A 141,704-nucleotide genomic window follows, 5' to 3' on the forward strand; every position below is an offset into this window, starting at 1 on the left:
TCTTTCTAAACAATAAAAAAAGAGAAGGGAATGAAATATATTTGTGTGGGTAAGAGGAAGGGAAAGGAATTATCAAAATTTAAGAAAAATTAGAAGAATCAGGAGACTTTAGGGGTAGCTATGGAAGCTGTCTTAATTTCTCTTACTGTTGCGATGATAAAAATACCCTTACAAGGGAGAACGTTTTTGTTTGTGTTTTGCTTGTTTTTAACTCACAGTTCCATGTTACAGTCCAGCACAGCAGGGAATTGAAGGCATCAGGAACTTAAAGTAGCTGATCATACTATGGTCTCAGTCAAGCAAGGAGCATGTGCTAGCACGCTCTCTTCACAGTCTTACACTGTCCAGGATCCCCTGCCAGGGGAATGGTGTCGCCTGTAGTTTGCAGGTCTCGCCACCCCAGTTAACATAATCAGGATAGCCTCCCACAGCCACACCCAAAGGCCCATCTCCCAGGTCATTCTAACATTTTCCAAGTTGACAGCACTATCACAGGAGTCAAAAAGGAAGAGTGGTTTAGAGCAAAAGTGTTTTGGCAATGTTAAAGGCTTCAGAGAAATTACAAGAAATAAGCCCAAGACATTTGAACTTGCAAATGAACACTGCAATCTTGAGAAATTGAACATCATACTAAAGGACTCTTGAAAGAGAGATAAACCTGTTTTTTAGGATCCCAAGTGCGGGATCGGAATGGTCTTGTGAGAGAACAGGTGAGGTTAATTCACTAGAAGGGCAACCACCTCGTGCAGGAGCTTAATTGTTGCCAGCTGAAAAGATCCCGTGAGCAGACTCTGGGAGGAGATATATAAATGAGCCCGGAACTGGAGGCGGGGCTTTTGGAGACTTGGGATAGTTTTGGCTGTTCATCGCTGCACTTCAAGACGCTCCTAGAGAGAACGGCTTGAGGGAAGGCTTTGGGGCTCCAGCTCCTGCTGAGGTTCTGGGTTCTAGTTACCCCAGGTTCCAGCAGAAGAAATCCTGTGGCTCACGCCCGGAGAATCGTTCCTCGGAACTGATATCCTTAAGGTTTTGTTATTGTGTCCATTAATCTTCATTTCCTATTGTTTTGGTTAGTCGGATTATAAGTGATGTATGCTTGGTCACTAAGTTGTTAATAAAATATATTGGTTAAGAAAATTGAGCCTACAGACTCTCACGTTTTGGCAAGGTTGTAGGAAGGAACACTTTGGGTAAGAGACAAAGTGAAATGTAGAAAAGAAAAATCAGCTCTTTAAGTCAGGCTTGAACAGGACAGGGAAAAAATGACATGGATGAAACTAATATAGAATGTTTTAATAAAACAGAAGGCAAAATGATGAGCATAAGGTAAGTAGAAAGCAGGAAAAGAACACATGGGAACATGATATTTTGAAGACTGAATTTAAAGGTGTTATTCCTCCAACTCAGCTTGCAGGGCTTTGTAGAGTTGCCTTTTTAAAGATTCTTATCAAGTTAAACCAGTCTCTTACTTTTGTGAAGTGGCTGTCCTTCCTTTACCCCTGATACCCTTATTTCCATCGGAGTAATTTCTGCTTATCATTGAAGGCCTGCCCTAAATCTCACATTCCTGGTGAACTTCCCTGATGAGCTCAACTTATGAGGCCATTAGTGTTTCTTACAGAAAATTAATTCTGACGCCACGAAGAAATTTTCTTCTATGCTGATAAAACCCAAGAACCTTGCCCATGCCAGATAAGCACTCTAGCACTGAGCAATAGCTCCAGCCCTTGATTGCAGAGATAGGATCTTATTATGTAGCCCAGGCTGATCTTGAACCTGCAGTCCTTCTGCCCCAGTCTCCCAAGTGCTACAATTACAAGCTTGTACCACAATGTCCGATAAGAACTAATTTTTACTATTTTCAGAGTTACATTTATTTATATAGGGGGCATTCATGGCATGGTATGCATGAGGTAGGCAGGAGACAACTTGTAAGAGCCGGTTCATTCTGGGAATGAAGCTCAGACCATTAGGTTTGGCAGCAGGCACGTTTACCCACTGAGCCTTCTCACTGGTCCTGAGCTGCTTTTCAGTAGCAATCTTTGGACACACAGAACTGAAACTTTAGGACTAACAAATTATTAAATGGGCCATGTCAGGGCTGGATTTTATTCACAGATTAATGTGGTATCAAACAGCTAGAACCTTCATTGCAGTTTTCTGAGTAGTTCCCGGCTTCTGGAGAACATTGGGTGCCTGTTGCTGGTAGTTGTTAACATTTGTTGAGCTCTGAGCTCAGCACGCAATAGGAACTCTGTAAATAAAGCTCGGTCTGTATCTGTTGTACCTTCTTACGATGCGTTGAGACAAGTGAAAAGACCCTCAGACCCCTCGGTGCCTCTAGGACTGGTGTCCTGGAAAGGGAGTCATGTTGGTTGGAGTGAGTCCAACCTCCATCTCAGGGTTTCTAGGCTGGTGTGGGTTTTGTGTTTCATAACTCTTATGATTATGAAAAGAGAAGGGAAATGCTGGCGTCAAACTTTAATCACCCTTCTAACTTAGGGGAAATGGTTGGCAAAGAAGAAAATAAATAATTGCATCACGTAGTCAAGAGTGAAGGCTGGCGAAGAAGATTAGGTAAACACTGCTGCTCCGCTTGGTTAATCATTCACTGGGGCAGAGGAGAGTGTCCCCCTGTCTATCTTCATTCAGATCCCCGTCCAGATGCCTTGCGTGGGTAGAACGCAAGGACCACCTGCGTGGGTAGAACCCAGGGACTTTCTGATGGAGCAATTACTGGCCAGCGTTACGATATTATGATCGGCGGTCAACTTGGGAGAAACTAGTAGAGATCAAGGCACCACCACGCTCTCTTTTCCTCTCCCATTGCAGGTCAGTTGGCTCCTGAGCACTTGGGTGGTGGTGGCGGGGGGTGTAGGCACAGCTGCTGATCGGGGTCTTTAGGGTGTGCAGCTTCCTGTTCTTATTTATTTATTATTATTATTTTTGAGATTATAATTTAATCACATTCTCTTTCCCTTCAAATGCTCCCAAATGCTCCCTTTCAAGTTTATGGCTTTCCTCCCCCCACCTTGGGGACAGGGTTTCTCTGTGTAACAGCTCTGGCTCTCCTGGAACTCACTTCGTAGACCAGGCTGGTCTTGAACTCATGGAGATCCGCTTGCCTCTGCCTCCCGAATGCTGGGATTAAAGGTGTGTGCCACCGCCGCCTGGCTTCTTTTTTCCTTAGTTGTTATTGCAGGCATGTATTCCTAAATATAACCTGTTCAGTCTATGTAATGTTACTTGTATGTACGCTTCACGGCTGATTGTTTAGCATTGGGAAACCAGTTGCTGTGGGGAGGACCACATCTCTCGTTCCCAGCTTCCCTCTGTCCTTCGTGTAGAATTAAAGCCTCATGGGATTTTCCACATCTAGTTTTGTATGTTCGTTGGTGTTCTCCATGCTCAGCTCATGTTTGGGAGGCCATGTTGATGAGAGTTTACTGATATAGTTTCTGATGTCACTAGGAGACACAGTCTCCCAGTAAACTCCTTGATCCCCTGGCTCGTACACTCTTTCTGCTCCCTCTTCTGCAATGTCCCCTGTAGGTCCAGGAGCATTTTTCTTTTCTCGGATACATCCATTGGAACTGGGCCCCACAACTCTGCATTTTGATTGGTGGTGGTTTTCTTTGGTGGTCTGTGTTGCAAAGAGAAGATGTTTTTGATGGGGAAGGGGGGCGTGAAGCCTATACTTACCTGTGGGTATAAAGAGAAAAGTTTATAGATTGTTCTTAGAGGTTATGCTGGTTTAGTGAGTTAGTGGTTGTAGATTCTCTGCTAATAACTGTGACTTCACTAGCACTGAGTAATTAGTTAGCTAGGGTTTACAGTACTAGGCATGGTTTCCCTCTTGTCTAGTTGGGTCTTAAGTCCAATCAGAGTTTTTGGTTACTTCCAAGGTCCGTGTGCCACTACTACATCCTTAGGGTTAGAGTGTCACGTTGGTCATTGATGTGTTCAAGGCATCACAGATGGGTAGGACTGTTGGTTGCCTCTCTCTCTCTTTTGGAAGCATGCATGATGCCTCCTAGTGACATGAAAGTCCTTGGGGAGGAGGCCTTCAGATCAGTTCTAGTTCAGTAGTTTCCGCGCCCTGTTTCTGAAGTGCACGGTGTCTTCAGCCGTAGGGACTTACCTTCCACCCCTGAGGCGTGTAACCAAGGGCAACAACAATAGGCTTTATGGTTTGGGAGTCTCTTGGACAGGCCTAAATGAAAACTCAAAAGAGGGCTTCTCATTTCTGGTATTCAGCTTTTTGTTAGGTGCTCTTTGTGTTTTGGGGGAACTACCATCAGCCCAGATGAGAAAAGATCATTAAAACTATATTCATATGTCTACATATGAAATGATGTGCATTATAGAATTTTTAAGGTAAGAAGTTAAGAGTTGTGTATGGAAGACACTATTGCCTTAGAGTCACCCACCACATTTGCCTCTTACAGTCTTTCCACGTCTTCATCCTCAGAAATCCTTGAGCCTTGAGGGGAGGGGTTTGATGAACACATTCCATTTAGGACTGAGTGCTTTGAAACCTCACGTTCTGCACCTTGTCCAGTTGTGGGTGTCTGTGTTAATTCCAATATGCTGAAAGAAGAAGCTTCTCTAATAAGGGTTGTGTGAGGTACTAATCTATGGGTATAGCGATGTGTCATTAGGACTCATTTTATTGCTATGTTCACTTAGCAGAATATATTAATAGATTTTCTTCTAGAGGGGTTGGAGAGATGGCTCAGAGGTTAAGAGCACTGCATGCTCTTCCAAAGGTCCTGAGTTCAATTCCCAGCAACCACATGGTGGCTCACAACCATCTATAATGAGATCTGGTGCCCTCTTCAGGTGTTCAGGTGTACATGCAGGCAGAACACTGTATACATAATTATTAAATAAATAAATAAATATTAAAAAATATTTTCTTTTAGGTCATGATCTATCTAATCTCAGATTCTTGGATAATTTAGCAGTGCCAGGTATGGATTCCATCTCATGGGGTGGGCTTTAAATCCAAAAGAAAAAAAAAAGAGTGGTTGTTTTCTCTCAAAACATTTGTGCCACTAGTCACCAGTATGTCTCGCAGGCAGATCTCTGTTGTAGGTCTCTTTTTTTGTATCATGGTGATATTGATGATTACCTTTCTCCTCTGTAGTGTACAGAGTACCTTCCAGTATCAAGAATGCTAGTTAGTAGTGGGGCAGGGGCGTGAGGAAGCTTCTAGTTAGGTACCAGCTCAGCTTCTCTATGTTGACAACATATGCTGTCTTCAGCAATGCGGCCTTACCATCAGGTGGAAAGCAACCAGTAGCCTTAGAAGTAGCCTGTGATTTTTGGTGGCATAAAATATCTAGTTGGGGCACTGCCTCCCCTATTATATGGTAACACCATATAAATTAATTTCACATACATGTATATATTTTAGGAAGCTTCTACAGAGGCAGGTTTCCATACAATTCTTCAAATGGTCTTCAAAATTAGTTGCCACTCCCCATGTCCCCTCTCTTACCCTGCTCTCCCCTCCCCCTCCCCCTTTGATCCTCCTATTCTCATTTTCTCTTTGTCTGTCCAGAAGACGTTGTATAGGCTTGAACTCATTGGCACAGGAAAGGACTTTCTGAACAGGCCACGGATAGTACAGGCACTAAGCGCATCAGTTAATAAATGGGACCTCGTGAGGCTAGAGTGCTTCCGTACAGCAAAGGGGGCACCAGTAAAGCAGCAGCTACAGAATGAAGAAAAAAATCCACTCTTTCCCAGTCACACATCTGGTGGAGGACTGGTATCTAGACTATATAAAGAATTTTTTTTAAAAGTCCTGAAAGCAAAAAAGCAACCCAATTAAAAATGGGATACAGAATAAACAGAGAGTTCTCAAAAGAGCAAACACAAATAGTTGAGAAATGCTTAAAGAAAAGTTCAAGAGCTTTACCCATCAGCAAGATGGAAATTAAAACAACTTTGAAACTTCATTTTGCTCCGGTCAGAATGGCTGAGATCAATAAAACAAATGACAGCACCTGCGAATGAGGATGCCAGAAAAGAAAAAAAAAACATATTAATTGATGGTGGCAGTGCAAACTAGACAGCCGCTATGGAAATCAGTGTGGAGGGGCCTCAAAAAAAAACTGAAATTCAAGCTCAACCACTTTTGGACATACACCCAAAGGATTTTATATCCTACTGCGAATATACTTATTTATCCATGCTCATTGCTGTCTTATTCATAATAGCCAGAAATTGGAAATGGCCTAGGTGTCTATCAATTGATGAATGGATAATGAAAATGTGATTCATTTATACAATGGAATATTAGTCAGCTGTTAAGAAAGATGACATCATGAAATTCACAGTAAGTAGATGAAGCTAGAAAAAAAAATCTTCCTGAGATAACTCAGACCCCAAAAGACAAATACTGTTTTCTCCTATATGGGGACATTAACTTTTATGTGTCTATAATCTGAATAATCACAGCCGTTAGGTATCTAGTACAGGGCCAGGAAAATGGAGAAGGTCTCCTAATTTGCCAAATTGAAACACTATCTCCTGCTTCCAGCTAACTTGAACATTCTCGGGCTCCACAGAACTCCGGGCTCTAGTGTAACCCACTTGGCAAATTCACTTCCTTTTTTCCAGTTGGAGTGAGCTTCTCTTTCCAGAAGTGCCTTTCGCAGAGGCGAGTCCCCGTCGTTTCATTTTGTAACGCCTGCGCTCAGGTCGCTTCTTCCCACCTAGGCTGTAGCCCCCTTGAAGAGGTGGCTATCATGGCGCTTAGCTCAGTGCTTTGTGACAAGTAGATGAAATCGTTGCTTGTTCAATCCCAGGTTTCCTGGCGGATCAGCTGTGGCCGAAGCAGCAGCGAGGCCATGCACGCCTCAAAGGCTCCATGTGGGACACTTCATAGAAACAGAGAGGCCGCGGCCTGGCCCTTCTCTAGGCTCTGCGGAGTCTATGGACCAACGTTATTCCAAATGACCGTCATTGCTGCTCTTTGGGTTGCTGTTTTTGGTGAGTATTGGGCAGCAAGTCCGGATGGGCAGCCAACAGTTACTTACAAGACTTTAAAAAGCTACATAGCTAAGTTAGCAGAGATTCAGTTTCAGCAACAAAGGATTTATTTGGCCAGCTGGGGTTAAGCATCTGTCGCACATCTGTCGCACTCAACATGGGCAGTTTCTAGGTGTTTCGCCAGAATTTCTCATCTCAGTCTCCAAAGCAATCTGTTTCCCAACCAGGAATTGATGCAAATCTATATTGTCTAACAGCGACTAAATATAGTCCATGGCCTGGGGGTGACCCAGAAAGGGGAGACGAGGAGTGTACTTCCACAGGCCCTCCAATGGCTACTTAGATGTGTATCTCCATTCGTTTGAATATGGAAAGTAGGATTAAGATGTTTATGTTTCAAGAATTCTATGTCTTCTCTACTATGTAGCCTTTCCTGGACTTGAGTGCACAATCTTTCCTATATACCACCACATGTGGCTTATCGTGTTCGCTCACATTAAACAATATGTATCTGTTAAGGCAAATTTGTAAGTTTTTTATTTTTTGGTTTTGTATATGTGCACTCTGAGCAGAGATGGATAATAAAATGGCTGATGAAATTTGTATTTGTCTTCTTTTTAGGAAAATATTTTATATAGCAGAGAAGGGATAAAAATGTATGCCTTTAATCATCATTATCATTTATCAACAGACAAAGTTGCGCATCTCTCACGGATTCATGACACAGAGAAATAGTACATTCGTGATTTTTTTCTTGATTAGAGGAGAAAATAATTGTTCTCCCTTTAAAATTATACTACTGAAACACTCTTAATGCTGTGTCTCAGGGAATAACATTTAGTGTTACTGTCCTTTTGCTGTCTAGGCAAATGTGGTCCACCACCGGATTTACCCTATGCCTTTCCAGAAAGTGAGATGGACCAGACAGACTTCGAAAGTAATACTGTCCTGAGATACAGTTGCCGCCCTGGCTATAGTAGGGCAACATCAAGCCAGACTATTTCCTGCAGACCTGACGGAGATTGGCACATTAGTATAAACTGTGTCAGTAAGTACCAACATCTATTTTTTTTCACTTGTGTATTTATCTGGTTTGAAAAGTTGTCTCAGATTATATAATTATTGACTTTTAAAATTCATTTTAAAAATTAATTTATTCAGATTACATCTCAATTGTTGTCTCCTCACTTGTCTCCTCCCATTCCTCCCTCCCTCCCTCTTTCACCCTATTCCCCTCCCCTAGGTCTGTGACAGAAGGTTATCTCCTCCCCCATGCTATGGTCACAGCTTATCAGGTCTCATCCTGGTAGCCTGCTTATCCTTTCTCTGAGTGCCGTCAGGCCTCCCCACCAAAGGGAAGTGGTTAAGTATGGGGCACCAGAGTTCATGTCTGAGTCAGTCCCCGCTCTCCCCTCAGCTGTGGAGAATGTCCTGACTATTGGTTAGATCTGACTATGGGTTGGAACTAGTGAATTTATCAACTACAAATTTTGTTATTTGTTTATTTGTTTTCTTCTCAAGACAGGCTCTCTCTGTGTAGCCTTGGATGCCCATAACTTACTCCATAGACCAAGCTGGACTCCAACTCACAGAGAGCCACCTGCCTCTGCCTCCCAGGTATTGGGATTAGAGGCATGTGCCACCACTGCCTTGCAACTAGCAATTTTAATGTACACATGAATCTTCTGAAAAGCAGGATAAAACAAAGCAGAAAATAAGAAATGACCTAATTGCAATGAAATAAGATATACTGTACTGGTAGTTTATGTCAACTTGACACAGGCTAGAGTCATCAGTGAGAAGGGAGCCTCAATTAAGAAACTGCCTCCATCAATCTGGCTGTCAGCAAACCTGTAGGGTATTTTCTTACTTAGTGACTTACTGGGGAGGGCACAACCCATTGTAGGTGATGTCATCCCTGGGCTGGCGGTTCTGGGTTCTATAAGAAAGCAGGCTGAGCAAGCCATGGGGAGCAAGCCAGTGAGCAGCACTCCTCCATGGCCTCTGTCCTGCCCTGCTTGAGTTCCTGTCCTGACTTCTTTTGATAATGTGATATGCAAGCATAAGATGAATAAACCCTTTCCTCCCCAAGTCGCTTTGGTCATGGTGTTTCATCACATCAATAGTAACCCTAAATAAGATATATACTTTATCAGTAATTCACCGGGTACTTGTTTAAATAAATACTGGGACTATGGCCCATGTCATAGTGGACACCTTTAATCTCAACATTCTGGAAGCAGAGGCAGGCAAAGACCTTTGTGAGTTGGAAACCAGCCTGGTCTACATAGCAATTTCCAGGCCAGCCAGGACTACGTAATGACGGGCCATGTCTCAGGAAAAAGAAAGAAAAGTTGGGGCTTAGCAGGATGGTTTAGCAGGTGAAGGTGGCCTGAGGTTGGTTCCTGAAAGCCACGTAAAAGTGGAAGGAAAGAACTGACTCTCTACAGCTGTCCTCTGACTTTCACATCCACATAAAAGTAGCATATGCATGCCTGCACCTCAACCACCAAACAATAATAATAACAATAATAAAAATGGTAATAATAAATGGTAAAATGATAAATGATAAAATGATAAAAAAATATCTTAGAATTGACCAGAAAGTTGCAATTTTACCTCAGACACATGGTATTTCTTTTTATATGCAGAATCTAGATTTTTAAACAATACATACATATACATACATATATATGTACGTACGTACATGCTTACATACATACATTGGGTGAAGGACAGTGACCACAAGGGCTGGTAAATGTGATGAAAATATGATGCTATACAAATATTAAAGTGTCAAAATAAACCCACTATTTTGTATACTAATTTAAAAAATTAAGTAAAACAGCTCACAAAACCCAATACCTCATGGATTTGGAAGAACAGCTTATTCACTATAAGCAGGGAGTGTGTCCTGTACTGCCCCCAACAGTAGCAGCATATAATCTCTGCTTTCTCTCTTTTTGTTTCTTTTTATAATCAAGGAAATGGTTATTGCTAAAATATAGCAGATTGAAAAGAAAAAGAGATCAAAATTTGTGTGCGTTTTCCCTCCAGAACAAAAATTCAGCATGTCCTATTCAGAGAGAAGCATGGCCCTAACCATGTAGGTCTTTGTGGATGAGGAGAGTGGATGTAGCTCTGCCAGTATCTAACTGCAGCCCTGGGAAAGGTGGGCATCACTGACCATCATTTTAATTTTTCCTCTAGAAAAGTCATGCAGGAACCCGGGAGACTTACAGAACGGACAGGTGGACGTTAAGACAGATTTCTCTTTTGGAGCACAGATAGAATTCAGTTGCTCCAAAGGGTGAGTTAGAAATAATTCTTCCAAATTAACTTTAAAAATAGGTGCTCTCAAAAACATAAAGTGATATCAGGAGTATGTCTTAGGAATTCCCACTTCTATCCCTCCTCCCTGTACCCTATTCTTTGCTGTGCTAAAAACAGAATTTACTTTTTTTTCAGTTTCCTTTTGCATTATTCTAGTGTTTCCTTATTCAAATACAAGCCAAGAGGTTAGCACATCTTCTTATATTTTAAAAACATAGATTTTTGTTTTGTTTTGTTTTAAAGACAGGCTCTCACCATGTCACCATCGCTGGCCTGGAATTCCCTCTCTAGACCAGGCTGGCCCTAAGTTTACAAAGAGCCACACCCACCTCTGCCTTCTATGTGTCAGAGTTAAGAATTGAATCATTGAATTTGCTGGATTCAGATTTTTAAAATTATTTATTCCTGAAAATTTCATACATGTATTGTGTACATGTATGTGTAATGAAATGGCATCATATACATTTTTATTTTGTCTTCCAACTTCCCTATGTTCCCCACAATGTGTCTTCCTCTCCCACCTTCTTGCTTTTGTTTGTTTGTTTCTTTTTTACAATCCACTAAGTCTAATTAGTGTGGCCCTTATGTACGTGGGTGCGGTGAAATTAACTGGAGCATGGGAGTGGCCACGCCTTCAGAAAAGAATGAGACAAATGCAGTATTGAATCATCGTACCTGGCTTTTATACTCTTCAGTTTATCTTGGTGATATTTTATGCTTGTATGTGGAGAGGTTTTTCATAGATTTCCTTTTACAACTGCAGAGTATTTTCCTGTATGGTTGTGTCATGGCTTACCTCTTTGGATGGACTCATGGATATTTCGAATCTCTTGCTGTTTGGGGCAATGCTCCGATGCCTTTGTAAAAATGCAGTTCTGAACTACTATTGTGCATAAGTGACCCAGTTGTTCCTTGATAATCAGAATTAGCCAGCCATGCTAGTCTTCAGGATAACCTCCTTTTTCGCCTTCATGAGCAGGCTTTCAAATTTACCTGACACATTGATAGGTAAGAGGCAATGTGCCGCAGTTAAACTTAGTAGGTCAAAACCAAAAAGATACAAAAGGGACTTTCAGGTGGAAGTGCGCGTAATGGTGTGGGGAGGAGCTAACGGGGGTGGACATGATGCGGATTAGAATGTGAAAGAAAATCTGGATATCTTGTGAGTGCTGCAGCAGCATTTTTTGGCTGGTGGATGATGTTACAGAGAATATTGAAGTTATCCTCAATTTTCTCCTCTCTCTATATAACTTAGGTCTTGTTTGGCTGTCTGAAGAGAGTATCCTTCATGGGTGAAATTTAAGGCTGACTATCAGTTGTATTTCTTGTTTTATTTTGGCACATGATCTCATTCTGTAGGCCAGGCTGCTCTCAGCCTCACAAGCCTCCAGTCTAACTATCTGAAGTTGTTGGGATTATATGTGAAGACCACTGGACCTTACTCTTTAGTGTGTATATGTATGCATATACACAGGTACATACGTGCTATGGTACACACATGGAAGTGAGGACATGTTGCAGGAGTCAGTTTACTACCACAGTGTGGGTCCCTGGGATCAGACTCAGGTTGTCAGGATTGGTGGCTAGTACCTTTTTGCTAGCCATGTTGCTAGCCCTTAATTATTTCTTTTGTTAAGATGTTTATCTTTTTAAAATCTATACATCTCTTCTGTGTCTGTGTGTGAGTATGCAAATGTGTGTGTGTGTATGTGTGTGTGTGTATGTGTGTGTGTGTGTGTATGTGTGTGTGTGTGTGTGTGTGTGTGTGTGTGTGTGTGTGTGTGTGTGTGTAGTTGAAAAGAACAGAAGAATATGTTGGATTCCTTGGAGCTAGAGTTAGTTACAAGTGACTGTGACCTTTCCGTGGGTGTTTGGAACTATACTCCGGTCCTGGAAGTGTTCTTAATCTCTGAGCCATCATTTCAGCTCCATTCCTTATTTTTACAGTAGTATTTGGCCCATTTATTTTTGCTATAAGGTGCAATTTTAATAGGTATGTTAATTTAAATATGTAGATCACTTGTAACCTTTACCTGAAATGCATTATGAAATATTTCTCCCATTACAATGTATGATGATATTTTTAAAAATTGAATCAATTTTTATAGTTATCATGCAGACTAATGGGTTTTATTATGACATTTTTGTACATAGGTGTCACTATAATTTTTGACTTTTAAATTAATCTTTAACAAAAAATGGGTTCACTGTAGCATCTTCAAACATATATGCCATTATACTTTGTTCTACTTTGTCTCCTTCTCCCAAAAACCCTCCCCATGACTCCTTAGCTGAGAAAACATCACTTCTTTCCATTTTAATGTCTGTCTGTTTAGTCACCTTTATATGATTTAAAGTGGGAATTCCATTAAAATCTTTGACATTCTCTTATCTAGATATATCTTAGTTGGCTCATCCACTAGTTATTGTGAGATCCAAGGTAAAGGAGTTTCCTGGAGCGATCCCCTCCCAGAATGTGTAAGTAAGTAAAGATTTTTCTGACTTGGCTATAAACATAACTGTCTTAGGGAACAATTCTTTGTATCCTTACTGAAACCTGGACTCTGCACATACATTTGCAAGATTTTTGTCATTGTTACGATGCCTGTTCCTGAACACTTCTTTCTATTTTATTAATTCTCAGTTGCCAAGTGTGGGTCCCCTCCGGACATCAGCAATGGGAAACACAATGGTGGAAATGAAGACTTCTACACATACGGCTCCTCCGTCACCTACAGCTGTGATCCCAGCTTCACACTCTCTGGCAATCCCTCCCTTACTTGCACCGTGGTGAACCAAACAGTAGGTGTTTGGAGCCCAAGTCCCCCTACCTGTGAAAGTAAGTAATAGCGATGTATTCTGCTTTCAAAAGCAAAAGGAAGGTGAATTTATTGTGGGAAGTAGAAGAATTTAAATATAAACAAATGACTGTGTAGATGCATCTACTGTTTGGCTAAGAGATACTCGGTGCATTCGGGTGGCAAGTAACACCATATCACATTGATTTGTTAAAGTAAGAGTTTCTCCTCATTCTTCTATAACCTGTTCTGGTGTTGGCCACACACACACAACTTTCCCTGGGGCGCATCCTGGACGTGCCAACAATGTTCAAGATAGCCATTATAAAATAAAATGTACAACTAAAGGAAATACTGTACAAGCAATTAAAGGAAGGTATTGAGACAATGTCTCATCAAACAGAAATATTAATAAAGATGATTTATCTTAAGAATGAAAGGGAAGTTTAAGAATTGAAAGACCACAGGAAGTAAATGGAGAATTTATAAGAGGAGCTCAATAATAAGCTCAAGTAAGACAACTATGGAACCGATGACTTTAAAGATAGAAATGATAAAGACTGTGTGACTTGTAGCATCAAAAGAACAAAGCGAAGAGCATATTAACAAGAGTTTCAAAAGGAGACGAAGAGAAAATTGCTCAGAGAAAAATTGATCAAGCATTTTCCAAAATTGACATACATATTAGTCTATACATTCAAGAAGCTCACTTGGACTTAAGAAGGGTCCATTTAAAAAAACCTGGAGGTACCATAGTGAAAATATTGGAAGATTAAGAAAAATAGAAAGTGGTTCCAAGAGGACACAGCAAGAGAAAAACAGCAACCAACAAAACTAACATCTAGATTTTTACTAGAAATGATGGCGATGAGAAGATATAGTCAAAGTAAGAAAAAAAAAAGTAAACCAAGACTTCCCCAAAGCATTCTACATCCATTTTATTAGAAGCACCACAACAAATAAAATTACTTCTTTATAAAATTTTATGTTTCATATGTTTATAATAATTGAGAGAAAAACATAGAACAAGTATATATTTATAGCTTTCTTTCTCTCTCCAGCTACTTCTTGTTCTTGTGCTGGGGACCAAACCTAGATCTTTAACATGGAAAGCAATCACATTTACTTCTGAGGTACACACTCTAGCCCCAACTCATTTCTTCCTATAGGCTGCAGTAAATATCTGCTGTTTTATTGTCAACTATATCTTTGTCTACAAGTATCACCTTGTGGTATTATTGCTAAGCACAATATATTTCTATCTGTGCCTAATAGTTCAATATTTTTATTTTTTATAGAATACCCCTTAAATATACAGTAAAGAAAATGGGCTATAGTTGGCTCTTTGTATACAGTTTCCACATCTGGGAATTCAATCAACTGTGGATTTAAAAATGTTTGAAAAATGTATCTGTACTAAACATGTATAGACTCTTTCCCCATTGGTAGCTCCTAGCCACTACAGTAAATCAGCTATTTATCAAATATTATCTTAGGCACATAATTAATAAAATAAGTAACTAAAGTGCATATGGGAGGGGGTGTGTAGGTTATGTAGGAACACTATGTCATTCTCTACTACAGACTTGAATATATGGACTGGGGATGGTTGGAAGTCTTGCAAACAAATCCCCACTGATGACAAGGGATGGATGGTTGTATAATCTTCTTATTTTTAAATTATCTACACAATGACCTCTCATGTGCTCATTGTTTTCCTGTACACTTCTACCCAGAACAAGTTCCTATATTATTTATTGTAAAGATTTTTTTTTAGCAATAATGCATACATATCAGAATGGTAATTGTAAAAATTCTGACATTTTTACCAAGGTTCATGGAAAAATTAGAGCTCTACATACTGCTGGTGGGAATCTAAATTACTACAGTCATTCAGAAATGGTTTCAACAGTTCCTCTGAAGTTTGAGCATGTGGTTAATGTTTTTCTGCCAGAAAGATATGAAACGAGACATCCACACAGAAGATTTCTTGCACAAAAGTTCAGAGCAGCATTGTTCACAACAACCCAAAATACCCACCCAGGGGACAAGAGTGATAGACTTGTGTAGTTACATAACAGAATATCATACCCAGTAAAAATGAAGTGCTGACAAATGCTGAGCATAAATTAATCATAGAGTGTGTTGTCTTGTAAAGGATGCCAGCCACAAAACAGAAAGAAAACATACTATGTGGTTCCATTTATTAAAAAGGCTCAATGTAGGAGTAATTTTTTTGTAAAACATGGAGTTTCTTTATGAGATGATAATGACATCTTGAAATTGGATAGTGTGGAAAGCTGCACAACTCTATGAATATTTAAAGACTGCCAACCTGTACTTTCTGAAAGATTTTAGGTTATGTCTCATGTACCTCATGTTTGGAGGTACAATGTAATGAACATCAACTCTGTAGATGAGTGTAGTACATAAGACTCCCAGCACCAGGCAAAGAAAGAGGCCAGAATTCGAAGCCCAGGCTTAAGAATGCTAGTGCTTTGATTGCTCTTGTTCTGAGCTTTCCCTAATGCAGGAAATGACTCTTGGTCAGTTTTCTTAGGCAAGAAAACACACACACACACACACACACAGAGAGAGAGAGAGAGAGAGAGAGAGAGAGAGAGAGAGAGAGAGAGAGAGAGAGAGAGAGAGAGAGAAAGAGAGAGAGAGAGTTTTTTGGAGAGAAAAATTGCTGCTTAGGGCAGTTGGCATAGCATACAGAAAGCTTTTGGTAGTGCCTTTGGTCCTAATCTGTTAAGTGCTGGGCTAAACTTGGCAAACAACCTTACACGTTTTCTGGTGTGGTTAAATGTGAGCTATAGGAGGCTAGTTCCTGTCGGCACCCTTTGATACGACATGTTTCCTGAGAGCTAGGGCAGCTCTGCTAACAATGTTCTTTTTTCTTGCTCTTGTTTCATGAGAAGATAGTTGCACTAATATCCCAGACATCCCACATGCTCACTGGCTACAAACTCCCAAGCCAAAAAAAGAAGATGTGTATGAGATTGGGACTGTGTTACACTACCGCTGTGATTCTGGCTACAAGCATGCTACAGGAGGGCCCATGACTGTGACTTGTCGGAAGGATCTCAGCTGGAGCCTGTTCAAAGGATGTAAGGGTGAGTTTTGGTTTTCAAAATGTGTGTGTATATTAAATGTCTGTGTGACTGGACCTTGCACCTTATGTGAATGTGGTTTTGTTACTTAAAATAAAAATTGAATATACTACTTCAATAAAAGGAAACATATTGAGTACCAAAAGTGACCATAAGGTTTCAGGGGCTAAGATTGTAAATCTTTCTGTAAGTCACTTTAGAATCAAATATAGAAATAAATACAGAAGCCACACAGCACGCAGGCTTAAGTTTCAACTTCAGTGCTGGTGGATCTGGAGTGGAGCACATAGCTCAACTCTTGTCAGAGTGAGACTCTACAGGTCCCTCCTTCTTCTTGTGACATCTGGGGGTTCTGGCGGAGAAGTTCATGAGACCATTGCTAATTCAACCCTCTACAAATTGGCACGTGTCTTCTACTTCTTGAGCGACAGATATGCCAGCCTAACAGAGTTTCTTGCTTCTAGAAGACAGACACCAACTCCTGACCCAGAATTCTTACCTCAGCAGTGTAGAAAGGGGCTTTCTTCTTTCACCTCTTTTGTCTATTTGTGGCAAACAAAAAGAATCAGGTAATAACTATTTTATAGACCTCAGTGAAATTTCTATGAAAGAAAAAAAATCCCTTATTTTTTCCAATCTAGCGGATGCTTGTCATATTAGCAGTAAAAACACAGACTCTGATTACAGAGAAGTTTATGCTGTGGATCAGATTTGGAAATGTATGAGTGGATACAAACAACAACATGAAGTGGCTTCAATTGACCTGTCAGTGGAGTGTTCCATTTCAGGGCTCGTAGACGTGGTAGAGGTATTGATTCATTAAGTCAAAGAAAATGTAAAAAATTTTTAAAAGGGGCTGAAGAGATGGCTCAGTGGTTAAGAGCACTGTCTGCTCTTCTAGAGGTCCTGAGTTCAATTCCAAGCAACAACACAGTGGCTTACAACCATCTATAATGAGATCAGGTGCTCTCTTCTGGTATGTAGGCATACATGCAGGCAGAACACTGTATATGTAATAAATAAATCTTAGACAAAAACAAAACAAAAAACAATGAAACATGCAGAAACTCTGAAATTACTATAAAAAGGCAAACATACAAACATAAAGAATAGAAAAAGAAAAGAAACAAATCAAAGCACAGAAAATAGTTTCAGCAAAATCATAGAAAAAAAACCCTCCAAATCTAAGAAGAGCCTATAGAAGAGGCATATAGAACACCAAATAGACTGGATGAGAAAATAAACTGCCTTGACATTTTATAGTTAAAGAAAACTAAGTGTATGAAACAAAGAAAGGTTATTATAAACTGCAAGAAAGAAAGGTTAAGTCACTTATAAAGAGACAAACCCATCAGAATAACAGCTGATTTTTCAGTGGAGACTTTAAAATGCCAATGAGATTGAATTTACATTCTATAAAATGGCACATATGCTAACACAGGCTTCTATACCTAGAAAAAGTATCCATCATAATCAATTAAGAAGCAAAAATGGCCCATGATAAAAATACATTACAGTGATTTATGACATTATCTCTACTATTGAAAGATTCTTTAGTCTCAAGAGAAAGATAAGCACACCAAGAGGTCACAGGAGTACTGTAAATAAATAATTCCAGAATCATTCATCTATAGATGTCTAAGAAAATACCACCATCACAACAAATGACAAGAATTAAAACATTGTTCAACAATAACTCTTAATTATCGATTCTCCAATAAAGAGACAGATAGATGAACAGACTGAGTTTGAAAACAGGATCCATCTTTTTTCGGTCTCAAAAACAAAAACAAAAAGACACCCCACTTGCAAAGATAGATACTAACTTAAGGTGAAAGGATGAGAAAGGGTGCTCAGGGAAAGGGTGCTCAAGAAAATGGAACTAGAAAACAAGTAGGTTTTTGAAATTCTGAGATCTGAAAAAAAAAAAAAAACTTCCAAGCAAGACTAGATCTTCTATTTCTGAAATAGAGGATCATTTTATACTCATGAAAAGAATGTCTACTAAGAGATTATTGTATTTAGATACACCCAACTTTATAAAAAATACTATCAGATCTAAGACTACAGATTAAACAACATAGTCATCACTCTCACCAATAGACAGGTCAACCAGACAAAAACTAAGCAAAGAGACATTAGAGTTAAATGACATAAATAAAACAGACCTTACAGGTATCTACAGAATACACTAAAGACTTCATCTTCTTCTTAGTAGGCCATAGAATGTTCTTCACTATTCGGAGACAAAGGAAGTCTCAGCAGATATAAGACAACAGCATTCTGCATTCCCTTTGGGCAATAGTAGAATAAATACAGATGCCAATGGGAGTAGAAACTACACAAACTCACAGAAATTAAACCACAAATTATTGAATGCCAGTTAGGTCAGTGAAGAAATCAAGAAGAAACTTAAAAGATTCCTAGAACTGAATGAAAATAAAAACACAATATGTCAAAATCTATGGAACACAATGAAGGAACTTTTAGGAGGGTAATTTATAGCACTTAGTGCCTGCATAACCTTTTTCAGAACTCTCAAGTTAATAACCTAATGATGCCACTAAAAGCCTTGGGAAAATAAGAACAACTCACACACAAAGTAGTAGAATGGAAAAGATTAATAACAAATGACAACACAAAGAATTGATGAGCTGAAGAGTTGGTTCTCAAATGAGATTTATAAGGGTGACAAGCCTACAACCAAATCAATAAAAAGTAAGAGAGGATCCAAATTAACAAAAGCAGAGATGAAAAAGGAAGCATTCCAACAGTTGCTTAGGAAATATGAAGGATTATAAAAACATTTTTTAAAATGTATATTCCACTCAATAGGAAAGCTTAAGGGAAATGGGCAAAATTTCTAGATGTATGTGACCAACCAGAATTCAATCAAGATGAATTAAGTAATTTTTAAGCCCTATCCAAAAAAACCAAAAAACAAAAACCCAACAACATAGGAACAACAGTTAAAAATCTTCCAACTAGAAAAAGCCCAGGGTCAGTTAGATTTAATACAGAATTCTTTCTACCAGACCTCCAATACTTTTTAAAGGTTTTATATAAAATATAAAAGGAAAAACTCCTTTTTTTCTTTTCTTTCTTTTTTTTTTTCTGATACCAGGACCAGGGGGAAAAAAAACCAACTAAAAAGTAAAATTACAGGTCAATGATGAACATAAATGCACATTTTTTTTAGTAAAATAAGTGTGACCTGAATTAAATATCACATCAGATAGATAATACATCATTATCAAGTCAGCTTCATCATAGAGATACATAGATTGTCCAACATATGTACCGATAAATGTAATAATCCACCAGAAAGTAGACTCAAGGACAGAAACCTTGAGAACATCTCAGTAGGTATAGAAAAAGGCTTTGAAAGACTTACTATCTCTTTATAATAAGAGCTGCAGAGAAACTGGAGGCACACAGATATGCCTCAATATAATAAAGGGAATAAGCCAGATACCAACAGACCACACCATGCTAAATGGAGGAAAGCCCAAATCATTTCCACTAAAACATAGATGAGGACCAGGCTTCTCTCTTCCTCTTCATGTATATTCAATATAGCTCTTGAACTCTTAGGTAAAGCAGTAATGCAGGTGTAGGGGATAAGGGGAGGATGGATAGGAAAGGAAGAAGTGTTCTTATTTGCAGATGATATAATTCCTGTACATAAAAGAGTCCAGTGATAACCATATAGCGATAATGAACTCAACAAAGTTATAGGATACAAAATTAACACACAAAACCAGTAACCTTCTTACATTCCAGTGACAAGCACTGGGAAAGAAGTCAGAGAAACAATCCCATCCATAGTAGCCACAAAAGGGATCCTGTACTAAATCTAAGGAAGAAATGTAAAGACTCATACAAAGGAAACTTTAAAACAGGGAAGAAATTGAAGAAGACATCAAAAGATGGAAATGCAGCCTATGCTAATAGATTAGTAGGATTAATATTATTAAAATGGCCATCCTGTCAAAAAAAAAAATCTATGATTCAGTACAGTCACCGTCAAAACTCCAATGGAATTCTCCATAGACACTGAAAATATAATCTCAAATTTTTGCTGGGAAATGGAGAGTCAGTTTTTTGTTGCTATTTTGTTGAGTGATTCGGGCCCCTGTGCTTCAATATAAGGCCCTATACCTGTGCACACACTAAAAGCAACAGTTGCACTTAGTGCGTTTTAAAAAGGAAACAGGAAATTGAGAGGGAACAGGGAGGGGATGGGGATGGGAGGAGCTGTTATGGAAAGAATTGGAGTTGACTCATTATATGCATGTTTGAAATTCTCAAACAACAACAACAACAAAAAAATGCTTATGTGGAGGAAGTGGCTGAATTTGAATGTTTCAGAAATTTTATATGAGGTTGCAGACTGAGTGTTTGGGTTTCCTTTTCTGTTGCCCCAAACAGAAGAGAAACATCTCTTCAGTGTTGCAGAAGCTGGGTCATTAGTTATAAGAAATTCGTGATGCTTTTGTTGATCCTTAATCTCCGTTTTTTGTTTTCTAGAGATATGTTGCCCAGCACCAACCCTAAGGAGTGTTAAAGTCATTCAACACACAAAAAAGTATCCCAGGAATAGCTGTGTTTATTTCTATGATGACACAGTGTTATACAAATGCCGTGAAGACGTCCTTTCAGCTACTTGCAAATCAGATGGCACATGGCATCCCCGAACACCAACATGTTATCAGAGTAAGAACTTATAGAATTATGTTTTGTGTGTGTGTATGTGGGGGTTTCTTTTTAAATATTTATTTATTTATTTATTTATTTATTTATTTATTTATTTGCATTGGTGTTTTACCATCATGTGTGTCTTTGTGAGAGTATCAGATCCCCTGGAATTGGAGTTACAGACAGTTGTGAGTTGCCCTTTGGTTGCTGGGAATTGAACCCAGGTACTCTGGAAGAGCAGCCAATGCCCTTAACCACCGAGCCATCTCTCCTGCCCCAGAATTTCTTTATACTAACAGTGTGTGGAGATTAGTAAGAGAAATTTTATCAAGAGACCAATGCAAGGAAAATTTAAGTGCAAGGTCATGCTGGGAAACATAGGATGTCTTGTTGTATCTTTTTGTTGAACTGTCGAATTGTTCCTTTCACCAAACTGTAGTGATTTTGTTGAGCTGAGTGTGCACATGTGCATTCCTTCCCCTATGTTTCCTGACTATAGTTAATAGTGTTCCTAGTGGCTTCTAGTTCCCACTGTTTCACTTCTCCCCAGTGATGGGCCTGGAACGGTAAGCAAATGTAATCTTACCCTAAGTTGCTTTTGTCAGGGTGTTTTATCACAGCAGCAAGACACACAGCTCTAACAATGACCTTGCTGGTTATCAGAGTTGTGGTTGTTAAGTACTTACTTCAGGGCTTGAAATACAACATTTCATAGTTTCCTGGCTTTTAGTCTTGATGAGTGATAAAAGACCTGATATTTCCCCTATGTTTCTTTTGTTGTTTAGGTATGCTAGTATTGTTTCCTTCCAGCTTTTAATAGTGTTTATTTCTTTCTAAATGGCTCTTGTATTTTAACATTTCTTTCTTTCTCTAGATCTGGGAATGTTTCTGAATAGACTCTTCGTTGAATAGACTATGCTTTTAGTATCTGTCTCAGTTCTTTCTCCCTAGGCCACGGATTCTTGGGTTTGTTCCCTTGCTCAGATCTCAGAGTTCTTGGAGGCTGCAGTGGTGGTCACTTACTTTTCTCCTCATTGATGCTTGGATGTGATAGTCCATCAACCTTGCCCTCCGTCCCTGACGTCCTTTCTTCTACTTGTCAAGTAGGAGTTTGTGACGCTTTCACTGTGTTTTCTTCCTTTGATTCATTATGTTTTTTTCATTTACATTTTTATGTTTTTCAAAATCTCAGTTTATTCACTGAAATATTTCCATGCTTGTGACTTTTTATGCTGCTTGGTTTTTCTCATCCATTTTGGTGACTTTTACCTCTATTTCACTGGCTTTCATCTCAAGTTCTTGGATTGAATTCATATGTTTATATTATCTTTTAGTTCATTGATTGATCATTTTTCAATAAACTTCCAAAATCTTCATCTTCCATTTACCTATGTTTGTATTTTTGAGCTCAGTAGTTGAGAAGTCACACTTTTTTTTTTTTTTACCTTGGAGGGAGTCATCTTGTCTTGGATTGTCATGTTTCCTGTGTTTCTGAATTGTTATTTGTGACTCTGTTGTTATGGCTCTCTCTTTGGGGGTTGGAGATGGACGATCTTTTTATTGATCAGCCCACTCTTGATTGTTCAATCTTCAATGTCATTTACAATAAAAAATAATCTGGTTTGGGGCAACTTCTGTTTTCCTTTCCTCCAGGAAGTGGCATCATTGACTGGGTATAGGAACACAGACTGATTGGCAGGTGGTTACACACTTTTCAGTAAGTGTTTAAATGTATATGGAAACCAGCACAAGAGAGCAAAAATATGCAGAAATAGCCAAAGCAGGAAACTTTGTACATTTAGGAAAAGAGCAAAACATTTGTGAAGAAACAAGAGCATAACATTATCTGGGCTAGGGATAGTAAATATGAAAGAAGTGTTACATTACCTGAGCTCTAAGAGAGTGGTCTTCCTCTGGAGGTCCCAAAAAATTGGACCCAGCTGGCCACCCAAGAAGTTAAGTGGGAAAGTAGTAAATAATTTATATGACCATGTTGGAAAGTTGGGAGATCAAGCGTCTCTGCATTTCTTTGGTTTTTAAGGTTTAAGTAGAAGAACAGAGGCATTGTGGGTAGGTTTGATTACTATCACTACCTTACTCGTGGTTTTGAAAATTCACTCCCAAGAAATTGTATGTTAAGGGATCAGTCTGATTCCTAGATGGTTGCTCCTGCCGAGGGAGGGAGCCAGAGTCGCCGTCCTGGAGTAGTTGCCCTCATGTATGAAGGTGATCTCATCATGGGGTGGTCTGTCTGAGAGGTTCCACTTTTCCGGAAAAGTGGCTTTACATTTAGAACAGTGACTAGAGACTTCCAGGCACTGCTCTAAGTTCTAGAACAAGATTTAAGGGCAAAATACCCAAGTTTCTCTTAGTAGTTTCAGTTTTTAAGAGGAATGAGATAGGTTAGGTAGCTTTAGGGCTACTAACCGCCCCTCCCCCATGCTTATGTGTCTGCTTGTATGTACGCAAAGACATACCCATACCTCAGGAGTCGGTCCTCACAGCCTACTTTGTTTGAGACAGTTTCTTGTTTCAGGCGGCATACATTAGTCTAGCTAGCTCAGAAGATTCCAGGGACTCTCTTGCCTCTGCCTCCATCTTCCCATAGGACTACTAGGATTGCAGAGATATGTACTATACTGTGCCTAGTTTTATATACATTCTGGGGGTTAAAACTCAGATCCTCTGCCTTATGTGACAAGTGCTTTACTCGTGAGCTACCTCCTCAGCCCTGTATCACTAAATCTTAGATAGACATTTCTTAAATGATTATCATTTTAACCATTGTTATGACCTGAGAGAAACACCTTGAAGAGGGAAAGGTGTTTTTTTGGCCATGGCAATAGAGGTTGTACCATGTTTGACTGGCTCAGTTATTCTGAGTCTATGCTGAAGTTGTAATGGACTGTCATAGAGGAGCAGTGCTGGACGCTTCAAAGTGGCCAGACAGCAGAGAGACACTGAAAGAAGGAGAAGGGAACAAGATAAACCCTTCAAAGACATGTCCACAGTGTCCCACAGCAAACAACTAGGCCCTAGTTTCTAACCTTTCCATTACTTCCCCCAAATGCCATCAATTATGAATATATATAAAAAATCAATGTCTTGATGAAGTCAGAATCTTCATGGTCCAATTGCTCCCTTAAAGCCTCATCTGAACACTATTGTGTTGGGTACCAAATCTTTTAAACAGGCTCCTTTTTGAAGGACTCAGTAGATATTTAAACTACAGGACGTCACTCACATGCAGAGTCGACCAGGAACCCAACCTTAACTGTTCAAACAAAGGAGCTGCCTTTTTTTTAAAAAATGAAGGCACAGATGCCATGCTTTATTTTGCCTTAAAATAAAAGGAGGCGTCTGCCAGGCAGCGTTAGGGCCAAGTGAAGAGTCTTTTTATCATAACTTGGAGTTCTGTAGGATGTATAAAGCTAGTTATTTAGGGAACTTAGTGGACAGGTACATTGCAACAGCAACAGCCTCCGTTCTCTGCTGATATTCTCTTGTGCTGGTACAAAGAAGGCCTCTTGAGGGAAGGCTTATGGCTTGCTATAGACAGGAAAGTGGCAGTTTCAACAGTCCTCTCTGCAGCTAGCTTCTCAAGTTGCCTTCGTCTCCAAATGATCAGTATAACAATTGTATTTTTGCCGTTGCGTGTCCTTAGCCTTCTCATCTTCTAACTGTTTGACCTTCTCTCCATTGTTTCGTCAAGGTTGTGATTTCCCTCCTGACATTGCCCACGGACATTATACAAAATCTAGTTCGTATTCCTTATGGCCTCAGGCTACATATAAATGTGATGAAGGATACGGGCTGGTTGGAGAGGCAACCATCTCCTGCAAGTTCTCACAATGGACGTCAGCAGCTCCACAGTGTAAAGGTAACGACGCCTCCTTCCCACCCCGTGACCACATGGATAGAATTACGGTCAGGAATAGAGAGCAAAGTTATTCCCTGCCAGGTGAAGGACAAAAACGTTTGATTATTTTTTTTTCCTCGTAATGATAGGATTTTCTTCTCTCTCTTTTTTTCTTTTTGTGTCTAACACATCCTCACTGCAGTTCCTCCTCCTGCCATTCTTCCCGTCTGTCCCACACCCCCCCCCAACCACAATCCCACCTTCCCTCTCTCCCAAATCCAGTCCTCCTCCATTTCCCTTCAGTAATCAGCAAGCCTCCCAGGAATACCACCGAACACAGCATAACAAGATCGGATAAGACTAGACACAAACCCTCATATCCAGGCTGGGTGAGGCAACCCCAGTGGGAGGAAAAGGGACTCAAGAACAGACAAAAGAGACAGACACATTCCTACTCTGAGGGTTAGGAGTCCCACATAAGTCCCGAGCCAACAGCCATAACATATATGTGGAGGACCTAGCAGAGACCCATGCAGGCTCCACAACTGCTATTTCAGTGCCCTTATAAGACTTATTTAGTTGATGTCTGTGGACCACGTTCTCCTGGTATCCCCGGCCCCTCTAGCTCTTACGGTTTTTTCTTCCTCTTTTCTATAGGGTTCCCCAAGCTCTGAGGAGAAGGACCCAGTGAAAATCTCCAATTTTGGCTCCCTCTCTGCCTAATGTTTGGCTATGGGTGTGTGCATCTGCTCCCATCTGCCAACAGTGGAAGCCTCTTTGATGACAATTGGGCTAGGCACCATCTCTGAGTACATACATAATGATATTGTTAGGAATCATTTCGTAGCTTTTTTTTTTTTCTCTCTCTCTCTCTCTCATAGGTCTCTGGGCTATCCAGCCTCTGATTCCTGGTCATTCAGGCAGTGTCAGGCAGAGACTCCCTCCTGCAGTGTGAGTCTCAAATTAGACCAGTCGTTGGTTGGCCACTCCTACAAGTTCTGTGCTTCCATTGCCCTACTGCAACTCACAGGCAGGGTAGATTATAGGTTGAAGGTTTTGGGACTGGGTTGAAAATCCAGTCCCACCTCTGGAAGCTATGCAAAGGACAGCCAGTTCAGGCTCTGAATCCTCCATTACTAGGAGTCCTCGTTAGGGTCACCTTCATAAAATACTGAGAGTTTCTGTTGGACTAGGTTTCCACATCACCCCCTCACACACACACACACACACAAATGCCCTCCAATTCCACTCTTCTTTCTCAGTGCCCTCTCCTCCACTGCTCCCTCTCCTCCTCCCACCTGATCTTTCCTGTTCCCATGGCCACCCACCTCTAGCCCACCAACAAAATCTATTCTATTTCTCCTTCTCAGGGAGTTCCATGCATCCTCCTTAGAGCCCTCCTTGATACTTAGTCTTTCTTGGCTTGTGGATTGTATGTAGCATGATTATCATTGACTTAACAGCTAACATCCTGTTATAAGTGAGTACATACCATGTTTGTCTTTCTAGGTCTGGGTTATCTCATGCAGGATGATTATTGTCCTAGTTCCATCCATTTTCCTACAATTTTTATGATATCATTTTTCATTTTAAACAGCTGAGTGTTAGTCACTCCACTGTGTAAATGTACAGCATTTTCTTTATCCATTCTTCGGGTGAGGGGCTTCTAGGTTGTTCGTCATTTCTGGCTATTACGATTAAAGCTTCTATGAACGTAGTTGAACAAGTGTCCTCGTGGTCAGATGGAGCATCTTTTGGGGACATACACAAGAGTGGCATAACTGAGTATTGAGGTAGATTGATCCAAAGTTTTCTGAGGAACCATCATATTGACTTCCCTACTAGTTGTATGAGTTTGCACCCCTACTAACAGTGGAAGAATGTTCTCCTTGCTCCACATCCTCACTAGCATGAGCTGTCACTTGTGTTATTAATCTTAGCCATTCTGACAGTTGTAAGATGGAATCTCAAAGTGTTTTTTCAAATTTATTTATTCACTTTACATCCTGATGATAGCTCCATCCCTTCTCACTTCCCAGTCCTACCCTCCCATCTGCTCTCCCATCCCGCTTCCCCATTCCTCAGAAAAGGGAGCCCCACTACCCACCCAGCCCAGCCCGTTGACTCTCATCAGTGCTGAGCACATCTTCTTCCCCCATGGCCTGGCAAGGCAGTCCTGCTGGGGGGAAATAACTGAAAACCTGACAAGAGAGTCCATGCCATAGAGAGAGCCCATTCCCCTCAATAGAGAACCTCCACGAAGCCTGAGCTACCCATTGGCTACCAGGAGACACCAGGAACATCAAAGTCGTTTTGATTTGCATTTCCCTGTTGGCTAAGGATGTTGAACTTTTCTTTAAGTGCTTCTCAGCCATTTTGGTCTCCTTTATTGAGAACTCTCTGTTTAGATCTGTACTCCATTTTTAAATTGGTTTATTTGTTTTCTTGATATCTAGTTTCTTGAATTCTTTATATATTTTTGGATATTAGCCCTCCATGTGATATGGAGTTGGTGAAAACATTATACCATTCTGTAGGCTGCCATTTTGTCCAATTGACGGTGTCCTTTTGTTTGATGAGTCTCATTTACTAATCGTTTATCTTAGTGCCTGAGCTGTTGGTGTCCTGTTTAGGAATTTATCTCCTGTGCCAATGCTACTTTCTCTTCAATCAGGTTCAGTGTATCTGGTTTTATGTTGATGTCTTTGATCCATTTGGACTTGAGTTTTGTGCAGAGTGATAGATACAGATCTATTTGCATTCTTCAACATCCAGTTAGACCAGCACCATTTGTTGAAGATGCCTTCTTTCTTTCCATTGTGTTTCTGCCTCCTTCATAAGAAATCAGGTGTCTATAGGTCTTGTCTGGATTTATGTCCCCAACACAATTCCATTGATCACTGTGTCTGCTCTTATGTAAATACCGTGCACTTTTTATTACTATAGTTCTGTAGCACAGCTTGAAATCAGGGATATTGATGCCTCCAGAGGTTCTTTTATTGTTCAGGATTGTTTCAGTTATGCTGTGCTTTTTGGTCTTCCATATGAAGTTGAATGTTGTCCTTTCAAGGTCTGTAAGAAAAGTGTGTCAGAATTTTGACGGGCATTTTGTTGAATCTGTGCATTGCTTTTGGCGGGATAGCAACTTTTACTAGGTGGATCTTGCTGATCCTTGAGCATGGGAGATCTTTCCATCCTATGATGTCTTCTTTGGATTCTTTTTTCAAAGACTTACTTTTTATCATACAAGTCTTTTCACTTGCTTGGTTATAGTTACCCCAAGATAGTTTACATTATTTGTAGCTATTTTGAACAGTGTTGCTTCCTTGATTTCTTTCTCAGTCAGTTTGTCATTTTTATATAGGAGGGATACTGATTTTTTAAAAAGTTTATCATGTATCCAGCCACTTCATTAAAGGTGCTTAGCAGCTGTAGGGTAGAGTTTTTGGGGTTTTGGAGTTTCATGTAATATATATATATATATATATATATATATACTGCCAATAGTGATACTTTGACTTCTTCTTTTCTAATGTGTATCTCCTTGATCTCTTTCAGTTGTCTTATTGCTAGCTAGAACTTCAAGTATTATATTGAATAGATATGGAGAGATTAGACAACCTTGTCTTGTTTCTGATTTTAGTGGCATTGCTTTGAGTTTCTCCCCATCTAATTTGATGTTGGCTATAGGCTTGCTGTACTTGTCTTATTTGTGTTAAGGTATGTTCCTTGTATTCCTGTTCTCTTTTTAAAATGTATTTTATTAATTTATTCATATTACATCTCAATTGTTAACCCATTCCTTGTATCCTCCCATTCCTCCTTCCCTCCCATTTTCCCCCTACTCCCCTCCCCTATGACTGTGACTGAGGGGGACCTCCTCCCCCTGTGTATGCTCATAGGGCATCAAGTCTCTTCTTGGTAGCCTGCTATCTTTCCTCTGAGTGCCACCAGGCCTCCCCATCCAGGGGACGTGTTGTAGTAAACTTTGAACTCCTAAACAGATCTAGCCAATATATTCCTACTCTTTGTAAGAATTTTATCATAAAGAATGTTGGACTTTTGTCAAAGGCTTTGTTGGCATCCAATGAGATGACCATGGGTTTATTCTTCAGCTTGTTTATATGGTGGATCACACTAACTGATTTTTGTATGTTGAACCATCCCTGCATCTCTGGCATGAAGCCTACTTGGTCATGGTGGATGAGCTCTTTGATGTGTTGTGTTCTTGGATTTGATTTGCCAGTATTTTACTGACTATTTTTGTATCAATGTTCATAGGGGAAATTTGTTTGCAATTCTTTTTCTTTGTTGAATTTTTATGTGTTTTTGGGTATCAAGGTGATGGTGGCCTTGCAGAATAAATTTGACAATGCTGCTTCTGTTTCTATTTAATGGAATAATTGGAGGAGCATTGATGGTAGCTTTTCTTTGAAAATCTGGTAGAATTCTTCACTAAAACTGTCTAGTCCTGGTACCCCCTTTTTTGGTTTGGGAGGCTTTTAATGACTGCTTCTATTTCTTTTGTGGTTATAGGTCTATTGAAATTGTTTATCTGATTTTGATTTAACTTTGGTAAATGGTATTTATTGAGAAAATTATCCTTTTTGTGGAGTATAGGTTTTTAAAGTATGACACAATGATTCTTTGGATTTCCTTGGTGTCTGTTATGTCCCCTTTTCATTTCTGGTTTTGTTAATTTGGATAGTATCTCTCTATCTTTTTGTTAGTTTGGCTAAGGGTTTGTCTATCTTATTGATTTCTCAAAGAACCATCTCTTTGTTTCATTGATTCTTTGTATTTTTCTCTTTGTTTTTATTTTATTGATTTCAATCCTCGGTTTTAATTATTTCATACCATTTAATCCTATTGGGTGTACTTGCTTCTTTTGTTCTAGAGCTTTCAGGTGTGCTGTTAAGTTGCCAGTATGAGATCTCTCTGATTTCTTTATGTTAGCACTTAGTGCTATGGACTTTCCTCTTTCATTGTGTCTCATAAGTTTGGGTATGTTGTGTAGTCATTTTCACTAAATTCTAGAAAGTCTTTAATTTCTTTCTTTATTTCTACCTTGACCCAGTAATCATTCAATAGAGTGATCTTATAGGATACAGTGAATTATTTCAATTTTTCTGTATCTGTTGATGCTTGATTTATAGCCTAGTATGTGATAAATTTTGGAGAAAGTTCCATGAAGTGCTGAGAAGAAGGTATACTCTTTTGTGTGGGGGTAAATATTCTAAAGAGATGTAAGGTCCATTTGGTTTATAACATCTGTTAGCTCCAGTATTTCTCTGTTTATATTTTGTCTGGATGACCTATCTGTTGACGAGAGTGGGATATTGAAGTCTACCATTATCAATATGTGGCGACTAATGTGTGATTTAAGCATTAGTAATGCTGCTTTTACAAATATGGATGTCATTACAGTTGGGGCATAAATATTAAAAATTAAAATATCATCTTGATGGATTTTTTCTTTGATAAGTATGAAGTGTTCTTCTCCATCTTTCTTGATTAATTTTTGTTGAAGTCTATATTGTTACATATTAGAATGGCTACACCATCTGGTTTCTTAGGTCCATTTGCTCGAAAAATATTTTCTAATCCTTTACTCTGAGGTAATGTCTATCTTTGACATTAAAGGATGTTTCTTATATGCAGAAGAAGGATGGATTCTGTTTTGCATCCATTCTGTTAGTCTGTGTCATTTTATTGGGGAATTGAGTCCATTGCTATTAAGAGATATCAATGACCAATGATTACTAATTCCTTGTTTTTCTGTTGTTGATAGTAGTGTGTGCATGTCTGTCTGTCTGTCTCTGTGTGTGTGTCCCCTTTTTTGTTTTGCTGGTGTGAAATTATTTCCTGTGCTTTTATGGGTGTAGTTAACCTCCTTGGGTTGGAGTTTTCCTTCTGGTATCTTCTATAGGGCTGGATTTATGGAGAGATATTGTTTATATTTGACTTTGCCATAGAATATCTGGTTTTCTACTTCTGTGGCAATTGTAATTTTGCTGGATATGGTAGTCTGGGCTAGAATCTGTGATCTCTTAAAGTCTGCAGGGCATCTGTTTAAGCCCTTCTGGCTTTAGAGTCTCCATTGAGCAGTTAGGTGTAATGCTAATAGTCTAGCTTTATATGTTACTTGCCCATTTTCCCTTGTAGCTTTTTGTTTTCTTTCTTTGTTCTGAATGTCTATTGTTTTGATTGTGGCAAAGTGAGTTTTTTTTCCTAGATCAAAGGTCCAGAAAATTTTCTTCTTCATAAAGTAGGAAAATAATAGACTCACTTAGCAGAAGTATCTTGAGACTTAAGTCAAAGTCATATTGTATGCATAGACTGTCACAAATGCTCAGCAAAAATGCTCATCAATATTGTGCTAACAAATTGAGTGGAAAGCAAAAGAAGAAGCATTCACGTTCAGTCCTTTGTTTATTGTAGACTGTTGTCATGTCTTTCTCCCTCGATTGCAATGATCTAAAACATGTTTTCATTATAGCCCTATGCCGGAAACCAGAGATAGAAAATGGAATGCTGTCTCCTGACAAAGACCAGTATATTGAATCTGAAAATGTCACCATCCAGTGTTATTTTGGTTTTGACATACTAGGTTCCCACAGCATCACTTGTTCAGAGAATGGAACCTGGTACCCAGAGGTGCCCCAGTGTGAGTGGGTAAGTGACACAAATCAAGAAATTCGGTGCCATCGAACACTAGAATGGTTTTTCCAGCCAATAGTGCTGACCTCTGACTTGTTGTGAATCATTTCTAAGCTATTCAGAGAACCTGCCTTTTTCCTCAAAGTCGTCTGGTGATTTGGCACAGCGCATTTTTCTGTTTTCATTTGAGGACATGAGATCCCGAATCCCATTACAAGTGAAGTTCCGTAGGCCTGGGAGGACTGCCTCTTATTTTTCTAGGCCGTATAACATACTGTTGCTCTATTTCTTGATCATCAGCGGAAGCTACTCACTGGTATCCCAAACCTCTCTTTCTTTCAGGTGGCCCCTAAAGATTGTGAGTACGTGTTCACAGGCAAGAAGATGACGCAATGTCTGCCAAGTGCAAATGATGTGAAAATGGCCCTGGAAGTGTATAAGCTGTTTCTGGAGATTAAACTTTTAGAGACCCAGATAGACAAAGCAAAACAGACTATCTTGGAGTTATGAATGTAAGTTTTCTCAAGAAGGAGGAATACCTCGTTGGTTTTCTGATTTTAGTGCCAAACAGCTCACTTGCACTTAGCAGCCTTTGTCACCTTGACACCAATATTCATGGCAATAAATCTCTGGCTAGAATAATTCATTAAAGCATAATGTTTTAAGTTTATGAAATAATTAACCATTTTGTGGCTCATAGTTTACCTTTCTGAATGCAACATGTACATCTTTTCAATTAAAAATCAATTTTGCTCTTGTTTTCATTTACTACTATATAAAATTAACAGTGCGTTTATTTAAAAATGTGAGGTACAAAATTCACCTTAGTTTGCTCACACTATTGTGTTCCTGGACTGCCTCAGTCTCACAGCCTCACATGTGCACATCATCCTGGTCCTTAGAGTTCAGAGTAATTGTCAACATCTCCTCTATTCCTACACACACAACCAGCCCAGTCTAGGCTACCCATTAAAGGGTACCCTGCCTCCTCCAAACCATGAACAGTGCCTCTTTCATTCAGGACACATATCAGCCGTCACTCTCCATGAAGGGAACTTGTGTGGACTCTCTGACCTTACTCCAGCCCAGAGAAGGAAGGCTCAAAGACTGTTGACTATGAAGATCACATCAGCCATCTGCATGTTCCCAAGTCTGCTTTGATTTGATCACCATTTTCCTTAATATTGAAGTAATATGACTGGATCCATTCTCCCAACACTCGAGGAGAAAGCCTGTATATTACTGTTGCGTGTATCCGAGTTCTCTGGGGCACCACATATCTCCAGGCACCAACTCTCGCTTCCTCTGAGTCTTCGTCCTTCCTGTCTCAGTGCCTCCTGTTGCCTCTTCACATGGAGCTAAAGTTCACAGGGAACTTTAGTCTTTTCATTTACTTTCCACAAACATACTGCAAGGAGGCTGTGGCATAACACGTTTTCACAGGGCCTCGGGTGAGACCGATGGGCCTGAACTGTGAGAGCAGTACAGGGGGCGTGGAAAGCTCCTGTCTGCTATCGTAAAAGCTACGACCCAATACCAACAGTTGACTTGGGATTGCTTTTTTGGAAGTCTGTCCTTGTTTTTCCCCACATACAAGCATGTATGCAGCTGATTTACTTAGAAGGTGGTTGTGGTAAGCACACTGAGAGGGGGTGGTTATATGACAGGAAAGGAGAACCGAAGAGGCACCATTATAGACGGTGCTATTGCTGTTGCTCCCAGGAGCCCAGTCATGATGACAGCTCTCTGAGGACGTATGGAACGCGACTCTGAGCTAGCCTCTCCTCCTGATGAGGGCCTGAGGTGTGCATCCGCTTGTTGACTCCAGCAGCAGTGACACCTAGAGGCAGCAAAGCATACGGCAAGGAAGGGGCCTACTATCACGGAGCTGTTTGCAGTAGGCCAAGGACTAAGGAGCAGGGAGGGTGCAGAGGCTTTGTCTAGAGTCACCTGTTCTGTATGGTCACATCATCTGACATGTCGTAGCTTACCACACTCCATGTAGCTGTCATCAGTCCTGTCAGGACCCCGAGTTATTAATGCTTTCTATTGTCCCTGACACACTTCCCTTCCCAGGCTTCAGAGTCGTCTGTCCCTATAAACTGGCATATACTGATTACCACACACTGTTACATTCTCACAAATCAAATATCTGCTGTACCCACCTGAGAAAACTGCTCCATTAAAATGTATTAAGAACTTAACCACCCACCAGACACATTTAATTCGCACTTGGTTCTGGGTGTGGCGCCCCTGGCAGTCTCAGAACAGCCTTCTCTTTCCTGATTTCGCTGCTTAGATGCTTACATGTAGGACAATGTTCATCTTGCATTCGTTACTCACCAAAAATATAGTCTCAGAGAATGAAAATGAGTATTATTAATAAAGCGGCTTAGAAAAATCCCCGGCCAGGAGAATTTACAAGAGAAGGAAGACACATTCAACCAGTTGCCCACTCATCAGTGATGTGAAAGGGAGTCAGGGAAGGGTTTGTGTGATATTTTATAGCAAGATATTAAACAGAAGTTGAAAAATTATTACTACCGACTTATCAGGAGGTGGGTGTACAGATCCATCACATTAAAAAAATTAGTTTTTATCACAGGTTTCTGGTAGGGCTATGCAACTTTTAAAACTTATTTATTCACTTTACATCTGAATCATAGTCCCCGTCCTCTCCTCCAGGCTCCACCCTCCCCTATCCACCCTCCCCAACCCCTCAGAAAAGAGGAGTACCCCCCCCCCCCAACCCACCCCAGCACATCAAGTCACATCAGGACTAAGTGCATCTCTTCCACAGTGGCCTGGCAAGGCAGCCCCACCAGGGGGAAGTGGTCAGTATAAAGCCAGCAACAGTGTCTTTATCAGAGTCAAGCCCTGCTCCCCTTCCTGGGGGATCCACAAGAAGATTAAGCTGTCCATTGGCTACATATGTGTGGGGCGCCTGGGTCAAGTTCACACATGGTTCTTGTTGATGTATCAGTCTCTGAGAGCCCCCTGGGCACAGGTGAGTTGGTTCTTGTTGGTCTTCTTGTGTTGCTGCTGTCCCCTCAGGGTCCTTTATTCCCTCTACCCCAACTCTTCCCCAAGGCTCCCTGTGATCCCAGCAATGTTTGGCTGTGAGTCTCAACCCACTGATGGGTAGAATCTCTCAAGGGATAGCCATGCTAGGCTTCGGTCAAAGCATAGCCCACTGTCATTAATAGTGTCAGGGGTTGGCTTTCTCCCATGGGGTGAGTCTCAGGTTGGGCCAGTCATTGGTTGGACATTCTCTCACTCTTTGCTTTATCTTTATTCCTGCACATTTTGTAGGCAGGGTAAGTTTGGAGTTGAAGTTTTTTTTGTGGGTGGGTTGCTGTTCTCCTCTCTCCCTAGGAGTCCTGTCAGGTTAGAGGGTGGCCTTTTCAGTCCCCATGACCCCCTTTACTAGAAGAAATACATGAGGCCTTTGGTTCCTCATTCTTTTTCTTCCCTTAGCACCTTCACGGTCACACCTATTCATTGTAGGCTTCTTTTTACACTAGTGTAATTACTCTTCCATTTTAAAATATATTCTTTTATTAAAATGGCTTTCAAAAGTTATCTAAAATAAGTTCAACATATATAAAACAATACATATTATTAATAGAAAAAAGGTGGATAGAAGTAGCTAATGTCTGAAATTTCCTTTTCTCTTTCCTTGAATTCTATCTATCTATCTATCTATCTATCTATCTATCTATCTATGACGTTTATTTCTTGAGACTGACTCTCAAGTATCCTAGACTGACATGAAACTCACTAGGTTACAGGGAATGACCTTGAACTTCTGACCCTCTTGCCTTCACCTCCCAAGTACTGGGATTACGAATGTGTGCTGAGGGAGGAACTGGGGGATTCACGCATAGTAAGCAAGCGCTCCACCAAGTCAGCTACTTTCCCAACCCTCCTTCCACTAGTTTGTTAGCATGCTCTTCGTTTAGGACATCTTGCCAATTTATCTTCATGGAGAGTGAAAATGAAAACACCTTCAGGTCAAGGGTTAAATTAGGATGTTCCATCTCTGTGGCAATTTTGCTTAGAAGAAAGGAAATTTAGTTTGGGGGGGGGTCTTTGTTCTACTTTTGCAATCTAATTAATAGTTTTAAAATAACATGATAGGGCTAGCAAAAGAAATCATGGTTTCCCTTTCCCCATACCACCATTCTAAGCATGAAAAATGTCCACATTTCCCACACATTTTAGAAAAGAGAGCATTTGGTGTTGTGAATTTTTCCAGTTCTGAAATATTTTCAGTAGACTTATGTGCATCGAGATACCATTGCAGACAAACTCGTTTCCTCGTCCTTTGTTAACTTTCCTCACACTCCTTAGAGACAGTGATAGCATATAAAAAAAATACTATTACATTTATTGTATCCATTACTCATGGGCATTCTAACAAACTAGAAGTAGTCTCAGTGGTTGTGTGCACTTTCTTCTTAACTCTTCTTTGGCTAAGTCAACTAGCCAATGAGTGATAGCATCGCATGCAAAACTGTCAAGGTTATTAAACATGTACACCCTGAAAGTTAAAAAAAAATTAAAATAAAAATGATTTTATTTACTGATGGGAAACATTAGCTCTTTGGTTGCTATGGGGTAAAACACTAGAAGAATAGCCAATTACGGGTTCAAAACAAATGTAACAGTAGTCAGTCAGAGAGCATGGACAGCCTTCCGCTTACTTCAGTAGACTTCAGGAATTACTGAAACAAAGTACTCCACTCGACATAAAAGATTCTGGAAGACAAGAAAAATTGAGTGGATAGAGTCTTTAACAGTTGCATAAGAGGACAATGTGGCCTGTTCAGTAACAATTCAGGCCTTGAAGACTTACATCTGGTTAGGGGGTGTATACCTGGAATCTATCTGTATTTCTAATAAGCACAAGGTATTTTTGTCTCATTTAAGCTGGCCTTCTCTTCCTCTGATTGGTTGATGGAGGAATGCAAGCATTCAGCTTAATGAAGTGGGGACACCTTATAGGGAAAGTTTAAACCGGTGATCCTCAACCAACTTTATGTTGTGGTAACCTCTAACCATAACATTGGTTTCATTGCTATTTCATAACTGCAATTTTCTACTGTTATGAATTGTAATGTAAATCTCTGTGGGTTTGGTGGTCTTTGGTGACTCCTGTGAAAGAGCTATTGATAACTCCCCAATAAGGATCATAACCCAAAGGTTGCGAATCCCTGGTGTAGAGTATCTTTAATGTTTGATGCTACTGATTTCCAGCTCAGCTTATTTCTACTCAGCTCTGTTCCTCCCTTATGGATACTGTTCTGATGGCGGCCTCGGATAAGTCATCTGATGGCACACCATCTTAGAGTTGTTTTCCAGGGACCACAATTCATGCAGTATTTCCTAGAAATGAGCATTTTCACTTTTTCTTTTCCTATCTACTTATTTGTTTGTTGTTTTACTTGCTATTTCTGTTTTTGAATGATTTATAAAGAAGTCTTGTTTATTTTGGGCATAAAATCTTAGGTATATGCAGTATAATTTTTCATTATATTTTTATTTTCCTATTCCTTTAAAATTATATTCAAGCTAAACATTTTTAAAATGTGTGTGTCGTGTGCGTACATGCCACAGTGTATGTGTGGAAGTCAGAGGACAACCTGTGGGAGGCAATTCTCTTCTTTTGGCACAGGGGACCCAGGGATCGAACTGAGATCCTGAGGCTTGGCTGCAAGCTTCTTTAGCAGCTGAGCCATCTCCACATTCTCTTTTCTTTTCCTTTAGTTGTTTCTTTGATATAATACTGAAATGCTCATCTGATTCTTTATAGAAATGTATATAGTGCTCCTAAGGACTTACTTAAAAATAGGAAATCAGCTGGTGATTGCTAATCCTGGGAGACTGAACAGGACAAGTCTGTGAGAGAGGAAGGACCAGGATAGGCAGACAAAGACAGTTGTTTGTATGACTGGGTCACATGGCATATCCTGCCTTATGTTGAATGTCTTTAGGTTGTGTCATTTTACTTGTCATATATAGCATTGTTTTCCTTGCTGTTTTTATTCTGTTATTTCATCATGTAGACATACTATTGTTTATCTTTTTCATCCAGGGAGGAATTTGGAGTTTGTTTCAGTTCTTTGGTTATTATGCAACTAAGAATACTGCCTTTTGTCTTGGTGAACATGTTGATTGCAACATGTACATGTTTAATTTTCATAGATACATTTTCAAACATGGATTTACATCTTGGCTGTGCTATATAAAAGCTGTATTTTAAAAGTCATTTGCTGCTCAATTTTCTGGGAAAATGGTGAGAATAAAAACAGCTTCTAGGAGAGCAAGCAAGTTTGTTTTTTGTTTTGGTTTTGTTTTGTTTCTTTGGTTTTGGAGACAGGGTTTCACTGTGTAGCCTTGGCTATCCTAGACTCACTTTGTAGACCAGGCTGGCCTCAAACATCGATTCACCTGCTCTGCCTCCCAAGCGCTGGATTAAAGGCATGTACCACCACGCCTGGCTGCAAGTTAATCTTGAACACATCAACTACATGTAGACAAAAACAGTGAACAGCATAACAACAAAATCCTGAATAAGAATGGCTAAAAACAGGTCCTCAGTATCTTTTTTTAAAGTTTATTTGGATTACATCTCAATTGTTGTCCCCTTACTTGTATCCTCCCATTCCTCCCTCACTCCCTCTTTCACCCTATTTCCCTCCCCTAGGACTGTGACAGAAGAGGACCCCCACCTGGTCACAGACTATCAAGTCTCATCTTGGTAGCCTGCTTATCCTTTCTCTGAGTGCCACCAGGACTCCCTACCAAGGGGAAGTGGTCAAATATGGGGCACCAGAGTTCATGTCAGAGTCAGTCCCCACTCTCCACACAACTTCAGAGATTCCTGTTCATTGGCTAGATCTGAATATGTTAAGTGGCATAGTAAAATTTTTATTATTCTCTAATATTGTAGGACCAGAATCCACAGCCTGAACCACTGCTTATGAGATCAGATTCAATTTAGGGATTGTTTTAGGTTGTTTAAATTGTAAGAATTAATCAGTTTTGCATGTTCTGGCAAGATCTGGCAGAATGGATATAATTTTAATTTTTCAACAAAAAGGTGAAGACCACAGGACAGGAAATGTTTCTCTACTCAGCTAATCTGGCTTCACTCCCCATTACATAAAGCTTTTCTGCAGTGCTTTGTAGGTTGGGACTTGGCTCAGATTCATTATGTACTAATGGACCATGTAGTCAAAGTTTCACCATTAAGGTCCGTGAAGGCTTGTGAACACTGCAAAGAATGTGGGGAGGTTGGGGTACTGGAGGCCCAGAGTCTGGCTGTAATGGATGAGTATCTCTAGCCCCCTTGACAGATGTTCCTTGCCCACTTTTGTATTTCATGTAGCATCCTTGGGATAATTGTACAAGGCCTTTTGGGGTACATTATCACTGAATTGCATCAACCCAGGAGCCAAGACTCCTTAGACAGCATCTGAGCCCAGAGCAGAAGCTCCTTGCCTTGCTGTTACACACTGTTTCAGGCAATATGTTTGAAAAGTGTTGACTTGTGATTTTCTTGGTTCTGTTACTATAAAATTTTCATGAGACTAAGGCCTCGTGGAAACACGAAATGTGAGAAACCTGGTTCTGTGTTCCTTGACCATGGTCACTAATATTTGGTTCCAGAATAAATCTCTTAATGGTTTTGAAGAAAGAACTGGGTTTTTCTTCTTCTTCTTCTTCATTCAATCTTATTTATGGATTACTCTCATAATCCTCTTGTGTATTCTATATCATTTCTACATTACTTTTATACAAGGGGTAAATACTTTTTGCATGGTATTATTTAGGGAATAATGTACGAGAACATAATGTCTATGTTCAGAACAGATACAACCACTGTGTCCCCACCTACACAATCTACCAGTCAACCACTGGCATCTGTAGAATCCACAAGGGAGAGAAGACTGTATTGTGGGCACATCAGTAGATATGTCCTCCCAGTTGCCTCTCATGGGCAGGCTAGACAGCAACAAACACTAGCGTATGTTATTATCACATTTGAAGATTAGCCGAGAGTTAGGATCTACCTCTCATATTTCCAAGAACAATGACTGACTCTGTATCTACTTGAGCTTATCCCGCTGGACCAGCCAACCACTAACATTGTCACTGGAACTTCAGAGCTTGGCAGAACATTTGCACGAAAGGAAAGAATGTTATAGCAATTCTATTCCAGGGAGGGGCAAAGAATGTCAGGGACCACAGACACTTCATTCTGAGGGAGGGGGGGAAACCAAGGCAACACGAGAGTCTTCCTATGTCTTTTTCAGACACCTGCAGGTCAGTCATTTACTAAACACTCTGACTACCTTAGGGGAACGGCTAGAATTATATCGCCTTGGGGAGAACAGAACGGGACAGTGAGGAGTGCCTAACCAGGAAATGGGGTGCACAGTAGATTAGAAACGTATGGCATCGGTCTTCTGATTGTGAGGTACAAATGTGTTGGTTTGTTACTCCCTGGATATGAGAATAAAAAATGGCAAATGATATTAGTTACTCAATGAGGTGAAAGGGCTGGCAAGGAAGCACACCCTCAGCACAGGAGAAGCTGGAGCTGGCAACACTGCCAGGCTCCTCTCTAGCTGTAAACCTTTGTGTGGGAAGATACGTAGATAAGAGGACATTTGTCACCCTCTATGTCATCTCTCAAGAGAATGTTTAGTCTTCCTTGTGCCTCCTGTCCTCGCTCTTCCAGACCTAGCACTGTACCCCTGCTTTTAAAAATAAAAGACCTTCAACCTAAACAGAAAATCCAGACCATAAAACTTCTATGAGAAGACAGAAGAGTGAATCTTTACTTCCTGGGTAGGCAGCAGTTTCTTATCTATGACATGAAATACATGAGCATCAATAAAAAGGGGAAAGTTGGACAAGTTAAAAAATACTCGTGTGCTTAAAGAGATGCTGTCAAGGATGACTAGGAATCGGCATGGTGACAGACACCTCTAATTACAGCACTTGGGAAGTAGAGGCTAGGAAATGGAGAATTTAAGGACACTTTGGGATATTGGGACTTCAGAGAGCCAGCTTTTCTCCACAAATAAAGGAAAGGTAAAGAAATAATTTCCACAGGTGAACAACAAAATGCGTTGAATTGAGTTAAAAATAAAGTTATTCGAGTGCACATTTCTCCAAAGGACTGACTTACACAAACTGTAAACAAGTTGCATGAAATGTCATCAGTATCACTTTTCATTAGGGAAATTTACATCAAACTCACAGCAAGAGACCAGGCTCACAGAAACAAGGCTATTGGGTCTCAAACAAACAACAAGAAAAACGCAACCAACACAAGCTCTGAGGGAAAATGTCAAGAGATTAGAATCTTCATGAGTTATTGGTGTGAATGTAAAACGATGTAGAAACCACTTTGCTATCATTAGGGGTGTTGACAGAGTTGCTGTCTGGTCCAAGAGTGCCTTATCAAGCTGCATAATCCCAAGGGGGGAAAAATGAAAAAAATGTCCACACGGAAAAGTGTCCACAAATGCTCATAGCAGCATTGTTTATAATATAGAGGATCTCTCTCATGGCAGATTGATGTGTGATGTTCAGATAATTTTATTGTCAGATATGCATTCTACGGATACTTTTTTGTTTTGAATTTTGGTCTTTTCCTGGGCTGGCAGTATACGCTGCAGCGACCTCTTATGATGCTAAGTGGTAGTGGGAACCATCGGCTCCCACTCAAACATGGAAGTGGGAGGCGTGGGGATGACTGATGATGTGTTTTATGGTTTTGATCCTGTAACATCTACAAAATGCCCCCTCTTTGTGTATACGAGATTTTCAGCACTTTATTACGAGGTAGGCTTTGTATTCGAGGCTCTTGTCTGAGTGTAGGCTTATATAAGTGTTCCGAGTGTGTTCCGTATAGATTGGGCTAAACTGTGCTGTTTGGTTAGGTCTGAGGGTTAATAGTGATGCATAACCATGACAGGGTCTGTCCCCTAGGAAATAAGCGTCTAAGCACAGCCACGAGGGACTGTCTAGATTACACTAGCCCCTTCTGCGCCTCTGGCATTCCATGCCTGAGAGACAGGTTGTAGATTAGGTTAAGTCATGTGAGAATATCCAATGTAAAGAAGGGTGGAGTTAAAAAAAAAAAACAAGAAGGGTGGAGTTATTCTTTGGGCTGAGGTGCTGTGCTGAATGAAAAAGAGAGCTAGCAGTGCACAGGTAGTCCTTGCTCTCTTTTTCCTAACTAAGGATACAACTTGGCTACTTTTCTCAAGCCCTCACTGCCAGTGTTTCCCCACAGTATAGACTCCCTGACTTAGCTGCTGTTAGGGTATGTTATCACAGCAACAGGGGAAGAAAACTGAGGCAGCAGGTTAGATATACAAATGCACTTTTTAAGTGTGATACAGTTTCAGTTGGACGATGAGACATCAAGGAGCATCTTTAATTTATCAACAACCCACATGCTCTTCAGTTGAGGATGAACAAAATATGGTAGAGTGACCTAAGGCAATGGTGTTACTCAGTCATGAACAGTAATTGAGCACTGATGCACATTTTAGTGTAGATTAATTAAAAAATGTGTATATACTACATGGGGGGAAAAGCCAGTCACAGTGGGACAGGCATTGTATCATTGCACGCAGTGTACTAATTCCATGAACTATCTAAAACAGGGAGATCTGCAGACACAGAGTTCATGCTAGGACTGGGGAAGAGAAAAGAGATATGCTTATTAATGAGAATGTGGCTTTGGGTGTGTATGTGTGTAATAAAAATGCCCTGAAATCCAGTGGACTATAAAACCTCACAGAGCTGTGCACTTTAAGTGGACAAGTTATCTTTAATGTTCACACGTGAGGAATGTTGACAGTCCTGTGTATCTTCTCTGCATATACACTGGCTCTCCAGAGGCCACTGGATACCAGACCAAGAGCCTCTGATACAACTCTATTGGGTGTTTCTTTCCACTGGAGCATACAAAATTACAGTGCCCCAGTGATGCAGCCACTCATTATCATAGCTTAAATAGATGTAATGATGTTTTGACTCCTAAGAGTCCATGTTTTGGCAGAGTTTTTCTAATCTCAGTTCTGTTACTATTTTCCAAAAACACTTTCTAACATATTAAAAAAATGACATTTTTATGCTCTAAGCATTATGCCAAGTCCTTTAAAAAGAATACGAACGTTAGATTTTATTGAAAACTCCAGCAGACATAGACAGCTAAAATTACACAACACACACACACACACACACACACACACACACACACACACACACACACTATAGATATAGCAGTCTCTGAGACCACAGTGCCCTTGTTATCCCTGCATTTTAACTGTGGCCTCCGAGTGATGCTCCAGTAAATGAGATATGTGAAATGGCTCCGTTACTGTTAGGCAAATGTGCCTGGCATCTGCCTACTGCCAGGACGGAAAGCAGCTGCAGCAAGGCCTATAGCACTAATCTTCACACTGCTCATCCCCTCAGTTCATTGCCTCCTCAGAGGTCAGTTTCCTACAGATGTACCTACCTTTTAGACAGGTGAGCCTCTCAGCAGGTAACCCAGGCAACCCCAGACTGCCAGTCTCCTATGTTCGTCTCCCTAGTGGGAGAGTTTTGAAGTAGTCTTCTTTTAAAACACGTACATAGTTAATGATTTTGTGTGTATGCATGAGGGGTGTGGCATGTGTGTGGTGTACATGTATGAAGGTCAGAGGAAAGCTTTTGGGAGTCAATTCTCTCTACTGTACGGGTTCAAAGAATCAAATTCAGGTCACCAAACTCGGCAGCAACTAATTAAAAATAAAATTTTCATACAATATATTCTGATGATAATTTCCCCCCCCCCTGCCTCTTCCCAGATAATCCAGCTGCTCACCCATCCAGCTGTGGATAGTCTCTTTCCCTCTCTTTAGAAAACAAACAGGCAAATTAAAAACAATTCAGAACTGAAAAAAGAAAGAAAAAGTACAAGAAACACACACACACACACACACACACACACACACACACACACACACACACACACACAACCCCATCAAAAGACCACAAAGTCAGAAAACAATACACAAGCAAGAGACCAGTAAGATTTTTTTTTTTATTTTAAAAGCTGTCCAAACAAAGTTAGAGGTAAGTGACCCCACCTCCAAAGTATAAAAATACCACTGAGTTGATTTGTGTTGGCCATTTACTGCTGGGGTCCTGCCCTTAAGGATGGTTTATATACCCATCTTTCCTTTGCAAGTGGTTGTCATTTGGAGATAGCTTCTTAGTTAGTGTGGCATGATGGAGCTGGAGAGATGGCTCGGAGGTTAAGAGCACTGGCTGTTCTTTCAGTGGTCCTGAGTTCAATTCCCAGCAACCACATGGTGGTTCATAAGCATCTATAATGAGATCTGGTGCCTCCTTCTGGCCTGCTGGCTCACACACAAGTAGAATACTGTATAAATAATAAATAATTAAATCTTCAAAAAGAAACGAGGGATCCTGTCTTCTTCCCTGTCTGGCCCCGGGCATGCTGCTACATGTCTCTGTGAGTTGGTTCATTGTGCATCAGCCCTGCTGTGCCTGGAAGACAGTTTTGGAGTTATCCATCTGCTCCGTAGCTCTTACAATCTGCCTGTCCCCTCTTTTGCAGGGTTTCCTGAGGGGAAGGTTTTGATGAAGACATCTCATTTGGGACTGTTTTAAGGTCTCTCACTCTGCACACTGGGCAGGTGTGCGTCTCTGTATTCTTTCCCATCTACTGCAAGAGGAAGCTTCTCCAATGACACCTGAGTAAGTCACTGATCTTTGATGTATGTTCATTACACACAACGAGGAGCTTTAAAAAGGCATCTTCTTTGAAGCGCTTCATATGCCTTGACATGTTCAACCCCCACACCCACTTCTTGCTCCCTCCTCTGACACCCCACTACTCGCCTCCCTCTTACTTTCATATTATCTATACAATTACATATAAAGTTTAGGAGCCACATGTGAGAGGGAATGGGTGGTATTTGCCTTAACCTGAGGGATCTCCAGTTCTGTTTTCTTGAAAATGACACAAATTTCATTCTTTATTGGGGCTTACCAAAGCTCAACTGTACACATAGAATACATCATCTCACCCATCCCATAAATCAGTCATTGCGAGTAGTGCCACGCAAAACACGTGCAAGCAGGTGTGTATCTGTGGTGCACCTGTGCCATACTCTCTCAGGCATTTTTCCTAGGAGTATCACAGCCAGGGCACACGGCAACACAGTTTTGTCTTTCTCTAGATGTCTCTATACTTACGTCCATGGCGGCTGAGTTGATTTTTATTCCCACCAGCAATACCCAAGGATTTCTTTGCCCCCATATTCTTATCACCATTTGTTGTTTTCTTAATGATTGCCTTCCCACCAAAATGAGCTGGCATCTTAGTGTAGTCTTAAATTGCACTTCCCTGATGGCTAATGATGTTGGACAAATTTTCGTATATCCATCTGTTATTTGTGTTTCATCTTTTGACAGTTGTCTGTTTATTACTTGGGGGGGGGTGTTGGTATTTAATTTTTTTTTTAGTTCTTTATAAAATCTGCTGTGTGGTTGGTAGGCTCTTCCTGGTCTGCTGCTGTCTCTTCACCTCTATTGGTTGTGGCCGTTACTGTAGAGAAATAGCTTTTGTTTTCAATTTCAAGTAACCTCAATGGTCAATTCTTGCAGTTCTTTCCTATGCCATTGGACTCCTTTTCAGGCCACACTTACCTACATCCATTCCTTAAGGCATTTTACCTCCCGTTCCTCTAGCATTTTTAGTTTTCTGTCTTAAAAATAAAATATTTAATCCATTTTGAATTGACCTTTGTGTAATGTTGAGAGTGTCTGGTTTTCCTAGCACTGTTGGTTGAAGAGGTTGTCTTTACTTTGGTGCATGTTTTTTACTTTGTTGTTGTTGTTGAAAATCAGGTGAGTATATGTACAGAGTATTGTTTCTGGATCTTTGATTCTATTCTCTTGGTCTGCATGTCTGCTTTCGTGTCAGCAACATGTTGTTTTGGTTACTGCGGCTCTCTAGTATAATTTGAAATCAGATATTATGACGCATCTCATATTCTTTTTTTGCTCTATTGATTATTGATTATCTGGGGGCTTTTGCACTTCCATATAAATTTTAGGTTTATTTTTCTAGTTCTGGGGAAAATGGCTTTGGAATTTCTATGGGATTGCTATTCTGATGATATGGGTCTATGTGAAGTCTTTCCCGCTCCTAATCTTTTATCTGATTTTTCTCTACTGTTTTAAAGTTTTCATTGTAGAGCTTTTTGTCTCCTCTGTTAGGTTTATTCCTAAGAGTTTTGGAAGGCACTGTGAATAGGATTATTTTCTTTATTTTCTTGGCATGTTTGTTCATGTCATACAGGAAAGTGCTTAGGGCTTGTATATTGATTCTGTATCCTATTACATTTCTGGAAGTGTTTGTCACGTCTAAGAGTTTTAGGGTGGAGTATTAGAGTGTCTTATTTATAGGCTCATACCATCTACAAATCGGGATAAGATGACATCACTTTAGAATGTCTTTTTCTTGTCTTATTGCTCTGGCATGTATTTTTGCTTACTTCTTCAAGTGTTCTATTGAATATGAGTGGCAAACGTTCTTGTCCAGGGTTACAGGAAATGGTCTCAGTTTTTTCTTACTAGGTGTGTGTGGCTGTGTGCTTGTTGGACATAACCTTTGCTATGTGTCTTCTGGTTTCAGTTTCTTTGGGGCTTTTATCATGGATGTGTTGAACTTGTCAGAGGCTTTTAGTTCTTGCATCTTTGAGACATTATATGATCTCTCTACTTCAGTGAGTTTGGATTCTGCTTTGCAATTATTGATTTGTGTATCTTGAACCATCCTTGCATCTTGGAATAAAGGCAATTTGATTATTAGAAGTGAAGCTATTGTTATATGTTGCTGAATTGAGTTTCCAAGTATTTTTATTAAGAATTTATTCATCTATATTCTTCAGGGAGATCGAACTATGATTCTACCTCACCCTACCCTACATTTTTGATCTAATAATAATAAGTAATAAATAATAAATAATAGTAATAATAAATTTGGTAGTTTTACTTCCATTTTTCTTTTATGGTATAATTTGAGGGGCACTGGTGCTAATATTTCTTTAAGGATAGGGGTAGAAATCATTCAGGATTGGGCTTTTTTTCCAGTTTGGAGACTTTTTATTACAATTTTACTTGTATTGATTGTTAAAGGTCTGCTTAGACTATATTTTCTTGATTTAGTAGGTCTTAAGTGTCTAGAGATGTGTCCTTATTTTGTAGATTTTTTTCAATTTTTTGCTAATCTACACATTTTCACAGTATTGATTTGGCTGACCCATGAGAGGTGAGGTCTTTCCATCTTATAGCCTCTTCTTCAGTTTCTTTCTTCAGTGTTTTAAAGGTTTCAGAGTGTGTCCAAAGAACCTGTGATGCCACCAGTCTCTGCAATAATGTTTTTTGTCTTTAACATTATTAACCTGGCTTCATTCTCTCTGTTTTTTTTTTTTTGTGTGTGTGTCTATGTATCACTCAGTCTTTCTCTCCTTCCTTCCTCTCTCTAGCTAGCTGGCCATCTCTGGGTCACTGGTTCTTCGTATTGTTATTTTCACTTCTGTTTTCTTAATTTTTGCCCTTATGTTTACCATTTTTATTCACATATTAATTTGAGATTTGTTGTGTTCTGTTTTTCTACGTGTGGACATATCATCAAGTTATTTACAACCTCTAGTTTTCATGTAGGCAATGTTAGAAATACATTTCCCTCTTGTTGCTATTTTACTTGTATCCCAAAGATTCTAGTATGTTGTGTTCCATTTTCATTTGATTCTAAGAATTTTTAATTTTCTACCTTGATTTCCCTAACGACCTATTGACAAATTGGTACTATAGGTCGAGTTCCATGAGTTCATTTATTTTCTGTATTTCTTGTGCTGTTGAGATTTTGTCTTGGGTTTTTTTTTTCTGCTGTGATAAGATGGTATATAAGAAATCATTTCTGTTTTCTTGTATGTCTTAGGCCTTGTATTCTGACCTAAGGCATGTTCTATGTTAAAGAATATTTTATAGGCTTCTGAGAATAATGTACGTCCTGTGGCTGGTAGTGGAATATTTTGTAGATGCCTATTAAATCCCTGTTGTCTACAATGCCATTTAACTCAGGTGTTTCTTAGGGTTCATGGTACTGGTATTTATTAATGAAAATAGTATTAAAGCACCACTAACATTATGTGATGCTGGCCTGTGCTTATGTACCAGACAGTTCTTTTTTTATTAAACTGGGTGTGTTGATACCCATTGAACAGTTGTTTTAAATAAACCTCTCTGCCACCTCTCATAAACCTCCCTGTCCTCTGTGTCTCTGTCTCTGTGTCTGTCTCTGTCTGTCTGTCTGTCTGTCTCACTCTCTCTGATACTACCTTGTAAATACATGTTGCCATGATCTTAGGAAAGCACAGTAATCATTTCATTGAAGATTAACATAAAGGTGGCTCTCCATTCACTGAGGACAAACTTCTAATCTTGGTACTGAAAACCCAGTCAAGTCTACTGTTATCTGTCATTCCCTCTGTCTCTAACCAACACCTTCCTGCTGAGAGTTATCTGAATTACTCAAAATTCCTTAGAGATGCCTCTTATTTCTAACTGCTATTGCCATGTCTAACCTGGATTTTCACTTTTAATATAAATTATTCCTTACCTACCACTTCAGAGTTGACAGCAACACTTACCATATAGGAAGCCACTTCTGGAAGGCTCACTCCTATCTATCCACGTGGAAACACCCGGCCTTCTGAGTGAGTTCCCGGAGCATATTATGCCAACAGAAGCTACTATGTGCTGTAAATATTTCCATTTACTATAGTGCTGTATACACTCAATTATAATCCCTTTGAAGAGAGTTCCAATGTCACTTTCAGTGCTTGGTGACAAGCATAAGACCAATGGCTACTGAGTTTTCCCGGTAGGAAAGGCATCAGATCATGTATCTCCAAGAGACCCACATGCACTCACCATAAGCTCCGCCCTCTGCAGGAAAGGGATAATGGCAGCCTGGTCTTTCCTTGAGCAGCGGAAAACCTCTCGTTCAACTCTGTTCCAAATGACCTTGGCTACTGTTCTGATGGTTCCTGTTCTTGGTAAGTAATGGGAGAGGGGGGGGGGCAGTTCATATGTCTTCTCACCATCACATGCCTGCTTTAAAGATGGTCTAGTGAGCATCCAGTTTTACATTGGAGGGTAGAGTAGATTTAGGAAAAGTTGGTATACTTCTGACTAAAGACAGTTTCGTAGATGCCTTTGATTATCTTTTAGACTCTCCTCTGCAGGGATCTACAAATAATCTAAATTCAAAGCAACTATGACTAAGAATAAATATGTGTTATTTGTCAGTCTGATCATGAAGTCTTCACTGTAGGGGATTATTATGTAGAATAGACACAGACAGTTCCACTGGGTCATGTGAAAGATGTTTAGTACTTTACTTCATTCTTACTAGGGAAGCGGAATTAACGTAGGACCCACACTGTGATGGTTTTGAGAGCTTGTTTAAAGCAGAATTTAACAAATTTCAAAAGCTCCAAGGGAACATAAATGAAATGCTTCTGTTCCATCCCTGCTTCTGAGACAGCTGATCTTGCAGAAGAACTGTGTTTTTACAGAGGAAAGGGAAATATTATTTGGTATGACATAAGACTATATTTGATAGGTGGATATGAGCAATGAGAAAATAATGAGATTGACATATATTATTGACTAGGGGAGGGTAGGCGAAATTCCCATCCTGCTGCTGTTGCTGCTGCTGCTGCTGTTGTTGTTATTATTATTATTATCATTATTATTATTACCTCCAGAATGCACACATCAATGATCATCTATTGTGGTCACTGAGATTTGGGGCAGTAAGTAAGAGTCATGGTCTTGGCTCAGTAAACCTTACTACTCAAATGTTGAGATCCTGTCTCTCAAGATACAGCGTGCGGTGTTCCTTGTAATTTGGCATCCAGGTGACTGTGGACCTCCACCCAGTTTACCATTTGCTTCTCCAATCAACCAGTTGTATAAAACAATCTTCCCAACTGGAACTGTTCTGAAGTACACCTGCTTCCATGGCTTCAAGAAAGTCAATACAAGCCGCCTGACTTGTGACGTGAACGGCTTGTGGATGTACAGTAACTTCTGTGTCAGTGAGTATCAGCATGTGCTATCACCTGTCCTTTAAGTACAATAAATTATACAAGTCTAAAGAAAACGTTAGAATAAAGTTGTGTTGTAAACTAATATTACCTGGAGCTGCAGAGATGGCACAAGAGTTTTCTGGTCAGTGCTTCAGTGCTGTAACTCTGGCTCCTAGGACTTTTTTTTTCCAGTTTTTAGTTTTTAGGGATTTTTTTTGTGTGTTTGCTTGTTTTTGTTTCATTTTGCTTTGAGACAGAGTTACTCTGTATCCTGGACTTGCTTTGTAGATCAGACTGGCCTGGAACTCACAGAGATCCACCTGCCTCTACCTCCCAGAGTGCAGGGATTACAGCTGTGCGCCATCACGCCCAACTGCTCCTGGGACTCTTCATGCTTTCTCTTAGCTTCCACACGCATTGTTGTAGGCACCATTCACACCCATGTATACACATACCTATACACGTACACTGACAGAAATCAATAAAGTAAATATTTTAAAATATTAATATTAACTATGTTATTTGGAAAAAAGACAGTCAGCAATGTACCATATCCCACTTTTGCAGCACTGAGGATTTAAAATTTATTTTCTATTTTTTTCTGTTGTGACCAAGGGATAAACATTTTTAAGAGTGTATATTCGTGTACAAAACTCACCAATTCGTGGTATTCCATATTGTATTGATGGTGTAATCAACCAAATGAAACTGAGTGCATTTTTTCTCCTTAAAGTGTTTCATAAAAACTGGTAATGCATTTATTTTTATTTTTCCTCAAAATAACAACTCAACGAGTCAGGAGAACAAACGGGCATTTGAATATACCACCAGAGCTATCTGAAAGAGGGAGTTGAACTTAATTAAGAGGCTTTTTTTAAAAGGGAAAGAATAGAGCTTTTATTTTGATAATCAAAACATAACAACAAAAGAAGCTTGATCAAATAGCTTTTGCCTGGCAGATACATAAATTATACCATGGTCCTCCACTGGGCATGTGACCACCTATGTCCTAGTTTGTTCTCTGTTGATGTGATAAATGCCATGACCAAAAGCAACTTGGTCAGGAAAGGGTTTGCTAGACGTACGTGTTCTGATCAGTGTCCATCACTGAAGGAAGCAAGAGCAGGAAGCAAGTGGCAGTGGGGGAGGGAAATGCCTTACTGGCTTCTCCCTGGGGCTTGCTCTGCCTGCTTTCTTTGTTGTTGTTGTTGTTGTTGGGTTTTTGTTTGTTTGTTTTGTTTTTCTGCTTTCAATTAAGAGGCTTTTAAAATCTATTTTATTCTTTACATTTTGTACCTAGACACACAGTACCTTGGTCTGCCTATCCCTTTTCTTCCCTTTCCCCTCCCACAGCTCTCTGTCAACATCTTTTTCTTTTCTAGAACCCTTGGAGTCCAATTAGTGCTATTGTATTGCATGTGTGCGGTCATAGGCTCAGGCAGGAGAATTCACTAGTGGGTACCACCCAAAGAAAAATGATTTTCCCTTTATCAGTAGCTGTCAACCACCCCAGCTAGAAGGGAGCAGAGAGAGAGAGAGAGAGAGAGAGAGAGAGAGAGAGAGAGAGAGAGAGAGAGAGAGAGACAGACAGAGAGAGAGAGAGAGAGACAGAGAGAGAGAGAGAGAGAGAGAGAGAGAGACAGAGAGAGAGAGAGAGAGAGAGAGAGAGAGAGAGAGAGAGACAGAGACAGAGAGAGAGACAGAGAGAGAGACAGAGAGAGAGAAGGGAGAGAGAGGAGAGAGAAAGAGCGCTCCTCTCCAGCTCTATACTGGAATTTTTAATTGGCTTGGTTTCACGAGGGTAGCCATGGGTGCTATGAGTTCATGTGTGCAACAGCTGTCATGTCCAGAGTACAGACGTTCACAGCCCTCTTCCCTGCCCTGAAGTTCTTACATTCCTCTGAGCCTTTAGTGGTGGGATTTAGGTTTAAACCACTTTAAAACAGTTATGACTCTTTGACTACTGTCCTCTGCAGTAAGGAGCTTCTATGACCAGCTTTGAGAGTAGCTCAGGTTAATGGGGATAAATATGTAAAAAGCAGTTTGATAACATGACCATTAGACAAAGAACAATAGTTGGTTCTACCCTAGGGCCTACGGCCTCCCGAGTCACAGACTTTTGACCCGGTTTAGAGCACCAAGAATGAATTCTCTTCTGGGAAACAGACCTCAGACCCACTATATCCAGGCTGCCCCTTCGCAGTCTGGCCTGCTTCTAGTTTCCTGGATTCCCTATGTACTTCAGACTAAACACACTGGGCAGAAGATGTGCAGCTAGCACCGACACCTGAGAGAAGGCACGCCTTGTTTGCCTTCGGGAGGCCTCGGCGACTCCAGCTGGATATAAATGGTCCCAGTTCCACCCATTTAACATCAGATTTCATGACTTAATTTCTCTCTCCAGCTAAGTAGTATTTCTTGGTGTGTATGCATCGCACTTTCGTTATCCTCTCATCAGTTGATGGGCCTCTACGTTGATTCCATTTCCTTGCTACTGTGGATAGAGTATGTAGTTGTGTATTTCTGTAGTAAGATAGGCTTTGTAGTAATGTCGTAAGGAAATGCTTTGGAAATATGGCCAGGAGTGGTATAGCGGAGTCATTTGATCATCCAATATCTAGTTCTTTGAGAAAAACCCAACACTGACTTCCAAAATTAAGTATTCTCCCTCCCTTAATTTTTATATCTTCTGAGTATTTCAGACCACTAACCGTCAGCTTAATTTTCCTCCAGAGAAACGATGCAGAAACCCCGGCGAGTTGGTCAATGGGAGAGTAGAAATTATGACTGATATTTTCTTAGGTTCAACCATAGAGTTCAGCTGCTCAAATGGGTAAGTGAGACTAAGGCAAGTTGGACGGAATAATTTTCTTTTAATTAACTTTATAAGGAGTTAATGCGTTCATGCTTCGAGAATAAAAACTGAAGCCAGATGTGGTGGCGCCACGCCTTTAATCCTAGCACTCAAGGAGGCAGGGGCAGGTGGATCTCTTTGAGTTTAAGGCCAGCCTGGGCTACAAAGCAAGTCCAGGACAGCCAAGGCTACACAGAGAAACCCTGTCTTAAAAGCAAAAAAACAAAAAAACAAAAACAAAAACAAAAACAAAAACCTATCAGTGCATACAACTAAGAAGTTCTTGCTTCTACTTGGTCCCATTTATCCATTCTTCTTCTTTGTCTTCTGATAAGAAATGACTTTGGTAGGTTATGGTTGTCCCTTCAGCATCTATTATGTAAGCATGACTAAGGACACATACTTCTATGAATATCCTACCCCTTGCATACACAGTAACTAGACTTTACACATTGTTTTGAACTTTGACCCTCCCCCACCGCCAACCGCATCGCTTTGTGCTGAGGGGGGTTTTGTGTTGCTCAAATCCATATCATCATTTGTGATGTGTTTGGAGGTGAGGCCTTTTGGGTGTAGGTTCCTGAACTCCACAAAAAGACGTATGTGAGAGCTTGTTTCCTCTGCGGCATTCTACAGCCGAGGAAAGCACCAGAGCTTAGCCACCGAGACACCCCAGCCTCCAGAGCCCTGAGAATGAAGTCTTTCTTAGAGTGCCATGAAGATAAACACACACACACACACACACACACACACACACACACACACACACACACACAGCGCAGTCCTTCATCCTTCTGCTTCTAGTGCTCGCTCATCCCAAGTCTCTGTCATGTTCATGGGTATTACACTAGCTTTCCGTTGTTGCGAAGAAATGCTTGTCATTAACAATTTTAGAGGAGGAAAGATTTTGTCCCATGACTTTAGAGGCTTCAGGATATAGTCTCTGCACACCAAAACGTCACCCAGCGGTATCTTGGAAGCAAAAAAAGAGTGAAAGGGAGCTAGATTTTAACACATTCCTTCAAGGGCCTGGGGCCACGGAGGTACACACTTCCACTAGGCCCAGATCTAAATTTTCCATCGGTTCTAGCAGCTCTACCAGCCTGGGACCACACCTTCAACACCCAAGCCTTTGAAGACTATTCCAGAACCCCAGAATTTATCATGGTGTATTCAATGATTGCTGAAAACAGACTTCTGTGTGCTTCCAATCTCATGTTATAACATACAAGTCTCTGATACGTTTCTTTCTAGATATGGTATAGCATATGCATATAGATATTTATAAAGGCTACATTTCTCAAATAGGATGGCTGCTCTATGCCAGTGGTTCTTAACTTGTGGGTCACAGCTCCTTTGGAGGTTTGCCGCTCCCAGAGGCCAGCTCCAGGAACAGCAAACAGGAGAGAGGAGAGGAGGATCCGCAGGAGGGAGAATTGAGCAGGCAGTGAACAGCTGGTTAAGAGAGACCAACTGTTGGTTGAACAACTAACTAGAGGATTTAGTTGTTGAGTAGAGGCGGAGGAACGGAAGAAAAAAGAAATACTTGGAGACTCCGCATATGCGGTACAAGCTGAAGATCTTAAAACCCAGGAGAACTTTTCTATCTGGCTCCATCTCTGTCTCGCTTGCTGTCTGTCCAACTAATTCCTTGCTCACTTACTAGCTTCCTGTTTTTCTATCTATCTATCTATCTATCTATCTATCTATCTATCTATCTATCTAATATCTATCTAATTATCTATCTATTGCTTTCTGTTACCCATCTTTCTAGCTCCCTGTTTGCTTCTTTCCATCCCTCTGTTTCTCCTCTTGCTCTTCCCCATCTCATTCTAGCTCTCTCTCTCATGTCTGTCACTTGCTTGCCTTTTTTGCCAGTCCCCATCTATCCATCTCTCTTGCTGTTTCTCACCTCACTCTAACTTACTTTCTCATGTCTGTTACTTGCTTGCTTCTGCCTTCCATCTAACTAACTGCTTGCTTGCTGTCTATTTGTCTAACTAACTGACTCCATGGGCCAACGCCAGCATTTTATTGAAATGAAATTCAATTATTTTTTGTTACATATTACATCATGATTTTTTCATTGTTATAATCACTAGGGCAATAAAAATTCAACAGAGTAGCAAGGAAATACAAAAAGTTCTGTAACCTACAACAAAACATACAACAATTAATTCCCAAACAACAGTCAGCGTAACCTGCTTGTTATCTTTTAAACAATACACAGCAAAGTTTAATCATAAATTTCCCCAGGCTAAAACCAATGTGTTTACAAGATGGTCATAGTAACATAGCTTGAGCTAAATGTTTTCTAAAGAAAAAACTTGATCTACTTCCAGTCCCAGACCAACAGGTGTGCTAACAGGCTAACTGCCAAGGGCTCCTCTATTGTAAAATATCTGTAAAGCATGATGTTCCAAGCCCACCTTCTATTGCTCTCAAAGCAGATTCTAAGGAAACATTTTTACAGGTATATAGCCAGGTACTGTTATGTCTAAGTCTTAACTTTCTTACATGCATTTTCTGCTTGGGTGCTCACAGTCAGAGCAAATGTCTCAAGCCTTTGGCCAGATGCCATTTTTAACATTCCCTGTGGGAAAAAGTTTTCCCTGTATGAATGTCCTAAGTGCTGAGAAATAAAGAGAAAAAAACAGTTTTAGGAGAAATAGCAGATTTCTAAACACTACACCTGTACCATACATAATATTTTGGGGTAGTGGTAGTTAGTAAAGATCTTTGGAACTTTGTAAAGCAAAATCTCAACAGCTGTTCTGGATGTTTAGAGATCATGCTGGACAGTCGGAGGTTTCTGGAACTTTGTCAAGCAAGGCCTCTAGGACTTATCCTCATGTCTGTTATAGAAGTTGACCCATCCTTTCACTGGGGTCACCTAAGACCTTCAATAAACAAGATAGTTACATTATGATTCATAACAATAGCAAAATTACATCTATGAAATAGCAGCAAAACTAATTTTATGGTTGGGGAGGTCACCATTATAATTGTTAACTCTTTGTCTTCCACACTTCCCTTCCCTTCCCCCTGACTTTTGCCATCTTCTGATGCCCTGTGTCTGCAATTTTGTCATTTCAAGAATGTTGCAGCCAGGTGTGGTGGCACACGCCTTTAATCCCCAGTACTCGGGAGGCAGAGGCAGGTGGATTGCTGTGAGTTCAACGTTCGACTGGTCTACAAAGTGAGTCCAGGACAGCCAAGGCTACACAGAGAAACTCTGTCTCAAAAAACAAAACAACAACAAAAAGAATGTTGCATACATAGAATCACAGAGTGTGTAATTTTTTTTAGATTTTTAAAAAATAGATTTTTGAGACAAGGTTTCTCAGTGCAGACCTGGCTGACCTAGAACTCTCTCTGTGTAGATCAGGCTGGCTTTGGACTCAGAGATCCACCTGACTCTGCCTCCTGAGTGCTGGGGTTAAAGGTGTGTGCCACCAATGCCTGGCAGAGATTCCTTTTCATGTGCAGGATAATTCTCTGGACATCCCCCAAAGTTACGCACACCCGTAATTTCCCTGTCTTATTGCTGAGACAGTATTCCACAGTCTAGAATGTACTTCATTGCTTGACCATTGATGGACACATCAGTTGTTTCCCCTTTGTCTTCAATGAGAAAGCTTTGTAACTACGCATACATATATTTTGGGGGCATTTGAACTTGGGTATTCTATCTCTTGAATGCAATGACTAGGTTAGCAACTTAGCGCTTAACTTTTTAAAAGAACTTGTCCACTTTCTAAAGCGAATGCGCCATTTTACATTCCCACTTGAATGTGAATGAGTCATGTTTATTATACACACCAGCATTTAGTGGTGCCATGGTATATTTTATTGTTACAAGGTTGGTGACATGCCATCAGACTTAAAACATCCATTTCTGTAGGAGGTAGTGGTCTCGAACCTGTTTCCTCTGCTTTCCTCAGTGCATGCTTCAGTAAAGGATCTCTTCATTTCTTTTTCCCATTTGACCCTTCCTTTTAAGACTTAGAATTCTTTGCATATTATAGATTCTAATGCATCACCGAATATGTGAATTGCAAAGTTTCCTTCCAAACTGCAATTTGTTTTAATCCTCTTCACAAGATCTTTTACAAAGAAAAGGACTTTAATTCTGGTCCGATCCAGTTCAGCAATGTTTCTTTTATGGAACATGGTTTTGGTGTCAATTATAAACTCTTTCCTTGGAGCTGGCTTCCAAGTTGCTCCTAAGGCACAAGCTGCCTGTCTCTTGAGCAGTACTGAGGACCCTGCACAGGAAATCAGGAGTACTTCTGGCACCATGTGGCCACAAAACGACCACACCCACCCGGGGTTGCAGAACAGAGCTCTGGCCCACGGCCTTTCCAGTCCAAAGTTGCCCATGTGGCTCTCCCTATGTGTTTCTGTTTTTTCCTAAACATTTTATAGGTTTATATTACATACTTAGGTTTATGGTGATAATTTTTTGAGAAGTTGATGCTATGGACTCCCCCTCCTCAAGAGTCATGCATTTCATGATGATATTTTCATGGATATTTGTATCTGTCGTTTTTTCTAATATGTCTGAAGAATCAACATGGTAAAAGGAGAGAATTTATTAATGCAAGTTGTCCTTTTATCTCTGCATATGCATGCATAACCCCCAATAAATAAATAATTAAATAAAAAGTAACAAATGTATTAAAAAGTCAACATTTATTATATTGATAAGGCCTTTTAAAATAATATCTTAACTCTCAAATACATCTGAGTCTTCTTTGAGATTTTCTATTCAACAATTTTAGTCTGTTTATATATGCACACAATAACTTAATTCCTTTCCATGTACTATTTTATATTTTTATAATTCTTGTTTTCATGCTCATTTCCTTCTCTTCTTCATACCCATCCTTCTATGACTATATATATAGTGTGTGTGTGTGCGCGCGTGCTTAAATCTCGGTACAGAACATAAGAGAAAACATGGGATGCTAGTGTACTTGAGGCTAGCTTATATTGCTTAACAGGGTGCTCTTCACTTCAATCTAATTTTCTGCACATGGGATCATTTCAATCCTTAGGACTGAATAAAACTCAAGTGTTTGCACACACATGCCATGCTTTCTTTATCCATTCATGTATTGTGGCAGCATCTAAACTGATTCCATATCCTGGAATCTTTGGTAATAGAGGAGAAAATGGCTGTGCATGTGTTACTGTGGTGCTGACTTGGAGTTCCCCAGGCATGCGCACAGAAGGGACAGCTAGCTGTAGGAAGCCTCTACTTTTAATTTTCGGGGACAGGGCAGAGGAGGGAGCAAGGGGGAGGATAAGAAACACTGAAGATCTTTGAAAGTGATTAAACCCATTGTAGAAGCTTCCTGAAATAGACACATGTGTAAAAAGGATTTAGATGGAGTTGTCCTATAACAGGGTAGCAATGTTTCTACTAAACACTACAGGCTAACAAATAAAAAGCCAGAATTGTTTAACTCTTTCAGGACACTGGTTAGTGGGGTGGCATAAACCCCCAAGCAATTTAGGCAGTTGACAGAAGATATGTGGTATTTATCTCAGTCTGAGCTAATTCACTCAATCTGATGATCTCTGGTTGCATTTCATTTCCCTGAAAATGCACTAATTTTAGACCTTATTGCTGCAAAAAACCTTCTATGAGGTATATTTGGCTCTCTTTGTTTATCTGTTCTGCGTTTTTTATGTGCCTATGTTGACTCTGTATCTTAGTTGTTGACTAGTGATGCACTAAACATTGATGTGAAAGGGTGGCTGTGATATGTTGACACGGAGACCTTCAGGTAATACCCGGCAAGGATATGGCTGGGTCATAGGCTAGTTCTCGTTTTAATTATTTGAGGAACTTGCATCCTAATCACCATGGTGACTGGCGTAGCTTGCATGCCCTTTACCCTTTGCATCGTCACTCATCAGCATTGTTGATGATATCCATTCTGACTGGGATGCTGTGAAATCTCAACGTAGTTTTAATTTGCATTTCTCTGATTGCTAGGTATGTTGGACTTCTCCCCCCCCCCCACACACACATGTTTATTGGCCTGGCTTCTTTTCTTTAAAGGATTTTAATCTTCTTAGTTTAAGGCTCCATTCTCATAAGTCATATTACTTCCTTATCCAGATACTCAACACCATTGTCTGTGCCATGTGGATGTGAGGGACAAGGACATACATTTAAGTTTATAATAATGTAATATAGAATCTCTATCCTACATTTAAATGGTCCTTTTGCTATCAAAATAAATTCATTTGGTTATGGTATACTTTTCTTTTAAAGCATTTCTCCATTCTGATGGATAACATTTTATTCATAAACTTTTCATTGATATTCAGGGTGGATGGACATCTCAGTGTTGTGGAAGGAACAGGGCTTGTCAAGAGCAAACATGATAACAACTATAAAGTAAACAGTTTATAATGGTATGCCAAGCTTTAAAACCAGAAAATTCAAGTCAATTGTCAAAAGTCAAGTGTCTTGATCATGTATGACAAGGAAAGTACATAAGCTCAGGTGAATCAGGTGTCTATTATACACTGATTTGTAGCTTGTTATTAAACAAATCTATACAATGAGAGAAGTATTGAGATTGTAAGTACAGGCCGCATAGACAGCCATCAGCTCAGACAGAAGCCTTGTCACTGATGTACCCATGGACAACCGTATGAGGATCTGGGAACATGTGATTGTGCATGAAGGCAGAAGGCTCATCAGGCAAACTTATGAACATGGATGCCTGTCAGATGAGCAATAGCATGAGCATGCACTTGAGGGCCTGCAACTATCTCTGCTTAGACTCACACAAGAAAAGCAGGAACACTATACTTTTATCAAGGTGGCAGAGTGAAGAGGACAAAGGCCTCTGGCCACAGTCCGGACGGTATGGGGACCACACCACTAACTGCCAAAGAGCTTCTCCTTCCTACGTCCCTGGGGCACTTGCCTCATTCTGCCCTGCACGGAGCCCAGTGTACAGGACTCCTGGTGGAAACCAGGGACCTCTGAAAGAAAGGATCAAGTTCTTTGAGAATTCCCCCCTGCCTCACATGTACGTGCTCTCCTGTAGAGCCTGTCTCCCCCCCCCCCCCCAGGGACAGCATGAGAAGTTGCAGTGCTTTCTGAAGTCAGACAGCATGGTGTTGGCTGGGGAGGGAAGCAGGACGGAAATCGAGAAACAAGGGCTAATCTTCTAGGATTTCCTCCTTGCAGTGACAGAATCAGGATTTTAAACAGCAACAGCAACAATAATGATTATAATGGAGCTACCTTGGCAGAGGGACTTTTCTTGTTTTATGTTTCAGGCTTGACTCAATCGCTAGATTTGTGTGGAGTCCCATCTTCCGGATGATAAAGGAGAAAGTAGGATTCCCTCTTGGGTTTTGGTTTGGTTTGGTTTGGTTTTTGTTCGTTTTTTGTTTTATTTTGGTTTGGTTTTTCCAAGACAGGGTTTCTCTGTGACTGTCTGGGACTCCCTTTGCAGACCAGGCTGGCTTCGAACTCACAGAGGTCTGCCTGCCTCTGCCTCCCTGCGCCACCACATCTAGCTCCTGCTCGCCTCTTTAGCACAGCTTAAGATGAGCTCTCCTTCCTAGCGGTGGTCCAACTTGTGCCGCCTGGAACTGGGTGGTCTCTACCCAGGGTAGAGATTCCATCTTCTTGACTAGAAGTTTTTCTTCATGGATCATTGTTAGCATTCTGCGAAGTAACACTTTGTTATCCAAGGGCATAGATGCCATAGTTGAGATTTTGAAACTCACGACACGTTGAGAATTAGTCCATGGAACATGGAACTGGTAGAGTGCTTCTGTGTTTGTGAAAGTGGGTGGGTGGGCTGCCTGAACTTTGGGTTCTTGCAGTCATAGTAGGAAAGAAAGATATTTTTTAAATGAACTACAATTATCTTTTTGCTTTCTTCAGAAAAGGATGATTACGGTGGGATCGTCAAGCGGCTCCCCCATAGAGCACTGCTTTTGCATGTTTTAGACCCTGATTTCCACTTTCAGCACAGCAATAAATAGTAAAGGAAGGAAGGAAGACAGAGAGAAGAGAGAGGGAGGAAGGAAGGAAGGAAGGGAAGGAGGGAAGAAGGGAGGGAAGGAAAGAGGGAGGGAGAGAAGAAGGAAGGGAGGAAGGAAGGAAAAAGGAAAGACAAAAGAAAAGACACAAGATAGATGTGAGGGGTTTGAATTTCTGGTGCATGCGTGTGGAGTTTTGGTGATTCTGTTTCTGCCTTGCACTGCAGTGTAAGGAAACTGTGACAGAATCAGGAACATGCCCCCCCCCCACACACACAACAGCAAACTATGCCCTGAGGACAAAGCAAGTTCTAATGTGCGGGGAGAGTGTCACATGTTTGTCCTGAGAAAAGAATAACTTTGTTTTTAAGTTTCTAGTAAGTCATATTTAGATTTAAAATAATTATAGCTTCCAATCTTTTATGTGTTCTTTTCTGTTGGTTGCAATATTCAACGCTGAGAAAACTTAATAAATTATCATAAATGGAGGAAGTTTGGGGAGGAGAAAATGAGCCCCTGCTTGATGCAATATGACATTGGACTTCGGGTTGGCTCTATAGCTACAAATATAGTAGTCACTAGAACATCAATTGTCTTATTTTAAAATGATAAGTAACATTCTCTTTGTTCAAAACCTGTGTCCAATTGCTGTTAGAGTAAACCAAAGTAAGTTCCCAGATAAACCTTTGACCTATCTTTCAGCTTTCTTCTGATTGGCTCAACAACTAGCCGGTGTGTAGTCCACGGTAAAGGAGTTGACTGGAGTGATTCTCTCCCAGAATGTGTAAGTAAGTAAAGATTTCTTCCTGACATGAGAATATGACACTTACACCGTGTCATATTGTCACATACTATTACAGCTCCGTCTCTCCCTGGACACTCCGTTTGCAGTTGGCAGGATTTTAGATTTACAATGACCCCCTTCCTGACTACTCCTTTCTCTCCCCCTCATTCATCAAAGTTGTCACGTGCGAGCCCCCTCCAGAGATCAGCAACGGGAAACACAGTGGGAGAACTGAGGACATCTACACATACGGCTCCTCGGTCACCTACAACTGTGATCCCGGCTTCACGCTCCTCGGCAATGACTCCCTTACCTGCACCGTGGTGAATAAAACAATAGGTGTTTGGAGCCCAAGTCCCCCTACTTGTGGAAGTAAGTCATGGTGATGCAGTCTGCTTTCAGTTGTTCTCATTGGTGTGTGTAAGAATGGGCACTACTCATGGGAGTGGCAACGGCCATTTAAATACAAACCAAGGATTGCAACAGTGAAGCAGTTCGTGTGTCCAGCCTGCACACTACATTCATTACAATGGTATAAACTATGTGATAATAACCCAGTGCATCTTACAGGAAAAGCTTCAGGCCAGGTCTTTCTTACTGCGTCGTCCCCCTGGGAAACTTCTCGTGCCAGCTCACGTTTGCGTGATAGGCAGCCATGTTTAGATGATCCTTGAGCCTCCACGGCAAAGCCTCCACACTCTGACACAGCAGAAGACTGCAGAAGGAGGACAGACAAAAGCTGGGGCTAGGAGAGTGGGCAGTCCTGGCAAGAGTCAGATCAGGAAGGGATGGTGTTTGCCGAGTTGCACAAACAGAATGTCTGCTCTCCTCCAGATGACCACCAACTGACAGAGCAAAATGTGACTTTACCAGTGTCCAACTTGCTGAGGCCGATGAGCCTGTCAGACATGCTACAGAGTGATCACTTACCGAGCAGTGGTAAGAAGTTACTTAATAGAGCAACCAGTGGCTCCCTAATGGGCCACATCACTACGAAGTCCCGCCCCTATTCTGCCTGGCGACCTCATGGAAGCTGAGTCACGCAGTACTGCTTTCAATCAACCTTTCACTCCCAATGCCCTTTAATATGCCCCCTCCAAGATCATGTGCGGCTGGCAAAGAAACCCAGGAGCAACAGCTGGCATCTCCACTGAGAGTCTCGTGACCCTCCGCCTGAGCGTGTCAGCAGCTCTTTCACTACTTCTGCTGTTTTGCTTGCTCGAGTTGTTAAGGCTCCCGTGGGCTGCAAAGTTCAAAGTGGCATCGTGCTAGACCAGTAGTAAAAGAGAACTGGAGGTGGCACTAAAGGGACAGTTTGACGTGGGACAGAATACGTCTGATAGGCATCTGTCACCATCACCCAAAAAGAAAAGGGGCTTCAGTTGTATCTCTGCAGTGGAGTGAGTGTAGAGGAGTGAGGAAGAATAGATAGCCAACACGACAGGCTCTTGTTGTGTGGGGACTAGAAAATGGAGTGGCATTTGTTGTCTATTGTGAGGGGCAGGTCACTGCAGGACCATCGTGGCCATCACTATAGGCTTTTGATCTACACCCAAAACCATCCTGGACATTAGACCACCATATTGGAAGGATTTGGAGGCCTGGAGTTTAAGCTTCAAGATTTAGATATTGCTAGCCTTGTTTTTTTTTTGTTTTTTGTTTTTTTTTTTTTTTGAGAAAGTCAACTTTATCATCATGACTAGAATGATGGCCCCTCAGTTTCTCGAGGTGCCTAGAAAATATGTAATTTTTACATGTTTCCCTTGTACATACCTGACACAAACATATATCATGAACCGAGTTAAACTGTTATAGACCAGAGCCACATTATCTTGGGCTATCTTTATTTAGTTCTCTGAAAGCCCACCCCTGTGTCTGACCTAGCATCCTTGTGACTATCAGAAGCTTAATATTCTTAGCAAACTACTAGCTTGCATCTATTCAAAATGTAAGAGTCTCACCAGCTAGTACCCAAGCTATAGCACAGTTTTCCACTATGACCCACCTGTGTATGGCCCCCACTAACACATTTGGTAAACACACTGATTTGTGGTTTTCTTTGTTCTGTCACTAATAAAATCTCCTGTAGCCACTTCCACGTGGAGCATGGAATTGGGAGGGAGAGAGGCGGGCCTGAATCTGTGTTCCCAGGGCATGCTCACTCATATTGGGTTCCAGAAAGAAACCGTCTTTAATTCCCTTTAAAGGGGAGAACTGGGTCAACCACCTTTCCTAGAACTGTAACTCCCCCGTGCCACCTGTCAACTGCCATTTCTCTCTTTACTACCTAGATGCCTTTTTCGGTGCCTCTTTAGAAATCAACTGTCACCAGCCACAGATTCCAAAGGGGCACCTGGTCTCTGGATTTCAACAGTCCTATTATTACAGAGACTCTGTTGAGATCAGATGCAAGAAGGGTTATGTCCTCAGAGGCAGCAGCTTAATCTACTGTGAATCTAATGGCGAATGGTACCCTTCTGTCCCCACTTGTGAACCCAGTAAGTATGGACTGTGAAGGGACTGTAGTATTCAGCATCTAAGGTTACCCAGTACATGGGTGGGATATATTTATAGGCACAAGCCCACTTTAAACTTCATCTTTTTATTTTGTGTGTGCGTGTGTGCACACATACACACACGCACCCCCCCCCACACACACACACACCACTGTGTACAAGTGGAGGTCAGAGAAAAACTTCCTGGAGCTTGGTTTCTTTTGGTATGTGGATCCAGGAGATGAACTCAGTTTTTCAGGCTTAATATCAAGCACGTTTACCCCCTAAACGATCTCACTGACCCCCCCAAACCCACTTTAATGCAGTAGTCACATAAGTTACATTTCTATTATATTTGTTTCCAACTTTTTTTTTGCTAGAAGGAAGCTAATTTTATCAGCAATCTCTTACTATTACTTGAACTGTTTCTTGTGTATTGTCTGGTTTTCATGCCAGGATTCTATTGGTCACATGGTTTGTGTATTTAACATAAAGCCCTTCCAATAGGATGGGCCTGCAAGATGGCTCAGGGAGTAAGCGTGCTTACCACCAATCCTGATGGCCAGAATTGGATCCCCAGAACCCACATGGTGGAAGGTGTTAATGAAAGAAACAGCTCTCATCTCAAAGGGACACAGAAGGTGGTTTGTTCTGGGGCTGACTGAGTGATCATGGCACAAGAACACAGATCAAGGTGTCCTCAAGTCCCATGTTCCAGTGAAGCCACAGTTTCATGAAGGTTTTATGGAAACAGAAGGGCATGAGTCATGTTAGTGGCTGCATCTGATAGTCAGCGTTCAGCAAAGTGGGAAACCTCAGTTACCTGCCTTTGATGCCATAGGGTCGCTTTCTCAGCCCTGTAGTTCATGTGGGACTAGAGGTCTGTTGGGCTGTGGAGTAAGCACATGATTGTACTTTAGAAATCAGCCTTATTGAGAGAAAAGGCCTTTAGGAGATAGAGCATTATAATGGGACAGTTTAATCAATTAAAAACAGCATAACAGGACCTTAAGAACAGGAAATTTTCCCTATAAAGCTGGAATTAGGGGCTTCTTTATGAGGGTTATTGTAAAGTGGGAGAGACAGAGATAAAGATAGAGATAGATGGTGGACGGACAGATGATAGAGACAGATATAGATGATAGAGATACAAAGACACAGAGATAGATAAATGATAGATAGATAGATAGATAGATAGATAGATAGATAAACGGATAGATAGGCCTGCAGATAGGTAGATAGGTGACAGCATAGATGATAGAGGGAAGGCTGCAGGGAAGGCATCAGAGGATCAAGGTAGGCTTTACTACAACTGAGCTTGCTACTGATGTGTCTAAAGTTAATTTTATTAAACAGTTTTAGAGCCCCTGTCACAAGAATATTGTCGCACACAGAGGAAGATAATAGATTGGCTATTTTTTTTAAAGGCTAAAATGTCTCTACCAGGATAATTTTGGCTTTGTCTCTGGCCATTGTAACTCTTACAGATGTCTGTTGCAGACACTCTACCTGCACAGATATAGTTTGTTAGAGCTTCAGCACCATGTGGCCTCTTACTGGTGACATTACATAGTTTGGTGCATGGCACTATTATCTCACATCCCACATGGCTAAGAGTTTACCCCCAAGCATCATGACTGAGGCTGAGGAACCAGGAAGGTCTTCAAGAGGAGAAACAAATTATGAGAACCCTTGAAGATGAAATTCCTGGATTGTATGAACCTATAAATCATTAAGACCTGGTGTGATTTTTTTTTGTCCACTTCATTTCAAATAACATTTCATATGTGAAATTTTAAAATTAGAATAAGTGAGAATTCCATATGTCCTAAAGAAGTATCAGTGAAGGAAACAGGTATTTTGAGTTAAACTTAGAAGAGACCCGATCTAATTGGTTGGAACACGTAAAACAGAAGTCTGGGTAAGCAGTTGTATATATGAATGTCCTAGGGAGGAATAATTCTGTAAATAAAACTTGCTGCTGTCGGTAAGGCAGAGGCTATCCAGCAGGAGTTTTACCACGAGAAGACATTTTTTAAAAAACAACTCATAAATATTATGAAGCACAACTCAACTCTTTTAAAAATCAAAAACCGTTTGTGTGACATTTAGCTATAGCTCAGACACAAGCCCAGGCAGCTTTCAGTAGATCTCAATTGACAACTTGATTGAATTGGATGCTTTAAATTAGTGCTACAATGAGCAAACCAAAATGTCCTTAACTATCAAGCACACTTCCTCTCTGTCTCATTTTTGCACCTTGGAGTCTCTCCAGCTTGCTTAGGCTTTCTAAGTGTCAGCTTAGCACAACCGGGCTGCTGCTTCTTTGTCCATTTCACTATTCACACATACCACTAATGTGTGTTCCTACTTCCTGGTTTTGTTTAATTTTTTTAATAGCATGAGATACTAAAAACATAATTTACCAAGCTAATGAGAGAGAAGTATGCCCAAATTACATTTGTAGTCAGAGCTGTAAGAAAGCTGGTAAACAGTTCTGGGTCATAGACTACCTATCCTGTTGCCAAGAAAGGCAGAAAGCTGAGTCCATTAACCCTTTAATCACTGGTTACTTTTAATACACTGAAAGCTATTTTTGTGAATAAAGTTATTACGTTTAAAGGGAAAGGCAGGAAGGAGATTCTGAAACACAAATGTGCAGATCATCACCGTACGTTATGATGGTCACAGTAAAAGCCATTCTCGTGTTTCCCTGGGCCAATTCCGATAACATATTTCTTCTTCTTTTTTTTTTTTTCATGGCTAGGTGGTTGTATTGGCTCACCAGAAATTCCCCATGCTCTGTGGGAGGGAAATAAGCTTCCTTTAAGAGATTTCGAAATATTTGAAATTGGGACCCATTTGAAATACCAGTGCAAGCCTGGATATCGACCAGTTCTTAACGAGGCCCAGTTCGTGACTTGTCAGGAAAACCTGTCATGGTCACCTTCCAAAGGATGTGAAAGTGAGTGATTTTGAACTTGAAAAGGCTACTGATTACATGTGTCTTTTCAATTATCTACTGAATGTATTGAGCTCAATCTTGGGGCCTGTTTCATTACATGGGATATGGGTAGTTTTTGTAAAAAAAAAATCAGTGCACATTTGAAAATATGCATTATTTTGTGATTATTGGTTTAAAATTGTATATTAATTAGTTCTAATTCTGTGACTGTGACTTTAAAAAATTTATGTGTCAATTTTTACTGACGGGGACTTACTTGACGACAGGTTTATCTTTTATGTTGTAGGGCTTTTTTATTTTTGTTTTTTTATTCACTTTACATCCCAATTGTAGCCCCATCCCTCCTTTTCTCCCACTCCCACCCTTCTTTCCTATTCCCCCTACTCCTCAGATATTGGGACCCCCACCAACCCACCCAAGCACATCAAGTTGCATCAGGACTAAGCACATCATTTTCCCCTGAGGCCAGGCCAGGCAGCCCTGCCAGGGGGTTGTGATTGAAAAGCAGGCAACAGGATCCAGTCCCTGTCAGGGACAGCCCCTGCTTCCCTTACTAGGGGACCCACATGAAGGCTATGCTGCCCATTGGCTACATACTGTGTTATGAGTTTTAATTTAGTTTTGGTTTGGTTTGGTTTTTGGTTTTTCAAGACAGAGTTTCTCTGTGTAGCTCTGGCTATCCTGGAGCTCAATTTGTAGACCAGAAACTATGCTTGAACTCACAGAGATCCTCCTGCCTTTGCCTCCTAAGTGCTAGGATTAGAGGGATGCACCATCACACCAGGCTCTATCTTTTAATTTTTTTAACATTTTTTTTCTTTCTGATGTGTACACATTTGAAATAGTGTATTTTGCTGGTGCAGTTAGCCTTTTATTGTTATGAAATGACCCTTTGTTGCTGTAATAATTTTGTCTGTATATTTTTATGTCAATATAGTTCATAGTTTATTTAAGTTTACTTTGTGTTGCATGGCTGAATTTTAAGCCTTCTAATGTTCAAGATTTTAAGTGTTTTAAAAGCAGATTAATGTATGCTTGAAATTATGACATATAGTTATATAGCATATCATGTTTTTTGCCTTTTTGTATTGTCATCTCCTTGATTTCTTTATTTTTCTCTCTGTGTATCTCTCCCTCTGTTTCTTTTTACACTTACACACACACACACACACACACACACACACACACACACACACACACCTTTTATTTACTTTAATTAGTAAAAAATATATAATATGCATTTTTCATTGTTTTGCTGTAATGCAATTTAATGCCTTTGTCTCTTTTAAGGCAATGGAAAGACTAAGAACCCTAATTATTTCCCCTCTATTTAGGTGCATTTATGTTTTGCACATTGCAGTTCTATGTGACATGTAATATGTACATGGTGTTCTTAAATGCCATGTAACTACCATGGTGTTATTATTGCAGCTACTAGTCTCGCTATAAGAGATCAAGTTAGTTTAAATGGCAGCTGCTGTTGTATCTCTGATTCTTTAGACCCACACTAGCTACCATGTTCCTTTCCCCAATGGATACTCTAGTTTCCTGTAGTGAGGGCCTATTGATAATAGAATGTCCTTTGTCTCCTGCCACATATTGACCTTAATATTGGGGGATATGTCCCATGAATCTACACATTTAGATGATGGTTTCCTTTGGTCATATGATATATTTTATTCCATTTTGGTTTATTTTTGTCATGAATTTTACTCTTGTTTACACTGGTGCTTATTTCAAAGGGTTTTTTTTTTCTTGACTGCTTCCATTTCTGTTTTTCAGCACTTCAGTGTGTGTGCTCTTGCTGTACAAGCCTGGTGGTCTGCATTGAAATCCTGCAACCCATACAAAGGCTGAAGGGAAAAGTCCACTCCCATGGGTTCCAGGGATTCACTTTAGGTCCTAGATTTGTGCATCAAGAGCCTTTGACCACTGGAACCCAAATACATTAATTTTAACCCATAACCTCCTAGTCCTTGCCCCATAGATTCATGGTAACCTCAAATCCAACTTCAAATGACAGAAAAATACAACCAATCAAAATGCGTGGTTGTTGAGGCCAGTCCCAATGGGTACATCTACAGAGCACTCCCATACCAACGGCTCAAGAAACATTGCAGAAGACACGGTAGAAAGATTGTAAGAGGCAGAGAATCATGGACTCTACTGTGAGATGGCACTTAGGAATTTCAGAAGCTACACTCATAAAGCCTCACCAACATGACTGCCCAAGCAAGATCTGAACAAGAAGAATACCAATGAGCATGCCAAATGGGATAGAGAAAAGCCCATGAGGCCTCAGCCCTACACAAAGAACTACAGGCAACTAAGGATGCTGAGAGTGGGAGACATAGTCTTCCCAGGGAAGAACACACCAGTTGGTTATCCTACCGATGGTCAACCTCAAAAAGATGCACACACACACACACACACACACACACACACACACACACGAGAATACACATGAACACATAGACAAAAACACAATCACACATACATATATATGCTTGTAATAACAATTAATAGAAAAAAAGAAGCCCCAAATTTGAAAAAGAACAAAAAAGGGTAGATGAAAGGGTTTAGAGGGAGGAAAGGGAAGGGAGAAATGATATAATTATATCATAATCTCAAAAATAAAAGAAAAGAGTCTCATCATCCCTAACAGTTTCAACTTCAACACTGTTTAATAGTCTGAGTACAGAATCCAGGCAGTCAGTTGACTGTGAACCTATATACAACAAAATATAAGTTACACAGCTCTGATATCCAATGACACATAATAACCTTTTCCATTCTAAATGGGAAGAACAAAGATGTAGAAAGGAATTATTGGATAAATGTGAGACTGAAACCCAGTAGTGAAAAACATCAAATCTTCTAGCTTTATGTCTTGGCATCTGGGACACATGATGGAATCGTCTGGGCTCCAAAGGCCTTCATCTTCACAACTGCGAACCGTGGCCTCTCACGGACTCCTTGCAGAGACTCCAACCCTATTGCATACTGACTCTCTGAAACTTCTGAACAAAGCTTGCATCTTTCAGGCTTTTGAAACAAATGCCACTTGGATGGTGCTACTCAGTTCTGCTGTTGGTTGGGGGTGGAGCCTGGCCTTTTGGATCACATCTTTTGTAGTCTCTGTTGCTTTGCTGGTTGAATCTAAAGAGTCCCTTTTGCTAAGCAGTCCTTTTAGATCAGGGAATGCCTGCAGCTGCATTGTCATAGCCAGCCATCTCCTTTCACATAAATTTGCATTTTCATAAGTTAGCTCCTTTGATGGGTGGGCTCTGGGTCTGACAGTCCAAACTCTTCCATATTCCTCCCTGAACCACTTCTAAACTCCAAAGAATCATCAGCTCACACTCTAACAGGAAACAAACAAACAAACAAAAACTTCCTAGTACCAGTCTTCTATATCTACTTATCTGACTACTGAAACAAAACACCCGATGAAAGCACCGCAGGAAGTGAGGAAAGGTTTATTTGGCTTACAGGTCTGGGAGGAGTCCACCATAGTGCACCCACAGGCAGGAAGCAGAGAATCTGGAATGCTAATGTTCAACTTGTTTCCCTTTCATCCATCCCAGGGCCCAGGGCATGAATGGTGTTGTCCATAGTCACAGTATGTCTTTCCATCTCTATTAATCTAATCTGGATAATTCCTCACAGACAGGTCCAGAGGCTAACCTTAACTAGATAATCTCTCACAGGTGTAAGTAGAGATTTACCTCCTAGGAGATCCCAGAGCCCATCATGTTGACAATATTAACCATTACAATTTACCTAGTACTTTACTAATTGAGTCACTAGGATTTCTTTCTGTATCTATGCTAATGTCATCTGTGGCCAGTGATAGGATTTGACTTCCTTTTATATAATCCAAAAACTGATATTAGTAAAGTCTTCTGGATCTGTCCCTTCCTTTGATAGGGAGAGTTTTTATTAGTGGCTCCATTATTATTCATCAGTCTTTTCTCTCACCAAGACTCGGTCTTTGTAAGGCACATTTCTTTGTTCAGAAATGTATGTATACATTTCTTATGTGTCTATGCCAGTTTTCCTTGATTGGGCAGGGAGATCACAATCTGAAGGCCTGCCTGAACTATAGAGCAAGTTGAAGACATGTGTTGTGTTCTTGGAGTCAATGGTTATGGCTGAAATCTCAACACTAGTTATCATCCCAAGTGAAGTTTGCCATAAGCCAGGGCTTGAGTCATTATCAGTCCTTTAGCAATGGCGGGGAGGGTACTTCAAGGCCAAACTTGTCACAAATCTGCAGTTAATGGGATGCTCAGGGTGGTGGTGAGGGTGCTAAAGAGGGTAGTCTATTGATACTAGATCCCAAAGACTTTGGTTTTGGCTGGAGCAGACCTGGAATCCTCATTCATAGCCACTGGCTTTTAGTTGGGTGTCACATTATGTTGAGGTGGGCAGTCCCGTGGTTGCCTGGCCGAAGGATCACTGGATCATCCTGGAGTCGACTGCTTGCCATAACTAACACCACAGAGGATCAGGATCAAGGACCAAGACACTGTCTTCTTGGGATGTCTGCGGTTGCTCACTTTGGGCCAGCGAGCGCAGCAGCCTGCCAGGAATGATCTGTATTGAATATCCTACCCAAGCCGCCTTTGTGTCTCCGCCTTGTGCCTTGGCAATAGCAGGTTTAATCATGGACACTCACCTTGGGTCCAGGGCTACTGTGTTCTGCCCAGATTAGGTTTTTTTTACCAGAGCCGGAATTAAAGAGTAAAGTTTTCAGCAGATGGGGTCTTTCTTGACTAAGGGTTAAAGTTGTTCAAGGTTGAAGAGAGAGAATTAGAAATGATCCTTTGGTTACTTAATCTGATATAACTCTGGGTCCCACTGGCCGTTTACACCTGAACAGACTCTTGAGAGATTTCTCCTTAGGCCTATGCCACAGCAGGCTACAGAAAGAAAACTTCTATGTTTGTCCTTCAGAGGTTTCAGATTTTCTTTTGTCTGTGGAGATCCTGTCCATAGACAAAGATCTAGAAGTAGGGGCCATGGACCTGTGTCCAGTAGTGGTCACTGAGGAAAATCTGATACCAGTTCTAAGACAAGCAAAAGGCCTTTCTGTTTAGAGTTGGGGAGCACAGACATGAAGCGGGGGTGAGTGGCTATGGTACATGGAGCTCTTCTTACCTTCTTCAACTCATCTTTGCCTTTTCACTAGGTTTAACCTAATTACTGTGACCTCTCAGCAGATTCTCCTAACTTTCGTGAAGGTACTTTTTATTCACGGATAGTGGTCCCAAGTATGCATGCGATGGCTTGACTCACAATGGTCCCCAGAGGCACATATCTCTGAAAACTTGGTCCCCACGTGGTGGAACTGTTTAGTAACCCTCAGGAGGTGTGACTTTGTTGGAGGAGGTGCATCACTGGGGGAGGGCTTTGAGGCTTCAAAAGACTGACACCATTGCCAGTGTGCCCTCTGCCTCCTCATTATGACCCCAAGTATGAGCTCTCACCTGCTGCCCCCAGCACCTGTCACCATGCCTTCACCCTGCTGTCATAGACTCTAACCCTCTGGAATTATAAGTCCAGTTAAACACTTTTGTTGTTGTTATTTTGCTTTTGTTTTTTGAGACAGGGTTTTTCTGTATAACCCTGGCTGTCCTAGAGCTCACTCTGTAGACCAAACTGGCCTCAAACTCACAGAGATCTGTCTGCTTCTGCCTCCCAAGTGCTGGGGTTAAAAGTGTGCTCCACCACGCCCAGTAAACTCTTTCTTTTATAAGTTGACTAGGTCATGTTGTCTTATCACAGAAATAGGAAAGTAACAAACAATGTGTTTTAATGAGGAAATAATCAAATAAAGGCATATTTTGCCATCTTCATATGGCTTTCTCTCTCTCTTTTTCTTCCAGAGAAAGTTTGTAACCACTAAAAGTTTTATATATATATTCTATTGATCACTGTGAAGTGTTGCAGTTGTTGGTGGAATTTCTGTATTGTTTTGCACTGAACATTTTTAGAATTTATTCAACTGAAACTTCATGCCTACTGAGTAATTCCTCCTCTTCCCTGAAAGTAACATTCTATCTTGATTCCATGAGTTTGATTAGTAATGCCTTTCTTAAGGTAGAGCGAAGACTTCTGCCAAAGGTGTTTCTTCTGTAAGATGAAACATGTGCATCTCTTTTTTATCTCCCAGAGATATGCTGCCCGATACCATATATGGAGAATATTAGAATTGTAAGTGAAAGGCGAGACTTCAGTGGCGTATGCATCTATGCCTATAGAGACTACATCTTCTACATCTGTAATGAAGATACTTACCCTGTGCCTATCGACAGAAGGAGTTTGTGTGAAGCAGATGGAAAGTGGTACCCTGAAATACCTTCATGCCATGCGGGTAAGAGTACTGGGAGAACTTGTCCTCACCCTTCCCCGGATGTCTCAAGTGATCCTGCATAGTTCTATGAAGAGTAATCTTGTCAAGAACAAGCGAGTTTGGAGCTGTCCTTCCAATAAGCAGTGTGCAGAGAATCACAGATACTTACCCTGGCACCATCAAGGCCATTTATAGAGTTATAAGTAAGGTATACTGAGAAGAAGGCTGACAAAAGCTTTTACCAAAGGACATAGCACACTGAACAAAATTCTTCAGTACCTCATCTTGTTATCTGCTAACACTACGGACAATATTTTAGTAAAGTAAAAGACTATGCTGTAAGTCTCTGTATTTGTACATCAAGGGGGCAGCAGTGGCTTATATCATTATGAGACAATGGGAGACATCATGATGAAGGGGAAGAGAAAGACCCCGGTCTTAGTGACTGACGTCAACCCTTTCATTTCCTTGTCCTGACTCATGCCTGCGAAGCCATTATGCTGTTGCCTTACACAATGTATCAGACACAAGCATGGAGAGCAGTAAATATCCATCTGATGATGGTAAGGCATTGAGGATATCATTGCTGAGCACTGTGAATATCTCACTATGAGCAGCTCCTTGCCTCAGCACGACAGAAACCTGTTCTCATGCTACGTAACCTCGCATGTGATTTATACTTTAAGTTATCAAATATGCATTTGTCCACCAACAGAAAACAAAACCAGTAGCCTTTCTACATACCGGTAATGGACTTGCTGACAAATTATATAAAATATGCCATTCACAATAGCTTAAAATAATAAAATATCTAGGAATATGGGGCGGAAGAGATGTGCCAGTGGCCAAGAGCCCCGTTGTCCTCATAATGCCTGGATTCATCCCCACAGTTGGGGGGTGGGGATACGTAATAACCACTTCTGACTTCCAGATGTCAGGCAAATGTGGTTCACATACATACATGCAGGCAAAACACTCACACACCTGAAATAAATTAAATAATTTAAGATAAAAGATAAAGGGATAAGCTTAATCAAGGATATATATATATATATATATATATATATATATATATATATATATATATATATAAAACAGCCAAAAACTTTAAGACATTGGAAAAAGAAATTGAATAAGACGTCAGATGTTAGAAAAACCTAAGCTCCTGGATTAGCAGAATTTAGATTGTGAAAATAGCTGTTCTCCCCAAAGAACTGTATAAAGTCAATGCATTCTCCATTAAAATTCCAATAAGCTTCTTCATAGAACTTTGGGAAAAGTTCTAAAATTCATATGGAAACACACATAGAAACCCCACAGACAGCAAAAGGAAATCCTATGCAGTCAGAGCATAACCAAAAAATGTCGATTACCTGACCTGAAACCACCACAGTGCTAGTGACAAAGACAGCATGGCACTGGAAGAGAAACAGACGCAGACAGGTGGAGCATAGGGGACTCAGAAATAAACTGTTAGAGATATGTATGCTTAATTTTTGAGAGAAGTATAAAAAATGTATGAAGAAAACAACAAGCCTATTCAATAAGTGGTGCTAGCTGGCAAAACTGGTCAAGTGCCTGCAGAAGAGTGAAATTAAACCCATAGCTCTCATCCTGAACAAAAGCCAATCCAGTGTGGGTGAAATGTTCTAACTAATACCGGAGATGTTGATACAGTAGTAGGAAAACATGGGGAACACATTTCAGACTATAGATGTAGACAAGAGTGGGTTTTGTTTTGTTTTGTTTTGTTTTTTTCTAGACAGGGTTTGTAGACCAGCCTGGCCTTGAACTCACAGAGATCTGCCCCATGCCTCTGCTTCCCAGAGTGCTGGGATCACAGGCGTGTGCCACCACGCTCAGCTTAGACAAGAGTGTTTTAATACTGGGAAATTCTTTCTGAAATATCTGTCAGACTTCCTGATCAAAGGATGTAATATAAGGATAGTATAAAAGGGAAGAGCTGTCTGATACTGATCTGTTTGAGAAGTACTTCAGAGGCTTCTTGATTTACATATTTAAAGTGTCTAAGATAATGCTCCCCTTGCTGTATAGCAAACTGTTTTAATCCACAGTTGTGCTTTATTGTCCCATTAAAACTGTATTCCTCAATCCATCAATAAATTAATTGTCATTAAAACAAAAAACAAAACAAACAAACAAAAAAGAATTCCAATAACAGGAAATGGCTATAGTTATTGACAAATGTGGTTCCATAGAAATAAGAAGCTTTTTCTCAGCAAAAGAAACTATCAGCAGAGTAAACAGCCAGGCAGCAGAATAGGAAAAAAAAAGCCTAGCTATTTTATTTTTAACTGTAAAAATTAAACACATAAAACAAAACTTCCAATCAACACGTAGGCCAGTGAACTGAACAGATAGCTCTTAAAAGAAGGAATACAAAGGCCAGCATATATTTTAAGAACTGTTCAACATCCTTAACCATCAGGGAAATACAAATTAAAAGTATTTTGAGATTTCATCTCACCCGTCAGAATGGCTGTCATGAAGGAAGCATGGAAAAAAAGTGCTAGTGAGTCTGTGAAGAAAAAGGGAACCTTGTTTGCTATTATGTATTAGGGAGAGTGTAAAGTAGTGCAGCCGCCAGGTGTGGAAGTTCTTTAAAAAACTAAAAATATAACTAATATGTGATTCAGACATGCCACGTCTAGGCATACGTTCACAGGAATCCATATCCTACTGCAGAGATGCTTGCACATCTGCATTTATGGATTCACAAAGAAATAGAATCAGCCTAGAAGAGCATCACCAGATGGATGGGCAGTGAAAAAGGTGGTACATATACACAAAGAAACTTTATTTGGCCCTAAAGAAAGATGAAATTTGTAGAGAAAGGGCTAGAACTGGAAACAGATTGCTGTGAAGTAACGGGCTCAGCATGACGAACAGCATATGTGACCTTTCACATGTGGCTTTTCCTTGCGTGTGTGTGTGTGTGTGTGTGTGTGTGTGTGTGTGTGTGTGTGTGTTGAGTCTGAGTAGGAAACTGGTAAGGTGCCCAGTAGAAGAGAAAATGAGCTTTACGGGAGGGACATAGAACTCATATGACATGAAAATGGGAGGAAGACGGGGGAGGGCACAAATAGGATGGAGGAAAGTGGATAGACTAGGAGCAACAAAAGCTGTGAAAATGCCATAAGGAAAGTGCTTCCTTTGTAACTGGGGATGGAAAAAAAATAGATCCAGTGCATTTCCCCTACTGAAGTTCAGTCTTCCGAAGTTTAGATTTCCTATGGTCTTATGTCTCATTTTTCACACCTCTGTATCCTGTTTGAAGCAGAGCAACTGATTTCCCCTCAGGTTGTGTCACACCTTGAATCTCCCATGAGACTCTGGACCTTGTATTTTGAAGGTGGAACAAGTAAGATTTTGCAGCTCTTAGCAGGGAAAGCACTCATTTCTCGGTGTGAGAGACATGAACTTGTTAATGTCCGGAGGCAGAAGGGTACTATTTAAACACATCCCCCCTCCATGCCAGGACTGAAGTTCTTGTGTTTGAAACTTAAGTTCCAATGTGGCAGCATTATAACGTAAGAGGTGACTGAGCCCTTATGAACAGATTATGTCTTGGTCCTGGGGATGGACCAGCCATGCCACGGTGGCTTGGAATAGAAGTGAGCTATTTGTTCTGGTCTCTCTGGATACTTTGTTCTTTCATACTCACCACCAGAGCATGGAGGAACCAGTTTTAAAACCCCCATTCCTTTTAGATGTCCATGAATCAGAATCTACATAAGCCCATCTCCCTGCTGATTACCCAGAGTGAGTGTTACAGCAACGGAACACAGACAGATACATGCTCACCTTGAGGCTTCTACATATGAACGTGTTGGCGGGGGTGGGGTGGGGTGGGTGGGTATGTTTGGTTGAACCTGCTGTGTGTCTTGCATGTCTTTTCTCTGGGTACCTTTGCCTCCTCAATGTAATACCAGGTCCACTAGCAATGCACGGGAGGCAGGGTTACAAAATAATAACAGCAATATTTCCCATTGATCAAGGCCTATCCCAAGTTTACCATATATATATATATATATATATATATATATATATATATATATATATATATTACATTTTAGATATGAATGATAGACTTTTTTAAATGACAAAATGAATATTAAAATGAGCATTAGTTCCCTTGCTGATCCCTGCAAGCACAGTTAGCACCATTGCCAGAAGCAGCCACAACCGCGCAGCTGTTGGGTGTTGTTTTAGCATATTTAGAGACTAGACTTGATAATGTTGATCTAAGAATTTATTTGTGCCTTCAGTAAACTTGGCATGGCAACCTTCATTTCCTCCTAAGAAAGAGGGATCTCAAAGGTTAATACCCAGTTCATGAAGTGTTGCAAATCTGCATGAAAGTTTATGCTGGCTGCCGCCACCTTTCAAGGCCTTTCTGTTTCTATGAGCCGATGATGCTCCTGGTTGGTAAACTGATACAGACTGAAGATGAAGTAAGACTGTGACTGCCTCTTCAGTGTCCTTGGTTCACTCATCATTTTGCTAGCAATCAAAAGCCACTATTTCTATTGAACCCTGGAACATTAAAAGGTGAGGACGGGACAAGGAAAAGTGCATCTCTAGCATCATGCATTAGACCAAGGCCATGTGAAGGAAGGCAAAGCATAGGTTCTAACACTGAAAAAGGTGCAGGAGACTTACAAAATTATTAACTTTCTTCATTTCATTGTTGGTAAGATGTTAATGATGATAGAAACCAATTCATAAAGTTATAGTGACAATATTTATAAAGCAACAAACACTTTGCAGATAGATGTACTCACTACTTTTCTCAATGGATGTCAGGACTACTGTAATTTCTGAAATTAATGGGTTTCGCAGAACATGAGTGCAAGAATGGGCAAAGTGTCTCACAATTTTCATTGTCTCTTCAATTTGATGCTTCTTAGCAGAAAGCTCAAAGGACATTTTCGCTAGAGGTATGTGTTCCAAACCAGTGATCATGCATGGAATCCTGTCTGTGGAGAAGGATCACTACATTGAAACGGAAAATGTCACCATTCACTGTGACACTGGATATTACCTAGTTGGTTCCTCAACCATCTTTTGCTCGGAGAACAAGACATGGCTCCCTGAGATACCAAACTGTAAAGTGATGAGTGTCCTGACCCAGGGAACTTCTGTGATGTCACCCTTACACTTAGTAAGTAGTCTCTGCCCAAGGCTCTGCCCCGTTCTATGATGGTGTCACCTGACTTCTGGCAGGATGCCCAATTGACCAGACTCTCATTTGTTACATGGTGAGCTTGAAAGGATAGGTTTGTTTGTTTGTTTGTTTGGGTTTTTTTTTTTTTTGCTTTTTTTTTTTCTCTGTGGCTGGGTCCAGAACTTTAGAATTGAGGGTTTTCTAGACCTAGCACCTTGGCTGTAGATTTACATATTTGTGATCTGTATACTTTTGCTCTGCTTCTGGGTCATGTGCAGGACTCCCCCTCTACTCTTATGGGGTGCTCTAGAACTCTTTGTAGCTTTGTGTCTTTTCTTCTTCAGCTGTACTTTTCTGCTAATCAAGAGCCAGGTGTAGTGGCATTTGGAGGTGGGCATAGGAGAGTCTTAAGTTTAAGTCTGTCCTTGCCTTCAAAATCCTGTCTGAAAGCACAAACAGACACATAGACACAGACAGACAGACAGACAGACACACACACATAGACACAGACAGACAGACAGACAGACAGACAGACAGACAGACACACACACACGCACGCACACGCACACGCACATGCACGTACACACACGTATGCAGGCATTGATATACACCCATCTTCCTAATGGCGTGGCTTGCATGTGCACACACACACCTGCTAGGATGCAAAGTCTCTCCTGATTTCCTGTATGTTCATCTATTATATCAGCCTCACTTTTGCCAGGAATCCCTTTCAGACTCCACCCCTCCCCTGCTTATCTCCCTGCTATTTTTTTTTTTAATTACCTCTAGGAGGGCCTTGACCACTGCAGACTAGTGAATGAAGGCAGAAAGCTCCTGGAGTGCCTCTCAAGCCCAGAAGACGTGAGAAGGGCCCTGCAGGTGTACAAGCTGTCTCTGGAGATCAAAATATTAGAACAGGAAACTGAGAAATGGGCCAGGGCCTACAAGAAAACTTTTGAACATCTGAAAATGAAGAGGCTGTTCAGGCCTTTCGGTTAAGGCACGGAATCCCCATGCAGCAGCTGCGCCAGCCCTTAAAGCACCACCACTCCTGTTAAGTTTCTGGGGCCGGAAGAACTTAGGTTGTTTATTTTTGTTTGTTTGTTTTGGGAACTACATCAGTCATTGTTGACTAGCCATTGTGGTTCAACTGTCAGCATGACTCGACTCACTGAAATGGTTAAACATAAACTATCAAATATCAAATGCTTTGTCTTGTTGCTCTGTTCAGTATGTCTCACGAATATTTACCTGGAACACACATTCACTGTCTAACATGTCTGTAGGTAATCTAATTTTCCCCTTATTTTCTACCTTGCAAAGAACGCAACTTGGACTGTCCTGGTATTGTTTCCGCTGAACTGTCACTGAATGCTATTCCACTGTATCTCAGGAGCCCAGTGAGCCCCTTGCCAGTTCTGCTGGAGTAGAAGATCTGAATTTAGGAAACACTCTCCCAGCAGAGGCGGGTAGGCAGGCAGGGTGGACAATCTCACTGGACTGCAGCGACACAATGGTGCCACCTTCTGGTCACATGCCACAAAAGCAATTTGGTCTAATCTGTTCCTCGGCCTTATAAAAATTAAATCAGATATAAGTCCTGTTGTTTGTTTGTTTGTCTTTTGCCAACTTGACACAAGTTAGAGTTACACTAGGATAGAGAACCACAATTGAGAAAATGCCTCTGTAAGGTGACCTGTAGGCAAGCCTGTGGGCGTTTTCTTGGTTAATGATTGAGGTGGGAAGGCTCAGCATGTTGTAGGTGGTGTCAACCCTGGACCAATGGTTCTGGGATATATAAGAAAGAGAACAGAGAAAGCCAGAAGAGCAAGCAAATAAACAACATTCCTCCTCTGCATCAATCCCTGTTTCCAGGTTCCTGCATGACGGACTTTAAGCTAGAAGACGGAACAAAGCCTTTCCCTTCCCAAGAAGCAGTTGGCCATGTTTGTTCTTTTTTTAATCACAGCAATAGAAACCCTAACTAAGACAGACACAATAGATCATATCAATCTCATCTTTTTCATAAACATATCTGTATTTTGCATTTATTTTCTTTTTAAAAGATGTATTTATTTTATGTGCATTGGTGTTTTGCCTGTGTGTCTATGTGAGGTGCCACATCCTCTTGAACTGGAGTGACAAACAGTTATGAGCTGCCATGTGGGTGCTGGGTCCTCTGGAAGAACAGCCAATGGTCGTAGCGGTCCACTTATGGTCAATGCTACTTAGTTTTGTGTCACTCTGTGGCTATGCCACATTTTACTTGCCTAAGGCAGGCAGACATTTGGATTATTTTCCATTTAAGATATTATGAGTGTACTGTTAAGAATATATTTTGTGTGTGGCTTCTATATAGATTTTTATTCCATGCAGACCTAAGGATAAAATAGCTGGTTCACCCTGAGCTTGCATGTGTTTTCTCAGCAGTTTTCCAAAATGATCCCACCAAAGAGTGTTTCCATTCACAGAAGTCAAGTGCTCTAGGAAGCACTGCTCCTCTTATGTGTGTTCTTTCTGGGAAATTCTGCTGGGCATGGAGTGTTGGCCTGTTGAGCTTCTAATTTGTTTTTTTTTTCCTAGAGATTAATGAGTTCAGATGGGTGTGGTGATGCATGCCTGTAATCCCAGCACTCGGGGAGGCAGAGGCAGGATCGCTGTGAGTTCAAGGCCAGGTTGGTCTAAAAAGGGAGTCCAGGACAGCCAAGGTTATATAGAAGAAACCCTGTCTCAAAAAAACTAAATAAATAAATAAATAATGAGCTTAAACAACACATGTTCAGTGTACCTTCAGACTTTCTTTTTTCATAAACTATTAAGTAAGATGTTTATTCATTTTTCCATTGGCTTGTTCAAGTACTTATGATTTAGTGTCTAGATGTTTATGTAATTCTGGATAAAGATCTGTTCTGGAATGTGTGTTAAAGCCCCTGTTTCCACACTCTGATGTGTCTTTTTCTTTCCTAGGATTTTGTCACTCTAAACACTCATTCAGAATGTAAGTGTAATGCAATGCCGTGAAGCCTGCGTAGCTGCAGTCTCATGTGTAGACTCAACCAACTGTAGTTGAAAACTACTTCTCCCACCCAGAAAAAATTAAAAAAACAAAAAACAAAACCCTGTGTACTTGTAATGAACATGTACAGGTTCCCTGTCATTCTTCCCCCCAAACAACACAACAATTCTTATATTTTTGGTTGTGGCCTATCCTTTAATGGCTGAGCCGTCTCTTTCTCCAGCCCCAATATAACAAGACTTCAAAGAGCACTTACATTGTATTAGATATTGTTAAGAAATGTAGAAAACCTTAAGAGCATTTGTATAGGTTACACACAAACATTTTGCAACTGTGTGGTATGATCTGAGTTATTTGAGTTGATTTTTGGTGTCTGTGAGGAATCGCACAAGTATTGCAAAATGCCTGGATTTCACATGTGCCCCCTTTAACCAGGATTTTCTTGTATCTTGTTAGAGAAACCCACACTTACCCCAAGGTTACAAATATAACTGTGTCACCTTTCTTTTCGAGTACTGTGGTGGTTTGAATGCGAACGCCCCCGTAGGGTCATACGTTCGAATACTTGGATTTCGGTTGGTAGACGGATTAACTTCCGAATGCTACAACCCTGATCCCTAACCTTAAAATTATTTTCGTTACTACTTCATAACTGTAATTTTTCTACTGTTATGAATTATAATGTAAATATCTGTGTTTTCAGATGGCCTAGGGTGACCCCTGTGAAAAGATCATTCAGCCCCCAAAGTGATCTCAACCTAGAGATTGAGAACCACTGGAATAGGAGGTGTAGCCTTGTTGAAGTAGGTGTGGCCTTGTTGAAGTGGGTGTGGCCTTGCTGGAGGAGGTGTGGCTTTGTTGGAGGAGGTGTGACTTTATTGGAGGAGGTGTGTTCCTGGGTGTGGGCTTTGAGGTTTCAAAAGCCAATCCAAGACCATCTCTGGCTTCTGGTAACAGACATGGATGTGAGCTCTCAGCACTGCTCTCGTGCCATGCTGGCCAGCCTCCTGCCACATTCCCCACCATGATGAGCATGGGCTAAACCTCTGATACTCTTGGTCATGACATTTTGTCACAGCAAAAATAACTAAGAAATATATAATTTGACTATGGTCCTGATGTCATTTCAGTACAAATAAATTGAGCATGTGTATTTAGCTCTTTTGTTTGGCTTTTGGTTGGTGATTCTTGGTGTATTTGGCTGACCACAGCAATACCACAGTGGATTATTTACTCCAGCTTTATGATACCATGATGGAATACTAGTTAGGACAAGTGACGCTCCACAATTACAATCTATTAATGTTCTTTTTTTCCTGATGTTAAGTGAGTTTCCACAGTTGTTGTGTAGCAGTTTCCCAAGAGATTGAAACATCCCATCTCCCAGGGAACCTCCTTAAGGCAAACAACACAAAATACCTTCAGGAAGTCCCTGATGCTGACCAGATTCCCTAGGCCCCCTTCCCTCCCAGAGTAAGCAATAAAGACCACTGAGGGTCACTTTCAGACAGGCTGTGCTGCAAAGATGATTCAGAGACCAGGCACACTGCCCAGAAGAAGCAGAAACCAGCTGAGCTCCCTGGAAGTGTCTTGGACCAACAGGGTCACTTGGAAAGGGCACTCTCCAACCTTTGGAACTGCCTGTAGGCTGTGCCATAAGCGCCGTGTTCCCAGCCTGTGAGCTTCACCAGTAGGCGGGGTGGGCTCTGGTGACTCAGCTACCTTTGGTTCATTTCTGTTCCTTTATATAACCTCCTCATCCTTATTCCTATGAGGAACCCCAATAATACTCATTAGTTCACCAACTTGGATTTTAGTGGTATCCGTACTGAAGTCTGTTGTGGGTTTGGGGTGAGTAGTCACGTCTCCCTAGGAAACACAATAATAATATGTAACAAAGAAATTCCTATTACGGCCAAGGATAAGCTTCTCTGTAAATCCACTGAAGATATTTACGTAGGAAGCCTGGTCACAAGGATGTAATTCCAAATGCATCTGAGAATCCATTGCTGAAAAGGCCAGTTACTGTATCTTCCGTGATGGGAAGTCAACTGATTGAACAGCCTCCTTGGGACATGGTACCATGAAAGATACTGGTAGATGACAATGTCACTAGGTACAATAGAAGGTTTACATGCTAGGGTCCCTACTGGGTGTAGCTCAGTCTCCAGGTAGCTGGCCACCAATGCAAATTCTACTTACCTCTCACTCCTTTTGTCTGTGACTAATGTATTCTGCATTGCTTTTCATGATTTTTTTTTTCAATTTCAAGGACTTCTTGGTGAACCAAGGCAGACCAGCAAGATATTTTTCCCATTTACATACAGATTTTTTTAAGGGAAGCATTTCATTTTTGATGTTTTTAAACATTTCATGCACACACACACACACACACACACACACACACTTTTTATTTATTTACATGTGCATGTGTGTGGCTGTGTGAGCATGTGCTGTGGTTCACATCAGAGGACAACTTGTGGGAGCTGGTGCTCTCCTTGTACTGTGTGGGTCTTGCAGGTCAGACTCAGGTTGGTAGATGTAATAGCAGGTAGCTTTACCTGATAAACAATCTCACAGAACCTTCGCCTATATACCTTTTCATTCATCAGGCACGGATTTGATTGATCATTTGTGGTGAGTGGGGGCCAAGGGAGAGGATGCCATCCGCAAAGATCTCAGCCCTTCCCTGTGCATCCTGTGCCTTAAGGAAACATGCCTACTGTTATTTACAATTTTCCCCTTGGCTTGAAACTTGGAGTCTCTGAACTGAAAAACATCATGGAGTCTATTTTAGTTTCAAACTCCTTTTAGCAAACAAGCAGACGAAGGCTTGAGTGACTTGGACTTGTGGCTGAGCCGCATGATTCTCGGTAGGTTTTTATGGGGATTTGGTCTTCTGATGAAGCCACAGTTTGTGGTCATTTCTACCATAGTAGAAGTGTGAGGTTTCCAGGAACACTGACCTAAATGACTGTCTCAGGGATCCACCGGGAAATGTTTGTAAGTTAGTTCAGCGTAGCGTGAAGAGTTTGATGCAGACAGGATAAGGACTAGACTTGGCAAGGCATAAGAAAGATATACCAGGTAACTCTGTCTTTCTGAATCACTGCCCTGTCTGCAAAACATGCTCATAACACTCGTGCAGTAGCTTCCCAGGAAAACAAATGCAGCCATTTGTGGAAAGCTCTGGAACCTGACTAATAAGCAGAATCGGCAGCTTGTTAAAATCATCATAGTTCTTCTTTGGAAGATGAAGCAATCACACGGTGGCTTTATTTGTTTGCCTTTCTCTTGAGGGAAGGCTGACATTTAACCTTTGGTATTGCAGGGAGGAGGGCCCACTCACTGACTTCTGGGCAATGTTCCTCTTTCTTCCTGGAAGCTGTGCACGTGGCTGTTGTGATCCTATTGTACGTGTGGCAACTCAGCTGGATGGTAAAGGTGACTTTTGGCTTGTCCCCGGTGTCCGCTGTTGCCTCTGGGATGCCAGGTAGCATACTGCTGGAACAAATGGCAAATCATAAAGAATACAGGTTCATAAAGCCTTGCTCCCTTTTCAGCAGGCTCAAATATATGAGCTACCAGTGGACCAGCCTTAACTCAGACAGTGCCTACTGAATACAGTTTGTGGTTGAACAAGTAATCCCTCTAAAGCATTCCCCTTAGTGCATTTGTGAGAGGTTTAATGTTAGGATAAAAAAGGTCTTCCTTCTGACCGTGCCACCGTCAAACTTTGCTGTAAGTTGGCATGCTCCTTCCTGTCTGCAGTAACGATGTGTTTGTTACCATTTAGTGTTCACTTGTACTTTAAACAACTGCAATGTATTCCTTTAGTTTTCTACTCATGTATCCCCAATGTCAGTTTGATAGCATACGTGTATCGAGAATACACACCATTCCTGAAGAGCTGTTTGGTCTGGATGTTGGTACAGATCATGTGTGAGATGCATGGAGGGGTCATGGGGGGGGGGGGAGACATGGGGGGATGGGGGTGACACGGAGCCAGTAAGTGTCCCTGTTGTGGGGAGGGGGAAACAGTAGGAGAGTCTTGGAATTGTGTCCGTGAGATAGCTCAGTACATAAGGTCTCTGCGGCCAAGCCTGGGGACCCCGGGCTTTGATTCCCAAGACCCATGTGATGGAAGGAGAGAGATCCGTCCTGAAGGTTGTCCTCTGATCTCTACGCCCTGGCTCTCATGCAAGATCATGTCACTTTCTGCCATATTTGGGGTGTTGCTTTCTCTTCTGTCCTTGCCCTGTTTAACTCTGCCCTTCTGCTTCGGTGACTTAAAATGTTAGTCACTGTTATTATACAAGAGCCTGCCACACTGACCACTCGAGCACCAATCCCAATGAGATAGTGATGGTTTGTTAGAACGCCACACCCGAAGACTGCTCATGACTAGGGACACAGAAAGAAGTTTGGAGCCTAACTGTGACATTGGTCTGCTTCTAAGGCAGGCTTTTTTTTATAAGAAAAGTCGTAACCAGGTACCAACCAGGTAACCAGGTGGGAAGCTAAGGGGAGGGCAGCAGTACATCATTTTGACCAGGTTAAAAAAAAAAAAAGAAGAATGGATTTTGTTCTGAGCACAACGTCTGTAGCTAGACAAAGCATTTTCAGCTGATTGGCAGGGAGCTCTTGGGGTCTTTCCAGCTCTCTGGGAGTAAGGAACATAGCAGGATGTTGAAGCCTTAACTCCAATAGAACATCCTTTATCTTCAACCCAAGCAGAACATGCATTGATCATCTATTATTTAATTCTAAACAGCAAGTATCAAACGCTCCTGGTTTTAGGCATGTAGGGCCTGAGAACTTGAACTTAATTTTACATTATAATCAAAATGGCTTCCGATATGCTAAGAGCTGGTGTTAACAGGGGAGCTACAGTCCTGCTGAGAACTAAAGTAGGTCTCAATGGAGGGGTTATATGGTTTAAGCAGGTTACAACAGTCATAGTAAGTCTTAGCCACTTGGCTCAAGCATCAACTTACTGATTTAGAATTTGACCTATAACCTGACCCTGGGTGTCTGAGAATGCTGTGTCCCGTGTCTCATAGATTATAGGAGATTTCCTCAGCACCACAGTTCCTCAGAACCTTGTCTCTACTCTGGTGTTTTCCTGTCCTTGATGACTGAGTATAAAGTACAGGAAATAGTAACACGCTGGAGCACTTTGCACTGTGGAAGACTGGTGCTCAGCCCCAGTGAGCTATGAGGATGGGTCAAAACGTCATGTGTGATCATCCCACTCGAGCACAGGGAGCCTCAGTGTGGCCACAGCACCCCTCCCCCATCACTCATGGAAAATGAGCTCTGTTTCAGGAGGTGCCAAGTGTTTGATTTTCTGGCCTTTGAAAATTTTATAACATATCTGTTCTTTAACTTTCTCATGATATTTTCCTCACTTAAAAACAAGAGATTTATTTATTATTTATACAGTATTCTGCTTACATGTGAGCCAGCAGGCCAGAAGAAGGCACCAGATCTCATTATAGATGGTTGTGAGCCACCGTGTGGGTGCTGGGAATTGAACTCAGGACCTTTGAAAGAACAGCCAGTGCTCTTAACCTCTGAGCCATCTCTCCAGCCCTAATTTTCTCACACTTAAAACACTCTTTTTTTGCATTGTTTTAGAATTGAAATTTGCTGTGTTTATTTGAGGTCTCGACGCATAAGCAAAGGCTTCGGCGGCCACTGTGGTGAATTAAGCTAACCGACTTCCACCATACCTAGGTATCTCTGTGTGCTTAGAATGAACAGCTACAAATATTAGTTATTCCATTAAACACCACAATTTCCTTGACCCCGGGTGGTGCCGCATCTTCCTTCTACAGAACTGAGGAATCTAGGTGCCCTCTAGTCTGTGCCACTTGACTTATGCCTCCCTATTTCCTGTCCGCTCCCCATGCCTCGTGCTAACTGCAGTTCACACACTACTGCCAAGTGCATGCGCTGCCCACAAATACATGAGGTCATGCACCATTTTTATGTTGAAAAAGGAGGTCTAGTATGACAGCACGTAAGTCGAAATTCCCAAATTCCCTGGAATACGATTCCAAGATGAGCTTAAGGAAGCCCAGCAGCGGGAGAAAATCCGTGAGAGAATGGGAGAAATCATGGCTTGAAGGAGAAATTCAACAATCAAGCATAACAATGATCAAAACACAACAATGACCCCGGAACAGAAATTCTGGAGGTAAAACTTTCAGTGAATGAAAAAAAAAATAGGACCAAGACTTTCAGCAGCAGAAAAGGGGAACACCTGAATTCAAAGATAGTTTTTTGTTGAAAAATAAAATAATGCTTATTACATCTCATTTGCTATCCCATCCCATGCATTCTCCCATTCCTCCCTCCCTCCCTCTTTCACCCCATTCCCCTTCCCTATGACTGTGACTGAGGGGGACCTCCTCCCCCTGAATATGATGCTAGGGTACCAAGTTGAAACAGTGAAAAGGATTAAAGAAAGCCTGTTGGACTTACAGAACATTAAGTAAACTAAAATTCTTAGTTTGAGAGTGTTGGAGGAAGAATAGATCATAAGAGAAGTCATAGTAAACAAATATGATGAAATAATTATAGAAAATGTCTAAGGTCCTGGGAGAAAGCATAGGAAGATCACAGGTCTCCAGGAAGTTGCAATAGCACCCCCACAGTGTTATAAGGTACATAAGAAAGCTGTCAAAACAAGAAGAACTTTATGACAGGCAGATCTGGGTCCTGGGGTCCTCCTCAAACTAAGGCATCAGCCAAGGAGAAATAGGCAGTAAACTTCAAACCCCTACCAAGACCTAGCCGACGAACACGATATTCTCCACTGTTGAGTGGAGAGTGAGATCTGATTCTCACGTGAACTCTGGTGCCCCTTTTCTGACCATGTCCCCTGGATGGGGAGGCCTGGTGGCACTCAGAAGAAGGATAGCAAGTTACCAAGAAGAGACTCGATAATCTTAGAGCATACATAGGGGGAAGAAGTCTCCCTCAATCACAGACATAGGGGAGGGGAGAAGGGGGGAAGTGGGAGGGAGGGAGGAATGGGAGGAAACAGGGGAAGGGCTAACAATCAAGATGTAATATGAATAAATTAATTTAAAAAAAAAGAAAGCTGTCAAAAACAAAAGACAAAGAAAAATCCAACAGAAGGAAGGGGCAGTTATCTGTGGACTCCCAGTGTGCTGCCAGTGAATATCTCAGGAGAAACCCGGGGTTGGGGGTGGAGAGAGAGAGAGAGAGTGGCTTCATATGTTCAGAGTGAAACAAAAGAAAAAGTAAGAGGCAGCAGCTTGAATTTTATGCCCAAGTGTGATGACGTTCAGAAGTAGAGAGGAAATGAAGCCTTTCATAAATAAACAGAAAACTGAAGGAATTGACCACAACCTGCTCAGCCTCCCATGAAGTACCATAGCCTATCTTCAATCAAGAGTAAAACGGTGCCAATTGCTTCCTTATAAACATGAAAATATAGAATACTACCAGAGGCAAACTCATCACCATATTAAGAGAAGGTCACTACTATAATAGCGGCATGTAAATATCTCAGATTTCTGGTTTAAAGGTTAAAAATGGAGACCACTACGCCTAGCAGGTCTGGACAAAGGGGCCTGCACAAAGTGATGTCCCGGTCAAGGACAGTGCAGAGAACCCAGACCCCCGTTCAGATGTAGTTCATTCTCCATGGGGGGGGGAGGGGGAGGGGCACTGCCGTTGGACTTCTGACATGCACGCTGATGCCCAGGATTTGATAACTGCCTCTTGGCGGGATTGTCTTGCTGGTACACAGAGGAAGGGGATGCAGACTATCCTGATGAGACCTGATAAGCTGTAGCCAGACAGTGGGGGAGGAGCCTCCCCCCATCAGAGGTCTAGGAGAGGGTAATGGGGCAGAGGAGGGAGGGAGGGAGGGAGGGTGGGAACAGGAAGATGAAAGGGAGGGGATAACAATCAGGATGTAATGTGAATAAATTATAATAAACAAAATATTTTTTAAAATGTATAGTTAACCTATAATTGATGGCGACTCTTCTAAATAAGCATGGAAAGTGAAATATAAACTAAGAATTTAAAAAATCAAAATGGTCAACTATAATTATAACTACATAAGTTATAGAAAGTACAATAGTGGTCCAGTAACATGGCTCAGTGGGGAGAGGTGCTTGCTGCCAAGTCTGACATTCTGAGTTCGACCCCTGGGACTCATATGGTGAAAGGAGAGATGCTGTTCCTTCAAGTTATCATTTGATCTGTGTGTGTGTGTGTGTGTGTGTGTGTGTGTGTGTGTGTGTGTGTGTAGAGAGAGAGAGAGAGAGAGAGAGAGAGAGAGAGAGAGAGAGAGAGAGAGAGAATGTGTGTGAGTGAAAATTCCTGGACAGAAGACATACTTGCTTGAAAATTCTGCATAGGCTGACTAGCATTTCAATTAACGTGAAAAGATTAAAATGTGGCAAATCCTTGGCCCTGGCCCAGTTAAAAATTATCTTAGGTCATCCTGCCTCATAAATACCCATTGTCCTCTATCCTCTACCAGCAAACTAGAGCCCTTGTGACTGTCACCGGGGCATTTGGGGATGCAATAACATAACAGGGGCTCAGTGTCTCCCAGTCCAAAAACTAAGAATGCCCTCAGCATCTACGGCTTATAGCATCTTGTATTCTTGATGAGGCCACTTTTAGGCTAGACTAGAATTTGATCTCTTTGATGAAGAAACCCATGGATATTATCCAATTCTGTTCAAAGAAACTGAGGTCAAGATGTCCCAGCTAATTTATCTTAGCTTCTGCTATACTGCTTGCTTGCAACAAGACCCTCTCCCCAACCCCACTCTCACCTCCACACAGCCATCAAGCAAGATGCCAGGACATGTGGTTTTGTCCTCAAACTCACAGAGATCTTCCTGCCTCTGACTCCCAAGTGCTGGGATTAAAGGCGTGCCACACTATGCCCGGCTCAGTTCCACTATTTTTAGTTAGTAGTATTTAGATTTAAAGACAAGAAAAGAAAACCCTGCCATTTGGGAAGCCCTGCTATTTGAGACTGGCCCATATATATTGTCTCAATTAAATAAATATTGCCATATACAATGGATGCATCTGTACATCAGAAAAGTAATCTGGGACCAGAGAGATGGCTTACAGATTAAGAGCACTGACTGCTCTTCCAAAGGTCTTGAGTTCAATTCTGAGCACCACATGATGACTCACAACTATCTGTAATAAGATCTGGTGCCTTCTTCTGGCCTGCAGATGTACATGCAGACAGAGCACTGTATACATAATAAGTAAATAAATAAATAAATCCTTAAAAAAGAAAATAAAAGTAATCTGCTCATGGTTGCTAGCACTCCTTTCAAATTTGTAGGTCTAGAATTTTTTTTTTTGACCGTGCTATTAACTTATTACCCTACTGGGATCAAGACTCTCAATTGCTCTCTAAAAGTCAAAGCTAAATTAATATGCAAATCACTTCTGTATCACTCATCTGCATAATGATGCTAATTAGAGCTGGCTCCTTGATACACTAAATGTATTTGTGCTTCATCATATTGCATAAGTCTTGTTAGATGCAAGCTTGAGAGAACACTTCACCAAGCTGGTGTCCTGCATACAAGAATTGCTCTAAGCCCTAACTGTTCCCTTGGCTTCTAACTGTACTACAGCCCAACTCATTAGGCAGAGGTGACTGGACATCCTTGACATCCTGAACTCCCAGCACGGCCTCTTAATTATTTAAAAAATGCATAGGGTCTTGTTCACCAACCAAGTATGTCTATGAACAAGTACTTAATTTTCAAATTAATTTTATTTAAATACTTGCTCTTGTTGATTGTGTTTTTGTAAAGCTTTTTAGTTGTTTCCTGTTGAGTCTTAAAATTCTCTTTGCTACTTAAAATTGGTAAAGCGTTTGATTGACACCAACTCCTTTACTTATACATCTCTGCATTGTGGGATCTACTCAGACTCACAAGGACAGATTCTATAGTGGGGATGAGGGGCAGGTAAGACCAAACCACAGGCCGGTTGATCAGTGATGTCTTTGTAGAATATTATCCAGAGACAAAAGAGAAAATTACCAAAATCAAAATGAAGTCACTCTTGGTATCATAGCATTTGCTTGTAATGACGTACAGACATACACTGAGGCAACATTAAATTACACATTAAATTAAAGCAAATTAAAAACTTTAAAAAAAAAGAATCCAGGCACAGTGGAGCACGCCTGTAATCTCAGCACTCAGGGAGGCAGAGGCAAGCAGCTCTCTGTGAGTTCGAGGCCAGTCTGGTCTACAGAGGATACATAGGGGAAACCCTGTCTCAAAAAACAAAAACAACAAACAAAAACTTGAAAAAGATACAGAAACAGTATTTCTTATTACAATACAGAAGTTCAAATAATAAACAAACAAATAAGTATGATAAATATAGGAGAATCTTCTGAAGAAATTAAACAACAACAAAGAACCACCAATAAAAACTGATATTTAATGTATAGTAAGGTGTAAACTGCTGTAACAAACACCACTACCACACCTACACCATTCCAACCCTTCCTACGGGGAAGAAGTTAATCTTTCTCAGACAACGCAGAGACAGAAGTATACAGGTTAGTCTGTCATTCAAAAGACAAGGTCACCCAGGGACCCTATCCCTTCCTGTCTGACACTCCAACCTTCCCTAGAGCATTGCCCTCATCAGCAATGTAGAAACTGGGTCACCAGCATCATCAGCCGTTTATCCCTGGGTGTCAACAAAGAGGAAGTAGTTAGTGGATATGTCTTTCTAAGAAAGGGGCAGTGAAACTGCACACACTGGAAGGTTATTCGAAGGGAGGATCTAGCTGAGTAGCTGAGCATGTTTATTCCTGGAAGGAAGGAATAAGAGCAGCCAAGTTGCTAAGAGCAAGCAGGAGGAAATCAATCCAGGGAAACACTTAGTGCTCTCTGCTATCATCCCAACAGAAACAGGCAGCATACTGGCCAATTACTCCATGTTTTCTGGATTTAGTTCAGCTTGTGTGGACTGAGATGCTCAAAGTCATGCAAAAACCATAGCTGTTATATTTTAAAAATAATAATAAGAAGAAATGGTTTCTTATTTTCCGTGGCCATGGCCCAGCAACACAGATTTAGGCTACCCAATTCCATCCCACATGGAAGCAGTTTCATTAAGTTTCATAGCTTTACAGAACAAAGTGACATTCCTGGGAAATTTTCAATTTCTTGAAGGCCATTGTTTGGAAGGACAAGTATTTTTCTTTAGAATAATTAGAATACTTTAGAATAGTGTTTTTCTTAGTTCTTGTCAAATAGTTACAATTATTTACACTATTTCAGATATCAATCTTGAGAAATTTGGTGTGAAATGCTCTGAAAATAATCTCATGTATGAAATAAATATTATGAACAGAATGTAAGTAGTAGCCAAGTGAGTGTCTGGTAACCGTGCATAAGAACCAGTTGTCTGTAATATCTTAGCTTCCATTACTTTGCAAAGGGGTAGCACAAGTGACTCCATTCCGTTGTTGACATTAAGATGAGGCCTCACTGTGAATGCTCTGTTGACCTTATACTCATAATCCGCTTGATTAAATGCCTGAGTAATGATTGTGAGCTGCCATATGGCTGCTGAGAACTGAACCCAGGTCCACTGGAAGAGCAGCCAGTGCTCAAACTTTTGAGTGGTCTCTCCATCCCTATTCTATATTCCTATTTAAATCAAGTACAGTGGCATATGTGTGTAATATCTGATTTTAGGAGTCTGAGGTTAGAAGGTCATGAGCTTGAGGCTGCATAGCAAATTGAATATCAGTCTGAGGTATATAATGAGAGACATTGCCTCAGAAACAGAGCAAAACAAAATTTCCTAATATTTAATTAGCACAATAACTAGACTGACTTTATTTTCAACTCCAATGGTGAATACAGTAGGGCAAATATTTACCTTAGCAATAAAAACAAATATATCAGTTTCACAAGCAAGAGGCCAGCCTGGGCCACAGAGCGAGAGGCCAGCCTGGGCCACAGAGCGAGAGGCCACTGCAAATAAAGGAGGAAGAAGAAAAGGAAACCCATGGATGTGACCCTTGAACTTTGCCTCACAGTTCCTCTTTTAGCCCAATTCTACCCCATTGCTTTTGTCTTGCAATGTCAAATCCATTTGTGCTCTTGCTGCCACAGCAGATGGTAGACCAGTTCATTCATCAGGTTGTTTTCAGGGAGATGGTTTTCCCTTCACTATGGCTATTTCATCATTGTGCTTCCCCAGCGTTGACGGATTTTTTATAGCACAAGCAAAGGGATTATGAAGTTATGTGAGAAACTAACTTAGTACTCAAACATCAGGTGCAAACTTCTAATACTAAATGTTTTCCAAGAACTACAGAGGAACAATTCTATGTGGCCAGCCATGACTTCAGGTTTAACAAAAGAGGCTAGAGAGAAGGACACTAGAGCATGAGAGACCATCAGATAAAAAGTTATCTCTCAGTAGAGACTATGGATTGGTTGCTGTTTGTAAGAAGGGATGGGCTGAGAGCCGTGTCCTTTCATCTACATTGATTACTAGTCTTATGTCCCCATTATTTTGGCAAATCTTCAGTTGTCTGATTGCAGTATTTTCAAGTTTAATGATATCATCACTTTTTGTCAATACTAATACATAAATGATGTGATTTATATAACTGGATACCATCACAATTTCTCTTTTTAGTTTTATGTTTCATTCCTACCTCAATACCAAATAGAAGTGTAAACATTTCGCATCATAATAATACTCATAACTTAAACTTGCTAAAACAATAATCAAAATCATGTTAGATAAATTCCTTTTAGGAAGGGATTGTGGCTATTGTTCCCACACTACCATATGAGAGTAGGAAGACTGCCAGTCTGAAGCTAATGTGTGCCACACGGTATATTTGAAGGCAGCTTGCACTATGCAAGAAAAATCTGTCTCAAAATCATACACAAGAGGCTGAGGAGATAATGGCTCTGTGCTTAAGAACCCTTGCTGCTCTCTTGCAGAGGACCAGGGTTCAGTTCTCAGCTCCCACATGGTGGATCACAGCTGTAACACACACCTTTTTTTAATAACACATTTTTATTGAAAAATAAAATAATTCATATTACATCTCATTTTCTATCTCATCCCATGCATCCTTCCCTTCCTCCCTCCCTCCCACTTTCACCCCAATCCCCCTTCCCTATGACTGGTAACACACACTTTTGTGGCCTCCAGGACTCAAGGCATGAACGGATGCACACACATGCATGTAAACAAGAACTCACACACATAAAATACCAATATAAACATTTTTTTAGGAAACAGACAAAATTTCCCTAAATTAAAATTAATATTGGAAAAGGATTGAATTCATTTTTAGTCAGCCTGAAATAGAAAATATAAAGAACTGACTATTTCCAGTTTGGGTAAAAATAAACAAACATATCCGTCCTACAGGGAAATCTATTTTTTCTGTTACCAAAATAGAAACTTGTTACACAGATTATTGTACAAGGAACCCCACATCACATTATGAGTCATGTCTGTATATTTAGTTGATGAATTCCTCAGAAAGCAAAGATCTCATCTGTCTAAAGTAAAAAATTAATACAGTAAAACAGCAGCCAACACTGATAGATATTTTTCGACAAAAGTTGCACACAGCCTTTGTGTGCACAAGCTACTTGTGTCCAACTTAGTTTTGCCTGTTGTCCTTGCATATGGATGTCACCCACCAAACAGTGTGTTCTGGGATCATGTATCTGAAGGACTTCCATTTCCCTACGGAATCACCACAACACTTGAACGTCTTGAAATACAAATTCTTGAACACTATTTCCCTGCATAATTGTTCTGGACACTTGGAACCTTTTCTTTTTATTATTTTATTTTATTTTGTACAAATTATTTTTTGATTTACCATACAAATAATTAAATCATCTACAAATAAACACAATTTTGCTTCTCTGCTTTCACATTTGTCTTTTACTTTCTTGCCTTATTGCAATGTTCATGGCCTATGACTTTCATATATTTCTTAATAGAAATGAAGACAGAGTTGCCCTTATGTCCATGTTGAGGGGGAAGTTTTCAATGTTTCTTCATTGAGTCATATTATTTGTGTGTGCTTTATAAACGTTTGCATTCTTTTTTTTTCTTTTGATGATAGATGGGACTGAGAGGAAGCCTTAGTGACTTTACCTGCTCTGACAACTTGTGTCTCTTGTAAGCTTTATTTATACACAAAATCATTTACTTAAAGACTTTTTAATCATTGGTTACATAGCCCAAAATCTTTTTTGGTTACATAAATATATAGGAACAAGGGGAACATTTGCAATCTTACCACTTATTCTAAGAGTAAATGAATTAATGTGAGAGGTTCATCAATTTGGTCACAGTCGGAAGCCGTGGGGGGGGGGAAATCACCAGGGGAGTCTATAGATTCAGAGGACCCGTGAGATACCTTTGTGTTGTCTGGAATCTGTGGCTTATGCTTTAATCGGCATCATAGTGATGATATGCATCTCCAGGTTACAGAAACAGCTCAAATCCAGTAGATTTCTAAAGACTGCAAATCAATTAACCAAAGTCCCTTTGGGGCAGAACTGAAGAATTTCTGCCTCATACTAACATATCCTTATTTTCAGTTCAATAGTCAGAAATTTGTCAGGGAGAAAATCACTAACAAGATAAAAGGCCAGAGATAATGTTTTTCTATTGGAGTGCTTAGTCTTATTCTGAATTCAGTTTTGATCTCCTTAACTGTGCATCAAGCCATGCCCAGCTTGGCTGACACTATTATCCCCACAGGTAGGCTCCTACAAGTCAGAACGCTCTAGTCAACCCACAGGCTACTCCTTCTAGTTAAGAGGAAACAAAACAAGTCAAAACCTATAAGGATCAGGAACTTCAAGATGTGGAGGGAAATAAGCTAAGTGAAGACATGTTTTCACGAAAAGTACAAAATTCACCATACCATGAGCCATGCAGCGTAGCACAGTCATCCAGACTTGAAGCAAGGGACTCCTCTGGCACTGATCAGTTTGGGAGAGGGAGGTATAACTTTTTAGTGATGAGATAGAACTTCCTAGTAGGGTGATGGTTCTGGCCATTCTAGAACATTCTCTGAGCATCATCGTGGGTAACTGCATCACGAGTAGGACCTGGAGAATGGAGACTCCACCTGGCAAAATGCTACAAAAGTAACTTTGCTACCAAGTTAATGGGGTCAGTGTACTGATAGTGCTCAGTATTATTCAATAGTGGTGTTTGAATAAAGATGCCTGGAGTTTGCATATCATCTTGGAATCTGCTAATGACCTAATTTGGGGTAGTTTACTCAAGTATCTAAATTTGTTTCTTCCGCCATGTAATACTGAAAATAAAAGCCATTTCAGGGGATTTCATATGATCAATTATTGTAATTGTGGTATATTGTACAGTTAAAATTAGAAGCAGCACAATAAAATCCTTCTACAAATTTCATGACATTTGCAGTTAAGTATATATCTCTCTCTTTCTCTCCTCAAAGAAGATAATTGATACAAAGACCCATAAAAGCAGAGAACAACTGGCCATGGGGTGCCCAGTGCCAATTGATACATCTAATGCAGCCCTTACACACCTAAGCTGACTAACACTGTGAAAGGAGGGGTGGGAAGATTGAAAGAGACAGAACCAGGACATGTGCTGCAAGCTGGTATTTTCTACCTATGACAGGGAATGACATCCATGACATCTAGACAATATAGTTGCCTAAACTAGACCTTAATAACAATACGAGTTGGCATGCCGATAAAGATAAGGGAAATCTCACAGGGGTCCACCCTTAGGTGAAGAATTGTAGACAATAGTCGCTCAAAGGAGAATTGCAGCAGCCCCCCTAATGAGTTATCCAATCTCATGTATTCAGACTAAGTATGGATATAGAAGCAACACTAAATGGACTCAGCAGGGGTGTGTGTGTGTGTGTGTGTGTGTGTGTGTGTGTGTGTGTGTGTGTGTGTGTGTAGCAATAATTAAAGAGTAAGACATCATGAGTGAGAGAGAGAGTGGGAGGATGGGGAGGAGGATGGGGGAACGATCTAAATTTCCTACAGTATACAAATGTAGGAAATCTCAAAAATGATTTAAATAAAACTGTATTTATTTGACTAAGCTACTTATGTACCCTCTTTTACTTATGCTCGGTGTGGTATTTAGTCACAAATTTATAGACTTGGTACACTTCTGTATTTTATCATGGTTTCTTACACTGTTAAAAACAAATAGTTACATAAGTTTAAAATCATAATTGTTCTTGATTCATTTTTATTAAAAGCCACTTATACTTTTGAAATTTAATTATTGCATAGTTTGAAACATTTTTTCCTGCCAATTAAATGTGACATTTCTGAAATAAAAATCTATTAAATAATTTTAGAGCAGTCTTCCTTTATTGTGGTTCCTCTTCCTAAAGGACTCGAGCCTCAAGAAGCCAGGATTCCATTTGCTCCATTTTTTTTTTCTTATAAGTTGAAGCATGGCTATATAACTCAGTTACATTTTGATAATACTTCCCATTTCTCTTTGAGAGAGAAGCCTTTTAACTACTGTCAGCACGCAGCAGTCATTTGAACCCAGCTGCTAGTGTGATCCTCTTCAGGACACGGTCGGGAGCTCATTCCATTTGGACAGCTATGTTTGCCTATCCTTGAACAGATAGGCACAGGTGGTGGGCAAGGGTTAGAATCCAAGTGATGGCTTCTTTAGAAGACTAGTTTTAGCAAATACTCTGTTGGGTAGCTGAGCAATGCAAGATGGCAAAGAGAACCTTTGTGTTGAGGCTAAGTGTTCATGTCAGTGTGCTTTTCAATCTTTTCAATAGCTTGGTTTTTGTTTTGTTTTGTTTTGTTTTGACTTTCAAGCAAAACTGTGGATTTCTTCGCGATCTAGGGCCATTAGATAGTCTGAAAGTCATTAATCTTCCTCCTTATACGTTGTCCTCAACTATCTGAATTTTGGCGCATGTTTTATGAGCAAGTTTGGACCAGGCCTTGGACTAGAGCAGCATCATATGGGCAGTCACCCTGTGCCTTAAGTGCATCAGAAAACCCAGGAATTCCTGAGCAGAAATTTGTGCTGAAGTACTGTAATTACCTTTTAGACTGGGTTTTAGAGTGTTGCACACTGAGGCTTGCATTATTCTGTCCTGTCTAGAAGGGAAATTTCACTGTAGAAATTTAAAAAACCTGTTCATCTGCAGGCAATTCTGGCTGAAGAAGCCATTTGCCTTTAGATGTTACTTCTCAGCTGGCCTTTCTCCCATGCTATGACCTCTACTTCCTGTAGATCCCACCCACCACATAGTCTGTGCATCTGTGTGTGTGTGCCTTTTCTTTTCTTCACTCTGAGGAGTTGTGCATACACCCAAGATACTGAGCACACACTTCACTTGAGCACTAACAGAGTCTTGGAGATATTAACATAAACACACAAATGCCAGCTAATGACTCTTGTTCCCAAGATAGAGTCCTATTAATTTGGCTCTGTCAAATCCACCATACATGTTTTTTTCATACAATATATTCTGATCATGGTTTCCTGTCTGCAACTCCTCCCAAATCCTCCCTACCTCCCCACCCACCCAATTTCACACCCTTTCTGTCTCTCTTTAGAAAACAAAACAAGACAAATACTAAAAACCAGGTAAACAAATAATAAAAGAAACAAGAATAAAAAAAGAAAAGCAAAACCAACAAACAACACACACACCCCACAGAACACTAAATTAGAAACGATAATATGCAACCAAAAAACTAGTGAGACAAAAACAAGAAAACAAACCCATTATGAGACAAAATGCCTACAAAAATGCCATTGAGATCGTTTTTTGTGTTGGCCATCTATTACTGCTGGGAATGGAGCCTGCCCTTAATTGTGGTTAATATACAGGGTCAGACTCCATTGGAGATAACTGATTTTGTCTTTGCAAAAAGATGCCGATTGGACATAGCTTTTTAGTTATGTATGGGTGGTCCCGCTCCCTGAGCCCCGAATCGATTGGTTCGGGACACCAAGCCTCATCTGAAGAAAACCCTGGGGCTTGAGATGTTCTTTTCTGCGCATGGGCTCAGTCACAAGGCTAATTGCCCCCATCTCTCAAGAGTTCAGCAACCAGCCGGCACCAATCAGACTCCTGGCGGAAGGAGGCCCAGCATCTCCTGCTGGTTTGGTCCCAAACCAGAATGCTGGTTTTTTTCAGCATTGCACGCACTTTAATAGCCTCCCTCCTCCCAGTATCAGGAGCTTCTATTGGCCGCACTTAGTCTGTGGGGTGGACAGGGTCTCCTGTCCTCTGAAGATTCCGAATTGCCATCCCGTAAGTGCATCGGGAAAAACAGCAAAAACACTTGCTTAACTTTCCAAACCCCGTTAAGTATGGATCGCTCTGAGGGAGGGACGCCGGCATGGCTCTCTCCGTGGTGTTCTGGAGCCTCGTAATTGTCAGACACCTCGCAGAAAACTGCTGGGTAGATGGCTCTCTGAACTTCATCCATACACCGATCTCAGGCTCAGACTGTCTAATCCTGGGGTTATTCTCAATTGATGAGGTCTGTTCTGCGACATTACGGACAGTGTTACTTTCTCAACCCTCCACAATGGTTTCCCAGGCCAGTCTCACCCTGGGGCTCCTGCTCTGTTGTAGGAGGAGAGTGGGAACTAAAAAGGCTTCATCAAGATTAACAGGGAATGAAGCTGGCTTGCAGAGGAAGCCGGAAGCCCTTCCCTACATCAAAGCAAGCCCAGGAAATACACATGGAAGGGCGTGGGGTGGGTTATAAAAGACAATTCACCACATGGCCAGATGCTTCCGGGGCTCTTTCCTCAGTTTGCTGGTCTACTCCTGTTCTTGGGAGTGCTCTTTCTTAATAAGCTATTTCTAGACCACGTCCAACTTCAAAGGCATGACCTCCTCCATCACCACCTCGTGGCTGCCCGGGCTTCACCCTATCTTTACTCTTTTCTCTTTAAATCTTAATTGCCCCGGAGCTTCCCGTTAAGCCTGTTTCCCAATTCTTTTATTGAGACTAAGCACACACACCCCCTCCCCCGCCCCGCAATGGAACTCAGCCTCCTCCAATGACATCCTCCTCCTGCCCTCGCGCTTGCTCGGTTTTGCTTTTATGTTTCCATGCAGCGTTTCTTCGGCTCTTGTCTCGGGTCTCGGTTCCTGGTTCCTGATTCCCGGCATTCTTTATTCAGCTTGTTCTTGATGAGGATGCCCACTGTTTTAGATTGAACTCACTTCCCTGTTCCCCTCCCCACGCCCTCTCCTACGCAGCTCCCTCCCTCCATCCACTTCCGATGTCTATTTTATTTCCTCTTCTGAGTGAGATTCCGGGATCCTCCCTCGGCCCTCTTTGGCTTCTCTAGGTCTGTAGATTGTAGTGTGGTTATCCTATCTATACATTATGGCTAATATCTACTTACACACCATGCGTGTCTTTCTGGGTCTGGGTTACCTCGTTCAGGATGATCTTTTTCTGGATCCATCCATTTGCCTGCAAATTGCATGACTGTCTTTGTTTTTAATAGCTGAATAGTAATGCACAGACCCACAGCCAAGCAATAGGCGGAGCTCAGAGAGTTTTGTGGAAGAGTGGGAGGAAAGATTGAGGGAGCCGGAGGGGGTCAAGGACACCACAGGAAAACCTTCAGAGGCGACTAACCTGGGACCGTGGGGGCTCACAGAGACCGAACCACCCACCAAAGAGCATGCATGGGCTGGACCTAGACCCCGGCCCTACACATATGTAGGAGATGTGCAGCTTGGTCATCATGTGGGTCTCCTAACAATGGGATGAGGACTATCTCTGACTCTGTTGTCTGCCTTTGGATCTCTTTCCCTTAGCTGGGCTACCTTGTCTGGCCTCAGTGGGAGAGGATGCACTTAGCCTTGCTGTGACTTCAGGTACCAGGGTGGACTGGTACCCTTAGGGGCCTCGCCTTCTCTGAGAAGAAAAAGAGGGGAGAATGGTGAGAGAGAATGTGAGGGTGGGACTGGGAGGAGAGGTGGGATGGGGCTGGGATCAGGCTGTGAAATGAGTAAATTAAAAAAAATTTAATTTTTAATTAAAAATTTAAAAATAAATACATTTTGGTTCATTCTACCATCCAAGCCTGGCTTCCTATTTGTTTTGTTCCAGTCTCAGCTTCTTTGCTGCCTTTCTCCTCTGTTTTGATGACTTGTTAAGTAGCATGGCTGATTGGTTTTCCATTTTACCGACTTACCCTCTGTGCTGTTGGCTCTCCTGTGAGGTCCTCCGGTTGCTCTCATAGGCTTGTTTGGGTCATCGTGGGGGACTCTGATAATTTATCCTAGTGACCCTTGAAAGCCATTTGGGATTCTATGTATTTTAATAGCTTTGAATTCAGTAGTAGAAGAAGTACAGTCTTTTGGGGGAGACACATTGCCTTGTGGATTTTTTAGTTTTTTGTTTTTAAGTATCTATTATTTATTCTTTGACAATTTCATTCATACATATACTGTATCTTGATCACATCTACCCCCAATTCCCTCTCCCATTCCTCCCAGATACCTCAACACATCTTTCTTGTACTTTAATGTCCTCTTCTTCTTCTTCTTCTTCTTCTTCTTCTTCTTCTTCTTCTTCTTCTCTCTCTTTTTTTTATTTTTTTATTTTTTTTGAGGCAGGGTTTCTCACTTTGTAGGAACTCACTTTGTAGACGAGGCTGGCCTCGAACTCACGTCCTCTCTTCTTTTAAAGAATGGTTTTTGTAACCCGCTGGCTCCCGTTGATGCTGTGTCGGGATGTTGGCTGATTTCATTGGTTGCTGTGGGGTCATGCGCAGGTCACCCTAGCTGCTGTGAGATCACAAGTGCCACAATCATGCCATATCCAGGGAAGGCCTTTCACAGCACTCCTTTCTATCCGCCAGCTCTTACAGCTTTCCCACCACCTCTTCCAGGGTATTACCTGAACCCGGGCAGGGTAGGTAGGTATAGCTGCCTCAACAGCGCGTGTACTCGGCAGTTACTAACTCTCACGGCTAGTTAAGACTGCTCTCCACTGCGGGAAAGCGTCTCTGACGCAAGTTGAGAGCAGAACGAATCTAGAGCTGTAAGTAAATTCTAGAAGGCAGATTTAGGGTGTTTACCAGGAGAACCGAAGCCGACCCCCCCACTCGGGGGAGGGTGGGGCGGGTTTACTATACTAAGCATTAATCTCTTCCTAGGGAGGGAGAAGTGTTAAGTTACTTCCATCCAGTCCTGTCAGAAAGTGCTGAGGGAACCACAGAACCTCCGTGCTATTTTCCACTGACCAGTGAACACACCTTGCCTAATGGTGCAGCATTTTCACCAACGGGACATACAAGTGATGATGTTTCTCATGCAGTGGGCAACACAGCGCCTTCCTGCATGACAAAAGCTAGCAGCTGGGAGGGAGTTTTCAGGTCACTCCCATCCTGATCTGTCTGTCCTGCAACCATATTGTGTTTGAACAGCCAACGCTTGAAGAAGGTGACGCAGCTCAATGGCACCAACACCAAGCCGCACGATATAGAAAAGGACACCGAAGTTCACTGATAGCCACAGAGAGTGGCAGAACTAATATGTGATGCACGGTGGAGTAAAAGGTTATTTAAAGGGGGCTAGAGATGTTCAGCAGTGAAGGGTACGGAACTGCTCTCGCAGAGGATCCACGTTTGGTTTCCTGGAGCGGTGTCAGGAGCTTCATCGATGCCTGGAAAGCCAGCTCCAGGGGAACCTGATGCCTCTGGTCTCCACAGGCACCAGCACTCACCAAGCACACACCCACCTACCCCACTCCATCTCACCCCACCCCACCCCCACATAATTGAAAATAAATCTAAAATATTGTTTAGGATAAGTGTGGACTAGGAACTCAATGGAATGAGGGGATCGAGAACGGAAAAGCAAATAGAAAACAAAAGCAAAACAAACAAACAAACAACGACAACAACAACAACAACAAAGCACCAGAAAAGGGTCAGATGAAATACAAGGAAAACGGAGATTGGAGAGTAAAGTTTTGGAGAGAAAGAGAAATCAGAAAGCTTAGAAATATTTTTAAAGAAAGACAAAACCAATACCTCAATTATTAGATTGTTTTAGTGCAAAATCAGGTAAGGAGAATAAAAAACAAGACTTAAAAAAAACAACAACAAAATAAAAAACAGAACAAAACAAAGAACACAGTAGGGTAAATTCAAAATGCTACAAAAAGTATAGTAGGAAGAATAAAAGTGGAAGCGAGGCACAGAAAACGATTGCCCAACAACATGAAGACGTGTATACAAACTTAGATGGCTGCACCGCTGAGCAAAAGTGAAAGCATAGAAGTGACGTAAATACATTGAAATGAAAATACTATTTAAAAAACTGAAACACTTTAAAAAGAGGAAAAAAGAAAACCCTGAAGTGTCGGAGAGGCACTTGGTGGGTTTGAAAACAGATGTCTTTGTTGTATCGCCAGGGTAGTTAGTGGAACTTACAAATTCCCACGGTTTACAGTGGTGCCAAACCTGTGTTGGACTTGTCCCTGTGCCTGGAGGGAGCAATGCTTTCGTGGCGTCCATTCTTTGTGTTCTGGCGCGCTCTGCTGGCCGTAATCAGCTTTGCAGCCCGCAGCGCAATTTTTCCTAAGTCGCCTTTGTTCTCTGCCCGAGGACGCCTCACCAAAGCAGTAAACACACCCTCTTAAACACAAACTTTTATAAAACCCGGTAGAACTTTCTAGAAGACTTCCAGAGCATTCTCCATTGCCTGCGGCAAGCGAGGCACTTGCAGTGACCAGGATAAAGAGAATCTTAGTGTGGTTCCTCTCCCCAGCACCCTTACCTGCCCTCCCCAAAGGTGAGAGCCTGTTCAGCCTTGTCCCACATGTGGCGAAATGGTGACATTTCACCATTCTTGGGTGGGCCTTGTGCAGCTGTCCATAACCCAGAGAGTACAGTGGATGTGTGTTCGGAAGACACCACTCCTAAGCACCTGTCTCCAGCCTCTGGCTGCTGCCTTCTTCCTATTCTTCTTCCAGGATGCTCTCCAAGACTTAGAGGTGGTGAGACAGATGTCCGCTTTAGGGCCCAGCATGCCACAGTCGTTTGTGCACTTCACTCTGCAGGCCTCTGCACCGTAATCTATGAGTACCACTGCGAAGTATTTAGATGGCAATTTGATTCTGAATCCTTTCATCGAAACAACAGCAGGAGATGCTTCCTCGGGGGCCTGTGACCACAGATTGCCAACCAAGTTCGCGCTTTCCTGCTGTGGAGCAGGTTTCAAATCTAGTCATAAAGTCTTCGTTATCCGATTGGCAATTGGCTGGTGGGCAAATCAGAAGCTGGGTAAGATGGTTGGTTTTCTCCACCGGAAGCTTCCATGGCCCCTTCTAAAGCCATGAGAGCTAGCCAATGGGGAGGAAGCCTGCAGCCCACACATGTGGCGATTGGGGCAGTAAGGTCTTATGCTCCAGTTCTGGTGGGCAAGCAAGGCTATTGGCAGCAGCCTGTCATGTGTTGGTCCCCTAGGCCTTATTGACCAACAATTTGTAATAAGGTATTTCACACTTGGGCCTGGAATTTTCATCTAGTAGCCCTAGGTTTTGGGGAGGAGCAAAGTTCACCTACATTGAGTACTTCCACTTAAGATGTGTGTGTGTGTGTGTGTGTGTGTGTGTGTGTGTGTGTGTGTGTGTGTGTGTGTGTGTTTTATATATATATATATATTCACAAAACAGTAGGGCCTTTTCATCCATTCTTACTATTGGTTAATCCACACACCCCCTTCTTTCCTCCACCCATGTGTCACAACACCCAGCTCCTCCCCATCTAGTTTTATGTCACATGTCTTGGGGTATGGGGGTGCTCTGCGAACACCAGAAGAAGGAAGGAAATGATTTGTGTGGGGGCCAAGAAGAAGATCTGGCTCTATAGGGCGTGCTTAGCTGGTCTCGGTTCAAGCCTTTTAGAGTCTGATGCCATGTTCGAGCTCAGCACAACCTTGGAAAGAAAGGATTCCTGGTGAAAGTGAACTCAGTCCCAGGAGTTCAACAACGCTCAAGCCATTGAGACTCTTTACAAAGCACGTACAGCTTCTTCCATAAAGATGGTTCTGTTGATGGTGCTCAAGGTAAGGGTCTAAGGAGAAATGACTGAGGTGAACACAACCTCCTGTGGCAGCCAGGCCTGGCCTGGCCTAAGATAGCCTAGGAGTTACCTAGGCTGTTGTAGAACACAAGTGATATCTCTCACAAGGATGAGTTTTTATTCACTGAGAAGCAATGCTCAATATTTAGGGAGGGGGGTTCGGGTGAAGGCTAGCCCTGGATGGAGCAAAATATCACCAGGTTGTAAACTATATCATGGGTTCCCAGCTATCCAGGTGGAAAACAGGTAAGCGTCTTCTTCCTGTGAAGGGATAACAAGCCTGTGTGTTTAACATTCCTTTTTTCCCCAGTGCTTATCTGTGTGCCCAGGGACCTTGTACCCTCCCTTAAGCTGACTCCCTACCTCATCTAATGGCCCTTTATATCTTCCTGGATGTGATAGGTACTCTCGTTCAAAAACAGAAAACAAACCAACAAACAAAACTAGCCTTAGAATTCAACTCTAGGATCGGCATATTAGAGGGGATGTGTGGCATTTGTCGGGCTGGACCTAAGTCCCCTCATTCAGAATAACTTTTCCCACTTCCTCCCACTGACCACTGACCTGTATACTTCATAGCTTTATTTTTCATTGTGTGGATGTATGGACTTTTCACCATTCATTCACCAGTTACTGGACACTGGTGATTCTATTTCCTGGGTACTACAAATAGAGCATCAGTGAGCACAGACATGCAAAGCATCTGTCATAAGAGATAGTATTGGGGGCATATGCCTAGGAATGGAAGAGCTGGGTCATGGAGTAGATCTATTTTTAGCTCTGAGGCACTTCCTCACTGACTAAGTTATACTCCCAGTGAATAAAGGCTCCTAATTTGCCTATATCTTCAACAGCGTTTGCTATATTTAATAGTAGCCATTCTCTCTAGGGGAGATGGAATCTCAAAGTACTTTTAGTGTGACTTTTTCTGGTGGGTAAGCATTTACATACCTGGTGTGGTGGCAAACACCTATCATCCCAGCACTTGGGGAGGCAGAGGCAGGTGGATCTCTGTGAGTCTTAGGCCAGCCTAGTATACAAAGCGAGTACACAAAGAAGCCCTGTCTCAAAAACCAAACAAAACCAAACCCAAAAATTTACACACTTTAAACTCACTTATCAACCGTTTGTATTTCTTTTTCTACGAATGCTGTTCAGCCCCACGGCTCATTTTAAAGTTGGATTGTTTTCATGGTTAGCTTTCTGAGTTCGTTTTATATTCTAAATATTAATCTTCTGTCAGATGGAAAGTTAGCCAAGATTTTCTCCCATTCACTAGCGTTGGAGGTTGGTCTGGTGTATTCTGATGCTAGCTGCTGCTTGCTGTCTCTGTACCCCACCTGTGCCTTGCCTAAGAGCTTAACCTGTTTGACCAATAAAAGGCCATCACACCTGGGCAGGGCAAATGGGGTAGGCGTGGCTAACGTTCCAGGGCTTGGGGAGACAGAGAATCTTGGGAAGAGGCTGAAGGAAAGGAGAAGAAGGAGGAGGCTGGGCCAAGGGTTAGGTGTGGATGGAGGCGTGGCACAGATGATGATAATTAGCAAGTATTTGAGATTATGGAGGGGAGGTAGCTTGATAGAAATTATTATAAGCAGATGGCATGGGATTGGTGCAGGTATAGGATACCTGCCCCACTATGGGAAGTAGTTTAGGGGCTTAATATCTGCCCTGCCCCAGGTTAACTAAGGCTATTTTAAAATATAACAGGTGTGTGTGTCTTGATTGATTGCTAGTGGGTTAGAAAAATACTGCCATAATAATTATAGGCCTAATAATAAACATTATTATGTCATACTGATTAATTAACTGCAACAAGTTCTTCACTAGATTGATAGGTTTGTTTTTGTTTTGTTCTTTTTTTTTTTTTTTTTTTTTTTTTTTTTTTTTTTTTGCCTGGCCAGCAGGTTTGTTGTTGTTGCTCGCTCTCTCTCTCTCTCTCTCTCTCTCTCTCTCTCTCTCTCTCTCTCTCTCTCTCTCTCTTTCCTTCTCAATTTCATGAGGTACCATCTATTAATTGTTCTCTTTATTTCCTGAGTAATTAGTATCCTGTTCAGAAATTCCTTGCCTATGCTTATATATGGAAAGTGCCCCATGTTTTGTTCCTCCTCCAGCAGCTTCAGGGTTTCAGGTCCAACATGGAGGATTCTTGATCCATCTGGAGTTGGCTCTTGTATAAGCCTACAGGAGAGGGTATGCTCTCTTTGCTCTACAGGGCTACCCTCTGTTCATAGCACGGTTTATCCATGATGCAATGTTTCCTCCAGCGAGCACTTTGTGGTGATGTTGACAAAGATCAGGTGGCTGTGGTTGTGTGGATTTATATGTAGATTATATATTCTATGCGCTCATCTGTCTGTTTCTTTTTAGCCAGTGCCATCTTGGTATTTATAACTGTTGTACAATTTGAATCAGATACGGTAGCATCTCCTTTGTTCAGGGTTGCTTTGGGTATTTGGGGTCTTTTGTGTTTCTGTATAAATTTAAAGATTCTATTTCTGTGGAGAATGGTGCTGGGATTTTGATTGATGCTTCACTAAATCCGCAGGTTGCTTTTGGTGTGATGCCCATTTTCACAATATTCTGGTTTTGTATTTGGTACATAGGAAAGCTACTGACTTCTCTGTGTTACTTTGGTATGCTGCCACTTTGCTGAAAATCATTATTGGTTCTATTACTTTTCTGGTAATGTTTTTAGGTTTTTTTTTTCTGTGCATCCATTTGTCTCTAAACGAGAAGTCTTGATTTCTTTCTTTCCTATTTGTATTCTCTCTCTCTCTCTCTCTCTCTCTCTCTCTCTCTCTTATCTTATGGTTCTAGCTAAGACTTCACGCACTGTATTCAATAGGAAAAGAGAGCGAGTAGATGTCCTTGTCTTGTTTTTTATCTTAGTAACAATAGTGAGAAATGGTCTCCGTTTAGCATGATGCTAGCTTTAGATTTATCACATATAAGCCTTCTTTAAAAACAAACAAACAAACAAACAAGAAACAAATCTACCAAGCAGGCATTGCTGTTCTCATATCTGACAAAACAGACCTCGATCCAAAACTAATCAGAAGAGTTAAAGAAAGTCCTTTCATTCTGGTCAGAGGAATAACTTACAAAAAGAACATTACAATTCTCTGTATCTATACATTCTAGGGTCTATAAAACCAGACCCTGTCACTCAACATACACAAAAATCAGCTCCAAATGTATCCAAGACCTCAGTGTAAAACCTGAAAGTTAAATGTGCCTGATGAGAAGGCAGAGTGTGTGCTACACCATGCAGTGGGATGAGGGCTTTATAAATAGGAGCCTGACTGCTCAGGAACTAACGCCAATGACTGACAAGTGAGACCACATAAAACTAAGAAATCTCCTGTCCAGCAAAGCCAACAAAGAAAAATAAAATAAAATGGCTAATAATTTTTTAAATGGTCAATATCACTAGTCATCAGGTAAAGGCAATTTAAAACTACTTTGAGATTCTGTCTGACCCCAATCAGAACAGTTACTATCAAAAAATCGGATGATGACAAATTCTGGCAAAGATGTTAGGGCAAAGAGCCCTACTCATTGTTGCTGGGAGTGAAAACTGGTTCAGCCACTATGAATATCAGTATGGCAACTCGTCAAAAATTTCCACATAGATTGCCATATGAGTCAGCTCTTCTGCTGCTGAGCTTATATACCCAAAGGGGCTCTTATATTCTGCTACATATGAGATGCTACACGGATAGGGTGAATCCACGACCCTTGCTCTTCTCTTCACAGCTGATAGGAAGTGGAATGAGAGCCGATGTCCATCAACTGATGAATGGAGAATGAGAATGTGGTACATACAGAGTATAGACTCTCATTCAGTAGTGAAGAAAAAATGAAATCTACAGATGTCAATGCAAAGACCACAGCTCTCATCTTCAAAGGAATAGGAGATACTGTATTCTGGAGCCATTTGAGTGACCATGGCCCAGGAACACATATTTAGGTTACCCCAAATTCCACTGCGGAAGCAGGCTCGTGAGGTTTTATCATTTTACAGGACAAAGGAAGTCATAGGCCAAAGCAAGTTTAAAACCCACTGGTAGGCATATCAGGGAGGTGGTTACAGGGAGATTGGGCAGGGCCTCTTTCCTACAGAGTTCAGATGGCATCTGATAACATTCTTCGCTTTGGGATGGCAAAAGTTAGGGATCTGCTAAGGTAACTATTCCAACAGTTTTTATGTATGAGTCATAGGATGTTAGTTCTGATACAGAGCTGTGCAACGAATGACTATTCCAAGGGACTAAAAACAAGGTGAAAACAGGGTAATTAGTATGTGTACCCCTAACATTCCAGTCTTTCTACAGCTCCGTGGTTCTAAACAATGCTATCAGTCTTAGCTGACACAGCTTCTCCCCAGGAAGTTTTGTTCACACAGGTAAGTGGATTGAGTTATAAAACAATGTATTCAATAAAAAAATGCAGGCACTCAAAAAAAAAAAAAACCAATATACTGTGGTCTCCATTGAGTGTGGATCCTAGCTTTGAATCTCAGACTTTGCGTTCAACTTGGAGTATCTATAGAAGCCAGGAAACCAGAAATAAGACATTGTGAGGAACGGGGTACAGTGAAATATAGGTAATATTTAAGTAGAGGAGGGAATATAGAGCTGAGAGCTTTATGGATGCAGGGGATAAGAAGTGGGGAGATGGAGTGAGCTACTCAAACCAAAGGGGACATGAAGGAGACATTTGGAAACCCAATACCTAGTACCTAAAATTAAACACTTTAATTTATATTTTAATAGTTTGAAGGGAGATGCCAGGGATGGACTGAAACTGTTGCTCCCAGAAACCACAGTTTGTTTAAAAAAAAAATCCCAGGGATGGGATAGCTTCTTGTGAGTTGTTGACCATGGATGCTACAGAAGTAACAGAAACAATACAGTGCCTTGCCATTTACAAGATTAGATGGCAAGAGACTATGATGCCACACATCTTGGTGCACAATATTGGGAAATCAAGCTGGAGCTCGTGTTGAAATGTCCTCCCTGCCTGCTAGCTTGCAAGGTCAGGGAGGCCTATGCAGGATGATGAGTGAGAAAAGGCATCGGTGGTCTCAGCGAGCTGTGAATCCCTCAGTCTATGAAACCAACCTGCCAAGCAAGATATGCTTTCTTGTGCAAGAGCGACATTACTTTAGGAGTTTAGCTGATCACTTTCTGATTGGATCTGGGACCTGCTTCACGGGAGGGAGTACATGCCTGCACAGTAAACCTTGTGAAAACCAAACAGAAAAACAAAACAAAACAAAACAAACAACACAAATAAAACATTAAAAAAAAAATCCAAAAGCCTGGCTCACTGTTTGCTCTTCTAGAGGACCTGGATTCAATTCCCAGCACCAACATGACAGCTCACAACTGTCTATAACTCCAATTCCTGGGGATCCAACATGCCCACACAGACATACATATGGCCAAAACACCAATGCACCTTAAATAAATAAATCTTTTTCTTTTTTAAATCCAAACTACAGTGGGGAAGATTGTAGGCTGTAGGGGAGAAACTAAGTATATTAATTAGGTAAAAATTATAGGTACTATAATAAATATCCCTTTGCATTTCAATAGTATAACACAAGGAAAGTTTAGTATGTGTGTGTGTGTGTGTGTGTGTGTGTGTGTGTGTGTGTGTGTGTGTGAATTCTGAAATGGTCTGATTCCCAAGTTCCAGCCGTGGCCCTGACTGGTCAGTTCTTTCTACCAATGTCATTGTCTGAATCTGCAGGCTGATCTGTCAGTTCTTGTTAAGCATTCAAATAAACTTCCATCAATCTGGGTCTGGTGTTTGAGTGGTCAGTGTGTGCCTATTCTTGAACCCTAACACCTCTTTATTTCTTTTTTTCTTTTCTCTTTCTTTCTTTCTTTCTTTTTTTTTTTTTTAAGAATATCCAGGATCAGATTTTTAAATTTAAAATTATTTTTATTTTATTAATTCATTCAGATTACAACTCAATTGTTATCCCATCACTTGTATCCACCTCTTGATGTCTTTGTATCTTTTTTCCTTTGAATTTAATGCATTTGCAAATATTGATTTCACTTCCAAAATATATTTGAATTGCTCCTACTTATATCTTTTCTGCCACGTCTCCAATCTAACCTACCATCATCATCTCTGGCTGACAACCCTTAGTACAGCTTCCGGCTCCTTTCCTGTTGGCAGTAGTAGAGGAGACACAGATGCTACCAGATGTTGCCTGAGTAGTCACTCCCTACTTCAGAGCCTCTCATCAGGTCATTTTGGGGAGCCCACCAGAGAAGACCACTCAGAGGCAGGGCAGAGCCAGTTGAAAGTCTTTACTCCAGCTGACTGGGGCCACACCCAAATATTCAGGGACCTATGTGTGGCCCTGAGTGTCCAGAAGACAGGGTTTTTTTTAACTCAGAAACCCTGTCTTGGCATCTTAAAGCAAGCAGGTTTAACATTAACAGATGCAAAGATAACTGCTTAGCCGGACGAGACACCACACAAGCAGTTTTTTTTATGGAAGCTGAGATAAGTGAGCTAAGACATCCCGACCTTCGGTTCCTAGCATAGATTTGGATAATTTTCCATGGAATTCTCTATCAGGTAGATCAGAGTCTAGTTAATCCTGGAGTGGCCCCAGCAGGAATACAAGCTAGGGGAGCCTGGGTACTATCTTGCCCCGTCACAAGGTAAAGTCGGGATCTTGACTTTAGCACAGAATAGGATTTCAAGATGAGTCAGTACGAAGCAGGCCTGGCCTAGTCACTGTTGATAAAGCCAAGCCTGTCATGTTTTAGGTCTGGGGTGGGTGAGGCAGAAAGGGACTTATCTCCAGAGCCTTTAGCTGTCTGTATTATTTTGCTGCTTTCGAAGCTGTGGTGTTCAAAGAAATGTGACAGCCAGGTTTTGGGTTTTGTTTGTTTGTTTGCTTGTTTTTGTCTTTTGTTTTGTTTGTTTGTTTGATTGGTTGGTTTTGGTTTTTCAAGAAAGGATTTTTCTGTTTAACAGCCCTGGCTGTCCTGGACTCGCTTTGCAGACTAGGCTGGCCTGCTGGGATTAAACGGCATCAATCAGGTTAAAATAATAAGCAAAGTTTGAAATTTAAGTAAAAACACACAAGGGAATGACTTACTTGTTGTTTTGTTTTGACTCTTAAGGAGCTTCCTTGTGAAAATGAAACTGCATGGCACGGTCAGGTAAAGTCCAGAGAGAGGGTGCTGATAAGGTTAAGCTCAAAGTCATCCTGTTAGATTCTGTTACTTGGCCTGTTGTGGTTTCTTAACAGTGGAATACCTTAGAAAACACATAGCATCTCCGTGCAAACAATCTACACTGGTTTTGTCAGTTGTATTGAGGTTCTTGACTCTCAACCACCAGGAAACAGAAACTCAAGTCTATGTGACGAGCCCTTTTGTCCCTTTCCCTGTCTTTGTATCCTACCACATAGAGCAAGAGAGTTTTCTAAAAATTTATCACATTAACCTGCTGTTTAAAATTCCTAATAACTAGCTGGATGTGGTGGCAAATGCCTTTAATCCCAGCACTTGGGAGGTAGAGACAGGTCAATCACTGAGTTCAAGGCCATCCTGGTCTACAGACGGGATAGCCAGGGCCACACAGAGAAACCCCATCTAGAATCTGCCCCCCAAAGATAGAAAACCTAGTAACTTTCTATTGTACATAGAATGAATTCCAGACACGCTACCATGAACTGCCAGGTTCTGAGGGTTTACAGTCCTATCTAATCCTTGGCCTTTATCCAGAGTCCTATCCTGTCATCCTGAGTTCTCATGACCTGGAGTTCTGCCAGCACTTTCTTCTTGTAAGACCTACATAAATCATTTTTTTTCCCTCCAGTTTTGTAGACATTTTCACTTCTATCAATTCCTACTTGTTCTCTTACACACCAGGTCAATGGCCACTCCTTACAGAGCACTTCCAGAACCCTCTTAGTCTAAAGCGGGTCCCTTCATGACTCTCTCTGAGTGTCTTTCACAGGCCTTCATTAGTTTTGTATTTGTTTGTGCAGAACCTATTTAACTTTGTCTTCGTTAGTCCATAAATTTCATGGAGGCAGCAAGCATACCAGCACTTAGTTTGAAAATTGGTACTTTGTGAGTCCTTAAAACATTATTATTCAAAGAGTGAATGAAGGTACGGATTACAAAGAATCTACTGGAAAGTCAGGAGTTAGGGTTAAATTCCAAATTGTGTAATGATAGATAAATAAATAAATAAATAAATAAATAAGTTTGAACATTTTCCATTTTCTCCAGTAAAGTGACACTGGCGTATTAAGCCCCAGGGCAGGCAACATGGTCAGTACTAGTTGACCAACATATAACTGGACTCTATGGTTTCTTTTTGTGTGCTTTTATTTGGTTACAGTTTGGTAGGAGTTTTTTTCCCCAGTGGGGAGTGGTTCTTGGTCTTGTTGTGTTGGTTTTTGGTTTTTTTAAGAAAGAACTTAAAAGTTTGGTGGGTAGGAATTGAGAGGGGAAGGACCTGAGAGAGGGGAACAATAAGTTAAATATATATTTAAAATTAAAAATTGTTCTAAATAATAGAAAAAATTGTAAAAGGAGTTCTTGATTACCAATACCAGTGATCCTGCAACAGTCACAGGTGGGTTTAGTGTTTGTGGGGAAAATGGTACAAATGTGGCTGAGGCAAAAGCCGGCTCACCAGGTGAATATGGGAAACGGAGGTTCAGGGTTTATAGAGATGATGGTCATTGGGATCTGCTGGTAGGAAATGCAGAACAAACAAACATCAAACAAACCGGAATAAAATGCATCATCAGAGAGATGGGTATAATGAGTTAAAATAGTCTTCACCCGTAGTGGAGTTTGAAGACCTTATTCCGTGAAATGAAGGACGATGTCAGGAAAAGGGGTACGCTCATCCCTAAAAGTCACAGGACCACGATTTACAGCCAAAGCAAAAGGAAAATGCAGGAGTTAAGATTGGGAGGATGTAGGAAGAGCTCGGTGGGAAGAAATTCTACAAGTTTCTTTCTTGTGCACAAAATATGTGGGAGTGGTTAGAGAGTGTGGGTGTGTCTGTGGGTGCCAGGCGGGGAAGTGAGGGGGGGGGGGAGAACGAAAACTTGGTTCGGATTGACTTTGTCCACCTGGGTCAAGACTTCTAGAGAGCCTCGGACGGGCTCGTCGTAGGCATATTTAAACAGTAGGATTTGGCAAAGGGTTTCTAATGCCACAATCATTCCAAATCCAGGTGCACCATAAAACTTAAGAAGTGGCTACTTGGAAACCCCCCCTGTAAAGCCCGTGTGACCGTGAGGGTGGGTTCTGTAGCTCAAAGGTCTAGAAGCTACTGAGGTCTCTGACTGAGATAAGCACAGAGGTCAGCAGGCCACAAAATATGCGCGACGTCTCCCCTGATTAACTGGGAGCTAAAGATAGCAGCCTGGGGAGGGAAGAGTCTGAGGCAATCATTCCTGGGAAACTAAGGTGAGGTCTGTCCCCTACAGATAGCAAAGAGGTCAACAGGTCGCCAACAATCCCCACTCAGCTTTCTGGACAGAGTGCAGGTATTTTGTCTCCTCCGTTGAAGAGACACCCCAGTGAGTTTAACTTTCCAGGTTTTCTTAGTGCTTCGCTGTGAGAACAAGGGCTTTGGACCCTCAACAAGAGAAGACTGTAGAAACAACCTAGACACGTGCAACAACAGAATAGCCTGGGCTTTTATCTCTGTGTAAGGCATAAGGGCTTTTTTCATCAAGGCTAGTGTGGGTTTGGACATACCAGCAAACCTAGGTGGCCATCCCCTTGTATTATTTTGAAGGGAAATCAATTTTGGGTTTTTTTTTTCTTTTCTTTTCTTTTCTTTTTTCGAGACAGGGTTTCTCTGGGCACCCTTGGCTGTCCTGGACTCACTTTGTAGATCAGCCTGGCCTCAAACTCACAGGAATCCACCTGGCTCTGCCTCCCGGGTGCCAGGATTAAAGGCGTGTACCATCATGCCCTGCTTTGGAAACCACTTTTGGTTCATTGGACTTACTACTGCAGTTTTTAGAGACCAAGCCTGGGCCCTGCCAACCCTAACAAGATAGACTGAGCCACTGATCCTGATTATGCTAATTAGATAGCGACTGTAAAGCACATCACGTGGCCACGCTCGGAAGAGGAACAAATGGAAAGGTCCAGTAGCCACCAAGTCAGGCCTGGGTAATGCTGACATGAGGTTGAGGTTTAAGCAGAGGAAGAGTGCTATGGAAACGGAGCGATCCTGGCTTCTTAGGCCTTACAGATACAATAACTGCAACACAGCACAAAACAAAACAACAAAAATATCCTAATAGCAAAATGGGTTTTATGTTGGTGACAGGAGAGACTCTTGGGATCCAGATCTGGGACAAGCCACTGAGATGCCTATTTAACATATGGAAGCAGACCTGGCCTCCAGATTCTCCCAGCATCCCTCAGTCCCTACCTGAACTTTCCAGCTCAGAGGCTGGCCTTTCTCTCACCCAGAGGCTCTTCACTGTAAAATCCAGGCATCCCAACCTGCGCCTGGGCATGTTCCTTCTTTCTTCCTCTTCACCTTCTCTATCTCCCCATCTGTATGTTGACTTCTCTATAACAGCAGTTGTCTCTCTACAAAGGAAAGTTAACACAACTTCCTTTAATGAGGCTTATTGCAGTGAGAAGGCCTCAAGGCCATGATGAGGCCTCAAAAGGGAAGGAGACACTTCCCCTTTAAGACTGGATAGGAGCTTCCCTAAGTGTGTGAAGGAGGGAGAGGGAAAGTTGGGGGAGGGAGATAGACAGAGAGACAGAGAATGAATGAATGAATGAATGGATGGATGGATTGATGGATAAGGGATAGCGTGAGGAGGCCAAAAGAGCGTCTTTTGGGAGCATCTTTCATCCCAATCAAATCCCTGAGCAATCTTGCCAAGGAGTTATAAATTAGGCCCGAGAACAAAGGGAAGGTTGGACTTTTTACAGCTTTAAGGAGTGGTGAGACGTTTCACACATGATTTAAATAAGCACAACCTGCGTGCCATGGAGCCTGGAGGAGCCAGGTATGAAAAGCTGTCCATCCAGTCACAGTACAGGTTGTGTCTTAGCTGTCCCTCTCAGAGAGAGCTGCAGCGGGGGTGTGGCCTGGTTCAGGCTGTGGGATTAGGCCCAAAGGCTCCTATTTTAACAACCTGTAATTTAAAGTGTAGTCTACACTAGCCTCAAACTTTCAGCAGGCCTTCTGTCTTAGCTTCTAAGTGCTGAAATCTTAGGTGGAAGCTATTGAGCAGAGAGTAGTTTTGTCTGTCTGTCTGTCTGTCTGTCTGTCTGTTTGTTTTGGAGACAGGATTTCACTAAATAGCCTTGGCTGGCCTGGATGTACTATGTAGATCAGACTGGCCTTGCACTCACAGAGATCCACCTGCCCCTGTCTCCCTAGAGGCATGGGCTGCCATGCCCAGCCTAAGGATATTTTCATTGTATTTTAAAGTACTGTTTCTTCAGTGAATACAAATCATTTTGTCTTGTCTGACTTTCCCAGGACTTCATTTAGTCTGCACAGTCAACAGATCAGAAGACCACATCCTGCCTTTCTCTCCAGGGTCAACAGACTGAGGGCCACATTGAACTTTTCCCAGGATTCTGACAGCACCCTGGGCAGCAGAGTGGGAAGTAGTCTTTCAACCCAGCTCATTTAATGTGATATTATTCTTCCTTTATAAAAATGTGTCTCCTAGTAAAGTCAAAAGCTACACCCAAAAACTCTCAACAACACAACTGCCCAAACAGGAAATGAACAAGGAAGATACCAATAGACAAAGCAAAATGGAGGTGAAAAAGCCCATGCGGCCTCAACCGTACACAAAGGACTACAGATAACTAAGAAATGCTGAGAGTAGGAACATGTGCGATGCTTATCTTTTGCTTAGAGCTCTTTAAAAATTTTAATTATCAAAGAACTCCATATAATGTATTTTGATCGAATTGACTTCCCTCTTCTCACTCAGCTCCTCCCTCTCAGATCTAACCCCCAATTCCAGCGAACATTAGACTCTCTGTTCCTCAAGGAAGGAGGATTCTGTATTGCCCTAGGTAAACAATGTTGCCGACACTAATGTTCTCTACCAGAGGGTCAAGCTAACCTATACTAGATGGCCCAATCATGTATTTTGCTATCTACACACTTCATTACCCTGCAGCTGCACTCTGCTTGCGCTTTTGTTATCTACACACCTGGCTACACTTTGGATGTCCTCTGAAAGACCCTAAGCACCGCTTCATTTACCTCACTTGGGACCAATCAGCTTAAAGGTTAGCTGATAATACTTCGTCTAGTTAGCCAAAAATGCAATATTGCTTTGAACAATTAGTCAAATTTATTACTGTCCCCCTCACCCCCATTGTCTTCTGCTCTTTGTTTTCTTACAAAAGACTACCCTAAGAACAGGTCAATGTCACAGTTAGGCTCTTTCTGTGCCCCTGGTCATGACCAGCCCTGTGGTGCATTCAGAGTAAGCCATCCGTATCTGTCTGTGATCGGGGTCTGAGTGGTTTATGTGAGTATTCTTCTCCTATAACAGATGAAAGGCTCATAACTGAGACTGGTCTGACAGGCTTCTCTCTCCTTGTAGTTGCTCATGAAGCCAGGAAAGAAAAATAAAGGGAAAATCTCCAGAGAGTAATTGACTCTAGACAAACACTGAAGTTTCAGGTTCTTCTGCTTTGCACAATGACTTGTACAAAGCCACCTGCATACCTACGACAAGGGGGAAAAAAGATCATTTATTAATGGGGAGCTACAAGAACCTGGAGTTCTCCCATGCCTCCCCTGTGGCTTGGCTCCAAAGACAGAGAGAAGGGGACTGAGGTAAGAAGCCCAGGGACCTTTTTGAGGTCATTACAGTCTTTCCCTTGCTATGACCATCCATTTTTCATATGTCAAACACTGGGATTTCCTGTTTTCCTACCTTGACAAAATTTTTACTTATTTCTTTTAAACTTACAAATAAAGACTCCCTCCATTGTTTCTTTGGAATGACTTTGATGTGCAGATCTTTAAAAAAAAATATGCATTATACTTTTCTAGTCTGAAGTAACCTTGAGAGGGAGGTCCCTACCCCACTTTGGGCAAGAGTTCCTGGAAGGAAGCTGTGCCTTCAAAGGCTGATTGACTATAAAAACATCACGACTGTGACTGTGGAGAGATTGCAAAGTTGCAGGCCCACAACCTGACTACACTTATCCCTTCTATCTTCAGTCCTCTGCGTAGCCCTTCCTCACTGACCTCTGCGGCTGACCTAACACTCTGTGACTAACATGAGAAACCTTTTGGAATGCAGTGTTAAGAAAACCACAGTTTCCACTGACCAAAGTTTAAGAGGCCTCACAAAGCCCCTGAGGCCTGTAGCTGAGGTTTCTCTGATTTTCCTTGACTACCTTCTTAATGTTTCCACTATTATATTTTAAAAAGTGTCTTCCCCTCTGACCCACTTTCCTGGTAAGTGAAGACTTTCATGGGACATGCCCCTTGGGCTAGTGTCCAGAAATAAGTGAGTATATACCATTTGACTCTTTCTGCTTCTGAGTTAGCTCACTCATTATGATCATTTCTATTTCAATCCATTTGTCCACAAATTTCAGCATTTCCTTGTTTTCAATAGCTGAGTAGTATTCCATAGTGTAAATGTACCACAGTTTCTTTATCCATTCTTCTACTGAGGGACCCTTAGGCTGTTTCTAGGTTCTGGCTATTATGAATAAGGCTGCTATGAACATGGTTGAGCAAAGTTTCTTGTTGTGTGCTGGAGCATCTTCTGGGTATATTCCAAGGAGTGGACTAGCTGGGTCTTGAGGAAGCCCTATTGCCATTTTTCTGAGAAAACACCAGATAGATTTCCAAAGTGGTTGTACTAGTTTGCATTCCCACCAGCAATGAAGGAGTGTTTCTCTTTCTCCACATCCTCGCCAGCATGTGGTGTCACTTGAACTTTTGATCTTAGCCATTCTGATGGGTGTAAGAGGGAATCCTATTGGGACTTTAGATGAGAGAAGCATGAGAGAATGGGGAAACAGAAGGAGCCAGAGCCGGATCTGAGCCCAGAGGTCCTGCTTAAACTATGGCACCAGCTAAGGACAATATGTGCAGTAAACTTCGAACCCCTACCCAGATCTAGCCAGTGGACAGGACATTCTCCACAATTGAGTGGAGAGTGGGGACTGACTTTCACACGAACTCTGGTGCCCCACATTTGACCATGTGCCCTTGAAGGGGACTCCTGGTGGCACTCAGAGGAAGGATAGCAGGCTACCAAGAAGAGACTTGATAGCCTATGAACATATACAGGGGGAGGAAGTCCTCCTCAGTCACAGTCATAGGGGAGGGGAGTAGGGGGAAAGCGGGAGGGAGGGAGGAATGGGAGGACACAAGGGATGGGATAACAATTGAGACGTAATTTGAATAAATTAATAAAATATTTTTAAAAGTGTCTTGATTTATGACATTTTTTTCTGTTATTATAAAAGCTTAGTGAAATTGTTATCTTACTGGAATGTGGGATTTGGAGTAAACAAAATCTGAGTTCATAAGCCATGGTCACCCAGGTTTGGCTCCAGAACAAGTTAAGTCTTATTCCTGTTGATGTGTGAACTGTGCTTTCGCACCAACAACACCATTTTACAATGAGATTGGTTTTGAAAAAGAAAAAGATAAATGGTTTAGGTGCCTTTGGCAGTGGCCTTAATTTGTTTTAGTGATAACGCAGACTTAGGCGATGAGTGCTTTATTCCCTCAGCGCCAGTGGCTTCCCAAACACCAGAGGCTTCCCAGGTTGCTGAAGACTGCTTGCAGGCACAGCTGCCCACAGAGCAGTTATTCTTATTCTGAGGGCCCGGAGCCCACCCAGAACTCTAGTCTTTCTTCCTGAATATCTCCTTTTTTCTTGGTCTTATTGACCAGACAAAGAGAGACATTTGAATAGACACCCACTTTCCCTTCTAAGATGTCAACCACATAAAAGCTGGCCTGGGAGAAGGGTTCAGAAGCCACTGTCAGATTCATGGAGGTCTCCGGGTACTCAGTTCTGTTAGCCGGACTTGAGGGAAGTAATATGATTCCTAAACCAGATTTGGAAAGACACAAGGACCAGATACACATGAGCACAACAGAACCCCACAATGGATGAGGTACAAACACAAATAGGAAGCCAATGCCTTGTGAAGAAAGTATAATTCTAAGCTGGAAAGTGTTGAAAATAGTTTAGTGATGTACACACACACACACACACACACACACACACACACACACACACACACACACACCAAACAACAACAAAACAAAACACAGCCCTCACCTCAAAAGGGAGAAAAGATCACTTACTCTGGAGCTAAATATGACAGACCATGGCCCAGGAACATAGGATTAGATTACCCCAAATCCTGTGTTCCAACATGCAAGCGTTTTAAAAATTTTATACTAATAGAAAGAAAAAAGGAAACCATAAATTAAGACATTTGTAAAATACATCGGTGGGAACATCACACAGGGGGTGGCAGTCAACAGAGAAATGTCAAATGGCTCTCAGACTTTATGTGATGACCGTTAACCCTTTGATTGGTGAGCACTATGGTTTTGTTAGTACATTTTATCTGTTTGTCACAGAACATTAGGTCTGACATGGAGCTGGGCAAGGAATCGCTATTTAGAGAGCTCAAGATGCCCTGAGATCATTGTAATTAGGCTCTGGGCTTTGTGAAATATAAAATAATACCCTTTAAGTCAAGAAGCCCCTATAGAAGTCAAACACATCATACAAGACTACCAAGAAAAGGGGTTTATAATTGCTGGTAAACCAAGAACATCTCACATTCTATAACCAGGTACTCATGCAGCTGGCCTTCAGTGACACAGCACCAGTGGCCAAGTCATCACAGTCATCGCTAGCTGCCAAATGTGACATATTTCACTGTCACTATAGCGCATATTCTCCCTGTGCGCATGCAGTATACCCCTTTGTAAATCCAGCCCCATCACAGCCTCACTCTCTTGCCATCCTTGCTCAGAGGCAGAACCTCATTCCCCCACTCCCAGTAAATCTCTCGAGTGAGGTCTGTTGCATGGTGTGACTTTGTGGCATTCCTTGGCCCTCTGATTGCTACAAAAACCCTGACAATAATGCCTCAGGGTAGTCCTAGGAGTATCCCAATGTTATTAGGAAGTCACGGAGAAGACAATGGAGACCTGTGCTAGAGCACCAAGCCCTAAATGTAATAGCTACCCAAGCGGTGCCCACCACCATGCCTTGTGATCCAATACTTCACTAAGTACAGCCTTCTCTTCAGTCACAGGATTTCTGGTACCCTTTTCAGCATCTCTGTTGTATCTAACAGTTAGTATTTGTTTGCCTTCTGATGGGAAGGCAATATACATGAAATGTGGTGGTGCAGAAAGACACTGGAATTCCCATATAGTCTTCTCAAACCCTTGAATCATATGCTATTTACAATTCATTTAGGAGTCTGGTAAAGGTTCCTCCTAGAACACAGGAAAGACAAGACACTTAATGAGCATCACTGTGTGCATGCTCAGCTTCATCCCACTCCTGTGTCCTCAATGCCATAGCAACCGGACCCTATTCCTGTAGCTTAATGTCATGGACCTATAATCATAGACTACGCAATGAAAATACATGTCACCATATGATGGGGACAAGGGGGCTAAAATTTATATAGGGTGAAACCCTGCTGCACCTGAGGCTCAGCTTTTGGATGCAAATCTGCTGAGTAGCTGCTCCCTGGCAGAAAGTTCGGGTGTCCTGTTTCTCTGTTAAGAATATCTTTGCAGTTGATCTGCCCTTACTCCATCATATGATGCTTGACTCAAAGGTCAAAATTTCTTATTATAGCAACTAACTAGGACAAGCTCTAAGGTATCAAAGGACAATACGCAGATTTGCCCACAGGAGGATAAATGCCTAGGTTATATGGTGATTCCTTCAGGATTGCTCACATTTATTAAAAGACCAAAACAGAAAAAAAAAATAAAGCTTGCAGGTTACAGGTTTTGTTTGCAGTTATGACAGTTAAGAGTAAGTTCCTGAATCAATAGGGAAGCTTCTCAGAAAACTGGAAATCGATCTACTTCAAGACCAAGTCATACCACTCCTGGGTATATACCCAAAGGATGCTTCAGCCTGCCACAGGGACACTTGCTCAACTATGTGCTCATAGCAGCTTTATTTATAACATCCAGAAGCTGGAAACAACCTAGATGCCCCTCAGCTGAAGAATGGATAAAGAAACTGTGATACATTTACACAATGGAATATTACTCAGCTGTTAAAAACAATGATATCATGAAAATTGCAAGCTAATGCATGGAACTAGAAAAAAAAAAACAAACCTCATCCTGAATGAGCTGACCCAGACCCAGAATGACACCCAGGGTGTGTGCTCACTCATGAGTAGGTATTAGCTATGCAGAAGAAGACAATCATGATACAGCCCACAGACCCAGGGAGGCCAAAACCAAGGTGGTCTGAAAGGGGGATGCATGGATCTCCCTGGGAAGGGGAAATAAAACAGATTTTGTGCATGGACAAGGATTGGTAACAGGAGGGACCAAGCAAGGAGGGAGAAAATACTGAGAGAATTGGGCACCATTTCAGGGGTGAGGTGAAAACCTAGTGCAATGGAAACTCCATAAAATCTAGCAAAGACTCATAGTAAAGGGGGGAGGGGGTGGCACAGAGCCGGAACTGGTCACCTTCTGTAACCAGGCCTCAAGTGGAATGACTGCCACATCAACCCAGACACAAAACCTTTGACCTCCAGTTTATCCTGTCTGTGGAGTGTTTGTCCTGTGTTAAGTCCTTGCGGGGTAAGGTTTCTATTTGTAATTAAGAAGTTTCTGTTTGTCCTGTGCAGGTTAAGGTTTCTGTTTGTAGTTGCTTAAAAAGTTCCTGTCTGTCCCGTGTCAAGCCCTTGCAAGTGAAGCTTTCTATTTGCAATGAAGAATACGTTCCTGTGTGTTAGATCTGATGTAAACTGCAAAGCATGTTTTTTGATCTACATTAGAGACCCCAGTTGATGGTGGTTACCCCACTCCCTGTTCCTTCCCTTTCATTGTATCTTTCCAGCAATGTATAACAGCCAATTCTCTCAGCCCTGTGAATACCTTATCTCTTCTATAAACGAGACTACAAGAGGGCTGTAGGGGCTACTCTCTAAAAAACTGACTTGGGAGAGAAGCAGCTAGCCTGGCCAGTCCCAGGTGTACTCCAAGATAAAGCTTGCTTTAATTGAACAACTGTGGATTTGGCTTTTCTTCTCGCAGTTCTCAGATTTAACAATATGAATGGTACCTCTGCTATTAGTAAATGCCCTGTGCCTCCCCCGCCCCAAAAGGACAGTTTAAGACATCCTAGGACTAATTGGTTGTTAACTGGAGTTATCATCCAAACTACTCATTAATTGTCCAACCATTATAGGAGAACTGTGAACAGGACCGATCTGCTACCGTACAGGTAGGTCTGGAGGAAGAGGTGGCAATTTAGGCCTGAAAGATATCTTTAAACAGGCCCCTGCCCTAAGGCAGACAGTCTATAATCTCCCTCCCCCCCTTTTTTTTTTCCTTAAAAGGAGCTCAGGGAACAGGACAGGGAAGATGTGATGACTCCAGGCCCCATAGCCAGAGGACGTCCTCATTGCATGAGGGCCATCTGTGCCTGCTGTGGCTGTGCTACTGAAAGCATCTGAAGAAGTCGCTTCAGTCTCCTCCTTTCCCCACATCTGTCCCACTCCATAGAAATCCTTCCACATTCACGTCATACCAGCACTGCTTGGGGGAGGTGTAAGTTCCCCTGCGACATTTCTGCTTTCCTTTCCCTGGTGCTCTGCACCTCTCTCAATCATGCTGTGCCTCATTCCCTTCGTCCGTGAACTGTAAGAGGACGAAGATGGCAGGGCTCCATACTTCTTGCTCCTAGGAGATGCATCTTTGATACAGCTATTGAAAATGCAGAGTTGATGTTAGTTACTGGTAGTTCTGATCTTTGAGCTAAGCAAGGGCATTTTTTTTAAGGCAGGATATGCAGTCACTTTTGTTCCTGATCTAATGCATTGTGTCATTTGCTGGCTATTAAATTTGCTGGCTGAATTCATAGCCTGAACCAGAGCACTCCATTTAGCAGAAAACAGAACAGCTGCAACACACACACACACACACACACACACACACACACACACACACACACACACAAGGATCACTCCGTATTTGGAGTGTTGCAAGTTTCAGAATTGCTGGATGCTATCCATTTGCCCAATTAGCCATCATTAAAACCCTAGGACGATTCTAAAGCAAGAACCAAAGAAGCAAAGCTGCTGGGGGTAGAGCAGCAAAAGAGGCTGCACTGTGTGCCCTGTGTGGAACGGTGTGCCCTGATGGCTCCGTCCTGCTCATTATACCCCTCTCTGACTTTCTTCATGCTTGTAGATGGTGCCCAAGGACATTTGGCTATAGAAGGGAACAAGTTTAAACCCCATAATAATCTTTGGTTGGGGTCGTTAATGGGAATTGCATAGTTCTCCTAAGTGACCAATATCCTATTCTGGAATATATACATAGCTCAACTTCTTGGGCATCAGAAAAAAATATAATCTCTTGGGGTTAACAGTATTTTGGGGGAGCTTTCCTCAACAATAGCTCAAAAGGTAGATCCAAAGCATTCCGTGTGTCCCAAACATAAGGCTGTTGAGCCACTTCATGGACTCAAGAGCATTTCTTTTAGGTCTCAGGAAATGCACATGTCCAGAAATGATGCTCTCGGCTCAGCTTAAGCTGGACTATGTAGAAGGATTTCTGGTGATTTGAAGAAAGTCCCTATTCCTAAGGAACTTGCGAAACAGGTTCCTGTCTGCCAAAAGGAGTCATTTCCCTTGCTTCTGGCAGAAGGCACATATGGCTCTCGGATGATATATACACCTCTGTTATGTACGATCTGCTACCAGCATCTCATAGTCCATGCTAACCTTCAGGACCCGGCAGTCTCCACTCACAAGTTCCTTTATGCATTTCAAAGTCTGCAGTAGGATCCTGGCCCCATTCACCTCCCACAGGCTTCCCCCCTCCCAAATGCCCATTTGTTCTCTATAGAATGGCAAGATCTGCCCCCAGCCCCAACCAGTCTCACTATCTCTCCTGCTTTTCTCTGCTATTCTGCATCCCTAGCCCTGGCCATGTCAAGTCAGCTTCTTTTTCTCTCCATTCTGGACTCTTCCAGATGCCTCTGGGTGTTCTTGTCCACAAAAACAAAAACAAAAAACAAACAAACAAACAAAAAAACCCAACTTTCCCCTAGTCATGGAGTGGTCATCTCGGTGATTTATTTACTGTGCCCTTGCATACAATTTTTCTTTACTGACCCTTACTGACTGAAATGATCTTTTGAAATTTGGCAGTTAGACTTTGTCCAGATGCCTCTAGCTGTATACATATGACTTAGTGTGGATTTGTATTCCCATTGGATTAAAGCTTTTCTTTACATGAAAGCCACTGTCTCCGTGGGGGAAAATCGAGTCAGAAAGAATTATTCTCATCTGGTGCATTCCCACTGAGTTATACAGTGATCCTAGAACTCATTTGGCCAGACAAGTGGTTTTTGTTAAGTTGGCCTGTTGTATAACAGTTTCATTGTTTTTAACTACACAACTCTCTGGATTCGTTGAACAAATCAATGGTCACTGTCGTCTTCTGGGCATGACACAGACATTGTATGAAATCACAGCAACTATGAACAACTGGGCCTACATAATGCTGGCCCTGTCAACTGTCAGTCTTGAAAAGTAGGTAGGGGTCATGAGACCCTCCCTCTCCCCTCTGAACTACTGGCTACAGACAGATTGTGAGAGAAGGAGAGTCATTGCTTTCAGTTGAGGATCTCTGGGTGAGCTCACCAAGTAGTTCCAAGCCCATGGTTACTAGGCTAAACATAGTGTAACACACACACACACACACACACACACACACACACACACACACACACCACCAAAATACATGAACATGGGAAAGGCTAGTAGGATATAGAGGGTTGACTGAGTGGGAGGAAGAAAGGAAAGAAGGAAGGAGAGAATGAGAGAAAGAGAGAGAAACACACACACAGAGAGAGAGAGAGAGAGAGAGAGAGAGAGACAGACAGACAGACAGACAGAGTGTCGTAATGAGAGTAAGAGTAATCAGAATGCATTACACACATGTATACAACTATGAAGAACAAGTTTAATCAATAAAACAGAATTACCACTTAAAAACTAAAAGTATAAACTAGTCAATGTCAGGGGATTTTTATGGTGATAATAGTTCCTTACATGTTAATAAACATAATGTCTGCCTCAAGGACTTTAACAATATTATACCCATCAGATAGCATGTGTTTCTTATGCTCTTTGCTCATGCAAACTTTTCATCTTATTCTAGACAAGTATTTATTCTTGGAAACATTCAAATTTCCCCCTACCCCAAGGAAAACACTCCCTAATTATTCAGAATAATTTGGATAAAGAAAACTTCCAGGAGTTTAGAGCAACAAAACTCCAATTTGTCTGCCTAAAGGAATTCCCTTCGGGTTCTCTCTATTTTTGATCCACAACCCCTGTATCAAAACGATGGATTATTAGTAGCTTTTTTTTTCTTTAGGAAATTGGAGCTCCTCAGCCATGAGCTCTTGGCTAGATTCACAGTACTAAGCATGCACTTCCTCCTTTGGCGAAGGCCGTAAGTCCAATCGGAAATCAACTGGTTACTCCTATCACATTCGTACCACTGTTGTGCCCACGGGCAGTCTTGTCAAGCCAGTCGTTGTTGTAGCTCATGGGTTTCAGAGTGATAAGACTTTTATAACTGTTCTCTCTCAGCAGCCGTTATGGCACCCTCTGGTACCAAGAAAGCTAGCCAGCAGAGAAGAAGCATCCGTGCTTGTGTCAGCATATTTTCTCTTTCTCTCTCTCTCTCCCCCTCTCTCTTTCCCTCTCTCTCCTTGCTCTTTCCTCTCTCCCTTTCTCTCTTCTCTCTCTTCTCTTTCTCTCTTTTTTCTCTTTGTCTTTCTCTCTCTCCCTCTCTCTTCTCTTTCCATTCTCCTCTCTCTCTCTCTCTCTCTCTCTCTCTTTCTCTCTTTCTCTTTCTCTCTCTCTCTCACCTCCACCCCCACTTTAGGCAGTACAAGAGAGCATGGCCAGGACTCTGTTGCCTTTTGTATTAAGATACATAACAATTTCAAATTAAACCCCTCATGATACAGAGATCTTTTCCAACTCCTACTTTAAAAAATAGATGAATAAATAAAAGAAAGAAAGAAAAAGAAAAATGCAAATCCTCCTCTTCAATGACTAGATAAAATAGGAATAGGGATGGAGTCTTACAGTCACTCTTAGGCAGGGATTTTCCTTCATCAGCATGAATTGTAGGAAAATGACTGAGCACCACCCATTTGTTCATAAAAAAATAAAATAAAATAAAATAGGAGCATAGCTCTGGAGGGTGAGCTGTGGCAGGAGTGTAAATACTGGAAGAAGTTCCATCAAGATTAATGTGTGAAAAAGCCAAGAGGTATGCATAACCAAAAACAGTGCTGCCCAAGGAGTGGACCCACCCACCACTGGCTGGGCTCCATCTTCCTGCAAGGAGGTGTGGCAAGTGGGAAATCTATTTTCAGGAGAAAGGCTCATCCTCACTTAGGTGGCACCAAAGCCCCCGCCTTTCCTCCTCCTAGCATGAGTTTCTGTTGATAGCACCGGGCGAGAATAAGACCATTAACACAATTTTTGAGCCAAATTTGAAACATATTTTATTTGATTACTGTCTTTCTCTCTCTCTCTCTCTCTCTCTCTCTCTCTCTCTCTCTCTCTCTCTCTCTCTCTCTCTCCTGCCATCACTCTTCCCATGTGTGTGTACATATACATACATACATACACACATACATAATTATAACCACACTCTATACTTTGGGGTTTCTTCATTATTATTTACTTTTTTTTTTTGTACTGTCAGTACTTAGTGATTCCAACCTTATTCTGTCTTCCCTTTGAATTGGTTCGACCATTACTGGCCAGGGTGATGGGTATTGGCCAGGAGAATGGCCACAAATTACATTAGGTGCTTAACCCACAAGGCTTCATCCAATCAGGGGCAAGCATTCACGCTGATGTACTTCCTGCCTACTGACCTCTCACATCCTGTGCAGTTGGGGCAACCAACCTTGTTTACAAAAGTGAAAAACACATAGCTTTTTACTTTATATGAGCAACAGCCCCCAGCATTTCAGGAAGTTATCTGTCTATGGACAAGGAGGGCTTATAGGCATGAAGCATACACACACACACACACACACACACACACACACACACACACACACACACACAAACACAGCACAGAAGTTTACACTTAAAGACAACTTCACAACTTTAGGCCTCACACTTCCTGGGAAATACCATTTTCTCTTGGTGCACTGTTTTCAAGTCTGACAGCCAACGGGTGGGACATAATTGTCTCTAAAATATCTATTCTTGCCAGGAAGTCCACAATTTTCTACTCCCAGAACCTCCTTCGGGATGATTCATTACAGATCCTCACTGCTGAGCCTGCCCACTTTCTGAGTTCTAATTCACAAAGCACATACATTTTCTTTTCTCTTTTTCTACCTTTATTTTCCAAACATGGGGCCAAATTCTAAAGCTGCTTGCCCTGGTTCTCTGAGTAGCCCCATTCTTCCCCTGATGCTCTCCACCACAGAGCTGCCTGGAGCTGCTCCCAGGGCTGAGCCTGCCTGTCGTCTTTAGTTCTGACTCAGTCCTGGAGACCTTACCTCTCCTTTATCTATTTCCCTCCCGGCAGATGCTGAGCTCTCCAGCTTGTTTGCATTTTTCTTTATTTATTTTATCCCCTCTCTTTCGCTTTCTGAGCTTCCCTCTAAGCCCATTTTTAAAATAACTACTTTATCTAGAATAATGAGAAGCTACACAAGAGGCCCTGTTTTCCCCAGTGACAAAGTTAGCAACCCAAAGAACAATACTTAAAATCAAATATTGTATTATACAACATGCTAATTTGATACTAAGGCTGAAGAAACAGAGAAGGAAAGTATTAAGTCTTTATTTTCCATAATTACGCCACTGTTTTATATATGTGTGTGGTTTTCACTATACTTATGGTTTTATATGATTTTATATCTATGCATATATATACACACGTATATATGTATATGACTGAAAGTCTGAAGCTCATAATATATAATAGTCTTGAGGGTGGACATGATGGTGCACACCTTTAATCCCAGCACTCGGGAGACAGAGGCAGGCAGATTGCTGTGAGTTCGAGGCCAGCCTGATCAACAAAGGGGGTCCAAGACAGCCAAGGCCACACAGAGAAACTCTGTCTCGAAAAACAAAAAACAAAAAACAAAAAACAAAACAAAACAAAAAAATTGAACCTGAGCCAAAATGTTTCAGGTACATTTGCTGTTGTTGCATGGTGAAACACCACACGTGTCACAAACTGCTCGATGTTAAGATCCAAGTGAAGCCACATGTCATATGGATGAGCAGTGGCAGATATGTGCAAACTCATTTCCCATTCGATTTTGAATTAATTTGGTAAGTGAGTATTCAGAAATCATTTACTTTTATGCTGGCCATTTTTCTTTTTCTTCCTTCCTTCCTTCCTTCCTTCCTTCCTTCCTTCCTTTTATTCTTCTTTTCATACCTGCTGAGTGACAAAATGTTTCCTGGGGAGCCTCAATGCATACCCATCTATCCTCACCATATAGGGATCCTATGACAGAGCAAATATGGATACCACCACCAAAGTCCAACTTAGTGAACCAATGGGTTTTTATTACTTAGTTACAGGAATATAAGTGAGGGGTTACAGGAATGTGGGTGAGGGGTTACTTACAGGAGCAGAACTGACTCTGACACAGCAGCATCACCAAAGCCCAACCCAACATGGGTGACAGCCCACAAAACCAGGAATCTGGAGCACACTGCACACCTTGCAGACAGCTAACAGGCTGGAGCGTGTCCTTCCCAAGTGACTCTGACCTAAACCTCTTCCAGGCAGCTAGGATGCTTTCTCCTTCTCCAGGCAGCTTCTCTGGTGTTAGTCTTTGCAGCGTGGCTTGTCTAAGTCTTTTTTGCAGCTTTAACATCTTATTCTGGACCGAAGGGGCCCAGTTTCAGGGACTTCCTAAAGCTGTTTTTGAGAAGTTTACCTTCTGTTTAAGGGGCTTCTCTGCCGGATGGGATGTTTCAGATCTGAGGAGACTGTTATACAACAGTACTCACATTCACTTAACAGGATCCCATACCAGGTCAACACCTATACGTTAAGACAGTGTTCTCTAAACCATGATGGCAGCCAAGTTCATTTGTAAAGCAGCCTCTTGATGGCAGGACAAGGAGACATTCTCAAGTCATTTTGAACCAGTAGTACAGAATGCTGGCTGTCAGATGTGCTTGTAAATTGCATTAGTGCCTTTGACAAAATATGGATTTGGACGTTAAGAAATGGTCATAGCCAGGTATGATGGCACACGCCTTTAATCCCAGCACTTGAGAGGCAGAGGAAGGTAGATCGCTGTGAGTTCGAGGCCAGCCTGGTCTACAAAGTGAGTCCAGGACAGACAAGGCTACACAGAGAAACCCTGTCTTGAAACAAACAAACAAACAAAACAAAAAAAGAAATGGTCTCACCACTCTATCATACCATAGTCTTAGATCAGCAGATTATTTATAATTTCTTCCACAAAGACCCCTCTCTCCCAAAGAAAGAAAATGTATTCACTACTAGCTTTCTCGTCTTCCCAGGGCTATGTTGGAGGAATATGTGAACACGGGTATGCAGGTTAACATGGCTATACTTGTGTAGCTAGAAGCCAGAGGTCAACATTGGGTGATTTTTTTTCTATCTCTATTGCTCTTAACTTTTTTTTAAATTAAATTTTATAATGTTATCGTATATGGGTTTACATATGATGTATATGTGGGCATGTATACTACACTGTACTTGTACAGTTCAGAAGCCAACTTTGTAGAGTCAGTTCTCTCCTTCCACTGTGATGAAGGCTTCAGTGATTAAACTTTTAGGTCATCAGGTTTGTGTGATAAGCTCCTTAGCCGAGTATAGAACCCTGTCAGTCTGTCTCCCTTAAATCTTCGGGCTCAGGCTGCTGCTGAGCAACCTTCGAAGATCTCAAGGGCAGAGGCAGCCAAATGGGGCAGGCACACCATTTAGCACAGGCACCACAGGGACTCTGCAGGAGCGGTGTAGCCTACAATTCCCCAAGTGAACGTCCAAGAGGGAAGGGGAAATAAATAGATCTCCACTGAAGAATGTTCTAGCTCCCTTTGGAAGAGGCCAGCTTGAAGATGTCCCCGAGAGTTACTGAAGTTACAAGCCCAGCAATTCTTGCTGGTACAATGAACCTAGAATTAAGGGGAAAATGTGAACGGAACACTGTTGACATAGCCAAGGTCACGGCCTAAGTGGGCAGCCATGTGTGTAGTCTGTGTGAAAATGGGGAATTGAAAGTTTAGCCTTTTAAAAAAATGTTCCCAGTGGTGACCATCTCCATGAAGTAGATTGAGGGTTGCCAGGCAACAGAAAGTAACAAAGGCTAATTCTAAGTTCATTTAAACCTACACCTACAAGGCATTGTTTTAGTAGTCTCTACTCCAGTGGAAAGGACACCCAGTGAGAACTGCCTTCCCTTTTTCTATCCTTCACATTCCTACTTAGGTGCTCCTATGATACTCTGTTTATACTGTTAAACTTTAGAATATAACCATTATACTTTTTAGTACATATTTATGGACTAGATCATTTAGCCCTTTGAAGGCAGGGACCATTTTTTTAAAACTATTTTTTTTTATTAGCTGTATTTATTACTTTTCTCCTCCCTCTGACCAAATGCCTAAAAAAAGCAGCTTGAGGGCATAGGGTTTATTTTTGGCTCATGGAATGAGCTGGGGACAGGCATAGTGTTGGGAGTGGCTGCATCTCCAGTGACTTTCCCCTTTTCCTCTTTTCACCCTGTCCAGGACCTCAGCTGATGCCATGGTACCACCCACGTTCAGGGCGGGCTGGTTTCCTTCCTCAGTTCATTCATTCTTGAAAAACACTCTCACAGACATACCCAAAGGTGTGCCCCAGGGACCTTTCTGTGTGTTTTTACTCTCCCATCCCCTGAAAAAATTGGCAATGGAAATTAACTATCATACTAAGTATCAAAACCAGTATCTGTGCCTTTCATACAAGGTTAGCCATGAATTGGATATTCCAGCTTTACTTTAAGGCCTACCTTACATGCTCACTTTCTGGCGTGCTGTTGTTTCCTTCTGAATTGCTGCAGAATTTTTGTACCTGTCTCATGAACCCATTTTGCCTTGGGTTAAAACCATTATAGCTAAGTCTTAGCCAAATGCTACTTGAGGATAATAAATCGGTTTTCCTTGGCACTAGAGCCTACACAAAGACAGACTCTTGAGCTCACACTTTCATTTGCCCCACAAACCTAACTCAAGTATTGGATTGTCTTCCAGTGCTGAGGATGTAAAGCAAGTTAAGACACACACGGCTCTTAGTCTTCATATACCGTAGAGTCTCTGGGGGAATTTGGACAATAAACAGACAAGTAAAGCTTACTGCTTCAATGAGGAGATGTACAGATCATGGGGTACTTAACCAGATTCCAAATAATCAAAGGTGACTACTGTGTGGAAGTGATAACCCTGATTTAAAAACAACGAAACCCTTTAATCAGAGACTGGTATATTTAAGGAGATGAAAGAACTTCAGAAGTATATAGTGATTCAAAGAGATTGCTTTAAATGTCTATCATTCTGTCTCTCCAGAAAATTGGAATCCACAAGGATTAGACACAAAAAGAAAAAAAAAAAAACCTAACTGCTCTCTCATTGTACTTCCGACACACCCCACGGGAGGAATGCTATGCCAGGTGCTGAAATCCTGGTTAAAAACTTATATCCAGGAAGATCATAGGCCCTAAGGAGAACTGAATGCCATTGTTCAGCTAACACAACTTCAAGGTACATTTTAGATATCTGTGTCCAATCCAGCGGTCACACAGATGTCCCTGACTGTGTGTCACAAAATGAGAGAGAAGCCATGAGTCTTGTAAAAGAACATGTGGGTGTTAGGGCAGGTCGACGGGGTGAACAGAGGTCACAGAAGTCGGATCATAGAGGAGACTCAGACAGAATACATCACCCAGACAAAAGAGAAAAGGTCCTAATTATGGCAAGAAAACATCTTGAAAGCTGGGAACACCCAGGGAAATTAGGACATGTAGTCATCCACTTTATAACTGAATAACTTCAACAGTGATTATGGTAATCTTTGGAGTTTCCATAGTCTGTTTTCATTTATATATATATATATTTTTTAAATATATTTTTAATTAATTTATTCATATTACATCTCAATGGTTATCCCATCCCTTGTATCCTCCCATTCCTCCCTCCCTCCCATTTTCCCCTTACTCCCCTCCCCTATGACTGTGAGTGAGGGGGACCTCCTCCCCCTGTATATGCTCATAGGGTATCAAGTCTCTTGTTGGTAGCCTGCTATCCTTCCTCTGAGTGCCACCAGGAAAAGAGGCCTATAGAGAGGCACTGGAAAAAATAAATCCTGACGTTTTTAGATTCTTTTGTTTGTTTCTTTAGGGACAGAAGGGCCACTATTAAGCCCCTCTTGTCTCTGCCTCCCAAGTGCTGGGATTACAGGTATTGTGCAGCCATATCTAGTTTGTGGAATGCTTTTAAAAAATAGAATATATTCTATAATTGTTAGTCCAGGAATATTAGTCTACAACAGAAAATGGGAGAGTCATTTCCCTTTTCCTTATCTTTAAAAATTCAATATTACATCTTGAAGGGACTCTGCTCGCTTGAGGGTGACAGGCATGGCACTGGCAGGCTTCGCCCTTCCCCCCCATTCCCTCTGTCTTGGTAAAAAACCTTTAGATTACACTCCTAATAAGTTAGTCACCAAGATCTGTTCCCTTATATGGCCACTTCCTCCTCCTGAGGCTGACTACCAAAGTCCAGCTATCAAAGTATTGAAGTCCAGGAATCAAAAGCCCCCTTCAGTTAGCTAATTAACATGCCCAATCAAAATATACCACCAAATCCTAGCCGATTCTAACACAGACCTCCTCTTTTTTCTCTACTTAGAAATTATGCTTGCAGGCTGGAGAGATGGCTCAGAGGTTAAGAGCACTCTCTGTCCTTCCAGAGGTCCTGAGTTCAATTCCCAGCAACCACATGGTGGCTCACAACCGTCTATAATGAGATCTGGTTCCCTCTTCTGGCGTGCAGACACACATGCGGACAGAATACTGTATAGATAATAAATAAATAAATAAATCTTAAAAATTTATCTTGCAAGGCCATTTGCTGTTGTTTTCTGCCTGAGTCAGAAAGCAGCCACTTTAAACTTTTCTTCCTCTCTTAATAAAGGATCTGTCTGTGAAAACAGGTGTTTGGGTGCGGTTTGTGCCTAATCCCGTGTCTGGGAAGGAACCCCACTGTAAGGGAAAAGACCTCCTTCATACCTATAATTATAAAATGTACAAATTATGGACACTTCACAGCCCATTTTTGAGAGCTTTTATAAGTACATACCAATGTTCTTACAAAGAGCCACTTGGCTGCCCAACACTAGATAAATCCTGTCCAATAACCTTCCTGCACTTTTGGGTGGCCCGCCCATGCTCTTTCCTGTGTAGTAACCACATAGACTATTCTGTACTTGAAGCATGACTAATGCAAAAGAGGAACTAAATTTTCAACTTGAATTTTCACTGATTTTTAAAGTAAATAAATATGGCTTCATATTGCCAGCAGTTGACAATCAGCCTCTGCGTTCACTGTCTTGATTGTGACAAGTGGGTGTCACCAAGACAAAAGCAGAACACCTTTTCAGTTCTGTTTTGTTTGCCATGCGACTACACACAGGTTGCATCCTACTAGATTAAGGTCTTTCATTTTGACTTTTGTTTGACTACACTTTAAGAATCGGATTCATCTCATTACATTCTGGGAAAGGACCGTGTATATGTATCAACACTGTTGGCAAAGCAGAGAGCCATTTATATCTATCGAGACGTAAACACCGTGGGAAGTATTGGTTTTAATGGAATGGTGAATAGAGTCAAGTGCCTTCATTCTACTGCCTGCTTTCACCATCCTTCCTAAAGGAAGTCCTACCTGTGCAAATCCTCCTGTAAAGAGATCTTGAGTCTCCAGAGTTTAAGGCTTTATCTCAAACAATTTTTTCTTTTAATTCAAGGACAAAACTCAAGGCAACTGTTGCTAGATATTTCCATTAAATCAAATGTCCTCCTTAAATCAATGATTTAATGATTGGATTCCATTAAATCAAATCCATTACCTCCTTTAATTACCTCATGACCCTGCTTTGTAACTAGTAAAGAAGAGCAGGAAGTGAATACCCTGGAAAACAAATGGACTAACCCTCTTCTACTGGAGAGCAGGTACTTTTGAAGCAAGGGCTGTATTTTTCTACAACACCCACCGTAGTTCCTTGTATAAAGCACTCTGCACGCTGTGGTGGCTCAGGAAATACTTGCTGGATTGTTTGAAACTAGGGTGAGGTAAATTCTTACCCAGTAAGCCCATTATCAGAAAGTTGTGGGGAACTTGGGAGTAAGTTCCAATTATTTGAATCATAGATCAGTAAAAGAGATATGACGGTTGGACTTTCAGGTCTCATTCATCTTGTATTGGTATTCCTACTAACCCTTGCACCTGAAACGCGTGTCCGTTGACTAATACCTCCATTTCCCCTGGCCTGGATATTTGCTTATCAGCATTCTACTGTGCAAGTCTGTGGATTTATTTTAGATCAGTTGTATACATGCAGTATTCATGTCTACTCTGTTTCACAGCCTGTTCTTCCATAGGCATCCAGTAGTTGCAAATGGTAAGATTTTTGTCCCATTATGTGCATTTACTCCATATTTTACTTATCCATTCATCCATCACTGGACATTTTGGGTACTTCCATGTTGTTATTGTCAATAGTGCTGCTGCAATGACCATGAGACTACAGACAGCCCTTGGAGATACTGATTATAATTCCTTTAAAGAAATACCCTGAAGTGAGACTGTTTGACCTTACAGGGATTCTAGTTTTAATTTTTGAAGCACTTTTATTGCTTTCCTTACTGGCTATGTGAATTTACATTTCCACTAACAATGTTCAGGGCTCACTTTTCCCCTACACTCTCACAAACATTTATATTCTGTTTTTCTGCTCTGAAAAACAGGATTCAAATAGGAACGATTCTTTTCATCTCCTGGTGATTTTGCTTTGCTTTTTTCCTTGTGACTCATGCTCTCCAGCTCCTTATCATATACCTGTGGCCATTTGCATATCTTCCTTGGGGAAATCTCTATTTCTGTGGTGTTTGAATAAGAATCCCTACCCCCACCCCCCAGGTTCACATACTTGAGTGCTTAATCACCAGGAAGTGGCTGTTTGAGGATTAGGAGGTCTCTGTCAGGGGTGTCCCTACCTGGAGGCCCAGAAGTGCCACCCGATGAAGCTGTGAAGGCGAAGCCTGGATTGTGTTAGAGACTCCAAGATGTAGGAGATGCCAGAGTCAGGGGCACTTGGTGGAGAAAGTTTCAGACAGGCTTGGAACCAGCCCAAAAGAGAGAGGTATGTTTCAGTCAACAAAGCTGAAAGGAGTTAGAGACCTAAGGAACCAACATTTGATGTCAGACATGGAGATGCAGAATTTGGAGTTTCCCTTGCTGGTTTTTGGTCTTGGTTTGGTACAGTATTTCTTCACTACACTCCCTTTCCTTCCTTTTGGAATCATAATAAATATCCTGTACCATTGTGTGTTGGAAGTATGTGATCTGCTTCTTGGCCAGGCATGGTGGTGCATGCATGTAATCCCAGCACTTGGGAGGCAGAGGCAGGAGGATGTCTGAGTTTGAGGCCAGCCAGAGAAACTTTGTCTCAAAAACAAAACAAAACAAAACAATAAACAAACAAAAAATACACAGAGACAGATTTCTTTATTTACAGTAGTGACAAACTAGAAATAACCCAACTGCTCAATAATAGAAGGATGAATATAACACTGACTAGTAAGAAATAGACAATTTTTGGACTACTTTAAGAGCTTTTGTTAGAATATTCACAGTACAATACTGAGTAAAAATAAAAGGGGAAAATGTTGAGAGAGAAGACAGAAGAGCACTGAGTATCAATTAGAAGTGATTTTTAAAGTCTCCTATCCTTATGTTTTAAATTTTTATTTACTATCAGGAGTATGATATTCAGATTATTATATAATATAGAATTTTGAGTTTTCCCTTTTATTTAGACCTAAATTTCATGGAGACTTATGACAAAATTCAAACTTCTAGAATGCCAAGTACTTGTAGATTAATTTGGTTTTACTTCCTCTTTTTTTTTTTTTTTAATTCAAGCATATTGGTTTTGATGAGCTGGCTGAAACATCAATATTGTGGGGGGGGGCCACACAAGTGAAAATTAGTCAGGCATGAATTCCAGATGGGAAAGGATCTCACAAAAATGCATCTTGGCTTTATAAGCATTTAAAAAAATGCTTTGCAAAAGAATAATTATTTCCCCTCAGGAAAGCTATGGGTACCAAGAGACAATGGGACTGGGCTGTGAATCAGTTTATGTCATGACAGGAGCAGCTGTGAGTTATGTGTTTTCATACTGAGCCATGAGAAAACAGGTTATTTTGCTGCCCAGAAGATGTAAGAAGTGGTTAGTATTTGTGTAAAAGGAAAAAAAAAGAAAAGAAAAAGAAAACATCATAAGGTAGAAAATGGAGCTTGGCAAGAAGTTGGGGGCTGTTCATGTAAGCAATACCCCGGCACTCTCACAGTCCATTAGGCACCTGAGTGGGAGTAAGTACAAACTTCATTGCACAAGGGTTTGTGCAGAACACACAGTCAGCAGGCGCCAAAAGGCTTAAAGGCTTAGGGGCCTCCTAGTCCAACACCTCAGATCAGAGTTCCTTAGGGCCCCCCCATCCCTTACAGGCTGCCATGTAGAGAAGAGTGGCACAAAAGGGGTTAAAAAATCGTAGAAAAAATCTGAGAAAGGTATAAACAGTCTTTTCCTAGAGGAGTTGCCATTTAAAACTGCAGCTGCTTTTAATGCCAGGTATCCTTGGCGGCCAGTGACTGTGAACACTTTAGACGCTGCGGAGAGCTGGGTTCAAGGGCTCCCTAAGGGCATGGCTTGTAGCTTTCCATTCATTAAGGAGTCAAGCCTTGGGAACCAGTCCCCTGCTTGCATTGCCCACTAGAGAAAGAGAGAGGGAGAGAGGAGGGGTGGGGGGGATGAAGAGGGCAGAGGATGGGCTAAGACGATTTGAAGAATGAAAATTAGAAGATATTTGGACAGTCTATTGCATGTAAGGGGCATAACTTAAAAAGCACAGAACAACCTGCCCTTTTGGGGTAGAAGGGAGGAACCCGAGGACAGAAATGAGATCAGTAACTAAGCTTGTGAAAGGGTCAGGAGTTAAAAAGAATAAAACCTCTTGTGCCTTGTCCTTACAATGTGAAACAGTTTCCCGGCTTTCTGGGTTTTTTTCTTCAATTGATTTTTGGCTCTTCCTGCATGTATCTCTGAGGTCTCTTGGGTGGAACACAGAGGTTATTATTATTATGAATAACATTTCTTTTTTCGTTTTGTTTTGTTTTTTTGTTTTTTGAAGACAGGGTTTCTCTGTGCAGCCTTGGCTGTCCTGGACTCACTTTGTAGACCAGGCTGGCCTCAAACTCACAGGGATCTGCCTGCCTCTGCCTCCCCAGTGCTAAAAATAACATTTCTAATTCATTGCATATTTCCATGGAAAAAACAAGGGTTTGGTGCCAGTGAAATCTGTTTGTTTGTTTGTTTTGTTTTTGTTTTTGAGACAGGGTTTCTCTGCGTAGCCTTGGCTGTCCTGGACTCACTTTGTAGACCAGGCTGGCCTTGAATTCACAGCCATCCGCCTGCCTTTGCCTCCTGAGTGCTGGGATTAAAGGCATGCGCCACCACTGCTCAGCCAGAGAAATCTGAACATGGCCTCTGTTCCATCATTTAATCTGTGCCTAGAGGCAGTGGCTTATCCTCTGGCTCGTGTTTCCCTAGCTGGATCAATATTCATTTCTGAGGACTGTTGAGCCTTAGAGCCCAGTAGCTGGTATAAAGTAGCCACATAAAGTATTTTAGTTGCCAGGGGTCATGGCCCACACCTTTAATCCCAGCACTCTGGAGGTAGAGGCAGGTGGATGTTCATGAGTTCGAGGCCAGACTGGTCTACATAGTGAGTCCAGGACAGCCGGGGCTCTATTACACAGAGAAACCCTGTTATCACACTCAATACATAATTATGCTCCCAACTTTTTATTTGCTACTTAATACAGATCCCTATTTTTACAGTTATTCTAAGACCAGAGATAGAGAAACAGAAAAATGTGGACTCTTCAAGAGCAAAACAAAGAGTAACAGAGTTAAGTAGCGTTGTAATCTGGGAACTAAAGCGGTCACAGGAGGAAGATGCTCAGCTTCATTCCACCTCACCTGTGACGGAGGCACACACTGGGAAATTCCACACACGGGGAGTTTCTGTGGTGGTGTTACACAATGACGGGATTAAGGATCTTCTAGTTAGCTGCTGGTGGTGGCACACGCCTTTAATTTCAGAGTTCAAGAAGCAGAGGCAGATGGATCTCTGTGAGTTCAAGGCCAGCCTTGTCTACAGAGCTAGTTCTAGGACAGACAAGGATACACAGAGAAACTCTGTCTCGAAAAACCAAAATAAATAAATAAATAAATAAAATGATGACGGTGATGATGATGATGATGATGATGATGAAGCTTCTGGTTCTTCCAGGCTGCAATTCTATGTTCTTTGGCTCTCCTAAAGCCAGGCTAAATTTAAAAAAATATTGAATCTGACTCTATAAGTCTAATTCCTTGATTCTGCAAGGACTTTGTAGTGGCCTAGTACTTTGAAGTAAGGAGAATCTTGCTTCAGAGCAAAATGGACATTTTAGTTGTACAGACACACCCTCCTTCCTTTCCCATAAAACCGCAGTGCCATAACTTTACCAGTATATGTTAGAACGTGGTCACATCTTTTTTTTTTTTTTTAACAATCCAAGTTCTTGTTTATTTATTTGTTTGTTTGTTTTTCTTTTTTTATTAATTTATTCCTGTTACATCTCAATGGTTATCCCATCCCTTGTATCCTCCCATTCCTCCCTCCCTCCCATTTTCCCCTTATTCCCCTCCCCTATGACTGTTCCTGAGGGGGATTTCCTCCCCCTGTATATGCTCATAGGGTATCAAGTCTTAATGAATCCTGTTTTCACACACCCAAGTTCTTCCACTATTATTCCTGTACCCAGTGCCTACATCCTACGCGCCTATTTTATTATAGTTGTTTACTCTTAAAGCAAAATACACCTTCATTTAAGAGATAAATACTTAAACTTGGTACTCCATCTTATATCAAAGGACAAATTGGAGACCCAAGAAGAAGAGCAAATATATAACATATTTGTTATATATTTATTGTTCTCACATATAACAGGAAAGGTGGGTGCCAATTTTCTGTATTTGTGGGTACATCAGTGTGAGCTCTATGGTTGAATTCTTTAAGCTCCTGTTTGAGCTGAAGTCCAAAGTGACCCAGCTCCCCAAAGACCTCGGGCCTTAATTTGTTCCAAGAGACAATGCCATAGCAGTAACTTGTTTGCCTGGTTACAAGGACTTCCACAGAGGCCAGCAAGTTTTAGCAGGCACTGAATTTGAAGTAACCTAGTGTCTCTGTAACTTGATTTTAAGCAATTTATTTTTTTAAAAATCAAACGCATGTAGTCAACTTCTATTATGATAAACCTCTGTATATATAGATAAGAAGAAATATCTATTTGACCTTCCTTTCAAACTCCGGGATACATTATATTTGGGCTAAAAATAAAATAATTGCTTTCAGGATGCAAAGTCATTGTTTAAAATGTACTGGTTAATTATATTTTATTAACAACACATGGCATGCACAGCTTATCCCTATTGTTCTCATTTGGCACCCACAATAA

The 141,704-nt window shown here is 41.4% G+C and overlaps 1 protein-coding gene across 1 annotated transcript; it reads left to right on the top strand.

The window, feature by feature from the left end:
* Positions 1 to 2,667: 2,667 nt before the first annotated feature.
* C4BPA (complement component 4 binding protein alpha) lies at positions 2,668 to 79,518 on the top strand. Its single transcript, XM_084797730.1, has 22 exons — positions 2,668 to 2,832; positions 6,819 to 7,002; positions 7,868 to 8,050; positions 10,213 to 10,312; positions 12,732 to 12,817; positions 12,980 to 13,174; positions 16,058 to 16,252; positions 20,780 to 20,965; positions 24,660 to 24,827; positions 31,306 to 31,481; positions 31,809 to 31,974; positions 44,204 to 44,264; positions 48,534 to 48,637; positions 49,505 to 49,684; positions 52,409 to 52,508; positions 61,257 to 61,342; positions 61,516 to 61,710; positions 63,630 to 63,836; positions 66,601 to 66,798; positions 72,977 to 73,177; positions 78,088 to 78,341; positions 79,134 to 79,518. The coding sequence occupies exons 2-22, from the start codon at positions 6,861 to 6,863 to the stop codon at positions 79,341 to 79,343; spliced, it is 3,393 nt and encodes a 1,130-aa protein (XP_084653856.1). The 5' UTR covers positions 2,668 to 2,832; positions 6,819 to 6,860; the 3' UTR covers positions 79,344 to 79,518.
* Positions 79,519 to 141,704: the final 62,186 nt, after the last annotated feature.

Source organism: Acomys minous (assembly GCF_964271855.1).
Source record: "Acomys minous genome assembly, chromosome: 1".
NCBI lineage: Eukaryota > Metazoa > Chordata > Mammalia > Rodentia > Muridae > Acomys > Acomys minous.

Coding starts and splice junctions, on each gene's coding strand:
- C4BPA (XM_084797730.1), top strand. CDS start 6,861: ATGCACGCCTCAAAGGCTCCATGTGGGACACTTCATAGAAACAGAGAG. Junction 20,966..24,659: donor AACACCAACATGTTATCAGA/GTAAGAACTTAT, acceptor TGTTTCGTCAAG/GTTGTGATTTCCCTCCTGAC. Junction 31,975..44,203: donor ACAGACTATCTTGGAGTTAT/GAATGTAAGTTT, acceptor CACACTGGGCAG/GTGTGCGTCTCTGTATTCTT.